Source organism: Mixophyes fleayi, chromosome 9 (genome assembly GCF_038048845.1).
Source record: "Mixophyes fleayi isolate aMixFle1 chromosome 9, aMixFle1.hap1, whole genome shotgun sequence".
NCBI classification, from domain to species: domain Eukaryota; kingdom Metazoa; phylum Chordata; class Amphibia; order Anura; family Limnodynastidae; genus Mixophyes; species Mixophyes fleayi.
The window spans coordinates 59,862,445-60,006,623 of NC_134410.1; the positions used below are offsets into that span (position 1 = coordinate 59,862,445).

The following is a 144,179-nucleotide window of genomic DNA, read 5'->3' on the forward strand; positions in this document are numbered from 1 at the left end:
CTTCTCAAAGTGCTGTCTGCCCTCAGGCTTCTCAAAGTGCTGTCCCTGCCAGGCCTGCCGCCCAGTCCTCCCGCTATGCCATCTTACGGGGCCTCCGTATTGTCAGCAGTTACACCCATCTCACCTGGCCTAGAGATTCCTTTGTGCTCCACCCAATTGGTTCAAACTGCTGTTCCAGGGAATTCTCGCAAGAAGAAAAAGCGAAAGAAGAGAGCAAGGTCTATGGAGCTTGAACTGGCAGCTGGCATAGTCTCCTTTGCCCGTCCACCCATGGACGAGGACTTTTCTGCCGGGCCCCCAATTCTGGACTATGATTCCGATGAATTCAGACATTTTTGGTAATTGGGCGTCTGGAATCCGCCCTTAAGGGAGGGGGTACTGTCACGATCTGCCTACAGCTTATGCATTACATGCTGCTTTGCATGTCAGCTCCTGCCTTTTTGTCATTATTATTAGATTTGTATTGGCAGTAACTCTATTCACCAGAGGTGCTGCTATTGTGCCTTATTGTGTGCATTAGGGGTTAACCTTCATGTTCACCAATTATCCCATGCACCTGGGTGTGGTTTTCCCTTTATATACCTGTCACTCCCAGCACACATGGCTGGTTATTGTTGTCCTATTCTGATGTCATATCCTGTGTTACCTGTGGATTCTTCCTCCTGCCTTGCTCCTCTGGTTTATGCTGCCTGGAATCTGTTCATACCCCTGCATCCCTGCATTAGCTGTGTACCTGCTTGTTTCTGGACATTTATATTGTTTCCTGCATCAGCCTGCACCTGGTAATTACCACTACTCCTGACTACCTGTTATTTCTACTGGTCTGCAAATAAACACAGAGTGTTTTCACCATATTCGTGACTCCTAGCTGTACTCCTGTTTGTAACCGTGACAATAGGTTGCACACAAAGAGAAGAGCTCCATTGCTAATTGTCATTGCTGAAATACAAATAGGGCTGGCAGTGTTGTTCTTAATCTGCAGTCACATTGTACTGTGTTATCAAAATAGATTCACAGCAGTACACAGAAGACCAGGAGCACCAAACAGCTGCTGGCACCAGTCATGATGATAGTAATCCCTCTACGTCATCTGTTAAAGCCTATGTTAAAGGGGGCACAGTGTGACCAATGGGGAGCAATGTAATGAAGAGTGTGATGGAGAGGAACAGTGCGATATCCATATATGCTTAACAGGAGATGCTGTCTGTGGCCCGTAAAATATCTGGACATTTACGGCATTCAGCAACAGCATGTAGGAGATTGCAGCAGCTACAAGAGCAATTTAATTTGCCCTGCCACCAACTGAAGCAAGAGGTGGTCACAAGGTGGAATTCCACCCTGTATATGCTTCTGCGGATGGAGGAACAGCGAAAAGCCATCCATGCTTACTCCACAAGCCATGACTTTGGGAAAGGAGGGGGGATGTGCGCAGTGGAGAATACTTTCCGTGTTGTGCAAGGTGCTGAAACCATTCAACGGAGTCACCTGTGAAGTGAGTTCAGACACTGCTAGCTTGAGTTAAGTGATTCCCTTAATTAGACTTCTGGAAAAGCAGCTTGAGAAACTGAAGGAGGAGATTAAATAAAGCAATTACGCTAAGTATTTCAGACTTGTAGATCAAGTACTTTATTCGCTTCACCAGGATCCAAGAGTTATCAAAATCTTGAAATCGGATCACTACATTTTGGCGACTGTGCTTGATCCTAGGTTTAAGAGCTATGTTTCTCTTTGTTTCCAACTGAGCCAGATCTGAAGAGATGCAAGGAGCTCCTGGTGAGCAAGATGACAGCTCACGTGTTACGTGACAGGACGGCGTCTCCTCCTTCAGTTTCTCACTCAACTGCTGCTAGGAAAAAACGTTGCTTTCCCAAGAGACCCTAGGATGATGCAGATGACTCAGCACAACATTTTGTCATCTGGTCTGGTCTAAAATAATTGACCAAAAAACGTGACACCTCTGCCGTAACTCCACCTGATCCTACTATCAACATTCAAATGGTGGAGGATTATTTTCACGACAGCATAGAAATAGACACATCAGATAGTCCCTTTACATACTGGGAGGAAAAAAAGGGAATTTGGAAACCCATGTACCAACTCGTTTTGCACTGCCTAAGCTGCCCAACCACCAGTGTGTACTCTAAATGAGTTTTCAGCACAGCCGGGAACCTTGTCAGCGATCGGCGTAGGGCGCTACTTCCTCAAAATATGGAAAAGATGATGTTCATAAAAATGAACTTCAAGTTCCAAGAGAAAGGCCTTTCCCACCAATTACATAAAAATACTGAGAATTCTGTAATGGTGGATTCCAGTGGTGATGAATTAAAAATGTGTGAGGATGATGTACAAACTGATGAGGGCGAGGATGAGGCTGATGATGATGACAACAACATCTTGCCACTGTAGAGTTCATTAACAGCACTGTTACCTTAGGTGCATAAGTCCATTGTTAGCTTGTTTTGTGGGGGCCCAAACAAACTAAGTACATCAGCCTCAAAAGTCGCTGAAGTGCTTGGTTTGTTAAAGTGTGCATGTCCTTTTTAAGGTCCAACATAAGGGTGGGAGGGCCCAAGGACAATTCCATCTTGCACCACTTTTCCTTTCAGCTACCGCTGTGTGCCAATGTTACCTCCATGTGCTATATACTGTTGTGTGCTTTGCAAAAATCTTAGACACCCAGATGACTCAGCACAACATTTTGACATCTGGGGGTAAATGTATCAAGCTGAGAGTTTTCTGGCGGGTTTGAAAAATCAATCAGATTCTAGCTATTATTTATTTAGTACATTCTACAAAATGATAGCTAGAATTTGGTTGGTTGCTATAGGTAACATCTACACTTTTCAAACCCGCCGGAAAACTCTCAGCTTGATACATTTACATCCTGGTCTTCTATAATGTAAAATAATTCATCATAATTAGTGACACCTCTGCTGTAACTCTACCCGATCCTATTATCAACTATCAACATCCAAAGAATGGTGGAGGACCCCATTCCCCCTGTCTCTCTCACCTCTCTCCCAGCACCCCATACCCCACTGGCTCTCTCACCTCTCTCCCAGTACCCCCCCCCCCTGGGTCTCTCACCCCTCTCTCTGCACCCCCTACCCCGCTGGCTCTCCCACCTCTCTCCCAGCACCCCCTACCCTGCTGGCTCTCTCACCTCTCTCCCAGCACCCCCTGCCCCCCTGGTCTCTCACCCCTCTCCCTGCATCCCCTACCTCCTGGCTCTCTCACACTCGTGAACCCCCCGCAAAAATTGCGGCACCCCACGACCCCCCCCCCCGTGGAAAACGCGGCACCCCGCGATGTCCCCGCATTCAGAAAAAAGAAATCTGGAAACTGTGTCCAGATTGAATTGAATGGAACAGTGCAGAGCTTAAGGGGGAGGGATTGGAGGAGCGCGCAACAGAGGTGGCTGGTGCCTGGGGAGGAACCAGCCACCAGGAAGCAAAGTACAGTCGGGCCGGCCCATCTAGCCATCGGCCCTTCTGGCATTTGCCAGAAGTGCCAGATGGCCAGTCTGGCCCTGGACGTGTATATGTATACCCTTTCACTTTGCTGCTGTTTCATCAGTATTGCACAAAGTGTTTGTAATCTGCTCTTTACGTCAAAGGTACCTAACTATATTATAATTTTTTTGGGAATTGGGGCTGATTCAAAGCTCAGTGATGAACTTGATTTTTTGCTGTGAATTATAATGGCTCTTTTTAGTGCATTGTCTGGCACCCTGGATTGGTCTGGGTCTCATAAAAGCACACATCCCTGGGGGAGCAGCACTCGTTGCCATGTATTAGCTTTAGAATTACCACAGTTATCCAAGGAACGGGTGGAGCGATCAAATGAACCATATGGTGGTCAAAATTGACTGCAAATTATTTGAAATTAGTGTTATTAAGGTTAATAATAATGTAGATGGAAAAAAAGCAAAAATATGTGACTTTAGCAAAAAAAAAATGGGGATTTTAGAAAATATCGGCAACCAAAACCAAAATCAAAACATGAAGTTAATCCAGATCCAAAACCAGAACACGGGGGTCAGTGAACTGCTATTTTTATAACTTTTCAATTCAAAGAACCTTACTGCATTCAAGTTCAATATTCGAATGGACAAAACATTGAAAATAGTACAGAATGTATGAATGCTGGAACAAGCTCATACATAGTCATGCCTGTTGGATTTGCTAGAATGTAACTTGTATTTTTTACTAATTTATCAAAAATTAGAACCAGTTTGGCAACAAGTTTGAAGTGATTTTGAGCATTTTTAGACACATATTAATGCAGTTTGCCTACATAGTTGACAATATTTTAAAACTGTTTCCATGTAGACTTTGCTGCTTTAGCATTACAATCACTACTACCATGACAATTTTAATACATTTAATTATTACATAGTTTTCTGAATTTTAAATAATCCTCTATAAATATTACATTTTAAAGCCCAGACAATAAGAATGCATGTTATGAATTGCATTTAACATTAAAGATAAAAAAAGGACAAATTTTATTGTACAACTAAAATAATGACACTTCCAGAGGAAATCATTTTTTGGAAAACACCTTTAAAAAGTGGGACTGTTATTCAAAATATAGGACAATTGGCTACAATGCATTTATGGTTTTGTCAACATATCATTACAGCCTTACAATTTGCCTAAAATATAGGTTTAGGCCCTTATATAGAGCTTCATTTTTGTGGCATAAATATGCATTTCTGTATTGTGCATGCATACCACAATGCATCCAATATAGATTTAAGCATACTTTAGACTTGTGACCCTTTATGATAAAAATAAAGAGCGATCCGAAATGAACTGCGCTCCCTGCAAGTGGCTGCCTAAATACACAAAAGAATGCCACTACATTCAAACCACAAATTAAAAATACAAAGTATCTAAGGTGCACAATGCAAGATACAACAAAATAAGGCTGTATAATCAAACCGGAATATAAAACAAGGTATTAACAGCGCTGGGAGAAACTCAAACCAAGACAAACATCATCAGTGAGATGTTAATCAATAATGTAATCTCCAAATAGTGATAACTGGAGAAACTATGGAGATTATGGTTATCCGATCACATACACAGTAGAGAATAAATACACATCTTAATTGTCATTGCAAAAGTTGCATCACAAAGGATACAAAACATCAATTAAAATATTCACCAATAGGTATAACATCGATCATCTGCCTCAATAACTATATAATAAACAATGGATACAGATAATTATAATCAATGATAGTCCTAAATGTATGGACTCTATATCCAAATGAATAAACCTGCTGTATAATCAAACCTAGCCCGATATCGTGTACAAAGTTCAACATAGAGAATGAATGAATAAATGCAGTGTTTTCTTTTCCACATATGCAAATTCCCATAGAGTGCTTTCTTAAATTAGTGTTCAATGGATCGTTTCATCCATCTCTTAATTTATCTCCAAGACATTAGTCATGTGCATAAAAAAATGAATAAGAATGGGAACAGAATTAGAAGGTGATCATCACAAAATACAGATGTATATTGTTTCCAGAAAAACTCCTATAATAGTGTGCTTGTCATTAGCAAATCCTAATAACACCATAAGTGGAGAGAGTAGGATAACGTGATTTTTATATCACTGATTAATCACTTACATTCCATGTAAGTTCACTCAAAACGTATATCTTCCTTCCATGTAAATTTCTTCAGAGTAATACCATTTCATGTTCTCCCAAATAATACGTGAGAGGGAAGAAAGAAAAAGAGGAGGATCTAGCGTTATACCTTCGAGATGACGATTTTATTCAAATTTAAAATCACATAAAATAGTGGAGTACAAATATACCCACTATGTAGGTTAAAACATAATATATACAATTATCTTCAAACGGACCAGCAGATATACTCCTACCGGATGCAAAGTGAAAACCAACACGAAGATGTAAAGTCCTGGGCAATAACAGCTGGTCAATCACCCTACGTCCGGATAGTGGATACTGCTGTCTGTCAATTCCACTGAGCTCACCAACGCGTTTCAACCCCGCCTCTGGGGTCTTTGTCAAGGTATGCACAGGGTTCTGGCCGATCTTAATTTATGCATATAGCAACCAATCAATGAAGATATAGTGCTTCTCGACATAAAACAAAATTGAAACATACAAATATCCGTTCTTAAATATTTAAAACCTTAACTGCTTGATACAGGCATTATCTTTATAAAGAAACATGTTGCTAATAAGTAATAAAAGCACAAGGACAGCAGCGTTATACTCCATAGTCAGATTATTTTCAAAGATACAAACTTCATTAATAGACAGTTCACCCATAACCAGGATACGTGTCCAAAGCAATAATCATTAATGGTCATCATATAAAAACCACCAATGATCATCATATAAAAACACTTTACACTCTAGTGTGGAATAATGAACTAATTATTTTCAAGAGTACATATTTCATTAATAAAAAGTACATCCATTACCAGGATACATGACACAGACTATAACCATTAATGATCATGATATGAGAACCACTCAAAGTTCTAATGTGGAATCATGAACTGTTAAAGATATCATACTAACAGACATGCGGTCACCGGACTAAAATCACCTTACTAGGTGCATATTATGCTTATAAATACTCAAAAAAAATGTATATATACAGTGGCGCATGCAGTGGGGGTTTCTGAGTCTCCAGAAACCCCCCCCTGCGCTAACTTAATGGCCACTATAGCGGCACTGTCTTATACAGCAGCCGCGGCGCTGTCAAAGAAGCATCCGCGGTGGTGCTGTAGTGTATACAGCACCGCCACGGACGCTTCTTTGACAGCGCCGCGGCTGCTGTATAGGACAGCGCTGTCTAAACGGAGCTGCTGCGCATGCGCAGTAGCTCTCTCGCGGGTTGGGTTTTTTGGGGTCGGGGGGGAAACCCCCCCCCCCTGAAAATTCTCCGTGCGCCCCTGATATATATATATATATATATATATATAGAGTAGAATTAGCAGAAGTTTGAAAAGAATTACGAATTGATATTTTTTAGTTCAGAGCCAATGCTGTGTAGAAGATCAAGTTATTCAAAAGACTCCTGGTAGAGAAAGGCATAGTTATATTGAAAAACAAGCAGCTTCACCATGCTCATGATCATGGGTATGACTGTGCTTCCAGAGGAAGAAGGTCAATGCTGCAGAGGAAGTGGAGGTCTTACTTCCACAGTCTATATTTATCATATTTATCCAGAAAGTACAGATGGAAAAATAATACATTACATGGTCAAACAGTCCACTTTTTACACAGATTTACACAGATAACCTGGCAGGAGGTAATCCAGTCTCCTGCGACTCTAACCAAACCAGGTGCATCATGCAACCTGCACCTAACTCAGCTTGGAGGGGTTTAACACCTTTTTACATTGCTACTAGCGGCACCACTATGTCTGAGGTTTTCCATTGAATGTTTACCATCAGGATATAACATTTCTCCAATCCTGCTTTGAACGCAATTTAACTTGCAAAATTCACATTCATCTGTGACCACTTGCATAGGGAGACTACTAGCAAGTATAATTATCTCCTCCTGTCTTTCAGGCTCAACAGACGTTTTTGTCACTCAGCGATGAAAAGGTCTAAATAACATGAGATTACCTGTCTCCAGCCAGTTGCAAACCCCAAACATGACATACGGTCTCAGAAGTCAAAACATTTTCACACATACCAATATACCAATATAAATACCAATATAAAAAGATAAGTACATTTGCAATGATATACAGAGGTGCTCTGCACTCCTAATTAAAATAAATATCTACAATAAGTTATTTCTATGTGATCCAGCCACAGATGTAGTATCTATTTTTCAAAATTATAGTTAGACTGGTGAATTAGGGAAGTCAATCATTGAAAAGTCCTTGCTGTATTAATCCAAGTGGAACTGGAGCAGATTGTGTCTGAAGAAAATCTGGAAGATTTGTTCAATCCAAATACACTAAAACTGAGTGTGAGGACACATCAGGTGGGTGGTTCATAATAGCAAGATGGCTGGGATGGCCCTGCTTTGATGGATGCTGGGAATCTTGAAAGAGTAAGCCTCTCAACAAAGCAGATAAATGGATTTAGGGATAGAGTCAAGTTATCTTTTCACAACATCAGACTATAAGTGTACAGACAGCAGCCACCACTATGTTCCCACATGAAACAATGCTAACATCAAGGAGAGGTACAGAGGTATTTCACCAGCATCAAAAAGTAAATTGGATGCTAAAGCAGATGTTGTAAAGCAAGATTATTTGTGAAAGTACAAGTCCATGTGAGGCTCCAATACTATTTTGTCACAATCTGGGCAATCGGGCTGCACACCCGATCCCCGGCGCTCTTACCTGGTCCGACTGACAGCTCCCTCCATCCCGGCCTTTGCCATCTTCATGTGCAGACCCAATCTAATTATTCCCACTGCGCCCTTTCTATTGGATGATGTATTTTGACTCCAAATTCAAAAGGCACCACCTCCTGATGTTTGGTACCTGTTCTTTTAGTTACCTCTCAGGTGCTAGACGTGGCTCCATTTTCTCGTGCTGTATTTTCACCCTTCTGGTGGACTGCATTCTATTTCTACCTGTTATCCGCAGAGCTGACACTCTACAGAGTACTTTGCCGCTATTCCAGTGGTAACCTGTTGTCCGCAGAGCTGACATTCTACAGAGAATTCATCGCCATTCCAGTGGTAACCTGCTGACTGCAGAGTTGACATTCCATAGTGTACTTTCCCTCATTTCAGTGGTAACCTGTTATCCGCAGAGCTGACACTCAACAGAGCATTACGCCGCCATTCCAGTGGTAACCTGCAGACCGCAGAGTTCATACTTCACAGTGTACTCACCGCCATTACAGTGGTAAACTGTTGTCCGCAGAACTGACGCTCTACAGAATATTTCACCACCATTCCTCCAGTGGTAACCTGCTACCTCTACTTCTCCTCTCCTTGTGTTGTCCGCAATTGCTGACCATCTATGCACATTCCCCTAAAGGTTTCACCTGGTACTCTTAGTAGGGGCTGCGACCTGCGGGACAGACGTAGCAAAGATCAAACTGACTTGCAGCGGTCCCTGGTAAAAACCGTCTCCCTGTTAGACTCTGCACGGTACTGGAGTAGTGCTAATCTAGGCAAATCAAAGGATCCATTACCAAACCGTGACATATTTGTCTGAATGAAATACAACAACTATTGGGCAGAGGAGTCTCTTGTAACATTTTCAAAAAGTCAGGTATTTCTCAAGCATTGATTTGACCACTGGTCACTGGCAAGTGATGATAAACTCAAGTGAGATTGTACACATTCATGTGAATGCCACTGAATCTCCAGGGGTATTCTAGAGACTGATAGATCAATGTCTGGGAGACTAGAATTACCGACTGGTGCTAAAGTGTTTTCCGAGGACTTTGACAGCGATCAGAAACACCCTGCTCATTTTAAATTGATTACATAAACATGCCTTAAAGTTGAAACCATCCAAACACCACCTCATACAAGATTAAGTTCAAAATCTAGGACACTTATTGTATACCAAATGTCTAACATCAGATCCTGATTTTTCAAAGACTATTTGAAAAATGACACTCAGCAAGTGGAGGGTAATCCAAAAACAAGCCTTCGACTGTGTGACACAGGCTTTAATGACAGCTACCACCTTGGCCTATGGCGATTATCAATAGCTATTCATAGTTTATACAGAGGGAAGTCACAGTGACCTTGTCACGTTGTAAACACTGGAATTATCACTGACTGGTATTACCGCAACTAAACAGGAAGTTATTTTGAATGAGTTTATTTATTATTGGTTTGAGTTATTGCTTGAGTGCTGTAACTTTTCAATTTATTGCTATTTGATTATAGAAGACAATCTGGCAGTCTCTTCAGACAGAAGCCTAAGTCATTTGGATCCCTTACTACAATTAAAATTAATGTAGTATCATATCCAATGCTGGAAGTGGGGCGGTATGTGCCGGTATAACATATGAGCACTTCTTCACACATATCAGCACTTCCTCACTCCACATTTTTTGAAGCTGCACACATTACAAGCAGGTGCATTGCTTGCAGAGCATGTGAGTATAAGATTCACACACTGCTGCATTAGCAGCGGGTGAAGCGGTGGGAAGGGGCAGAGAGACGTGCAGAAGAGCGCAAAGAGAGTATCCACCATCTCCGTGAGAAGGGTAGAGCTGAGGTGTTCATGAGCTGAGGGAGCAGAGCGCCAGTGGTTCAGCAGTTTCACTGAGTGAACAGTCTCACATTGCACCTTCCTGCACCAGCAGCAGGGCTGCCAAGAGGAATTCAGGGCCCCGGTACAGAAACCTTATGGGGCCCCCTAACGTATGGTAGAAAAAAGTTACATACAGTATATATTCCCAGTTCAGAATTCACTAGTGATAGGAAATAGTAGAAGTAGGCACATGAATAGAGGGAATGAGGGGAGCAGGCAGGCCCGGCGCTCCCATTAGGCAAGGTTAGGCAGTTGCCTAGAGCGCCGGGCTCTGGAGGGCGCCACAGAATGAAAATTACTTTAAAACTGTGCGGCAAATGCTGACCTTTCACGGCCGCCGCACAGCATTCATATAAATCCACGGGGAGGGGGGAAGAGGCTATTGCTCACCACCGCCGCCTCTCTGCTCTGTCTCCTCCCCTTCACTCACTGACTGTCGGCCGTGACATCATCATCACGGCCTGACAGTGTCAGTGAGTGGAGGGAAGCAGACGGAGCAGAGAAGCGGCGGTGTTGAGGCAAGCTAAGAAAAGACGGGGAGGAGGGCGCCGATTTTCAAAGTGTTCCTGCGGCGGGGGGGGCGCGGGGCGCTGATTTTTGCGCGGGGGGGGATGCCGATTTTGACAAAGTGCCTAGGGCGCCGTGGACCCTAGCACCGGCCCTGGGAGCAGGTAGTGCAGCACATGGTTGAGCAGGTGGAGAGGGAGAGATGCTGGTACCTAGGATGAAAATAGGGACATGGGAGAGTAGGCAACAAAGGAAACAGATAAGGAAAAGGAGGAGGGACACGTGGAAGTTATAAAGTAGAGGTGAAAAAACAAAGGGGAGACATTATGTAAAGTTGAAAAGATCACAAGCAATATAAGGGAAAATGTATGTACAAATACAAGACAAGAGAGATGTAGAAACAACTGAGACATTAGGGAGATATTAAGCAAAGATGATGTAACACAGAGGACACAAAGGACAGGTGAAGAGACAGAGGGGAGAGGTAATTGGACACAGTAGAGATGTGGGACATAGAGAGATAGCTTTGCATCATTTAATATATTTTATATATATAGTATTAAAAAGCATCTACAAAACACATTATCAAAATCTCTAAACCAGAACCCTCAGACATTCACTTCAAATTTCTATACCAGCACTTCTAAATTGTCACTTCCACCAATGATTATACCTATTTACAGATATTTATTGTTTGGAATAATTGCCTAGGTTCTCCTAAACTACATGCGGGTTAGGGGTTTTCAATCTGCCACACATCGCCAGTAATTTTACTTTTCATCCTCCAAACCGCATGAAAGTTAATGAGACCCATGGTGTTGTTTTGTACGTTAAGTTTGTTCACTTTGTCATGAATATCTGCCATCAAAATGTTATGATAAGGCAAGAAAAATCACTGTGAGTCTCAACTAATTGCATAAACTAATTGAGTGTTTCAGCTACTGTCATGTATTTCAAAAGTGTAGGCAATAATATGTTAAACTAAAATAACATGTGCCAGATCTGTTTTCTGGAAGAACCTTAATAAGATGATACTCTTGGATTTCTATAGAAAACAATTCCTAGTGTGCAAAACAAAATACATAATGATTGCTTATAATAGAAAAATAATTGCAGAATTTGCATAAGTTTCACACATTTGATAAAATGCTGGATTGTAATATGAATCTGTTAGTAAGTTTTCTACACTTCTGCAGATGTGTTGAAATTGTAGCCTATCATAATGAGAAATATATTTAAAAAAAAAAAATATGAATACATCCACTAGCCATAGGATTTGCAAACATATCATAGAGTGGTGCAGCAGTTCCCAAAGTGTGCACCGCAGCTCCCTGGGGTGCCGCAGCGCTGTCACAGGGGTGCCGCGATCGCCCTCCAAAAAAAGAAGGAAAGAAAAAAAAAACAAAATAAAAACTTACCCATCCAGCGCCGGATCCTCCTCACTGTTCTCACTGACTGCCGGGCGTGACGTCATCACGTCCGACAGCGTCAATGAGCAGCCACAGCAGAGAGGACAGAAGACAGCGGAACATGAAGAAAGAAGGTAAGTAAAGGAACGGAGAGTGAAGGGGGACAGAAAGACGCTGAAGGAGGGGGACAGAGAGAGACGCTGAAAGAGGAGGACAGAGACGCTGAAGTAGGGGGACAGAGACGCTGAAGGAGGGGGACAGAGAGAGAAACGCTGAAGGAGGAGGACAGAGAGACACTGAAGGAGGGGGACAGAGAGACGCTGAAAGAGGGGGACAGAGACGCTGAAGGAGGGGGACAGAGACGCTGAAGGAGGGGGACAGAGACGCTGAAGAAGGGGGACAGAGACGCTGAAGAAGGGGGACAGGGATGCTGAAGGAGGGGGGGAGAGACGCTGAAGGAGGGAGAGAGACGCTGAAGGAGGGGGACAAAGAGACGCTGAAGGAGGGGGGCAGAGAGAGATGCTGAAGGGGGGGACAGAGAGATGCTGAAGGGGGGGACAGAGAGAGATGCTGAAGGGGGGGACAGAGAGAGATGCTGAAGGGGGGGAAAGAGAGAGATGCTGAAGGGGGGGACAGAGAGAGATGCTGAAGGGGGGACAGTGAGGTGCTGAAGGGGGGGACAGAGAGAGATGCTGAAGGGGGGACAGAGAGATATGCTGAAGGTGGGGGACAGAGAGAGATGCTGAAGGGGGACAGAGAGAAAAGCTGAAGGTGGGGGACAGAGAGAGATGCTGAAGGTGGGGGACAGAGAGAGATGCTGAAGGGGGGCTGCAGAGAGAGATGCTGAAGGGGGGACAGAGAGAGATGCTGAAGGGGGGGACAGAGACAGATGCTGAAGGGGGGGACAGAGAGAGATGCTGAAGGGGGGGGTCAGAGAGAGATGCTGAAGGGGGGACAGAGAGAGATGCTGAAGGGGGGGCAGAGAGAGATGCTGAAGGGGGGGACAGTGAGATGCTGAAGAGGGAGGGACAGAGAGAGATGCTGAAGGGGGGACAGAGTGAGATGCTGAAGAGGGGGACAGAGTGTGAGATGGCGAAGAGGGGGACACAGGGTGTGAGATGGCGAAGAGGGGGACACAGGGTGTGAGATGGCGAAGAGGGAGACACAGAGTGTGAGATGGCAAAGAGGGGGACACAGAGTGTGAGATGGCGAAGAGGGGGACACAGAGTGTGAGATGGCGAAGGGGATACAGAGTGATATGATGAAGGGGCACAATGTGATGGTGAGGGGGTCTAAATACATCTTACGTCATTTTGACCCAACTACTTAAAAAACGGGACTACCCGGTAATTATTTTTGCTTAGGGTGCCTTGGAAAAATTATGGTGACCCTAAGGGTACCTCGAACTGAGAAAGTTTGGGAACCACTGGACTAGTGTGTAAATAGACCAAAGTTTGTGGTGAGAATTAAATTAGTCACAATTGATTTCAATAAATCCTAAATAAAATGTCATATAATGAACCGATAATAGATTGCACTCCAGCAGAGGTTTGCAGAAGGTGAAGAAGTTAATTTCTTTTTCATTAGGGTGTCTGCCTTATGTATAAATCTGTTGATTCTCAGGTGCAGTATCTGTGTAAAATAAAGTGAAGTTATAGTCCACAGAATGAAACGCGTAGGTTTAGAGTTCAGGGGAGTGTAATCGACAGCTATAAAAAGAACTCTATATGCTTCCAACTTGGAATTTCCACTGTTAGATAAATGGAAGTTAAGGGGAACAGTGAAGTCGAAGCAAAATCTGGAGGACCCAGAAAAGTCTCCCACTGGAGTAGACCAAAAAGCAAGTAAAGCCTTTAAACCTTTCTGAAAATCTCATCACAAAAGTTAATGTCTGTGTTACGAGCTGCGGCGATCTGCGGCTTGCCTCCTCCATCTGCGTCAAGGCTGTCATGGCAACAGCCGGGATGTCACTTACGGTTTCCGTCGTCCCGACCATCACCATGGCAACAAACTGGACACTTTCTAAGCAGAGCTACGTCCCGGCAACGCTGGGCAGCCGGGCGCGTGCGAATATGGGGAGCCAGCCTGTCGGCTAATTAATCTAGTTATTTATTAATTAGGCATCCTCTGGGGACACTTGTAGGGCGAGGCTCTGATTGGCTGCATCCTATATTTAAGGCAATGAGCGCATAGCCTCCCTGCCAGTTATAGTCTGTGTTGTTGCTGACCTGCTGCTTGTCTCCTGACTTTGGCTGACCTTCTGTTGTGACCCTTGCCTGTACCTTGGACCTTGCCTGTTTGTTTGTTGCCCTGACCTTTTGCTTGAATACTGGACTCCGCTGTTTCTCTTGTGACCCTGAGTTCTGCTAGGATACCGATTTGTCTGTCTGCTACGGACCCCTGACCTCGCCCTGCCAGTGACCATCCGCTCCTGTCTGGGCTAGCGCCTCCAGTTCCATCTGCGCTATGGCCATCATAGATGAGCTTTTACTACACTGAGCTTAAGACCTGGGGGCATCCAAGTATCTGTGAGCACATAAACCTCTACGGGAAAGGTGGCTGAAGACCTCAACGCTATCTGTTCTAAAAGCTCGTCTCGGTGGTCGTGAGCCTTAACATTATAACCGGCAAGTGAACTTACTGGAGAGGATTATTTATGGATGACAACAGGATGAATCCCTCTCCAGCCCAAGGCTTGGCAGGACAGATCCAAACCTTGCCACAGATGGTCCAAGGACTCTTGCATCGCTAATCTGCACAAGAGGAAGCCTCTAGGACTTCGCAAGCCCAGCAAGCTCCCCTGGCACCTGCTGTGTAACCCAAGTTGAATCTGCCAGACCAATTCTCTGGACAGATTGCTTTACTCCGCAATTTTAAAAAAAGTTGTAAGCTCTATTTTTGGCTAAGACCCTGTTCTTCAAGTTCAGAGAAGCAAAGTTTCGGTATTATAATATCCCTCCTCCAAGGTGACCCCCAGTCCTGGGAGTCTTGTTCCTGCGAGTTCTTCTTTACAGTCCATTGATGCATTCTTTAATGCCTTTGGCCTGCTTTATGATGATCCAGATCGGGTGGCCTCAGCCGAGGCACACCTTAGGGCCTTGAAGCAAGGTTGGCATTCCGCTGAGGAATACTGTGCCGAACTTAGGCGATGGTCTACTGACAGCAAATGGAACAATCCTGCATTGCACAGCCAATTTCGCTTAGGTTTGTCGGAGCAGATCAAAGACGGTTTGGTACAGTATCCTTCTCCAACATCTCTGGAAAATCTTATGCAGCTCGCCATCAAAATTGTTAGATGGATAAAGGAGAGGGAGGCGGAAAAGGAGGTACCTTCCTGTTCACTATCTGCGCCGTTTGTTCCTGCATCAATGGACCCTGAGGAGTCTGTGCGATTAGGAGCCTACCGTCTTTCTGCAGAGGAAAAAAACAGAAGATGGACCCAAGGTCTCTGTCTCTACTGTGGCATCAAAGGTCATTTTTCCCCGTTCCTGCCCTAATAATTTGGGAAAAGAGTTGGCCTAGGGATTAAGGAGGAAATTAACCTAGGTCTGCAGATCATCCCCTCCAAAAATGCGGTTTTAATTACTGCACATATCTCTTATGGTGCTCATTCCTTTGATATTTCAGCGTTTATAGATAGTGGTGCCAAAAGTAACTTTCTGGACATTGGATTTTCCAATTCTTCTGGGATTCTTTTCAAGACTATCAGTACTGCTATTACCAGTGTCGGACTGGGGCATGAAGGACCCACCAGGGGACAGCAACGCTTGGGGCCCACCAGAGGGGGTGTGGCCAACCATCAAAGAGGCGAGACCAAACACTAGAGGGGGAGTGGGTCAGCCCACAAAGGACAGCTAGCACAATAGTGTAGTATATAAAGAATGCAGTGTGTATAAAGAGTACAGTCTTGATCTGCACCTTATATTGGGCAGAACAGTCACCAAAAATCGGGATTATCCCACTAGACCAGGCTTGACTAACCTGTGGCACTCCAGGTGTTGTGAAACTACAAGCCTCAGCATGCTTTACCAATATATAGCAGCCTATTGCTAGAAGGGTATGCTGGGACTTGTAGTTTCACAAAACCTGGAGTGCCACAGGTTAGCCAAGCCTGCACTAGACTCAGAACATTTGACAGACTGTCCTACCTGTTCTTGTCACCACCTGTGGCTGCTGGTTTCTTTAGCTGCGGCTTGTCTGGATCCTGGAATGTTGAGGGGTCCTATTTGGAAAAAATAATGGGTACATTTAGAAAATTCCAACCAGCCCCGGCGTTAAATCAATAGGACCCACATATAATACTTAGGACTTCCTCCAGCCCCAACATAAAAGTAATAGTATTCCCATTTAATAAACCTATTTCCCTCCAGACAGCCCCTGCAATAAATTAATCACATTTACATATAATAAATATACCTATTTCCTGCAACGTCACTGCCATTAAATAATTCATATTCACATTTAATAAATATACCTCATGCTCCTCAAACTCAGCCCCACATTCAATTAATAGCGCCCAAACCACCCCATCTTAAATTAATGGTCCCCACTATAAAATTAAATTGCCTCATCTTCACCCTACAAAGAAAATAGCACCCATTATTTAGCCACCACCTACCACACACACATTACATTGCCACAAGCCCGCTGTGCCATCACACACACATTACTGCGCCTTCATCACCATGATGTGCCTCCTTATAATCACACTGCACCCTCCATGCTGCTTTTGCTCCCCCCTTCTCCTGGCTCCCCTTCACACACCGCCATACTGTCTGTGCTCCCCCTTCACTCTGCCATGCTCCCCCATCACTCTGCCATGCTCCTCCTTCACTCTGCCATGCTCCCCCTTCTCTGTTCCATTCTCCCCCTTCTCTGTTCCATGCTCCCCCTTCTCTGTTCCATGCTCCCCCTTCTCTGTTCCATACTCCTATTTCTGTTCCATGCTCCCCCTTCTCTGTTCAATGCTCCTATTTCTGTTCCATGCTCCCCCTTCTCTGTTCCATGCTCCTATTTCTGTTCCATGCTCCCCCTTCTCTGTTCCATACTTCTATTTCTGTTCCATGCTCCTATTTCTGTTCCATGCTCCCCCTTCTGTTCCATGCTCCCCCTTCTCTGTTCCATACTTCTATTTCTGTTCCATACTCCTATTTCTGTTCCATGTTCCCCCTTCTCTGTTCCATGCTCCCCCTTCTCTGTTCCATGCTCCTATTCTGTTCCATGCTCCCCCTTCTCTGTTCCATGTTCCCCCTTCTCTGTTCCATGTTCCCCCTTCTCTGTTCCATACTCCTATTTCTGTTCCATGCTCCCCCTTCTCTGTTCCAAGTTCCCCCTTCTCTGTTCCATGCTCCTATTTCTGTTCCATGCTCCCCCTTCTCTGTTCCATGCTCCCCCTTCTCTGTTCCATGTTCCCCCTTCTCTGTTCCATGTTCCCCCTTCTCTGTTCCATACTCCTATTTCTGTTCCATGCTCCCCCTGCTCTGTTCCATGTCCCCCCTTCTCTGTTCCATACTCCCCCTTCTCTGTTCCATGCTCCTATTCTGTTCCATGCTCCCCCTTCTCTGTTCCATGTTCCCCCTTCTCTGTTCCATGCTCCTATTCTGTTCCATGCGCCCCCTTCTCTGTTCCATGCTCCCCCTTCTCTGTTCCATGCTCCCCCTTCTCTGTTCCATGCTCCCCCTTCTCTGTTCCCTTCTCTGTTCCATGCTCCTATTTCTGTTCCATGCTCCTATTTCTGTTCCATGCTCCCCCTTCTCTGTTCCATGTTCCCCCTTCTCTGTTCCATACTTCTATTTCTGTTCCATACTCCTATTTCTGTTCCATGTTCCCCCTTCTCTGTTCCATACTCCTATTTCTGTTTCATGCTCCCCCTTCTCTGTTCCATACTTCTATTTCTGTTCCATACTCGTATTTCTGTTCCATGTTCCCCCTTCTCTGTTCCATGTTCCCCCTTCTCTGTTCCATACTCCTATTTCTGTTCCATGATCCCCTATCACTTACCTTTTCTATCTGCTTCTTTCTTTTCTTCTCCTCTGTCTTGCCGGCGCTCCTCACTGAACGTCGGGCGTGATGACGTCACGCCCGGCATTCAGTGCGAACGGAGCCGGCGCTGCGGTCATGTGAGTTTGTTGTTTTTTTGTTGTTTTTTTTTACTATATAAAGTTTTTAGCTCCCCCCACCAACGAAGAGGGGAGAGTTTCAGGGTCGGGGCCTACCGGTGGATATCGGCGGGCCAGTCCGACCCTGGCTATTACTGTATGTGGCTTAGATGGAGGGCCACTTCCAGGTGGCAAGGTCTTATGTGAAACATCCCCGCTGCAGTGAGAACCCTTCACTCAGAAACTCTCTCCTTCTATCTCATCAATTGCCTGTCTGTACCATTGATACTGGGTCATCCCTGGCATTGCCTTCATAACCCTGTTATAGATTGGGCTCAGGGAGAAATTACCCAATGGAGCTCCTCGTGTTCTCAGACTTGTTTGACCTTACCCCTCCAGATTCTGAAGCCTGCTTCCGAACTACTTACTCCTCAGTACCATGAATTCTGGGATGTATTCTCTAAAAAAGCGGCACACACTCTGCCTCCACACCGGGATTTCGTTTGTACCATCGAGTTAATTCCGGGTGCTAAATTACCAAAAAGAAGGTTGTATTCATTCTCTGGCCCCGGAACTAAGGCCTTGCAAGAATATGTCAAGGAATTTTACAAAAAGGTTTTATTAGGCCTTAAAAATCTCCAACGGGAGCTGGATGTTTCTTTGTTTCAAGGATTGTGGGCTACGTCCTTGTATCGATTTCAGAGACCTTAATAAAATTACTATAAAAAACACCTACCCACTTCCTCTCATCTTGGTCCTGTTCAATCAACTTAAAGGTGCTACCATCTTCACCAAAATTAATTTTCGTGGTGCATACAATCTCATCCACATCAGAGAAGGTGATGAATGGAAGACGGCTTTCAATACCCTTTCCAGCCACTACGAATATTTGGTTAAGCCGTTTGGCCTTTGTAACTCACCAGCTGGCTTTCAAGACCTCATTAATGAAGTTCTCCGGGAGTTCCTCGATCAGTTTGTGGACGTATACTTGGATGACATATTAATATACTCCCACTCTTTGTATCGACACTGACTCCATGTCCAGTAGGTTCTCCATAAATTACGGGACCATCATCTTTTTGCCAAACTTGAAAAGTGCGAGTTTGAAGTTCCTAAAGTATCATTCCTGGGATATATAATATCGTCTACCGGATTCTCTATGGATCCAAGCAAAGTTCAGGTTATTCTGGATTGGGTGTGGCCCATTAATCTGAAAGCAGTCCAAAGGTTTCTGGGCTTCGCTAAATACTACCAAAGATTTATCCATGACTTATCTGATTTGGTGGCTCCCATTGTTGCCCTTACTCGGAAGGGGGCAGATTCTGGAAATTAGTCCTCAGAGGCTATCAAATCCTTTAAAGCCCTTAAAAAAGCATTTATCTCCGCCCCCGTCTTGAGACATCCTAACCCTGATTTAACCTTTGTTCTGGAGGTTGATGCCTCTGATATTGGTGCCAGCGCTGTTCTATCTCAGAAAGATCCTGGCAATCACCGATTGTTTCCTTATGCCTTTTCCTCCCGCAAGTTATCTGCTGCAAAGACCAACTATGATGTTGGCAATAGAGAGCTTTTAGCCATAACATGGACCTTTGAAGAATGGCGTCACTTGCTGGAAGGGGCCGTTAATGTCATCTCGGTCATCACTGACCATAAGAACCTCCAGTACATTGAGTCTGCAAAACCGCTGAACCCTAGGCAAGCACACTGGTCATTCTTTACCCGCTTCCATTTACAATCAGGACTGGGAGTCCCAGCTTCCCAAAGTGGAGGCAGTTTTAGAGTTATTAAGACGTCATGGCCTTACAGCGAATCAATGGCCTTACGACAAATATCTAGGTTATGTGGTCAGCCGGGGGAAGGTAATACCTCAGGTGAACAAGGTAGAGGCCGTGAGGAATTGGCCTAAACCAGAAAGGAAGTCCCAACTACAGACTTTCCTGTGGTTAGTTGGGTACTACCGATGGTTTGTCCAAAATTTCACCACCAGAGCCACCCTATTGCCAGATTTTCTGAAAAAGAACACAGATATTATTGAACGTAGCATACCTGTAAACCGTCCCGATTTAGGTGCAACAGTCCCAATTTGAGGGCTGTCCCACCATCTCGATCGATCGGGGGAAAGTTGGGGAAGATTCTGCCTATATTGAGTGTACCCACGCCCCCCATCCCGCTGCTGGAGATACAAAAATTGTGAGGCATGAAGTAGTAAGGGCAAGTCTTCTATTGTTGGGCTTAGTTTAGTCCCATAACATTTAAAGACAAATAATTAACCATGGTTAATGGTATATATTTAGAGCTCATAGTTGCAAGAGGTTCTGACGAGTATGCGATATCAGACCTAACGGCCGTTAGGTCCGATATTGCATTTGTGTGTATGCTCCAACGACCATGTTTAATCACTCCCAGGCTCGGACTGGCCTGCAGGGCAGCAGGACTATCCACCGGTAGGCCCCGCCACATTATAGCCACGCCCCCTCCGTTGTTAGGGAGGAGCTAAGAAAACATCTGACTCCCGACTTGCATACAATTCATCTTTTGGACATACACGAGAACAGGAAGGGACAGATGCTTTCCACAGTGGAACGCAGGCACCTTCCTCTCCAACAGTAACAAGCACGGACCACGAGAAACATCCTCTGATTTCAGCACACTGGGTACCCGGCAACCATCTCTCTATACATCGAAACTGCAAGTAAACAAAGTTAAATTTGAAAGCATCGCAGCAATAACCATGTGATATATGTGGACAGTGATCTGAATATTTATATTGCACTAGCAGAGACTTAAAGAAATACCAATTCCCAGCTACTGGACTTGTATGCTATGAACATTATTTTATTGAGATATCAGTGACTGTGTTATATCTGGATCAATGCAGCATTTATACCCACTGCCATTTGCCTCCCAATAGCTAGACTAGTCCAGGTCTATATACCTAGGGTTGTCTGATTTTTTATGTATGTTCAATTGATGCCATACCATATGTATGTATATAGAAATCAATGCCTCATAATATAAATACTGTGGTTTAATTGGAGTATTTTATTTGTCTATATTAATGTATTTTTATGTATTTTAACCAGGATTCAATAAATTGTGATAAAACTAACATTGAATGTTATCCCACTAATTGAACCCAGCCTCTTGCTCACAGCCTAATACAAGATATAGAAAAATACGAATTGTATTCAAGATAAAAGAATACAAATTTTATTATTAGCATTACACTTGGAATAATACATAAGTCAATGAGAACTTTCAGCATATTATTAGTTTGTAGAGAGAGGGATAACCTGTGTTAATGCTGCTCTTGCAACAGTAGGGGTAGAGCGCAACTCCCCCCCCCCCCCCCCCCCCCCCGTTTTTGCCAAACACTCCCGTTAAACACACTACCACACAGGTGCAGAGAGTCGCGTCTGGGCTCTCTGAACCTGCGCGGTAGTGTGTTTTTCACTTTGAGCAGGGCAGATGAGAGTAGGAGTTCTGGATATCCAACCGCCCAGAGGAGCATGAGCAGGTTAGTAACTAAGTGCGCAGTCAGCCTGTCATTTTAAAAGAGAAGGATGAGCACACTACATTCTTTATATACTACACTATGGTGCTAGCTGTCCTTCGTGGGCTGACCACTCTCCCTTTAGTGTCTGGTCTCGCCTCTATGATGGCTGGCCACACCCCCTCTGGTGGGCCCCTACTGTTGCAGTCCCCCGGTGGGCCCTTCATGCCCCAGTCCGACACTGATCACTCCAATACACATTGCATTGTTTGATTTTATTTAATAAACGGACTAAAAATCTCTATAAACTATGGAACGTTGTCGTGAAAATTCTGCAGTGTGTATACACTCACAACCAGCAGTGTAGGCAGATCAACATAGAGTTCACATAGTCACAATCTTTTCAGCCAATGGTTATGACAGATGAAGATCTGAAGGTGAATCTTGTAAAACATGTATAGTGTCTATGTAATGCCCCCTGCGGGGAAAACAGGGACAGACGCAACACAAAAGAACTTACCTTGAAAATGATGGTCACCTCCAGTCCGCTTCCGATATCCCAGCTGCGATCCAATCCCAGCAGATCCGCAGCCGCAACCCCTGTCACCTCCAACCACGTCCCTCTAAGAAAGAGACAGAGATTACGGCCGTGCCTAGCAGGTAAGGGCTGTCCGAGAATACGGCAACGAACAAGGACACTCTCAGTCCAAGCCCACTTGCCGCCTCCTCGCTTTGCTCTTGCCAAGACGCGGGGGGACTACAGGCACTTAAGACCAAGACTAGTCCGAGGACTAATCCCGCCTCAAGTACCTCAAACACCTGCCGGTGAGGGCCTAACCGAAAGGGGGAATCGAGCGTGATACTCACCGGGACACTCCCACTTCCGATCCGGTTCTCCTGCACCTTCCCGACTCCTGCGGATGGCAAGAACACACAGCCTCCCTCTACGCTCTCAGTGAGATTAAGATGGCACCCACAAAACTGGACTGACTACAACAGCGACCCGACCCTAACAACGTTCTAATGGTCGGCAATGCAACTAAGTCAAACCACTATGACTAACTAGGTGTGGTGCACTAACGGAACTGCTCACTTACACACTACGGGGAACACCAGCCGGTGTTCACGGACTATACCGGAGGGCGGTTCCTAACCCCCTCACCCAGGTCTAACCAAGGAGACTGTCTCCTTACGATGGGGTCACCCACGGACCCTAAGGACCGGCTGCTTCAAGCCCGGCTGAGGCTCAGTGGAACAGCACACTAACCCGCGGGCCGACTGCCGCACGGAACAGCCGATCGAACTGAACCGCCCGACTGCCTGTACTCGGGTATCTCACACGTGTCCTTACGTCCGGAACCACAGGTCCACCTGCACGGAACCGGCCTTGGGGACCCTCGATCAGAACCACGGCTGCCCCTGGAACTGCCTCAAGGTGTGCTGCACTGCCACCAACTCACTCAGCCACCCCCTCTGGGAAACAGTGTGACCCCAGGGACCTAAGGGACAGGAAAACTACGTGTGTTCTCCCCTGACTATGTGTATGCTGGTAACTACACTTGTCCCCACAGCACGGGTTAGCACAGAACAACACAGGAACAAGAGCCTACCTTTAATGGGGGCCTGACGTCTTGCCCCTGGACACAATTACGTAGCACACCCAAAATACTATAATTCAACAATACCCGCCGCACAGACAGAATACAATATACAGTACTTTGTAAGCTACTTACCAGAGCACACCGCTGCTAGCCAACCAGCCGGTTGCTACAGCACCACAGGAGCCTCCGCTCTACTGTACCTCCTAACTACGTGTGCTCACCTCACACAGGACCGCGCCTACACTCACGAGGCTCCCACGCCTCTATCTCACCACCTCCAGGGCCTTCTGCCCTTCACACCATGGGCCTCTTGCCCAGTGTCACACAGAGCCTTGTGCTCTGCTTAATGGGCCTCAGCCCCCTCTCTACCTCAGGGCTCTGAGCCCACTAACTAGGGCCTTGTGCCCTGCTACCTAGGGGTCCTAGCCCCTGCCTACTGAGGCCTGTGGCCTCCCTGACTAACTGAGGGCCTTGTGCCCTTTATAGCCTACGGGCTACCAGCCCCAACTCAGGCCCTCTGGCCTTCCTATGGCCTCTAGGCCACTAACTACCTAAGGGCCTTGTGCCCTTTTATACCTGGGGCTCTCACGCCCCCTGCCTAACTAACAGGGGCTTGTCCCCTTTATCACAAGTATTATGGCCTACTGCCCCACTAACTCGTAGGGGCCTAGTGCCCAGGTCCCTGGGCCTTGTGCCCCTAATTTTCCGTGCCAACGGGCCTTGTGCCCGACCGTGGCCACGGGCCTAGTGCCCGAATTTAACGTTGAGTATACTTACCAGCTCTGCGCAGGAATCTCAACTTGCCACGCCGTCTTCTTCCTTCTCCGGGTCTTCCAGACCCTCCAGCCGGCGGCCCCTCTTCTCCTCTTCGGCGCGGGTCTTCTGCCTTCTCTGGTGGCGGGGGCGCTCTCAGCCCTTACAAGGGCTCCCCGCCGACGATCTCCGCTGCTTCTGTTCTTCCTCCACTCCGGACGTCCCACGACGTCCTTCTCCCTCTGCCGCCGGACTCCTTCTGCCAAAATGGCGCCACCCGGCGACTTATATAGTCGCCGGCATGACGTCATTAGCCGGCGCGAGCACTGATTGGCTCGCGTCGGCGCCAATCTTTTAAATGGCCGGGCGCGAGCCGTGATTGGCTCGCGCATCCAGCCGCTGATTGGCCAGCGGGGAAAGATGAGCCCTGATTGGCTCATCCTTCCTCCGCGGACGGGACCTGCAAAGAAGAAGGATGTATACTCACCGCTGGATCGCCGGACCGGTAAGTAAGATTTCTCTTCTTTCTTCACCCTCTTGCTGGGCACCGGAGCTGGGGACCTCTTCTGTCCCTCCAGGGACGCGGCGACGGCGGGCATCTTCGCCCGCTTCTCGGGCACAGCGCTGGCACTCTCTACATCTACACATGAATTGACATGCTGATTGGGACTTTCAGCTGTTGGTAAAACCGTTAACAATAATCGAATCTGGAGAAATTTTCTGTAGTGTGTACCCAGCCTAAGATTGTAAGGTGGTGTGTGATTGTATGTTGGGGGGAGGGTAGGGGACAGGGGGAATAGTGAGGATTGAAATGAGGGAGAGGAAACTGAATGTCCGATACCTCAGGGTAGAGTAGTCACTGAAAGGGAGAGAGTGTGATAACATGGTTAACCTGTGGGGGGTGGCTTATAATGTCCCAACCATGCAACATACTATAGTTAACTATCTAAGAAAGACAACATTGTAAAAGTGGGCAGCATCCATTCAATTAACCAAAATTGACTTTTTACTATTGAACCATTAGAAATTTTGTAGGAAGGTAAACGGTTAAACAATTATACATGAACCTTGATTAAGTACAGCAAGAATTGTTCTACTTCTTACAGGTAAGACAATTGCAGAAAACAGCAAGAATGTAATCAAACTAGCTTAAAATATATTACTGATCACTACCTGAAACCATATATTTTGTGTGGTGCTCGGTTTTGATTAGGTTGGAATCCATCCCCAATCATTTTGGGCTCTCTACTCCTTTGAAGTTATTTTTAAGTATAAATACAAAAACAGAAATGTTAACTACCATTAAAATCTACCAGCACTCTCTATAAAATAATAATGGTCCCGGCTTCTTCAGAATCACTCCAAGCAGCTTTAACTCATGCTGCTTAATGACAGACACTACAGTTGCCATGGTAACTCAGTTGTGTATAGGAAGTCTCTCAGGTCAAAGATACCTGCTCCGCCCTATCTACGTCCTCGAATGAGATCTCGCGAGCTTTGTAGTGGGTCGTGACGTCATAGGTCAGCTGACTTGGGTGAGCGCAGGCAGGAAGATGGCGGGTGGGGTGACAATAGGAGGGGCGTGGGATAGAAGGCGGTGAGTCCACTATGGTAGACAGCATGGAGCACATCTCTATCCCGAAGGTGAGGACCACATGTTGCTGTAGTTTTATACGTATTTCCTATGTGTGTGCACATGTTCTATGTGATCAGTGACAGAGTCCATAGGAAGCTTACCTGCCAAGTGTTAGGCTGACTTTTTCACAGTCAAATCCTGCTTCACTTCTGCTTTTCCCACTTGCAATTGCGATCACATGGACTGAGTGAATTAACTGGGGCTCAAGTCATTTCTTAACATCAGTTAACAGATTTAACCTGCATCAGTTGTGTGTGAAAAGTGGAAATTTTATTATCTCGCTGTGCAAAGGAGTCAGGTTGGCAACAGGGATGAGAGAGCAATAAAGTTATGGTCTACTTTTCAGTGTAACTAGTGCTTGATTTATGTTTATGTACACTGACAGCTGCAGTACTTTCATTTTATTTAACTTCTCTTGTTAGCTTAGTACAATTTTCTCTTTTTTTGATGCAGGTGTGTGGAAGAGCTATTGTCACTGACAATGATACCATTCTGTAATCTGCTACTATTGTGTTGAATGTCACTATGACCATTCATGGCAGAACAGCTTTTTTTTCCTTACAAAATCATTCCTAAATTACTTACATAATGCTGTCCTAGTCCTGTCTGTCACTTATCTCATGCCACTAACTATGATTATGGAATAGGTTATCACCTGGTAGTCCATTCAGACTATATCCACACCAGTGGAAGACTGATTTATATCATTCATGATGTCCACTGTCTTGGGATCTTTTAAGACATTTTTATTTTAAATCCTTTGTGTTTACATAGCAGAGCGTACCATTTTAGTTATCATGGTATTTTGTGTACTCTCACAATAGTTTGGCAAAGTACACCCCATGTTGAGATAGATCATCATGACAGCTCCCCACTCAGCAAAACCTAAGATTATAGAACTCTGGTAACTTGCTGTATATAATTAATTTACACTTTCACCCCTATGAATAGATCTTCTATATAATGAAAATTGAAATCTAAATGTTAATTTATAAAACATAAAAAATAAATAAATATATATTATGTAAAATTTAAACTAGAACCACCATTCTGTTTGTCCCTTACACTGTTGTACGGGACCCCCACCAGAGAGAGAGAGAGGGTGTCACCAGGTCTATGGTGCAGGACATCATCACAACTTAGGCCCAAAACATATATACATACAGTATGGGGCATATTCAGTAAGCCGCGAAGTGCCTCCGGAATGTTTGTGAAGGCACTCTGCGTCTATGTAACATTGCAGATTTCTCTTCACCCCCACCCCTTCCCCCTATAGGTGCGCAAGGAGAAATCCGTAATGTTGAGGTACCATATTACCGAACTTCGTGGCTATTTGAATATTCCCCTATGTGTTCTTTCTCAAGAAGTTACTTCATTACCTGCCTTGGTTTGCATTTGCTAAATAGTGCCATCTTGAGCCAATAATCCATAAACCGTACATGATGTTTCACACCTTCTGCTGCGTTACTATGGAGGGGTCATGTAATTCAAAAAAGCATGTCTCGGTTATTTTTGTAATTTAGTCCGCTAACTTGATGCATACAGGTTTTCTTCTACATATTCTCTAAGTTGCTATAGTTTCCTTAGGTTCCCAGCAAAGTTTTGCTTGTTGCCCAGGGGGAAACAGTATACACAGTGTACACAATTTGAATACTGGTCGTACAGCTTGCCTTGCCAATAGATCTTCATTGGTGTGCCACAGTTAGTGCAGTGCTGTTACTAAGAGAAACGTGGTCCTTGTTCACTATCATACCTCCTGCCACAGAACTGCTGTAGTATGCACACCTCTGGTGCATTTTATGGCATGGAGTTGTTTGTGTAATGTGTGTTAAACTGTAGTTCCAACAAACACTGAGATACATCAGTCAGAGAACCGATTTAGGGTATTCATTTCTAAACCAATAAGCGACTGAAGGTTCATTGATTGACAGATGAGAAGAAATTGCAGTATGCTGGAGTTATCTTTAAAGTACAGTAATACCGTTGCTCTCCAAAGGTTTTCATGAGAAGTTCTGTATGGATTACTAGTTAGACAGCCCTAACATGGAGAGAGTACAATGTTCACTGGCATAAACATTAACTATGATCACTTGCCTATTTACCCATGACTCCAATGTGTCTTACTGTTGATTCCTATAAATACCATCTCCCAACCTGCATAAAATGGTCTCTTGTGCATTGCTATAATTGATCTTTTTAATTTTTTTCTGCAATTACTGTTTCTGTTTTAAGAGTCTTTGAAGGTAAATGCACTCTATGCCGTTTCATATTTCACTTTTTAAAAAACATTATTTATGTTTCCAGTATTTCATTTAATGACTTTACTAACATAACTAGGAACACATTATCAGTCACTGTATCATGTAAATTGATGGGCTGCAAATTATTATTCATGATGTGCCATCTTTTCCTTACCAAACTAATTCACCTATTTTAATTGCTCTTCATATGACCACTTGCTTTTATCAGTTGAGACTTGTAATAAAGTTTGTCCTTGCTCAACAAAGAACGGTTCTGAAGATACGGGTTTAGGTCTGCTATGCTCTAACAGACAAGTAGGGATGTTCACTGACCCCCATTTTTTAAAAAAATGCTAAAATCACACAATTTGGCTATTTTTTTGTTCCTACATTAATGTATCTGTGTTCGCATCTGCATGCCGAATACAAGTATATAGGGATTTTTGTATGTGTATATATACAAGTGTACACTCCTACCCCTGTTTCTGTGTGTGCTTCTATTCAGTGCAAGTGAAAAAATACAGAGCCGGCTCGGTAAGGGTACTCGAATTGGCGATGTTCGGGGTGGTGGTTTCGGTTTTCGGAAAACCGAGCTTGAGCATCTCTACAGTCAAGACTCTGCAGGATGCATCTAATACATATGTGAAATATTAAGTCACAAAAGAGCACAGAAAAACTATTCATTGATTGTCACCTGCTGACAACATAGTCATTAATGGCATACCATATTGTTTTGTTTTCTCATTTATCAGGATATTAATTTACATAAAATGCATTTTTAGAGCTGCTCTTGATTGCAAACACATGTTCTATCTGGCATACACAGCCTTTCATCACTAGTAATCGATAGCAGGGTGAGCGCTCCTTAAAATTCCCTAATGAAAATGTATGCTGCTCCTTCTAGTTTTAAAAGTCAACATACTTTTTATATGATAATTGGAGCGCAAAATTTGCGGTTTGTTATTTTACATAATGTCAGTTAAACAAATTACATCAGTATTTTATATCAAGTTCTAATGAATCTTAAGAAATTCCCAAATGCACAAAATATAGTGTTAGCATCAACATGCAATTCTATGGTGTCTGTATCACACTTGATATAAATGTTATAAGCCTTTTGCAGAGTAATTGGAGAGACATTTTAAAGCATCTTCCTTTATCCATTTTTTTTATTGAAAAAAAACTTACAATTTGTTAAATATTCTTAAAGGACTGTTTTTATTCACTGTGCATATTATTGGGATAAACTGTATTTTTTTCATATTGAGTTTCGAACATATATAATACTATTTAAAATTATTTTAAAAAAATGTAAGATATACAGCGTGTGTGTGTATGTGTATATATAATATACAAGTTAACCCGTGCATGATACTCATGCATTCTAGTCAAATCAAGCTACTTAAGGTGTTAAAAAGGTTCTTGTCATGCATTTGGGCCATAGCCCAGGCCTCCTCAGGGGAAGAGCGTTACTTCCCGACGTAAGCGCCCTTTTTTAACGTGGTTTTGTCCACATGTCACCACCTCATCATTCTTCTCCATCACCTCATCCTTCATTTGCATCGCCACATCTATCCAGATGTCTATCCAGACACAGGGATCTCTCTCAGCGGTCCTGAGTATCACACTCCTCTCACTCTGTCAGCCCCAGCAACCACCAACCACTCCCCACTGTCACCCCCGGCAACCACCACCCACTCCCAACTGTCACTTCTCCTTCAAGAAATATATATATATTTTTTTTAAATCTTTATAAACACTTTTAACAATTAACAAATTAAATTAACAAATTCAAAACATCTTAGTATACCAAATTTCAGCTCTTTCTGAATTTTTTTTTCCACACACACTAAGAATTTAGTAGGTCAGTGTATAACTCCGCCCAGCAGGTGGCGCTGCAGCTTGGTTTTATTTTTTCCACACACAGACTAACACACGCCACTAAGCATTTATAATATATATATATCTATATATATATATATATATATATATATATATATATATATATATATATATATATATATATATATAAATAAAAATATATTTGATTACTTATTAAAACGTATTAAAAATTTTCATGTAAACGTAGTGCTTTTTAATCATTTAAATTATATTATTGTGTGTGTCTTATTTGCCTAATTCTTATTGATTCTAATAAAATCTAAACAGATTATGCTTTCAGAAATAGGCATAGATCAATGTCTGCATTGAAACCTTTCGGAGCTAATGTTTTCATGTTGTATATCCGCATGGCCTCCAAAATCTAGGGACTTACTCTCTTGTCATAAATTTAAATTTTGTTTTGGATATCTGCTTTGATTAATCAAAAAATGTTCTGATACACTGTGGGCTTTTTTGATATTAGAAATATGTTTGGCTATTCGTAGCTTTAAAAATCTTCTGTCATTCCTATGTATTGTAAGATGCATGGGCATTCTAATACATATTGGAAAGCATCTCCCATTTGTGTTCGTTTTAAGTGAGGTTATAGGTTTTGTTTTGGTGATACCGCTATTTTTGCAAGCCATACAGTTTAGGCAATTGTAGACTCCTTTACTATTTTTATCCTGTCTCTGTTGTAAGGATGTTGCGATAAAGCGTTTTGTTAATGTATTTCTCAGATTTTCTACTTTCCTGTAAATAATTCCTCCATGTTACAGTTAAATTTTATGATAATGGTGATCTCGGATGTATTGTCTCTTATCCTTGTTTTTCAAAATTGTTTGTCTATTCAGTTTTTTTTTCCTCTAAGGCCAAATAGAAATTTCTTCTTAAGTTTCTATCATTGTATTTTAAAGGCTTCAGCGTCTGTACAGTTTATCTTTATACATCTGAATTAGCCTTCAGGTTTGTTGTATATCCACTTGTATGGTGATTGCTTGATGATGGTAAAAAGTTGTCACAATCAACTTTTGTGTTGGATTGGGTTTTGATTTTATTATCTTAAGTATATCATGTTAAATCTAGAAAGGGTATACTAATTTGGCTTATGTTTGCACTAAACTCCATATTACAATTTCTGTTATCAATGTATGTAATGAAGACATTTAAACTTTGTAATTCACCATTTCATATAAAGAAAATGTCATCAATGTGTCGCTTCCAGCATATAAGGTTGTTGGGATATGGATTGTTCATCCAAATATGGTCATCCTCCCGATTTGCGACAGAGGTTTGCATAGGTGCGTGCAAAACTGGTGCCCATTGCAGTTCCCATAGTTTGATTATAGCATATGCCCTCATGCCAAAAATAATTATGCAATAGTATAAATTATATTCCCACTCATAATAAAATTAACTTGTGCTGTTTCCAATTCTGTGCTATGGCGTAAATAATGGTATCTGTGTTCGCATCTGCATGCCGAATACAGGTATATAGGTATTTTTGTGTGTGTGTGTGTGTGTGTGTGATTATATATATATATATATATATATATATATATATATATATATATATATATATATATATTATATATATATATATATATATATATATATATTTACACACACACACACACACACACACACACACACACACACACACGTGTATGTTTTCCAAAATGTGGAGAGTAAAGGTAGTATCTATCGAATGGCTTTTCTGTGATGCCACCAAACCCTGAAAGAAATAGTCTATGTAGCCATAAAGATTTGTGGTGATTGAATTAATTCTTGAAACTATTGGATGGTCCTATAGATTTTTGTGCATCTGGTAGATGGTACAATACCAGAATTCTCGGATGCTGTATGTATAGGTAGTCATACTCTTTCTTAGTCAAGATCCCTATTAGGAGTCCTTCTTTAAGTAATTCTTTTAATTCCTGTTGGCATTTTTTTGTATTCGTGTCCTCATTTAGTGTCTTATGTTAGTGAATCTGATAGCAATCTTGCTGATTCAGCTGGATAGGTTTTTTTCCCATAATGACTATACCTCCCTACTTTTTATGCTTTAGAGCACTCACTTTTCTATTATGTTGCTGAGGCTATGGCTAGGAGCACAAAGTATTTTGAGAAAATACTTTCCTCTGCAGATTTATATCATCTAGGTTCTTTTTTTATATTTATTTTGTTTTCTGTTGTCTAGGTGGAGAATGTTAAGTTACTAGACAGATACACAAACAAGAGACCTGCCAATGGTACACTATACCTGACTGCCACTCACCTTATTTATGTTGATGCTACTTCTGGAGCTCGCAAGGAAACCTGGGTATGTAAGACATCAAATTATCCTTATCATATGTGTTTTTTGGTTATCATTTCACATTAGTGTGGCAACCTTAGGCACTGGCAATATACTTAGGAATTTGATAATGTCCCACAATTGTGTTCACGGTCCTCTTCCCCACCCAAGACCACTTGCCCTTACCCTGCAACCTAGTTGTCCCTTGTATCATCCTACTGGTGACTTAGTGCTCAGCTTAAGTTGTCTATTGCTACTTTGTTATATAGATTACATATGAGACTTACAAAATAAAAACTGTCCACTTATAAAAACACAGCACAAATGCTGACAGACTATACTAATTGAAAACTGTGGTTCTCCTGTCATTGGCACACTTTTATCTATCAGAAGTGTGCATGAAGTGTTTTTAAGAGAAGTGGTCTCATCTTACAGGGAGCTGCAGTTACCATTGGACATGTAGCACATTGCTTTGGTTTTGCACCAGTGCGTCTAGTCTGTTTCCCAACCCCAGTCCTCGGGGACCCCTAACAGTGCAGGTTTTCCAGGTGACCAGTCATATAATTATACCACCTGTGGGTCTTTCAAAATATCATTCAGTAATGATTACACCTGTGCTCCAGCAAAGAGATGTGAAAACATGCACTGTTATCGGTACTAGAAGACTAGGGTTGGGAAACACTGGTCTAGACGTCCTCCCAGAGGAGCATTTCCGGTCTTCGGTTTGCAGGGTGATAGAACCACCTGAAAAGCTGCCCCAGGCCAAAGTGTAACTGTCCTCCCTCCCTCCACTTTAGTACCTTCCCTTTCATTAAATTAAACCCTTGCATTTATGGATTAAAATAATTATGAGCAAGTGAAGATCTGGACTTCTATGTTACATATAACACTTATTGTGTGTTTTAAGCTGACTTTTTTTTTACATTGGAAAAAGTGCATCTAAAAAATGCACTTCTATGCTGAGGTGCACAATGTACCTCATTAAAAGTATAGGTCCAGATCATGTTTTTGCAGAGTGCAAATAGCTGGGCACCCTTCCAAAAAGCAAGCAATGTTTTGCAATATGCGCCGGCCTTACCCTTTTTATTTAATTTCAGTCATCTCGCTCCTCAAAATGAAATCTCGTTTTTTGCCCTGTGTGTATGTCCGTAAATAGGGTTTTCTGCTTTGTAAATGTGGCCTATTGTTTTAGCTCTCTGGCTGCAGCAATAATGGCTTCCTTCACAGAAAGCCCAACACACTCTGTGACTATCTTCAATGTTACCTACAAGGGTTATGTAGTGACTGCTACTTCACTTTGTTTCAAAAAGAAAAAGGCTAGTTGTTGGAATACATTTGTTCTTTTACATTGTGATTTTGTTTTTTATGTTTTCACCCTTACACCCTTTTTTTCCCCTTGTTATATGTGGTGCTGCAACATACTATGATTCTTTTGGCATAAATACTTGAGGGCATTTATTTGCTAATTGATAACATTACAGCACTTGTTTTCATTTGTTTATCTTTTTTGGGACCTGTCTTTGCAAAATGTATTCATGGAGGTACCAAACAAAACATTTATAATTTATTATCTGTTCTCCATTTCAGTGTTTAAACGTTAAATCTTATTTAATACCTAGCATATGCTCTTATCAAGTGTTTGTGAATTCTCCATCTCCCTCTCCCCCTCCCCTTATGATAGTGTAAAGACACATTAAGTATACATTCACTAGCACTGCTTACTAAACTGACATTTTAATTTAAAGGCGTCCTCCACCTTAAATTTATCTTACCCCTGTCCTCCACCTTTTTAGAGAGTATATTAACAAGCAATACTTCTCTTAGAATGCAGTTTAAAATGCTGCCACTGCAGGCTCTTCGTTCTGCGGGGGAGGATTCAGTTGCTGGCGCTGTGCCGTCGGACATCACCACAATGTCCAGCTACTCGCATTGCTGACTATTACGGTAGGGAATCTCCGCTCATTTTTCCTCTCATCTCTATGAGGTGCGAGAAAATTTAAGGGTAGATTCCAGCCAGAACATCTGTGAAATATGTCTCTGTGGACGTTCCTTATACACATTGCGCTGTGTCCAACATCTGACAGACTTCCTGGGTTCCCGCTTCCCCGTGCTTCTGACACCTATAGCTTAATGTTATAGTAATTATACTTTATAATATGAGCTCTGCTTTACTGCAGCATCATGGTACAAAACATTGCAGAAATGACAGCAAGCAGTGTAGCTATACTGGGGTCCCCAGGAGTAGTGTAGGGTAGGTAAGTGTAGCTGATCACGAATAAAACAAGACAAGACAACACATTGTTAATAATTCTGCAGTAGCTTTAACAATACTTATTTGGAATGTTTTATGAAAATGTTTTCATTAAGTAGGCTCTCATTTGCTGTCCCTCAGATTGCTCACCACCATATTGCCTCTGTCGAGAAACAACCTCTCAGCACAACTGGTTGTCCACTCCTTATTCATTGCAAGAATTTCCGAGTGGCTCATTTTGTCATTCTGCGAGAACGGGACTGTCACGAAGTTTACACTTCATTGCTCAAGCTCTCACAGCCAGGTACTTTTGTGGGGAGTTGGTTTCTGGGAAAAACACGGTTATATAAAGATCTATACTGTTAGCCAAGTGACACTCCTGCAGCCAAATGGAATCTTTACATTCTGAAATACAATTGGATGAATTTGTGAACTGAAATTGAGAGGAAGCTAAACAACCCTGTTATACATATGCTGTCACCCTGAGCTGTAGCTTTAGCATTACACTATGTCCTTTATATATTAACCAAAATATTGTCTGTTTTATCATACAAAATAAAAATCCCTGTGTTGTATGATGGTTCTGTGGAAATATATGAACATCAAATTTCATTTTTTATTTTTTTTTGCCTCCTCTTTTAATGAAATTGTTTTGCACGGCCCAATCAATCACATTTTCTTGACAAGCACTGTAATGTGATGGCCTTCCTGCCTTGTTTATTGCAACCATGATAAATTTGCTTTCTCGTTTGTGCTCCAAGATCAAGTTTATAGAAACATGACCTTGTGTTCTTCACGCTCCAGAAAGCCCACACACCTGAAAGACTTTCATTACATATTTTCTATTTTGATAACTTTCTCCACAGAATCACATACTATCTAAAATAAATTGTTTAAAAAGGGAATGTAAATAAATTAGATGACTCATTACATGTATTGGTTTCCTTAGCAAAATATGAAGAATTATATGCCTTCTCCTACAATCCCAAGTCTGATCATGACGAGCGACTAATGGAATGGAGGTTAATTGACCTGAAAATGGAATACATGCGCATGGGAATCCCCAATGACTACTGGGTAGTGAGTGACATCAACAAAGATTTCAAGGTTTGCATCATTACCATGGCGTTATTGACGGGGATCATTTTACCATCTAAACATCATACAGTATTATGTAGAAGGTCTTGATAAAGACATTGATCTGCTTTGTAAAGCTATAATTGTAGGACAGCTTGATTTAGTTGTATTGTTTACAAAGAATTCAAGAATCACATCCAGTGCATCCTTAATAGATGGAATGCAGCTAATATGACCAACTGCATCTTCATTCTGCCATAGTATTTCCAATGGCTGCCCTCGGCAAGCTGAATACACTTTGATGCACAATGCGGCAGTAGACACACTGTGTAAAGACAAGGGTAGGGCTTCTCTTTTAGATGGACCACAGTGGTTAATTGTTTCATTCAAAAGTGAATTTAAGTTTCTGAATGCTAGGTGCTAAAGGCTAACTATGGAAGATCAGCGATATATTGTGTGTATGTTCATTTATTTAAATGCACCATTATGCTAGATGTGCCGTCATTGGAATGCAACCGATATTTCATCTGTAGTGTGTGATTTTGTTCTTTTGAGCAAAAAATGTTGACATGGATTACTCATGCATAAGGGAATAGTCATGCCACCTTTCTCCTATCCATCAAATGACAGCCATTCTCATACCCAGCAGCAAATGACTACCTTGCTCCCAACAAAACAAGTCATTACATTGCACAAGTCTTGCCCTCTGAAAACTTTAAGAATTTCTTGTCCTATTGCAAGCTTAGGTATATATATGTTCCAAATATAGTAATATACTTAAGCTTGGAATTTAGCTAAGTATAGTATTGATTGTAAGCAGGGCCCTCTGTCTGATTTAAAATGAACCAGTTTTGTTTTATACTGTGTTTGTAAAGCATTGTAGGTGTCTAGTGACGTGGAGGCACGAATATCTCTTGGTTATGAGGGAAATCATTTATAAGTAAAACCAATTTCTGTAACTTTTTTACAACTGAAAGCCCTGATGATCATGTAGATTCATGTGTACACACCTACACGATTTACCTTCAGATCTGTGATCTTCATCTCTCATAACAATCTGCTGAAACAATTGTGACTCTGTACACTCTACAGATATCTCCCTGCATTGCTGGTCGTGAGCACATACACACTTCCACATCGTTCCATTGTTTTAGGAAGTTTAGAAAACCAAATCGCCAGATACAATGTGTTTTGGTGTGATAAAATATGATTGTAGGAGTGTATCATTAATGCAGTGTCTGACCAAACAGTAATTTATGGTATGATCTACACGATAATTGCATCAGTGTGTACCCAGCTTTCCGGTCACTATACAAATTATGATAGAAAGGTTTATAGGAGTCAGAGCTTGAGGCTCTTCCAGACTTGGGCAATGGTAAATAGCAATATTCATAGGTTCAGGGACTATTTACCTATGTCTGCGTGCATCAGGGACTATTTACCTATGTCTGCGTGCATCAGGGACTATTTACCTATGTCTGCGTGCATCAGGGACTATTTACCTATGTCTGCGTGCATCAGGGACTATTTACCTATGTCTGCGTGCATCAGGGACTATTTACCTATGTCTGCGTGCATCAGGGACTATTTACCTATGTCTGCGTGCATCAGCGACTATTTACCTATGTCTGCGTGCATCAGCGACTATTTACCTATGTCTGCGTGCATCAGCGACTATTTACCTATGTCTGCGTGCATCAGCGACTATTTACCTATGTCTGCGTGCATCAGCGACTATTTACCTATGTCTGCGTGCATCAGCGACTATTTACCTATGTCTGCGTGCATCAGCGACTATTTACCTATGTCTGCGTGCATCAGGGACTATTTACCTATGTCTGCGTGCATCAGGGACTATTTACCTATGTCTGCGTGCATCAGGGACTATTTACCTATGTCTGCGTGCATCAGGGACTATTTACCTATGTCTGCGTGCATCAGGGACTATTTACCTATGTCTGCGTGCATCAGCGACTATTTACCTATGTCTGCGTGCATCAGCGACTATTTACCTATGTCTGCGTGCATCAGCGACTATTTACCTATGTCTGCGTGCATCAGCGACTATTTACCTATGTCTGCGTGCATCAGCGACTATTTACCTATGTCTGCGTGCATCAGCGACTATTTACCTATGTCTGCGTGCATCAGCGACTATTTACCTATGTCTGCGTGCATCAGCGACTATTTACCTATGTCTGCGTGCATCAGCGACTATTTACCTATGTCTGCGTGCATCAGCGACTATTTACCTATGTCTGCGTGCATCAGCGACTATTTACCTATGTCTGCGTGCATCAGCGACTATTTACCTATGTCTGCGTGCATCAGCGACTATTTACCTATGTCTGCGTGCATCAGGGACTATTTACCTATGTCTGCGTGCATCAGCGACTATTTACCTATGTCTGCGTGCATCAGGGACTATTTACCTATGTCTGCGTGCATCAGGGACTATTTACCTATGTCTGCGTGCATCAGGGACTATTTACCTATGTCTGCGTGCATCAGGGACTATTTACCTATGTCTGCGTGCATCAGGGACTATTTACCTATGTCTGCGTGCATCAGGGACTATTTACCTATGTCTGCGTGCATCAGGGACTATTTACCTATGTCTGCGTGCATCAGGGACTATTTACCTATGTCTGCGTGCATCAGGGACTATTTACCTATGTCTGCGTGCATCAGGGACTATTTACCTATGTCTGCGTGCATCAGGGACTATTTACCTATGTCTGCGTGCATCAGGGACTATTTACCTATGTCTGCGTGCATCAGGGACTATTTACCTATGTCTGCGTGCATCAGCGACTATTTACCTATGTCTGCGTGAATGAGGGACCTCATTTTTCAGTGCATTGCTTGTTTATTGACATTAGGAATCACTTAATATCCTCATGGATCTCCTCAGGGTAATGAGATTATGGTGTGAACTTCATACAACTGTAGTAAAAAAAAAAAAAAAAGTGATGCAGCAAGCTCAACAGAGTTGTGTGGCAGTAGGGAATATGTTGCAAAGTAATTAACATAAGCTTAAAACTGCATTACTACCTAAAATAGATTTTTGCTAAGGTTGATCCTCCCCACAGGCGGAGCCCAGGTGACGGCTACTTGCAGCCATGTTTTAAAAAGGCCCTGCCTGTTCTGTAATACAGAACTGACGAACAAATAAAAATCGCCATCTTAAATGGTGGCTGAGTGGGAGGACCAATCACAAGCCGCAATCCCTTGATTGTGGCTACTGACTTATCCTCCAGTAAAATAGAACAGTATTTCCTTGGTGGTAATGTAGCTGTAATGTGCTAAGTGCAGGTGTATAGTCAGTAGATTCAATAAATTAGTTTGAGAAACATCAATATCTGTTGTTTGCCTACATTGTAATAGAATTAGGCAGGAAATCTGATTTTCTTTAGTTTTCAGTCACTTATTAGATCTCATAAGCTCCTGAAACTGTTTTTTTGGTATGTATTTTTAAATGTTAATTAGTGGCTATTTTACACAGCGCAATGTCTTTTTGTAGGTTTAGTGGTCATGTTTTGTTCTGTTTGCTTTTGCAGGTATGCAGTACCTACCCAACTTGCCTGGTTGTACCTAAAGAAGCCTCTGAATCCACAATAATTGGAAGCTCAAAGTTCAGGAGCAGGGAGCGGTTTCCAGTGCTATCTTATTATTACAAAGACAATAATGTGAGTCACATGCACTAAAAACAATGTGACCTGTAGATATGTAGAGTGTTTGTTTAAAAAAGGAAGCATATATTTCCTGACCTAGATAAAGCAGGAAGCTGATAGGCTTTGGGCATTTCACTTTCAGTTGTCAACATGTCCAGATGAACAGTGGAAACTGTGAACATAAGATGCAGTTAAAACACAATGCAACTTTTTTTTTTTTTTTTATTATTTTAACCTGAAAGCTTTCCTCCTCTACCACTGTATGGGTGAGAATTCCTTCCCCAGTACCTCAGATCATTGTAATATAATGTGGTAGTGGCTTAAAGCTTTAAATGTCAGTGAAACTGAGACAAGATGTCAACTGAAGCTGATTGGACAGCTCATGGCAGTCAGCATTTGTTACCTAGGAGTCAATATATATGTAAGCCAATATATATCTATGTATGTCAAGGTTCTGTGGAACAGACTGATCCGAATTGTCAAACTTTGAGACCAGGAGCTACATTAAGGGGTATTTTTACTAAACTGCGGTTTTGAAAGAGTGGAGATGTTGCCCATAACAACTAATCAGATTCTAGCTATGATTTTGTAGAATGTACTAAATAAATGATAACTGGAATCTGGTTACTATAGGTAACATCTCCAAACCCACAGTTTAGTAACTATACCTCTAAGTGTTTTTGTATCTAAGGAGCAGATTCATTTCGGTGGCAGTTTTTCTTCAGAAATTTATGCTAATTTTTTCTTGTGCTCGGGAAAATGAGCAGAAATTTCTTACTGTAATAGCCGGCAATATGCGCATCTGAACATTGAGGAAATGTTTAGTGGCACCTCACATTGAATTGAATTGTCTTGGCAGTGTAATCCATAACGTATGCCCTTAAGAGTCATTGTGTAGAGTCGTCAGATGCAAGCTCAGTAAATTAAGAAACATCCCACTATAACTCCAGACTTGCAGGCTTTTCATCCGCATTAATAAACAACAATATTGTGAACGCTGCCTATTCAAAGTTCATTTATGAACAACTCACTGTGGATAACTGATTTTATAAAGTTTAACTCCTTTAACTAAGCAATTGTACGGTTGCACTGCCGTGACATCAACAACTACTTTTATAAGTGTGCTATAAGTTTTATGTTTGCATGGAATTTTTGTGATGCCTATTTATCTTTTTCTTCTATTTTATATTGATTGATGATACAAGACCTGTAAAGATTGCAGCCTTTTTAGACTTTTAATGAAGATGAGTCATGTGTTCATTTTCCAGGCGGTGATTTGCAGATGTAGTCAGCCTCTCTCTGGCTTCAGTACTCGCTGCGTGGAAGATGAGAAGATGCTCAAGATAATCAGCGAAGCCAATCCAGGCAGTCCCTTTATGTATGTTGTAGACACAAGGCCCAAGGTATCACTTGCTGAGATTGGATTGTGTTTGTGGGCACACTCTGTTTCTCTGTATGTTATTGCTTTCAGGAGACACTGCCGATACCACTTGTAAAACTGCATACCACATGCTTAGTAAATCCCTGCACAGCATAGCTGTCACATATGCAAAATAATGGTAATAAATGGCTATCACTAACTAAGTAGCAAGTGCACGGCTTGGCAGTGACCTCCATTTGTGATGGTGTTTTATATTGTTGGTGATCTTTAAAGTAGATGTTGTATAGTCCTGTAGCATTTTTTCCTAAGCCCCAGAGGAAATCTTGACAGAGTGCTTCACTCAGCAGCTGTGTAGATTATGATACAATAATGGTGACTAGAATTTGCCAAAGGAATAGTAAAAAATAAAATGTGTTCTCATTATGGCATAAACTCTCAATCCACCAAATGCTACCAGAGCATGATTATAGGCAGTTAGTGTCTGTTCCTGCACACACATCTGCTGTAGTTTCTGTTCTTCATTATTATTGTTTATAGGGGAACGCAGATTCCATTGTGCCCGATAATCGACATACATGAGTACAGTAAGCATACTTTCATACATGAAGATAGTTATGCACTTTCAGGCTCAAATAGAAATTGAGTGGTTTGCAAACAGTTACTGATAAGGGTACAAATTCAGTGGGTGTGTGCAAACAAGGCACTCGCACAGATTCAGCCAAAGCCCTGACAAGGGATGTACGAGGTAGATGGACAGTGGACTAAGAGACATAAGGTAGAGCGGACCCTGCCCGTGAGAGCTTATATTGAAACTTAGATTAGTTTTTTATTAGTACCTAAAACAGACCTGTGTTCTGCTTATACAGTGGCTCTGTCTTGTTGTACTTTTTCTTGTTCCTACTTCAAAGTGATACAGCACTATAGCATTATTTAAATTAACTGTTCTGAGTGCATTATGCCTCGACTGTGAATTATGCTGGTACCAGATATTTGGTGTGTTGGGGAATGTGCATATGTTGGCTATTGGGGGGGAAAGTGACTGGTTTTGTCTGCTGAAATGTCAAGTAATGCTTTAGGCTCAGTTGCTTCAATGTTAGACTGAACCAGCTGTCCATCAATTTGTACCCAACAGTTAAACGCTATGGCCAACAGAGCTGCAGGGAAGGGCTACGAGAATGAAGACAATTACCCTAACATCCACTTCCAGTTTGTTGGGATTGAGAACATCCATGTAATGCGAGGAAGCCTGCAAAAGCTGTTAGAGGGTATGCACTATTTATTATTATTTTATTTATTTTTTATAAAGTTTACCAAATATAATTCTTTTTATTTATAAAAACTGCAGAGAATTATTGCTCATTTTCTATTATCATGTCTGTAAATAGCATACGGGTTTATTCAGTGGGGTATTTTAAAAGACCCCATTTGGCTTTGCTCTCCTACATTGCTGCTGACTGCAATTAGAAGGAGCAAAATTATGTTTAATTTAGAGTTGGTGAAACAGATCTAGGCTTTGGCTTGTCCTTCTAGACCCAGGGCCGGCTGAACAAAATGTAGGGCTTAAGTCTGTACAGATTAAAGACTTGCCACCTTCAACACCTTCAATTGATTTTTTTTCTTTGCTCTTCGCACAGTGCAATCCTTTAGTCTTTCCTTTAGTTATCTTCACACAAATATACAAACCCACAAATATATTCCACATTTTATGCTGCTACATATGATGTATGTAGCAACGTTTATGATCAGGTTTGTTGTGCTTTTGTGACCATAAATTAAGTTTGAGTACACACTTACACTAGTGTGCTTTCCATACACCTTGTGTCCGTTCTGTCTGGGCTTTGTTCACCACACACTGACTCCAACTGGCGTTGCCCCAGAGATCATTGATTCCTATGAGCTATGCAAGCACCTCACACAGTACATTCTTAGTGAGCAATGTACAAGGCAGTAATGCTCTAACCATGGTCCATTCATTCACTTTGATTGTTGGGAACTGTGCAGACGTCCTTTGTGGGGACCGAGATCTGTAGGGCCAGTGCGTTTTTTTTTCTGCATTTAGTAGGGGTGCATTGAAACTGCCTGTGTGTACTAGCAATTATTTTAATTATTATTAAATAAGGATACACTATATTTTATAGAGAAGCATGTGTTTACATGTCTGTCTATAGGAGTGCTGTAATGACAGCAATCACTATTCTTTCTGCAGGGAGACCTTGGTGATATAGTCACAGAGGCCTCCCAACAGGTACACACCAACTTCTAGAGCTGCAGTGTCCATGATGGCAAAGATTGTCTAGCAGTTCTGTAACAGGTGCTGCCCATTGGATTGAAGCCAGGTGGTCACTGACTGCTCTTTGTTTAGGGAATCTGCTGGGAACGGAGGCAAATGGCTCCTGGCAAACAGTGAACAAAGCGCAATAGGTGATCGCTGTGCTTCAATGCAGTCATGAGAAAACTGCAATTTGCGACACTCTGTGAATTGTGTGATTAGGACTCTAATTATATTGTTGCAGTCATAGAAACTGTTGCCTATACCACCTTTTACATACACTTTATATCTGCGCAAGACATGAGTGTTCATAGTGCACATTGTTAGGGGCCTTGCTGAGCCTAAAGTGATTTCTAACATCGTCTTATTAAAGGGGTAATCCAGTTTTAGAAAACAACATTCTTCTGTTCCCTCCATGAAGCAAATAGGAGAGGTTCAAAACTATGCAATCAATTTAAGTCGGACCTTAATACCACCATCGACATGTTGCAGTCTGCACAAATATTTTTATTTAAAAATAAATAAATTTTGTTTTTAAAATCACTTTGCAGACAGGGTCAGCTCCACACTTGGGTGGTGATATTTGCTACACATTTTTGCATACTATATTTGTATTTATCACACTAATTCAATTAGAATCTGTCAGTCTATGAAAGAAAATTTGAGGGGGGAGCACTAGAAGAGGACTGAACAGACTATAACAGTGGTCGGCAACCTTTTTCTATCAGTGCGCTGGCAAAAAAATTTTGAAGCCCAGTTGTGTGTGTGTGTGTGTATGTATGTGTTTGTGTGTGTGTATATATGTATAATGTGTGTGTGTATATAATATATATGTGTGTGTGTATCGAGGAGTGCTGTTATACAGTGGTATGCCATATGCCACTTCATTTACTGTTTTGATTGACTGTCAGATTCCATTCATGTACATTATCCAGACCGCCACACTTATAGAGTTCCACTTCGACCACTGTGTATGTATGTATATATGTGTGTGTGTGTGTATGTATATATGTATATATATATATATATATATATATATATATTTGATTTTCTTATTTTACAATGCTAATATCATTATAACTTTAATAATAATGGGACCAACAAATAAACGTTCCTAATATGCCACATAGTTGTACCCCAGATAGTTATTCTTCATAATTGTGTCCCCAGTTCATTGTCCCTCATAGATGTGCCCCCAGTCATATTCTGCCACTTAGTTGTGCCCCCAGCCATATTGTGCCTCATACTTACCTTAGTTGCCAATTTTCCGTTCCACAGGAGCTGCTTCTCTCAGCTTCTTTTAGACTTCTGTCTGGCACGCCGACCTCTGCTGCTGTCAAACTAAAACAGCCACAGCAGCTCCGTTTCAGCTATCTTCGGCTGTTTTAGTTTGACAGCAGAGCTCCGCGTGCCAGACAGAAGTAGTCCGCGTGCCACTTCTGGCACGCATGCCGGGGGTTGGTGACCCCTGGACTGACTATAATATACAGTCACCTGCAACAAACTCTAACGGAATGCATTGAGATCTGGCTTGAGCATCGGGGCAGTTCCTGACAGAGGTAAACAACCCCCTATAAATGTATTCCTTTCTTTTTTTTAACATGTAATCAAGCTCTGAATTACTAGTTGCTTGGTTCCCCTGCCTGTCTCTCTGCAGGAACCAAGGGGTAGTGAGGACAGAACAAGATGTGCTCCTGAGTCACCTCACAGCATAGACACACATCAGGTATATTGTTCTGTGCTGTGTGTATTGAAGGGGCTAGTACCATTACACCATAAGATGCAGGAATATTTTAAAATACAGTTTTAGGTCCTAAAGTGCATCTTATAGTCCAAAAAATACAGAAGCATGTCTCTCATCTGCAAATCCTATATATTTTATTCAATGTACATGCATGACCAGAATCACTTAAATGATTATAGTGATTATGTTCTGCACTTCTATGTAAGGAAGACTTGATTATTACATAGGATGTGAGAAAATTGATTTCTTTCTTTCTCACTTAGCATGTGAACTGAAGAACCCATCCATGAGTAATTTCCTTACCATCCTTGAGAACTCTGGCTGGTTGCGGCACATTAAAGCTATATTGGATGCTTCCGAGTTTTTAGCTAAGGTATGTAAAATGGCCCACTTGTGTGCTTCAATTACATGTAAAACAATGTGGTAATCTTAGTAGGAAAATGAGTGGTCATAGAGAACCATGGAAGTGATGCAGTCATAGGACGCAGTCATTGATGCTTATACTCTCGTAACCCGTTTTATTGCACCTACTTTCTAAGGCACTACTCGCGATTTCTGCATTACAGAACTCCAATGTCCACTCCTGAATGCACGTGTAAGGAAAGGGAGGATGGAGGCAGAATAGACCAGATCAATAAACATTTTCAGCGCCATCAATGTAGTCTTTATAGCGATGTCTCTCCCACATTTAGAGTTCCATTAGCATAAATACTACACTGCGCTACCTTCCTTTACGTCAACAAATGAACAGACTCTTCCCAAAATTGAATGTTTAGTGCCAATCCCAGAATATTAATAACTTGGGTCCTGCATTCCAGCTGATCCGATCTTCAGTCCCTAAAGTCTGGTGCCGGCGGCACTGGTCTCCTCATAGCTGCTGGCAGCATGGTGTTGGTGGGTTACACGTTGCCTGTATGAAAAAAGCCACCTCAGCAGGAACAGTGAGTTGGTCATTTGTGGACCCTTTTAACTATTGCCAAAGCCGGCTCTTTCATGCCAAGAAGGGCAGCACAAGACCACTCCAGACATCGGAAAAGAGTGAAAACTCACTTTAAAGCCCAGGCTATCACATTTCATTTATTTTAACTTTTTTACATGAAAAGGCTCAATTCTACTAGAATAATGAAACCTTTTAATTACTCCTGTTGTAACCTTAATGTCATAATTTAGGAGAGAAATGTAAAGTGTATTCCTGTTCAAAGGAAACCTGATCTTCACCATCTCTGAAGATTTTTTATATATAAATTAAAAAAATAGGCCAAGGACCACATTCAGCAAGGAACTTTTGGACATATTTGATTAAAAATAGGCAAATGATGTCTCAAAGCTGCGTTTGCACTGTGGGTCCAACCTTTACATTTCTGTAACTTACTTTTTCTGACTTCAACCCTTTCAAGTGGAATTGATAAGTTGATTGTTCTAGTGCTTTTTACAGTATTTGCACATAAAAGTGTGGTTCTCTGTGTCGCTGGCTGACCAGGAGAGGGCATGTGAAGTTTCTCACTCTTACGTTTCAGGCTATGATATGCTCTCGCCCTTGCCAGTCTTTGGGGGCCTTGTATGTTAATGTAACCAAATTGTATGTTATACTTGTGTTATTTTTCTGATAATCGCAGCATTTTGCCTTCTATCAGGTTAAAGTGTCAGGCAAGCCCAGTGTGTAATTGTTCATTTGTCCACTTTGTTTCTGGCAGGCAGTAAGAGACGATAATGCAAGTGTTCTGGTTCACTGCTCAGATGGATGGGACCGCACAGCACAGGTGTGCTCTCTGGCTGGTATTCTCCTGGATCCGTTTTACAGAACCATTAAAGGCTTAATGGTAAGTGCGGGTTGCATAATACCAAACGTCATGTTATGTCTAATTACAGAGACCTTTTTTTTTTATTCTTAAATATTTAATTCTCTGGGGCATTAAAAGTGAGTGGATCTGTCAAGGAAGATAAATAGTAAAACATTTGATCTAAACTTTTTACTACATGCCCACGGTGATATCATGTTGTTGTACTGTGAGAGGATGATCCGGAGAGCTCTAGGAGAAAATAAATGCGCTAGTTGTGTACTTAAATGGTTTGCACTGTTAATTTGTGCAGGAGTCTCTGATTGTGTGGTGAGGGGGAGAAATTTGAAGTGACGCGCTGCAGAAAAGTGTAAACATCATACCCAAAGTCCACTATACTACCACAACTTTCTTTAAATTGAACTCTTCTATTTAACGTACTGCTCAGTGTAGCCTATTTTATGCCTCTAATCAGTCATGAGAGAGAGGTGACATTGGGACTGTCAACTGGAGTGCACACAATGTTTTCCTCTAAACGTATAGAATGATTCCTGATCTCCAGCAGTTTAGAGCTTTGTGCACACTGGAAAGGAATGTGCTGCCTTCCGCACAGCAAGAGATGCCCCTAAAAATGTGCCCTGTCCTGCCGTTTTCTCGTTTTTAGTAATCGGGGTCTGCAAATTAGAAATTTTACTTTTTCAGCTTTGGTTAAGATAAGCTGTACTTTTTATCCGCACTCACTTTTGTTTTACTAGATCATTCCCCATTTAGTAAAAAATTTGCACATGTGAAAGTTTGTGACCAAGAGTAAAGATTGTATAAGTTTACATTACTTAAAGGTAGTACTTCCTTCAGCCTGGGCATGCTACTGGGGGGTTGTTGACATCCATAGACATTCTGGGTGCTTACATGTACATGTTGTGCCCTCTTCAGCCTGAAATATGCACTGAGGGTGTCCTTGGAGGTCCTGTACATCTGTCCAGGCGATTACTATCCTCCCCGACTTGGATGATTAAAGCTTCCTCATGGGAGACTGCAGAAGCAAATGTGTCCATTACTAGCCACAGTATGATGGTGATGCCAAATTCGTTTTGGAAATAAGTGCATTTCTTAGGGCTCCTCTTGAAGATTCAAGATTTAGGGGAGATGGTAGTAATACAGTTGAAGGGGTCTTTTTCTAACAGTACTTCAGATCATGCAGCAATTTGACAAATCAAACTCCTATGTGTTGGGTGGATGTCCCATTGCACCTTTTGTACTCCCCTCCCCCCAAAGGTAAGGAGTTCACTGATGTGGTGGCTGGATGCCTCTCACTTATCCAGGGGTTCCATTACATTGATTTTTAACTGCCAGGTGGTGACCATGAATACCGGCATCTGGCACTGCGGTGAGGTTTGGTGAGACCTCAATCTGGAGAGCTCAGTGATTTGCCAGCAAACCAATTGGTATCCGGTCAAGACAACTGGTAGACCTTGAACAGACTGCTCTCTGCATCTGGAATTCTTCAAGCAGCTAGTTGCCAAACGTGGACCCTATCATCCATGATCTAAACCACAAGGCTCCACTTTATTGCTTTCAATCACTTCAGTTTCAGGTTGCCCTGAGAAGCACACATGCCCTCTTAGCTTAGTTTTTCCACTATGAAATTCAGATTTGTTTTTAATTTCTTTCATTTTCTTTTAATAAGGCCAAATTTTTATATATATTTTTTTCATAATATTTTTAAATTTATTTTCAAAGGTGCTTATCGAAAAAGAATGGATATGCCTGGGACACAAATTCTCTCAAAGGTAAATTGTTTTATGTATTCTTATATTCCTGACATATTCTGTTTTCATTGCATTCCCTCTACTTCCTCATTAACTGCATTTAATCTACTGCATAAACACAGCTCACCAGGTATAAAAACCACTAAGCAGCTATTGACCGCTTACTAACAAATTTGTGTTCAGAGTTACAAAGTTTGTCTCCTGTATTATATGAAATAGAGAGAGAGGTTTATGGACAATGGGTATCTGGATAAGTGATCTCATGTCTATATGTATTTGGCCACACATATGGTGAATTTGCCCACCAAGCATCACTGATGAATCTCTCTAGATTTCAGTAGTTTATTGCTACATGTATAGTCTACTGGTGATCTGTGTGCATTCATGTAGCTCTGCCGTTATCTGCCTATTGCTGTGACTGGACAGAATCACTTTCCACAGATCTCCTTGTGAAGATTTTAAATCCTGCAGCAAAGCCACACACATATATAGGCTCTAATAACTACATAATCCATTAAAGTGTAGTCTTGTATGGAAATGGATGTAATTTCCCTACAGAATGAACCAATTTGTGGAAATAATACATCCAGTGTTAAATGACCAAAACAAATGAGGCCAAATAGGCATTCCTGGTGGAGTGTTAGAAATAAATATAAAAAACTGCTCACACATTAAAGCAAATAACAGGGTTATCTGCAATCTCCAGTCCAGCTGGAGAGTAATGGAGACAAAGGCTGGTGGAGAAACTTTCACAATGCAATATGTACAGCTACAAATATCCAGATCTTTAGAGAAGTTTCCAAGAATGTGACATTTAGGGGGTATATTTACTAAACTGCATGTTTGAAAAAGTGGAGATGTTGCCTATAGCAACCAATCAGATTCCAGCTGTCATTTTGTAGAATGCACTAAATAAATGAATGCAAGAATCGGATTGGTTGCTATAGGCAACGTCTCCACCTTTTTCAAACACGCAGTTTAGTAAATATCTCCTTTGGACTGTTAAACTCAGCCCACTTTTTGGTGGGCAAAAAACGTGTCCTTATGGTCCCTTCTTCAGTACATTTTAGAATGGGTTATAGTGGGAAGTCCTGTGTTCCGTGCATGGCTCTTCTACAGTCTTAAAGGGAATTATTAGAATAAATATAGTGATAATAACTCTGTCTGCCATCAATGTTTTATACTTTTATTTATCCATGTAGCCAGTTGTATTTTGATGGCATTTAATATATTTATCTGCTTCAGATGTGGTCATTTAGATGCTGATCCTAAAGAAGCATCACCTGTGTTCACACAGTTTGTGGAGTGTGTATGGCATCTAATGGAGCAGTTCCCTTGTGCCTTTGAATTCAGTGAAAAATATCTACTAGAAATTCATGATCACGTCTTCTCCTGTCAGTTTGGCAACTTTATCGGTACTTCTCAGAAGGAACGCCAGGAGCTTCAGTAAGTAGCTTTTATCAGCTAAAAACAACGCACCATTGGCCTAGTGTGGATTAAAACATTTTTTTACTTTTCTCACAGAAATCCCTTTTTGCCCTAGTTCTTCTGTTGAAGTTCATTTGTCATCTGAATAAAAATGTTTAAATAGTACATTACAAACCAACGATATATTTTATTCAGGGTTTTTGTTTTACAAATCCTCCTTAAGCTGGTCGGTCATACCCAGTTCATGGCAGTACGAAAAGCATCTAGAGCGCTGTCACGATTGGTCAGACACAAGATGCAAATTTGTGACTAATTCTGAAAGGCCTTTTCCGACAGGACAGCTCTTACCACATACGCGGTCATCTGTGGTCATCCTCTGACATCTGATTAGAAGCCATCTTGGGTCCAAACTCGCTGAGATTTGTAGCCAATTAAGTCTAAAACTTGGACATTAGTAGTAAGCGCTGTTAGCTGTAGGGGTAAGAATTAATTGTAGGGCAAATTGGCCATAATTGCAGGGTATCTAGACCCCAGTTTCATGTGGGTCCATGGGCTGTTGATCAGGATATGACAATATACACAATAATCATCCCCACGCTAATGAGGCCACGTCCACTCTTTCATATTTAACCACTGACCTATATGGGCAAATCTGTCCGAGGTTGGGTTGGAAACCTGACTAGACCCATGTATGGGGAGGGAGAGATTTGGGTGGAGGGAGAGAAGGATAGAGGGGAAAATAATGATTGCGTGCAACAAATAGTGTAGTATGTTTCAGTACCAGGACTAATTTACTGGTTAAATCTGCTTACATCAGGAGTAAATAAGTGCTTATCGGGATGTAAATCCAGTCCACAGTCAGGACTTCTTGCTGTTGCTATATCCCACCTAGTGTGTGCTCCTGTGGATAATATAGTGTCTTAAAGGCACCTCAGAGTATATAATAATTAAAGAAGAATTCAGGCACTGTGTATATCCTATTCAGGTTAAACAGAAAAGAACATATATAAAAATACTTATATTCGTATGGTGAGAGGTTCCTTGATGGTTCCCCTCCACTGTTTCTCATATGTATAGGAGGATTTATTAAAAACAGAAAAAACAACACTAATAGTGTGATATTGTATGCACCTGTTATTGTTACTTTTATATTTATTTATTATAAATCATAACCCTAAGTTTTATGTATAGTTCTTGTGGACATTCAAAAATGTGACCCCCCCCCCCCCCCAAAAAAAAAATTGCTTATTAATCCTCTCACGCGTGCTGCCCCCTGGTGGAACACTTCTTACTAGAAATTTCCTTTTTGCGGTCGCAAATTAGCAAGAATCCTGTGTCTATATTTCCTCTCTCCTATTTTCCTCTGGAAACTGGTTTGGCCAGCAGTTGATTTTTGGAGAGCTGTAGAACTTATTTTTTCTTTTACAGTTGTTTACCTCAGAGTAGTATGTTCAAACAGTAATTTATTATTTTTTTTTCACATTGTTACACTGTTAAAAACAAATAAAAGCTCTAACGCAGAATAGCTAAATCCTCTCGTAGCTATACACCAGATGGTACTTTGATTCTTCTAGATTGCAGAAGAGGTCTCCTCTAGGGAATATGTATGTTTATAATGGTTTTTAAATGCTGAATCGGCTTTATCTATTTAAGGATAATGTCCTTTTATCCATATTGATTGACATTACCCATTGAATATATATTGAGTTCATACTGCATTTGTGACAAAAATAGCACAAAATGAAAATGTGAATAAATTTGCACTCAAAGAAAAGGCTGGAAAGGAGAGTCCCTCACATAACTTTAGAAGGACCCCTATTGGCACATTTCAGATATGTGCAATATGCCACTTACTTATTAATGGGCAAATAGTTTTTAGTAATAATCTACATGAGCTTGATAACATTTTAATTCAAGTGACAGACAACTTACCTAACAATTCTGGATTCCACAGTATACTGTGCTACGTTTTTACGTTTCTACCACTTTTTTAATAGCTGTTATAAAGCAAAAAGTGGTTTTTTTGATATATGTTAAAATTTGCAGAAAGATTGATGTTTCTCCTGACTGAGGCATGACTCTAGTGTATTGGCCGACCATGTGCTAAGCTTCACGTTTCTACCTGTTTTTGAACAGAAGAGGTATGAAGCACAACGTGTTTTGTTTATCCCACTGAAAATATGAAACCTCATTTTTGCTTAACTGAATATTTTTTTTTTCTTCATCAATAACATGAGTGCTTGTAATCTCCAACAGAATATATGAAAACACCCATTCATTGTGGCCATTCCTTTTGCAACGGAAGCGCGAGTTTGTGAACCCCTTGTATGTACCGAATGTATATAACACACTCCAGCCAAATACGCTCCCGTTCTGCTTCAAGTAAGTAGACCCAATGAGAACCTAATTAATGTATGCTTGCAGAATGTAAGTTCAGAAAAGGAAGCAAAGCTTTATAGCTATGTAACATTACGAAAACACATTGCACTCTTGTTGTTCAGTAGTCTTGTGTGGCTAGATTGTGCTGATCCTGTTTCTCGGACACTGTTGATTAACTGGATTACATGCAGCAATGGGATAGTCATTGTTTTGACCCTAGTTGTTTTTTGTTTTGTTTCATTTTGTTTTTGTCTTGCCCAGTTGTGATGTGATTATTATTGAGTAGAAATGATTCTGTATGGTACAATGTATTCACTAATTAAAATAATGATGCCTGGATGGGCAGCTTTGTTTGCTATGTAGTTCTTTAAACTATGAGCATATTTATAATCTGCACAGAAAAGAGCATGAGATTTTTAGAACTCTTGCCGGGTATTGGAAAATATCTTGTGTTATTTTACTACTTATTTATGGTTGTCCTGTTATATTGCATATCTGTATAGAGAGAAAAGTTTATTGAATCCTCCATTTTTCTATGCTTGCAAGGTTCTGGTGTGGAATGTACAACCGTTTTGACAAGGGAATGCACCCACGGCAGGCTGTCCTGGATTACTTGCTTGAATGCATGAACAGGAAGGCCTCTTTGGAAACAAGTGAAATTGCTATGGAGGATGTAAGTTTGTTTTGTTTTTTTGGTTATTGAAAGAATGCGTGGTCACTGCTATCTAACATTGTAATGTTCTAAAACAGAGACTTCTTGAGCAAGACAGCCCCATTCAAGATACATTGCCAAAGCACTTTGAAGCTATACAAGCAGTGAAAGAACTAGCAGATGAATTCGTTCCGGAAGGAGAAGACATTGTAGCTCATCTCTCCAATGGTTCCATGACAAATGATGACCATGTTGTCTGTCTAAAGAATGAAATCAAAGAGGAGCAGCAGGGGACCAATAGCCATTACCTCTCTGGATTAGAGGACATGAATTCATCTGCCCATAGTGTGCTACCTTCTACTGAAACAAGTAGAGCTGGCAATACCATTGACCCACAACAGTTTCCACAAGGGATGTAAAGAAGAAAACTTATAACTCGGTCACTATTTGGGAAAGGGAAGAGCGTATGACTGTCTAAAGCTCAAAGCCAGTGAGCTTTGGCAAATGTGCAGCTGCTGAACTGTAGGTCACCCACCAGGATCTTGGGGTAGCCATTATCCATCAAAGAATTTTTACAAAACTACTTCTAATTACACTGTCATAACTTGGTCTTCATTTATCCATTTTTAACTTGGCTGAAAGTGCAGACATATTTGTACCATTATTTAATTGCAGTATGTCCTGTGGAATCCTAGGTAAGTCATGTGGTGGAAAGGAACCAAGCAGGTGTTGTAATGCAATAGGAAGCACCATGACATTCCACCGCTAATCCCTGGAATTCTTATTCCATCAAGTGGGCATCCTTCACCTTATGCTTTGCCAAATGAGTCTATATTACCCAATAAATTCTTGACCTGTGGCATCATAGGTTAATGAGTAGCCTTGCCCTTAACTTTCTTTCATCACCCTTTGGTGCTGGAGGCTATTTTTTAATTTGTCTATATATTTTGCAGTATTTATATAAATGCATGAGAACTCTGATCAAATGGACAGAAATTCACATATCCGACCTGGTCAAGTAAACGGTGGACTCAACCCAAGAATGTAGATACATGTTACAAATACCTCTAACGTCATCCACTGTTCCAATAGATTGCACTTTTACCTGGCATCACTAGAACTTGATTGTCCATCATCCTCTTTTAACCAGAACCTAATTATTTTGCAAAGGTTAGTCACTGAATTATTTTTCAGTGTTTTCACAAATTACCAAAATGTTAAACCTTTCAGAGATTTACTCTGGCAATAAAGAATAGATGCTGTTGAAAAGTTTGATATGAACTGAACAACATCTTGCTGTAATGTAAGATGCTCAGATAAATATTTAAAGCCACTCCCAAATTCCAGTACATGATTGGAATAATTCTGTACACAGTGTTAGGGGTCCTTGCAGACCATTGAGATTTAAGGTTTACATTTCATTCTGGAAGACTAAATGGTGACCTTCAAAGACAATTTGAAATTCCTCTAAATTTCTTAATTTTTATTCAAAGTTCTAGAACATGCCATGTGACTTAACCTTGTTTATGTAAAGGGAAATTATATATTACTTTTGTAAATATATGTTCTGTTCAATGTTTTTCAGATCTTTATTCCAAGCAAAACTTTTTCTTAATGAAAAGTGTGATATTGTCCTGTATGTCTTTGTCCATTGATAATTGTCATGCTCATCGCTAAGAAGGAAATCAACACAACAGTTTTCATACATGTGTAATTGCATGCAGCGAAGGCATGTTCTCTGCACACGATGAGCATTGCTGGCATGTTGTACTGATGATTAAAGGGAATAACTAGTACTAATATTGTGTGGCATCCATTAAAACACAGCCATAAATTTTCATTTTGTTACATTTAATGTTTCATTACCAAGTGAAATTCATGCTATCATATAAAATGTGGTTCATATAATGTGAATGTAAGTTAATATTAGAGGGCAGTACAGTTGTACTTGCAGATTTAGTGTAAGGTATATGCACTGTGCTATGTTACCTGTTGATTGCAGCTTTTCCTACTCCTTTGGTTACACAGCATATTAGAACAGGCAATAATTAAGCAAGGTGTTAGAAAGCCTTGTGCTTTTATAAAAACCTAAAATGGAGTGAATGCATAGTTATAAACAGATGTGCCCATGAATTAAATGGATACTATTGTATGTGTTGGTTTTTTTTGTATGGCACGAGACCTCTGTTATGCCTCTGTCTTCCGTTTTAAACCAAAACTCCATTACAGCTTGTATGAATGTTTGTTTCTGGATAGAAGAGGTAGCTCAAATGAGACTCATTGACACTTGGCGAAAGTATTTTAAAATTTGTTTCTTTCTTTTGAATGTTTCTAACTGTCTGTTAGAAAATTATATACTGTCATTGTAACAGAGCTCTTTTATTAATAGATTGTAAGTCAACATTGGCGAGTTTCAAGGGACCCCTGTAGGTTACAACTCCTAGTACAAGCCAATCGTGGCAAATTGCTCCGTGTGTTTTCGCCCTAACAGAACCAACTTACAGGAAGTGATCAAAATTACTCCCTTCTAGAAAGGAGTAACCAGCAAAGTCCAATAAAGGCCCATGGAGATAATGGGGCCCACAGCTTGCTAGTTCGCCTGTGTGTGTGTATATATATATATATATATATATATATATATATATATATATATATATATATATATATATATATATATATATATATATATATATATATATATATAATTAACCCACATCAGCCTGGAAGTGTTACTTTTGTTCTCTGCTTCACACACTGGAGTGATTTCAGTTGCCACTTTCTTTGCTGTGCCAATAACTAATAGTTTGTTCATTTGATCTAGATAAATGCATTTTAACGCTATGAAGCTCTCTAAATATGGTAATTTGGTTCTATATAATATAGCAATCTGCATTTCCAAGCTGAGGAAGCTCTTACTGCTGTCTAATAAATGTACTGCATACAGGGCACTAGCTGTGTCTATCCAAAGGAGCCGGTAGTCGCACCCTGTAGTGAAAATGCTGTGTAGCTCCCTTCGGTTGTTGCACAGTAATTTGACCCAAGTGTTACTGAATGACTAAATGCAAGTGCCATTTTTATAAAATATCTGAAAGGATGCATAGGAAATCAATTTTACCTGTTAACTTATTGGCAAGATTGCAGTTATGTTATTTTGCCTGCTGCGATCATTTGGGACAATTTAAACATTGTCCAAAACGCATTTTAGTAAAACCTTACACTGCAATAGGTAACTGCCTCATTGAGTTACAGCTGCACTAACACCTACACGTTACATTTTCCTAACCTCCTCCATCACCTCGATGGAGCCCTGGAGGCCGCTCCAGACAGCAGTATTTCTCGGTGCTCCTTCATGTCTTCTCGCAGCAAAAACTGGGGGTGAGATGGGAGGACCAATCACAAGCCCTAAACAAGAGATTGCAGCTTGTGATTGGTCCTACCTATCACACCCACCCCCTGCCATCATTTTAAAGTGACAAACACAATTGATTTGATGGTTCTGTATTAAATAACCATTCTAAAACCCCTGCATGGAGCAGTCCTGGGGCCTCCGGTTGGAGAGGAGGGGAGGCAAGTAATATACAATGTGTAGCTGGCAGTGCAGCTTTACTGTATTTTAAGTGGGTTCATTGTACAATTAAATCTTCATGGAAACTGTGCCCACCACTTGTTAGTCCACATGGTTACTATCAATAGTTATTAAAATGTGAATGTTGTCTTGGTGCATATTTGGGCCAGTCTTGCCCAGCAGATAAGAGATCTCTTTTGCTTACTTAAAAATGAATTCCTACATTTAGATTAATATGTTCCGCTTCTTTTATTTATGAAATTGAGCTTGGACAATACTTAAGAAATGCATCCCCACTCTCTTTGCCAATGTTGTAAATTCTATGTACTGTAGTTCCGTACACCTTGTTGTTGCACCTGTACTTTAGTATTCTAAAATGCTTTTATGATGAAATGTTACTTTTGCCTTTTTGTTTTTCTTAAAATAAATACATTTTGGGCACTTTAGTTTGTATTTTAACCTTTTATTTCTCATGTGAAATGCAATATAATTAATAGGTGTTTTATTATCTGTTGAATATGTATTAGTTTTGGGCTTTTCAAAAAAAAAAAAAGAAAAAAAGACACACAACAATACTTTTAAGGACTCCATCAAATTGTTATGATTATTTATTTTTCTTTTGAGTAACTGATGTCCATGTTATATTGTATCTATGGTTGTTTTGTCATATACCATCCAGTCATTTCAGTGGTATGATGCACTGTCCTTTTGCAGAATATGCTCTGTCGCTATATTTAAGTTTGGTGTTGGTTGGTCTGCTATAAAGTTAGAAAGTATAAAGGGTACATCATTCTAAGGTTACTCATAACTAAGCTATGTCAAACACTCAAGTTGTCTTTAATATTTTGCACCTGCCTCAGTGGGCAAATGCATTCATATGTTTATGAACAATGCAAGGTATTCCCATAATGTGGTGTTATATATACCACAAGGTATTCCTATAATGTGTGTGTGTGTGTGTGTGTGTGTGTGTGTGTATATATATATATATATATATATATATATATATATATATATATATATATATATATTTATATTATTCTCATCATGGAGGAAGCACTGAATACCGTATCGGTTCATAAAATTAATATAGTATCACAATGGCAAAAATTCCACTGTGCAAGGCTCGTTATGATAATACAAAAATCCATATGTCCAAGAAAGAACAAAAACCAACACCAGTGCACCAAAGCACAGAAAAATAGAAAGGTTTATTAAAGCATAACATACATATTCAACGTTACAGAAACTCAACATCCGTTTCAGTCCGATGAAGTCTGAAAAAGTCATTATATCAGACTGTAGCGGACATTGGGAGATGTATGTTAAGATATTTTAATAAACCTTTATATTTTTCTGTTATTTGTTTTGTATCACTGGAGCTGGTTTCAAATCGGAGGACAACATACACAGACCTATAAACAAACATGATCGCTGCCTCCTAGTAAGCATTGTGCAAAAGCCATGGAAACAGAGTAAATGTATTGTAGATTTATTCAGTTCCTCTAATGAGATGTTATCACTTGAATCTATGTGAAATAACTTATTTGAAATAAAAGGAATATCTTACTAATATAACTTCTGAAGATATGTAGGAATTTTAAAACAAAAGATGTAATAGATCAACTAAATGTTTTATTTAACAACCAGAGCTGTTCTGTTACAGTGAGAGTTGTCACAGGACCAGCAGAATAAGATAACAGCTGTGTCCCTCTTCTGCTATCTGATCTGCTTTTAAACTGACATTTAGCAGCGACACTAACAAACCTTAATCCAAACCTGCTCTACACAATTATCAGCAGCAGAGGGTAAATTGGTGTATTGCTGCTCCTGACTACATACACTTTAGATACAAGTCACTATTTCGGTGGTACCTTATATGGCTGTTCTTAACATGCTGTGTTTTGTGTATCTTTCATTTTTTAGACATACTGTACTTGCTCTTAGGGGTAAATTTATCAAGCTCTGGGTTTCTGGTAGGTTTGAAAAAGTGGAGATGTTGCCTATGGCAACCAATCAGATTCTAGTGATCATTTAATTAGTACAGTCCAAAAAATGACAGCTGGAATCTGATTGGTTGCTATAGGCAACATCTCCACCTTTCAATCCTGCCAGAAACTCGCAGTTTGATAAATTTACCTTTTGGTCTTTGCTGCACAAATATTTGTTTCCATTACCTGTCTGCAGTATTTGGCTACACGGGTAGGATGTGTAGTTGGAACAGTGTTCTTTAAGTTGATACACCAGTAGATTTGTACAGAAGGTGACGGTCTGCAACGGGAAAATCGTTTCTTCTGGTAAGGCTATTGGCATGGAGTAAAGCTATGTGAATGTGTATTACGTTTCATATGTTGTTTGTTTTACTTTACCCAAACAAAAACGGGAAGGAATTAAATTAAAATTGCATTTGGAATTGATAAAGCCAATTGGTATAATCAACACGATTGTACCATTAAGGTTGTTATGTGTTCTTGATTAGTGCTGATGCACTGACATCACTAAGCATTTATACATTTATTTATTCATATATTAATGTCACTTGTATTATAAAGATATTGTATAGTGGCTGGTCTTGGTTACTAGATGCTGTTTATAATGATACCATTGCACAGGCCTCCATCATACTGAGTAGCTGTTAAGGCTAGAGCAGACACCTGCCAGGCATCTCTATATTTACCCAGCCTGTGAGGTCAACAATCCAAGAATGGACATGACAAGCAGAGGCTCTCAAGTCCTATATTTAGCTGGCACCCAGTCCCTTATCCATTTGCTAAAAGTTTGTTTTAATCTCCCCCAGTTACAGTCCCACAGTTGTTTCAGTCTTAAGAGTAATTGCTGGATACCATGCAAAACAGTGACCAGGAGAAAAGGATGTGAAGCTGGCACAAGTTATCAGCATTGTGTACCGGCCCTGACGACTATTGAGTCAGCACATGACTCATAAAGGTAAGAGACAAATGTATGCCAGCAAGGGACTGTGCCAGCAAGGACAGGGGCTTTTCTAACGAGGTCCTAAAAGTTGAGTATTTTTACAGTTTTTAATAGCGGCTTAATCCAAGGTAATAGGATAATCTTTATTTGTTCTAGTGTCTTAATCTAGGGGGGCAATATTAAAATACTATGAAACGCTGTCAGCTGCTACTTTTGGCTATTAAAGCGTTTTAATGATGAAGATTATTTAAAACTGCCTTTCGGAGTGTTCAGATTTATATTGTAATCATGTTGACTGACCAGGTCTGGCTAGTGCGAGGTCAGTTTCTTCCACTGTATTCTAATTACTTGGCTGTTATGATGTAAAGCTAGTATTATCTTTTGCAACATTTTTAATACATCCGTATAAAAACTGCAAATGATCCTTTTTATATGTCCGTTATATATTATATGTGACAAAACATTGAACAGGATGAATGTTATAACAACCAAAAATAGACTTTTTTATTATTATTTTTTTATTTCCAAGGCCAATATTAAGTAATTATCTTTTAGGACTAGTTAATGCCTTTTTAGTGCTTTTTTTTATTTATTTATTTTTTTCTTCACTGTTATGTTGGATTTCTTTTCAGTTCAAATTTGTTTTTCAATTTAATTTGTTGGAATAAAGTATGAAAAAATGCACCACAAAATTGCAAAGGTGTGATCTGAACTTAGAAGGGAAAGTGCAGCAAAAAATATGTCCAGGCAACTTAAATGTGCATCTTAATATGCTGCTGAATACTTACAAGTGATACAACATCTGCCCATGGTGCATTGCCTAGTGCTGATTCCTTCTTTACAATGGGTTCCTTATATAAAACTTTCCCTAGTTAAGTTCTGCTTAAACCCTTCATGACCTGACCAATTTGTGTACATGCCATGCAATGGTTACATCGAGACAATTTTTGTTTTATTTACCAAAGTTAATGTAATTGAGACAATTGAGGTTTTCTGTTATATATTGGAATACATTTTTTGGACATAACGAAAAAATTAGCAGCCCTACAATTCTGGTCTTTGCAGTTTTTCTACCTACCCCTTTAATATCCCTTTTTAACTATGTATACCAGATACCTGTACTATAATACTATTTTTACTTGTTTTCTATGAATGTTTGGGGTTTATTTTTTTCCTAATTTTTAATTCACAGGAACCAATGTATGTACACTATATGGACAAAAGTATTTGGCCACACCGGTTAATTATTGAATTGAGGTGTTTCCATCAGACTTGTTGTCAGAGGTGTATAAAATCAAGCACCTAAATCCAGCCTTTACGCCCGGTCTGTCTCGCTCTATGTATTCGGAGTGGGCGGGTAGAGGCAAACTGCTGTTACTCAACCATATAACCAAAACAGAAATATTTCCACAATTCTCGGAGTTGGTGGAACAGTGTGGCTTTGTTCCGAGGCAGTTCCATCAGTATCTTCAGATTAGGCACTACCACCAAACAGTCAAAGCTCAACTCTCTTCCAGACCATCCACCACATTTGAGAATCTGTCTTTCGGGCCCAACCTCCAAAGGACTCATTTCTATTCTATATAATACTTTACTTCCTACCACTCCGCCTATTAAGGATCGCTTTCAGACGCAGTGGGAGAATGACCTGGGGACTGTACTGGATGAGGAAGAATGGTCGGATGTATTTGATGGTACGGCCCACTGTTCTATAAATGTTCGCATTAAAGAAAATGCTAAAAAATTGTTTCACAGATGGTATTATGTCCCCTCGAGATTACAAAAAATATATCCACAGACCAGCGCTGATTGTTGGAGAAACTGTGGTCAGACGGGAACATTCATGCATATATAGTGGGACTGTCCCGGGATCCGCCCATACTGGGCAGCAGTTCTCGCTCTAGCCTCAACAATCCTAAATGCTCACATACCACCTGACTCTAAGCACATCTTACTGCCACTACCCATTCCAGACCTCACTAAATCTGCTCACAAACTCTTTAGGCACATCATCAGTGCTGCCACATGTCAAATAGCGGCCTCTTGGAAAAGTTCCACACCACCAACACTCCAGATGGTCTGCAGTCGGATCTGGCACACTTACCAGATGGAACATATTACTAGTGTGCTGAGGGGCTCCTCCGTCTCCTTCTACAAAATTTGGACCCCATGGGCCATATATCACAATAAATCTCCACTCCAGTTCCAGTGGAATCTAGACATGGAAAGATATTCCTAAGCAAGCATACTTGTTCTCTTACTGGATGTGTGAATCATTTAACACCCCCCCCCCCCCCTTTATACCCTTCAAACTTGAAAAGTTAAAATAACATCTTTGCAGTATTAGATAGATAAATGTACATTTATCTCCCAAGTGCGAGAGAACCTGTTGTATGTAAATACGTGTTATCTATTTCTGTTTAACCTCTCGAGATTTTGTAATGCATTTTCTATGGGAAAAGATGTTTATAATAAAAAGATATAAAAAAAAAAAAAAAAAATCAAGCTCCTAGCCATACAGTCTCCATTTGCAAACTTTTGTGATATAAAATGGGTCATTCTGAAGAGCTCAGTGACGTCAAGCATGGTACTGTAATAGGATGCCACCTTTGCAATAAAACAGTTTGTGAAATTTCATCCCAGCTGGTTATTCCAGTCAACTGTAAGTGATATTATTAGAAAGTGGAAATGTTTAGAAACAACAACAACTCAGCTACAAAGCAGAAGACCACGTAAAATCACAGAGCAGGTTCAACGACTGCTAGGTCGCATGGTGCGTAAAAAGTCATCAACACTCTGCTGATTCCTTGGATGAAGAGTTCCCAACTTCCACTGGCATTAATGTGCTGCGGGAGCTTAATGGAATGGGTTTGCATGGCTGAGCAGCTGCATGCAAGCCTCACATCACCAAGACCAATGCCAAGTGTCAGATGGAGTGGTGTAAAGCACATCGACAGTGGACTGTGGAGCAGTGGACAAATATTCATGTTCAGGTGATTACATCACTGGAATTTAGCTGAATTACCAACTTTAATCACATGAGGACAATGCTGTCTTACACTGATCTCGCTGCCGGGAGCACCAGCTTATTTTCCTGGACTGTTGACAACCTGGTTTCAAGTCTGGGGGGTGGTGGGCAGCATTTTTATTCTCCAACCTGTAAGTAACAGATGGTAACACTTTTTTGTTTTGTTTGTTTTAACCTTTTTTTAGTTTTTGTTCCCATATATGATAATATAAAAATTGCCACCAAATGCTACCCCTAATATGAAGGAAAATTGTCTCTCAAAATATATGCAATCCTGAAGACATATAGGTTCCAGGTATTGTAATATTCATATTAAAGTATATATATTTTGAGCATTACAAAATGTTCTTTAACAAAGGAATAATTTAGAATGTTTGTTACTATGGATAGTAATATAGTGTATATAAAAGAACCTATTCTATTTTAAGAGCACATTCTTAATAAAAAAAAATGTCTAGCTGTGATGTAGTATAGTAGAAAAATAGTTTGATAAGCCAAGTTCCATTTCTGTCTGTTCTGTATTCACAGCTCTTAAATCTTAACAGTCGTTCATGATGAAATTGGTTTTCTACAGATGTCTAAAGATGAGTGTTATGGATATCACAAAAATCTTTTCCATGCTAAAGCCCAGAGAGGATGACGAGGAAGCACTTGAAGATGGTCATGAACTCCATTTGGCGGTGACAATGGATAACCCAGAGTATCTTAACAGTCTACTTTCTGAAAACAAATATAAGAAATTAATCAATACTCACAGTGGTTGGGGTGTTCCAGTAACTCCTCTCCGTCTGGCTGCGTCGAAAGGCTCTCTGGAATGTCTAAATATTCTCTTGGCCAATGGGGCAGAAGTGGACATCCTAGATGTGAAGGCCCAAACGCCTCTCTTCACTGCAGCCTGTGCTGGCCATTTTGACTGTGTAAGAGAGTTACTCAAGGCTGGGGCTAGTCCTTCAGGCAGCATCTACAACAACTGCACTCCTGTGCTGACTGTCGCCAGGGAAGGAAATGTCCATATCTTAAGGGAACTTTTGGAATACGGTGCAGATCCTAATGTCAAATGCAAGTTACCTGACTGGGCTGCAAATAATACAACCTCTACAGGACCATTATACCTCTCGGCAGTCTACGGGCACTTGGAATGTTTTAGGACTTTGCTCCTCTATGGGGCGGACCCAGATTACAACTGTACAGATGAGCGACTTCTAAAAAGGATAAAGCAAGCTAAAACAGTATTTGATGTCTGCCTGAAACATGGCTGCAAGACACCATTTGTGAAATTACTTGTTGATTTTGGAGCGAATGTCTATTTGCCTGACATCAACATTGCAAAGTCATTCCCTAATCACGAAGCAATTGAACTTCTGGCGAGAGAAAGAGGTAATTGGAGTGCAAAAACAACATGCATCTTCTCTGTTTTATTATTATTATTATTTATAAAGTTCCAACATATTATTATACAATGCTATACAATGCTATGTACTGAGGGGATTGTGTCCACGTTATCTGGAACAATATTGAATAAACCAGAGCTGTCCATACACAGGCCTATATACAAAATCTGTGCCCAGGCCAAATGTCCTTTTTGCTACCTTTTTATTATATATTTAGAATTCCCCATGTGGCTCTGTAGGTAGTTACTGCACATTAGTTGCCCATACAAGCTGTTCTGCTCGGAAGGCTAAAATGTCCATTGTTACTACTATTCGGGGTAACAGCTGTCGGCCCTTTGACTTGCTACTTTTGCTTACTTATCCATTATAGTCCAGTAAATATCATTTGTTTTAGAGGGTTTAAAAGAGCCAGTTACTTGTGCTTGGAGCAGAAGTTTCCAGGCTTCCTTTGTTTTGGTGGGCTTGATAACTAAGGAGTTAGTAGAGTTAATAGAGTTGTTTGGGTAAGTGTCCTGCCTAAAGAACGCTGGACATGTTACTACCTATGATTATGTCTACCACTCATTCCCTGCTAATCTGCCTTCTGAGCTCTGTTCCATTTAACTCACTGAACAGAGCTGAACGATGTCATACTGGGCTTTAGTCATGGACCGCTATGCGGACTGTAATGGCCATTCACATGGATGTTTGGGGCTATGAAGGCAGAATAGAGGTGGATAACACTTGCTCTTATTTTAGGGATTGATGATCCCTTTCCAGCCGAGTCTAAACTACTTTCTGTGCTAGTTGAATAGAACACATCAAAACAACTAATCTTGGCCAAAAATGTCATGAATGAAATAAACAATAATGTCTTCTTCTAAAGTAGCTTGTAATGTTTGTTTTAAATACAAAAATAATAGTAATGGTATAAAATAGTGTCTATTGTCACTTTACAGTGTTTCCAAAGTCTCTGCTGTCCCAATGTCGTTTGAGTATTCTGAAGCTGGTGAGACAAGTGGGAAAGATGCATCTTATTGACCAGTTAGAGATCCCTCAGCCAATGACCAGATATCTCCTGCACCAAGCCCAATAGGAAGATGACCGTGGAAGAAGCACCAGTGAACTGCGCAGATCACCAGGCACCAATTTTGCAATGAATATTAAGGCGAAATACAGAATGTGAGATTAGATGAAATTGTTTAATTGTCTGTATTTATAATTGTGCTTTTAGAAACCGATTTCACATATTATGTATACCTGGAAAAATGATTGGGTGTAGATAATGTTTGCACTAACCGGTGCATAAGATGACATTTAATCAGAGATCAGATTTAATGTGCATGTGAAAAGAGTACATCACTGATCCAATTCATTTTTATTTATTTATTTTTAAACGTCCAGTGATAAAAGCATCTGGAAAAGACTATAATGAGAACAGATGAGGCATTTATATCATTATTTTAGTAGAACAATATGGGAAATGGCAAGCAGAAGATTGTTCAGAAGTAGCCCCTGCATTGGTTATAACAATGAGGGTTCAGCTAAGCGTTGTACATGTCCTTGCTTCGCTGGAAGTGGTCATACTGTAATATAGGTCATGTTGCTAGAGCCAGCCATAGTGCTCTACTGCACAGGAGTCCAATGGGCAAAAGCTGGAAATGTATGTAAAAATGTATAATACACATGCATACTAGACCTACTCTAGAGTTGAAAGTGACATAATAAGGCAAACAAAGCATAACACATGCAACACTAACCGCTACCCCTACATACATTTATAACCATCCTACGCGGATGTGTCCCTATCTTATTTACGGTGCTATTTCATTCCTGCCCTTAGCCTCATGTTCCCTGTGCTCAGATCATTTATGCTACGGTCACCCCATACCATTTTACTCTGATGTTTGGAAAACAACAATACAGAATAAACATAGACAGGAGTTAATACATAATGATTATGAAACTCTCAAACCCAAAAAACAAAATACAATAATAAATGATAAATAATATGGATTATGGGGACCATGAAGTCTGCCAAAATGCTGTATATTGGGCCAGTTGTGTAATGTCTTTATTGAATAGGTCACATTTACTAACATTTTATGTATGACTCACATTATTTAGCATTTGGTTAATTATTTTGTGATATAAGCGAACAATAAAATCACTTTTCTATATATTTCCATGCATTAATTATACTGTATGGCCCAGCAAGTCCACCAAAGAAAATATAATGGCCCAGACCAAGCCTGGAGGGTGAGAGTGAAGCTGCGTTATTATATCCCTTTAAAAACACTAAAACAACATTAAAACAATATTTAAGGGATTGCCTTGAGCTAGTCTTAACGCTTTGAGGTGTTGATTACACAATTTGTTTTTAAATTCCTCATTAGTACAACAATACAGAATAATCCATGCTTCCTGGCTGCGTTTATGTGTTTCATAACTTACAGATCTTAAGAATTCTCTTAGTATCTCCACGAGTGGTCGAAGTGGAAATTTAGAAGTGGAGCTATGGAAAATGTAAGTGAATGGAATTGGATAGTTCTACAATGGAAGTGGCGGCATGGCATACCACCTTATACACCACCACTGATCTGCATACAAAAAGCACTTATGAAACAGGATCTTGGTATGTTCCAAATTAAAAATGTCTGCCACATCTATGAAGTGCCCCTATTAGCAAGAAAATTCCTGTTTTAATATCAGAAGTTGTTTGTTCTCTTTTGTTATTAAATTGTATGTTCCTTTACTTGTGGTTTGTATGTAAATACAGGGCTTTATCACAAACCTTTTCGGTGCAAAATGAATGCAAATGCATAGGTACGAAATATATTGGAATCCATAGTGGCTCAAAGCAATTCTCAATATTAAATCCAACTCCATTATGGGCTTAATATTATTTTTTATTTATTTTAATAACTGGTGTCTATATTAAACACCAAATGGTAAAATGGGAACTCCAAGTGTTTTTGTTTTTTGTTTTGGAGTCTCTTTTAACGTCTCCCTCCATTTCCATAACTAGGATCTTGCTGTCCCATCACATCACAGTAACCCTTTGAGCTGCAGCACAATGGAGTGAGTAGATCTGCGTTCTTGCTCTTCATACCACTCTCTAAACCACAGGTTCTTACGTTCTGTGGCTAGATTTCAGGGGATTTGTGAACTTGGAGGGTAAAAAAAATAACCTCTTTATATTAACTAACCTCTAACTGAACTTTTGCATTTCCTTCAATTATGAATGTAGGTAACACATAGAAACCACAGATATTTTCATATCATATTGGTAATACGGATAAACGAGCAGACTACAAGAAGAGGTCCGTGGGCTTCACCAAACTGCCCAAGGGGAGACTATGGCACAAAAAAAAGTTAAGAACCTGTTCTCTAAACTATTCACCTTGTTTATCTAGTCAGGCCTGTCCAACGTGCGGCCCTCCAGGTGTTGTGAAACTATAAGTCCTAGCATGCCCTTCCAGCTATCAACTGGTTGTCTACTGGCAAAGCATACTGGGGCTTGTAGTTTCACAACACCTGGAGGGCCGCAGGTTAGACAAGCCTGATCTAGTGATTCCATTTACCTTAATCACTAGACTTCTAAAAGAACTAGAAAAGGAGATTCACAGAGCCAAACTAAATCTGTGCAGCTGATGGGATTATGTTTTTGAGATCTGGCTTCTAGACTAGAGGTACTTGAACTATGGGTCAGGACACAAAACATGGATTACCGTGCCTTTTAGAACGTGTCCCTAAGTTCCCAATTACCTCTGTATTTTATTTTTACCTGTGATATATTTAGTTTGTAGACTAAAGTAAAATAAAGAGGAAGTTAATTACTAATGATCAGCCAACCAAAGGAGCTATTTCACAGACATAATTTTGGTCCACACTTAGAAAACCACAGCACAAGACTATGTTGACTAGGGATATGTGGATAACCTGGTAAGTCTAGCAAGTAGTGTTTACTACTATGGCTTTTTTTTTCTTTGTCAGAATTTTTTAAACATCAGTCAAGACTGGCAGTGCAATATTCACCACACTCATTGGTTCTAGTAAGAAGAGGAAGATATCTTTATTATTATAAAGATATAGGACTACCACTTTTGGATGGATGGTGTGTGGGAATGGTCCTATCATAATGGATCAATCATGCATACAGGATATATCACCTACACACAGTAGTGGCAGCTATTCTGCAAGTGTAATCAATATTTATAAGAATTAATTCATGAATTCACTAGGAAGAAGTGACATTAACACTCCAATACCAATATTCATAGGCACTGGAGAGAATTCACAGACTTCATTTTTATAAATATAGATTCAATCAACAAAGTAACAGAAAGACTGTTCGACTCCCACCCTCAATGACAATGTGGAAACAAATGCGATGAACATAGAAAAACCTACCCACAAAATCAGATGTCAGGAGGTTTACTTGATTAAAATGTTTTTTTTTTTTTTTTATTGAAAACTCATTCAAAATTAACCTCACACTTTCCAGGTATTAGTCATAAGACCTATGACCCTTGGCATCTGAGTGTGTGAGATTGTCATGCCCTTGTGCGTTACATTTTAAGGAGTTTTCAAAGGAACAGACATTTTAATCAACTGAAACCTTCTGTGAACTGGGGGATGCAATGCAAAGAATATTCTATGTTTAGCCAACAGTGGTAGCTTCTTCTTTACACTCCAGGAACAAGGTTGTATTGGTGGGAACGAGTAACTAAAATACTTTTGTTGTAGAATTCCACATACACTGTTTTCAGCTATGTCTTCTTGGGGGTTGATTTTAACTGTCTAACATGCTCAATGTTTTAGATTTTTTTTTCAACAATGGGAATTACCTTCAAATCTTAAAATTATATCTTGCTGGGGGTTCAGTTTGTTATAAGACAGATAATTACTTAAAACATAGCACATAGTTCACCTGACCCAGCAGGTCCCCATTCTTTTAATGGTACAGTACTACTGTCCTTTATGCTCCTAAGGATGCCATCAGGGGACAGGCCAGATCAGAAGATCACTGCACAACCAACAAGTATAGCCTGTTTCTTAGTTTATTAGTGAACTCTGCTCAAAGCTTCAAATTGCATGTTGTTTTAGATAAACAAAGACAAAAACAACACACTACACTACTTACATACACAATCATATGTTTAAGTTATCAGAACTAAAGATCTATGAGATCATGTGAAAACATTATTACTAAAACATGGAGGACTTGAAGACAATAAGCTCATTGAAAGACAGTACAGGGTACATGTTGGTGCTTAAAGTACATTGGTTCATGCCACTGCTTCCCAGTGAATTAATAGGCTGTATGTCCATGAATACTGGTTCAGCCCAAAAAATGGCTGCCTCTACTGTGCATAAGCAGCGGGTACATTTTAAAATGGCTGATAATAGCAATATATGTGGTAAAAAAAAAAAGTGACATGCCATGTTCAACAGCGAAACTGTTTGTGAAACCTGTCAGCTGAAATTATGGTTGTGGAACCTTACATATGCATTTGGGAAACATGCAGAATATGCCTTTTCATTTGGGATCCGCTTATAGTTTAGAGGACATTTAGTGAACGATGGATGTTTGAAATGTTCCTGAAATAAGAACCATATAGGGTTCTCTCATGCAGGAACTGTTTGGCTGGGTGTCCATTACTTAAATAAATGATTTGATCCTAATTTACACCACAAATATGTTAAATCTAATTTAGGAACAATACATAAAATATAGAGTGCGTTGACATCCATGGGGGCTACACAATATACACACGTGAAAATGTTCCTCAAAAAATATCACCGTTGTGACTAAAAGTAAATTTCAATGAAAACACTGAACGTTCCATTAAAAGGTGTAATTGCTAATTGTTCTTCCATGTCCATGTATGATATCATCCAAAAGAAGGTTCCATGAGCATCTGGAATATAAAACAGAATACAGAAAAAAGTAAGATATAATGTAGTATTTAAGTAAACAATTGTTAAAATATTTATAATACTAAACAAGTTAACCCGTGCATGATACTCATGCATTCTAGTCAAATCAAGCTACTTAAGGTGTTAAAAAGGTTCTTGTCCTGCATTTGGGCCTAGCCCAGGCCTCCTCAGGGGGAGAGCGTTACTTCCTGATGCAAGCGCCCTTTTTTAACGTGGTTTTGTCCACATGTCACCACCTCATAATTTTTCTCCATCACCTCATCCTTCATCTTCATCGCCACATCCTTTATCAAGCTACTTAAGGTGTTAAAAACTCCCCACTGTCACCCCCGGCAACCACCAACCACTCTCAACTGTCACTTCTCCTTCAAGAAATATATAGGTCAGTGTATAACTCTGCCCAGCAGGTGGCGCTGCAGCTTGTTTTTTTTCCACACACGCCACTAGGCATTTATATAGTAGATATGTAGAGCGAAAAGTAAGAAACCAAATACATATAGTATAAACTAAAAAGTAATATAGAAAAGTGTCCAATCCCAAAAGCATCCCTATGTGTGTGTGCTTACTTCTAAGTAAAAAAGTAATATCAATCACCACATGTGACACAAATTTTCCTTGAAGGGAGTAAGTGAGTCTGCCTAGATTCACTACATGTTTATCCATGCTAGTTTGTGGGGTATATGTAAATAGATATAGATATAAACTATATGTACCCTACTTTAATTGATGTCTTTAGCGTAATACCTGCTTGACTATAGAAACACTGTTATGATATATGAAAAAAGCTAGGGGTGGGGCTTGGTGGTCTTACTTCAACAGCCTAAGCCCATCTTTATCACATTATAATATCACAATAAAATAGGTATGTTAAATAGTTTCATGTAGTTGGCCAACAGGATTTTTTAATTAATGTGTATTTAATGACAAAACATGCTGTTTACTTTTAGATTATTAGAGCCAGTTGCATTATCAGTAGGCCACTATCTGTTGTTTTTACTAATCATAATGTCTATGTCTGTAACCTACGACAATGACTAGGAATAATAATAATAATTTTATTTATATAGCACTTTGTTCTTTTTAGCACTTTACATTTGCAGAATGAGAGCACATGATACAAAATAACTTTAATACGTTATTACATTACAATAATTCCTTTGGATTAGGAAATTTCTAATATCACAGACTATTTTTGGACAGGAAAACCACCATTATATATTTAACGGAGTGAACGCTAACCACACTAATTCTATTTATTGTCTCACTGTTGTATCTGTTAGTGAACTGTAGTTTAGTGGTAAGTGCCTATAAACTTTATATGCAGATGTCAATAATTGGGACACCTACATACAGGGTTGGAACAGTCATAGCAAACAAAATTTGGGGGGAGGGCACAGCGATGCTGCTCTAGCCCACCTTCAGAAGTGCAGCGTTAGTGCCACTTCTGGGGATGGTTTGGGGGGGACACATGCTACTTTCAGGCAAATTGCCCATTATTGCTATTAAAACTTTGTATTTCAGTGAGGGTTTGGACCAGAGACAGATTCGCAATAACCATCATGGATGGTTATTGCGAATCCAGAACGGCGACTCTCTGGGCCACTCGATGCAGTGTTTTTTGTTGTTTTTTTAAATAAACTTCATATTTGTTTTTTTTTATTTTTTTTACCCTTCAGTGGCCGAGACAAACATTAGTCTGCTTCCTGGTGGCTGGCCCTTCCCCAGGAACCGGCCACCTTATTACTTTTGGGTTGGTAGGAATGGGGAAGCAATGACATGCAGTTAAAGCAGAGAGAAATGGCGGCTGGCTTCAGGTACCTTGGGCAAGTGTGTAAATATGTAAACCACTCTCAGGTGTGTATTGTGTGTGTTCCCTCCCATGGCAGAGGGGGAGGAGAAAACCTGTGTAAAGTGCAGCCTAAAAATAGGCTGCATATGTGACCTGGTCTCTGCATTATATGGCTATCACTTGGATGCTCTTTGCATTGTATTGTGGTCACTGGCATGCTCTCTGTATTGTAAGGTAACCACTAGGATACTCTCTGTCCTGTATGGCGATCAATGCTCTCTGTATTGTATATTGGTTCAATTGAATGCTCTGTCTATTACATACTTGCCAACTCTCCCGGAATGTCCGTGAGATTCCCGCATCTTGGGAACTCTCCCGGACTCCCGGGAGAGTATGGCAATCTCCCTAATTCTGCCCACTTCCTAGTGAAGTGGGCAGAATTTGGTCCAAAATGCCGCGATTTGGCCCCGCCCCCAGTGTAAAATGTCGCATTTGCGTCATTACGTCACTGGGGGCGGGTCCAAAATGATTTTTGGCGCGCCGCCCCCTCACGCCCACCTCCTCCGGCCAGGGCCGGATTAAGACACTGTAGGCCCCTGGGCTAGGGGTACTGTGAGGCCCCCATTTGTCAAGCGACGTATGCCCAATGCAATATTACTGGGGGCACCCCAGTAATATCTGTTTGGGCATACGTCACTTGACAAATGTTTATTTTAATATACCCACTCTGTATTTTCAAAAAACAAAAAGGATATCTATGGATTAATGTACCTTATGTATGTTCAACAATTTGTAGGAGTGCAATAGTTTGAAAGCAAATGATTTTATTAAGGTTAAAACAATGCTAACTGGTTTTAGCATAGGTAAATATTAAATGGTTGTTACAATTATAACCAGTTAGCATTGTTTTAACCTTAATAAACCACTATTTGTTTTCAAACTGTTGCACAGCGTGTGGGTAATAAGCACTAAGAGACCAGCCAGGACCATGCACGGCCTCTTTGGAACTAGTTTCCACCACAACCAGACACTGTTAGTCTCCTAGTAGAATTTGTCATTTGTTTTCACTCCCATTAAAAAAACACTAATACAACGCCAGTAGGAACCTGGCCTGTATCTTTGTATTTTTATAAAATACAATTTTGATTAAATTAATATTGCATAGTAAGGAATATCATTTAATATATTAATGTAATCAAAGACAACATTTAGTCTTTATAATATAAACATGATATTATTAGCACTCTCAATTTTTATTATATTTTTTTTTTATATATTATAAAACATTAATTAGTACTTTTTAAGAAATAAAAACACAATTTTCATTACATTAATTGTATATTAAGGGATTTTGGTTAGGAATAACATACATGCAGGGCACACACACACATGACTGTACTTTATGATGTTTTTTCTTCTATATTAGAGTGCTCTGGGACCCTTCTTTGTACCAATGTCTTTCTCCTTAACATATACAACTTACTTTTCAGACATTTCAACAGGAACAGGTCTGGTTACTTCCTGTGTCACATTCTGTCTGCTGTGTGCTTCAAGCAGCTGCACAGAGAGACGCTGCTTCAAGTGCCGGGAGGGGGGGGGACGGGACTACACACTGTTCCTACCAGGGGGCGGTGATTGGCAGCAGCAGAAATCAATTAGGGAGTTGCACAGTGACATCAGTGACTCTCTAATTGGTTGCTTTTCCGGGTACCAGGGAGACAGAGGAAAAAAAAGTTTCTGCAATTAGCTGTACATCTTCTGGAGTGCCCAAGCACCAACGGAGCTGGTGCCCACACTGACCCCTACACCCTCCCAAAAAAAAGAGAGGAGATGCAGTCTCTACATTGATACTGCCATGTCTGTAATGTGCACACGTACAGTACAGCAGGCTGCAGTATGCCAAAGTTTTGGTCCGTGGAGGAGGGGTGCCTTCACTGACAGCGATCGCCGGCAGTATGAAAGATATATATATATAACGCTGTTGGCAGATCTTAGGGGCCCCCCAGCTGCCTGGGGCCCCTGGGCTATAGCCCATAAAGCCCTTCGGTTAATCCGGCCCTGCCTCCGGCAGGCTCCCGGAAGACAGCTCCATCAAGTTGGTAAGTATGGTGTATTGTATATCACAATGATCCGTTCTGTATTGCATGTCACTAGGATGTTCTGTGTATTGTATATCTGTCACTAATAGTAGGCAAATTATAATCATTATTTATATAGCGCCATTATTCCACTAGTACTCAAAGCACATTGTTGCAGAGGGTACGGCAGCCATCTTGTGACCTTTCAGCTGCTATTCTATGGAATCATTTGTTCTTGGCCCATTGGAGCTTACAGCCTCCCTACCACACACTAGGGTCCATTTTTGTCGGCATTTAACCTACAAGTATAATTTTGTACCGTGTTGGAGGAAAGCCACACAAACACAGGGAGAACATACAAACTCCACACAGATCGGGTCATGGTGGGAATCGACTCAAGACCCAAGTTCTATGAGTCAGCTATGCTAAACACTGTGCCACCATTCTTTTATTATGCATACTAGTATAATACCTGCTTAGTCTTATTTGCATACATTTGCATGGCTCATTCATGGGAGTATTTTTAGTTTAATTTGAACAAAATAAACTTGTGTTGTAATCACAGCTATATTTAAAAGTATGTGTTTTGTATGTTTGAAAACCACCCCTGCCCAAAAAGAAGTACAGAGTTCATTGGCAGGATTGAACATATTCTTGGGGGTAAAAGGATGACTACCACAATGGCTAGAACAACCTAAAGTCTTAGGTACATGTAGGCAATAATATTATTTTTTTCTTTTACACAGCTAGGGAAAATTTATTTTAAACTGCCGATTTTTGTGAGCCTACAGTTTATTTTGGACCACTTACATGAAGCTACTTTAAAAGACCAATTTAAGTTCCCTATCTGCCCCTGTTCTTGAGTCTTGGTCCTGCTAAAAAAAAATGTCACTACTGCCAGACCTCCCAACTGAGTATAATAGAGGAGCTGTAGGCTGCCTTTTTTCAAATTACAATGCTGACTGCTTTCTTCATTGTTAAGGTCCTGCAGCACTTCACACATCCTAGAAGTTAAGGTGCCACTAGCAAAATCTTGTGGTCGCATTTGAGGTATAAAAATGCCTCTAAATGTATCAATGTTCTGTCTACACTTACCAATAATATTTAGGTACACCTATTAAATATGTATGCAACAGAAGGGCATCAGGCAGTGGCGCACGCAGGGGGGGTTTCTGAGTCTCCAGAAACCCCCGTCCCCTGCTCTAACTAAATGGTCACTATAGCGGCACTGTCCTATACAGCAGCCGCGTCGCTGTCAAAGAAGCGTCCGCGGCGGTGCTGTGTACACTACAGCACCGCCGCGGACGCTTCTTTGACAGCGCCGCGGCTGCTGTATAGGACAGCGCTGCCTAAACGGAGCTGCTGCGCATGCGCGGGTGCAGTAGCTCTCGCGTGGGTTAGGTTTTTTGGGGTTTTTTTGGGTCGGCGCCCCTGTCAGGGAGTATATTTACTAAACTGCGGATTTGAAAAAGTGGAGATGTTGCCTATAGCAACCAATCAGATTCTAGCTGTCATTTTGTAGAATGTACTAAATAAATAACTAGAATCTGATTGGTTGCTATAACCCAAAAAATTTTCAAACCCGCAGTTTAGTAAATAAACTCCCAGGAGTGATGCAGTTTAAATGTGGTGCAAGACTTAATGAAGGTGCATTTTTTTAAAAAATATGTCTGATAGATATCTGATTTCGTAACCTTGTTCTTGTTCCCAGTTTTTACTGGTCAAACATAGCAGGTGACTCTAATCAACCATCAAAAAAAGAAAGGAAAAAGGAAAAATTGTTTTAACAAATTCATATTATCCTTCTGATCAGTGCTGTAGTACACACTCTGTCTCTGCATTTGATAAAGCCCTGCATATTGGTATGACAAATTGTGAAATTCAAATTGAAAAGCATGAACATGGGACAAATCTTCAGGACCAGGGATTGTCCTTGCCATCTATGCCAGTTAGTTTAACTATAAACCAACTTGGTTTTGGATAGTCTTGTTCAGATTTACCGGTATTCAGGTTTACCAAATGTTGTTAGAGTACTACGCCATCTAGCGGCTGTGTCTGATAAAGTATGATTATTAACAACATTAAAAAAAATAATTTATGTTTTAATGTACTCATTGGGTATAAAAATAAACTATATCAACAGTGTAACGTTGTAATCTTATTTAATAGAAATGCTTTAAGTACTGTAGCTAATAATAAAGCATATGTACTCAGTCTGGCATCCTGATTAGTCTGTAGAGCTGTCATTCAGACTAAGCATCCCTCTGGTTGGTTTATAGAACTTACCCAGTGACTCTCCTTCTAAATGCTGATTGGTTGTTTTTGTTGCCGATCACAGCTGGGACCAGGAAGTGTTAAACCTTAACAGGATGGATGCAGGATAGTCTCTGTATGTATGTTTGCATAGGAGAACAGTCAGTATAGCAGACATTTCAGTGTGAATTATAGTGTTACGTTTCTTTAAAGAATAGCACCAAGTTTATTTAGATTGGTGTAGGAATGTCAGTCTTACTATCAGAGGCAATTTGACTTGTGCTGTAGTGCTTTAAATGACAGGTATAATAAGTATTTTAATTAGAGAGAATACCCAGAGGTATCTCAGTAGCTCATAGTTATTTTCCCTGCATTAACTTTTCTATACAAGTTTTGTGCTTGTATGTAAATCAGACAGAAATCTGATAATAGAAGTGCACTGTTCCTTTCCATAAGCAGCATATTTTGGGGACTTGTTTTTGGAAGAACCTCAAGACTTACTTATGCTAAAACATCGAGGACATGAAAATGAGCATGCAGAGAGCTGCGAGCTCCACCTTGCTGTTTCCATGGACAATCCACAACGCCTATGTGAGTTGCTATGTAAGGAGGGATACAAGGACTTTATTGACAGCAGAAGTGGATGGGGTGTTCCAGTGACCCCCCTGCGTCTCGCTGCTTCACGGGGGTCTTTGGAGTGTTTGAAAATCCTTTTGGCCAATGGGGCAGAAGTGGACAGCCTGGATGTAAAGGCGCAGACTCCACTCTTTGCTGCTGTGAGTGGTGGTCATTTTGATTGTGTTAGGGAATTACTAAAAGCTGGAGCCAATCCTTGTGGAAGTATCTACAATAACTGCTCCCCTGTGCTAACAGCATCCCGGGATGGTAATGCCAAAATTCTCAAGGAACTTCTGCAATATGGGGCAGATTCCAACGTGAGGTCAAAGATGACTAACAGAGCTGCTTCTAGCACAAGCTGTACCGGACCCTTATATCTTGCAGCTGTATATGGCCACCTAGAGTGTTTCAAAACTATTCTTCTTTATGGGGCTGAACCAAATTACAACTGTACAGACCAGGGACTTTTGAAGACAATTAAGCATCCTGTAACAGTGCTTGAGATGTGTCTGAAACATTGCTGTGATCCACAATTTGTGAAACTACTCATTGAGTTTGGTGCTAACGTGTACTTACCCAACATACAAGCAAACAAATCATTAACGGACCATCACTCTTTGGAGCTTCTGGCAAGAGCATCAGGTAAAGACATTTAGCGTCTTAGCATCCCAATGAGTAGTGAGCGACAGCCTCTTCTCCCCTCTGCCCCTCATTTTAGTGTCTATAAAACTCCCTACTCTCAGGGCTGGCGCTAGCATTAGGAGAACCTAGGCTGTTGACTAGGGAGCATATGGTCAGGGGTCACCTATTACAAAGAATGAGAGAGATAATGTCACTCATCCAGTGTTCGTAATGCCCACATGGAGTGCGGCAGCTGGCATGAAGGAGCACCAGCTGCTTACATGTGAAGCTACTGCTCCTCCATGGCAGTGTTATGCTAGGAGTGGGGAGCTCAGTAATGATGTCACAGCCAAGAGCCCCCATCTGCCAAGGCATAAAGTACCGCGCGTGGGGGCTCATTTCCCAATAGGGGTTGGGGCCGTTTGCTCGTGGGTGCCTGCAGGGCTTGCGCCAGTTCTGCCGTCTCTCCTAAAACTGAACTGATAATTGTAATACATTACAAAATAGATACGCGGAGTGTAAGTTCTTTTAGGTACAGAACTATATATTGTTTCCAAACTAACCTGTAGATATAATTTCTGAAAAACAATGTGAAGAATGTTTATGTATTATTTGGCCCAGGAATTGTGTTGGTCAACTTCAGTAGTTCTTTAAAAAATGTAACTTATTGCAGTGTAAAATTTTTAAAACAGCATAATCATTTAGCAATAATCAACATTTACTTATATAGCACCACCAATTCAGCTCTATACAGAGAATTTTTTTTTCATCATTTGCTTCAATCCCTGCACCACTGGTGGTTACAGTCTAAATTCCCTAGCACACACACAGACATGGGTGTAATCACTTGAAAAACATAAATCACTGTGGCAGGCTAAAAGAAGAATGTTGGTATTTACCATTTTCTCTTGGGTTTTTTTCTTCGCGCTACTCTTAATGCTTTATGATTCTGAACTACCATGGCAACCACAGTCTCATGACACATAATGTAGTGAGCAGAGAGGCTTTGGAAAGCCCCTCTGAACTCTGTCTGCACTATGAAATTCTCCTTTGTCCTACTCAGCCATCACATTTTGAAAAGGAAATAATGGTTTAAGGAGAATAGCATGCCTAAAGTGGATTGCTGCTTTGTACACACCCGTGTTGAGGTTAAAAACTCTGCCCATCCCTCTGATGTCACAAATGCCAAGGGCATTACTAAATTACCTGTTGGTGTGGACAGAAGTTTCTGTGACACTAGTCTTATATTATCATTCAGAGCCAATGTACTAAAAGCTGGCAGCTTGATGATGTCACAGGAAGTTTCTCAGGAGCACACATGAGTATTTTAGGTGCCTAGAAGGCAGCTAACATCATACTGGAATGTTAAAAGCTGAATATAGAAGAAACTTACAGTAAACATGTTGTAGTTATGTACTGCTCGCTCAGACATCTGCTTGATGTTGTTTGTAGGGGGCTGGTACACATTGCTTAATAGACCAGTTTTGCTGGCTCGTATTATAGATATGTACAGACGTAGACATATTGTTGGAACCCTTTCACGATAAAAGATGAACAGATGAGTAATGGACATCCATAATTGTTTATTCCATATTTAATATAAATCAAACTTTGCATTTGAATTTTGATTCAACAGAATATTTAAAATAATAAAACAAATGAAAATGACTGACAAGGATGATGGTACCCATAACCTAATATTTTGTTGCACAAACTTAAGCTCCAATCAAGCGACTTCTGTAGCTCTCAATGAGAATTCTGCACCTATAGTTTGGCCCACTCTACCTGAGCAAACTGCTCCAGCTGTCTCAGGTTGATGGGTGTCTTCTCCAGACTGCAGACTTCAGCTCTTTCCATAGATGTTCGATAGGATTCAGCTCAGGGTTCATAAAAGGCCACTTCAGAATAGTCCAATGTTTTGTTCTTATACATTCTTGGGTGCTTTTAGCTGTGTGTTTTGGGACATTATCCTGTTGGAGGACCCACGACTTGAAACTGAGAAAAAACCTTCTGACACTGGGCAGTATGTTTTACTCCAGAATGCATTGATAGTGTTGAAATTTCATCGTGCTCTGCACAGATTCCTTCTATGCGAATTGTTGGTGAGTCTGCTGTGACAGCTCACACTGTTCGGGTCCCGGTCTGTTGCATAGCACCCAGGACACTTTGCTGTCTTTTAAACTTCCTTCCGTCTCTGCTTGTCCAGCAATTTTGTTTAGCCTGCTGTGTTGCCTGTATCCCATATCTGCTGATTGTCTACCTATTGCTGACCCTGCTTGTTCCTGGATTATCCTAGTCTGCTGCCCGTCTCCCCTTGGCTCTGTTATCGGACCTTCCTTGCTCACTGCCTCTCCTGACCTTCTGGCTTGACCTTAATATTCCAGTTCGCAGTCTGACCCCAATCATTTGCATTGGTAATGGTTATCTTGTGTATACCATTGGGTGTACTACTATTTCCTGCCTCCATAATCCATCGCTACATGGTTAGTAAAATGAGCTCCTACTACACTGAATATAAGACCTGGGGGCATCCGAGTACCTGTGAGAATATAACTCTCTATAGAAAAGGCAGCTTGCTATAGGTGAAGACCTCTAATTGCCTTGTTCTAAGTGTTTATCTAGTTTCCAGTAGCAGCCAGATCACACAGTAGGTATTGTGATCTTTCTTTTGAAAGCTTAGTTTTTCTCATCTTTGGACGTAGAGCTGATGTGAATTGCTAGTTTTGACTCATTTGTTCAAAAGACATTCTCCTTGAAGACAATGTTTGTTAATATGTATTTTAACAATTTCCAGTCTGGCTTTTTTATGTTGTTCTTTCAGAAGTGGAGTCCTCCTGGGTCTTCTTCCATGGAGCCCACTTTCGCTCTAAAAGCATTGGACGGTGCGATCAGACACTAACGTACCTTGATTTTGTCATGTAGCTTATATCTCTTTGGAGGTTTTCCTTGGCTCTTTTTTTTTGCATTCTCACTATCGTTCTGTTTAATCTGGGGTCGTTTTTACTCTTGTCCAGGGAGGTTGGTTAAACTTCTAAATAATATTTCAGCTGTAGTCACATGAACATCAAGCTGCTTGAATATGGTCTTATAGCCTTTACATGTAACATGCTTGTTTATAATGTTCTTTCTGATCTCTTCAGATAACTGTCTCCTTTGCTTTTAGCGGTCAGTGTTCAGTGTGGTGCTTACAATGATACCAAACAGCAGATTGACTAATTTTATTAATTTAAATAGGCAGCATGACTGATTAGAAGATTGAAGACGTGTGATTCTAATTCAAGAAAGCGATGTGTTTGGAATTGTTATGGCCACCAGTGCGTCATAAATTTGTCGAACTAGCGAAAGAGGTCTTCACCTATAGCAGTCGCCTTTCCCGTAGAGACTGGTTATGCTCACAGGTACTCAGATGCCCCCAGGTCTTATACTCGATGTAGTACAAGTTTATGGTCACACAGCGGCACACAGGAACGGGAGGTAATACACGGAGTAGGGACAGGCCAGAGGTCCGCGGACTGGACAGAGATCATAATGTCTGACTGGTCTGACAGAGCACAGGCGGAAACGTCAGGTACAAGCAGGGTCGGGGCCACAGGCAATGGTTTGGAGTCCGGGTACAGGCAGAAGTTCAGGGCCACAGGCAAAGGTTCAGAGTCCAGGAAACAGGCAGAGGTCATACACAGAAGTCAATCCAAAAGGTTTTCACCAAACACAACACAGGAGCAGGTTAGCTAATAGGAAACTATACGCTATAACCGGCAGAGAGGCTAAGCCCTCCCTGCCTTATATACTTTGATGGACAAATCAGAAAGGAGGACAGGCTGACAATCAGCCTCAGGAGGCTGCTAATTAATTACTAGCTTAGAACTAGCATAGGTAATATCATAAATCAGGAACATGTTTAAAAATATAAATGAACAAATGTAAAAACATACCAGAGCTCCCTCTGGAGTTGGAGGATGTCCCTACACCCTCCTACTCTAAGCCACAAAGAACCCCAAAGAATAATAATAGTGCATTGTAACTAATGCACGTGCCCGGCTGCTACATTACGCCAGGATGCAGTATTTAGGAGCACAGTGTCTAAAAATATAGTATTTTTATTTAAATGAGTATATTCTGAGTAAGATCATACTTGCCAACTTCTAGTTGGCATCCAGGAGCTGCCGGGGGGAGGTGTGCGTGCGGGGGATGGGGACCCGAAAATCGCATCATTTTGGACCCGCCCCCCCGTGACCTAATGACGCAAACGTCATTTACAGCGGTGGGCGGGGCCAAATGCTGCAATTCCCGGAGAATTGCGGCATTTTAGACCTAATTCTGTCCACTTCACTAGGAAGTGGGCAGATGCGGGAGACAGCTATACCACTAGAGTGGCAAAGAGTGGCTATACACTCCCGGGAGTCCGGGAGACCCATCCAAAATCCGGGAGTCTCCTGGACATTTCGGGAGAGTCGGCAAGTATGAATAAGTTACCATACACAATGTGACACCACAGAAGCTATTAATGCACAGTTGTGTTGATACAGATTTATGTATTGTAAATCAAAGTCAGTTAACATAATTCATAAACCAACATAGACAGAGTCCCTGTGATGTTCTACAAGCACCAGAGTGGACAACCAGCCAGTGCTGCCAGGGTTTCCACAATAGCTGGAACCACTGCAATGGTATCGTTGCCACTCTAGTGGTCCCTACTTATTACTGTTACCTGGACACCTATTGCCAAGAAGAGCCCCAGTGCTATTCAGCAGGGGCTGGATGACTCCAGCAGAGGAGGTCTGCTCCTTCGTTTTTTACATATCTCTCATTCCTAGAGGCTCCAGCCCTGTGCTGAATAGGCTGGGACTGCTTCCCACTATGACAGGAGGACCTCACATTGTGAGTTCCCCATTATACTACAACTAGTCCAGCCTGCCCTAACCTGTTGTTGGTTACCACTTTAGAAGGGGGGGGGGGCACACTGGTTGTTTCCCTATTATAGTGGGAACCAGCAGAGGCTGACTAGTGCTGGGTCTGGTTGAGGAATTTGGATGGGGGTCCTTTTTAATTATTTATTTACTCAACTTTCCTCCCATTTATTTTAATACCTTTTCTGTAATGCACACACTGGAAACCCATTGAAATTAATAACCATTGAAATGAAAGGGAAATTCATCTTAGTGCTTTCAATGGGGACTCCCTAAATTGCCCCCTATTAGATACCCCTGTTCTATACTTTATATTGCAGAACTCAATGATTTATGTGCTCTTAGAAGTCTTACAGTTTTGGAGGTTTTATAAAGTAGTGCTTTTATGGCGATTTCCCTTATACATAGTTGGTAAACTGCCATGTAAACCAGAAAAAAAAGTCATCCTTTATTAGATCCCTATAGTCACTGTGGTATCTAACTGGAAATTGGCCTGCCCCACATTATACATATTGAAAAATGTGACTTAAATATTTTTTCTTTGCAGAATGTCCCAGGTCACTGATTTCTCAGTGTCGTTTAACCATAAGAAGAATTCTGAGACAAGTGGGAAGGTTACATCTCATTGAAGAGCTGGTGATCCCACTGAGGATAGTGAGATATTTACAACATCAACAATGATTAGTGTCCAAGGAGAGACACTGTACAGCCAGATGCAAGAGGACCTTGAATGATGCTCAACTGTTGAAAAACTTAATTGGACAAAATAAATCACTGAGATTATTTTATTTATTTTAATGAAGTATGTTGTATATTAAAGTATTCAAAAACAAGTCAATCACAATGAACATTACTGGGTATAAATTCAGATGTTTCTTTTAGTAATCCATATAAAAAGTACCTGTAGGAATACAACATATAAAATTAGGTAAATCCCTAGTAAATGTTTTTTGCAAGATGTATCTTTAAGAAGATACGTTCTGGTTCTGTGAATGAAGTGACAAGGGCTGAGGTAAGTAGGCTATTTCTCACGCGCTGATGTGGAATTAAAGTCCTAGCTCTGACAGGCAAAGCATGTTGGGAGTGATAATTCTATAACAACTAACAGGCGCAGATTTGGTGTAAGACTGGTATGTAAATGATAAATAAAACTTATGCTATTCAAGGAGAAAATTGGAAAGCTCAATCCATCAGCTACAAAAATGTCTATTTGGCATACCTGCCTACTCCCAGATTTCGGGGAGTCCTCCCGGAAGAGTAGGCAAAACTCCCAAAATTTGGCGAAATTAACGGCAGTGAATGGAAGGGGTGGGGCTTAAATGTGTCATTAAGCTCCGTCCCCTCCATTCAATGCCGTGAATTTCGGATTTTTAGAGTGGGGGCGGGGCTTTGGTGACGTGAAATGTTACCACGCCCTCCTCCTGCCCCATGTCACATGACTTCTCTCTCGGGGGCCGGGGGAGAAATCTTATAAGTAGGCATGTATGGTATTTGGTGTTTCAAAGGCAAACTTCCTACTCCCCACAGTCACTGCAGGGGGAGAAACTGTGATCATATCTTTGTGTACAATATTTAAACCGAATAGCAGCAATTGGGTTTTTTTCTGGAGTTTTCTAGGTAACAGTTTTCCCTACCTCTATTATATTGTTGACTGTTAAGAAAACTATCCATTGGTATCTTGGAGGACACTACAATGTCACAGCTTGCCTAAGGCTCTGCGATCTTTTTGTCTATTTAACAAAGGAGATTGCTGCCTTGGAACACCCATTCAACTTTCATTGATTATGGACACTGAGAACTAAATTTTCCTGAATACTCAGTTGGCTTTTGTTCTACCCTTCATTTGTGGGTAGCCATGTTTTGAATATATTTTATTTTATTACTTTTTCTTATGTTATTTGCCTATAAGTTGTCCCCTGATTGTCTGTTTTATATTTTTCAAGAACTTGCATTATCTAGGCAAAGTTTGCTTTGTTACCCTTAGGTACAACGCAGAACAATTTTATTGGCATAGCGGTTCTGTATTGTACCCAAGTGCAATAAATTAGTAAGCAGCTCTGCCTAGAGAATATAAAGTCCCTGGTGAAGAGGAAAGAAGGAAATGCAAAAGATAAAACATATTTTTATTAAGAGCTGCAGTGGCACATGCACAAACCAATTAATTAAGTTGTCTGCTGTTGAAAGAAAACCCAAAACACTGAAGGGGAGATCGGTCAAAGGTCAGTTTTGATCACATTTCGTACATGACACATTGGCAATTCACCTAATCTACTAATGGCAAATCAACATGTCAATCTCCCCTTTTTAAAGCCACTAAAATGAAACCTCCAGGCATCCCCCAATCACAGAAATCATTGAAGTATAGAGCAAAGGGAATACAGTACAGGGCAATTTGCAAAATCACCAAAAATAATTTAACTGGTTTGAGATAGTCAAGATTACCTGAAAATCAGTGAGATGAATGAGATTATCCACTCATTTAAATGGATAATTATTATTATTAATTTTTATTATTGCATTTAAATGAGTGCAGAAAGCCCATGGAAATGCCTTGAAGATTGAAGGGACTGGGAAAATGCTCCCTAGCAGCCAGGGCATGCTGGGACAGTTCTACAATAGTATTGCATTACTTTGCTGCTAATGCCATTGTTTTCAATGGTGCTGGAGGTCAGTACCTGCCAGCCAATCACAAGCGGCCTGCATATAACCATTGCCTATGATCAGGGCTACTAAGAGGAATTTTGAGCCCTGGTACAGCAACCTCTTGTGGCCCCATCCATAGATGATTAGGAAAGAGTTTGTGCGCTTCTGCGGAGTGGTGTGGCACTACACTGGCAGGCCTGGGCCCAGTACTTTGTACTACTCTCAGTGACCATAGTGGGCAGTAGGCAATTATTAGGAGGTAGCATAATTGTATAGGTTCAGGAGATGGGGATAGATTAGTATTAGGGGGTTTATAGTTGTACAGGGGCAGGAGAGGTGTGGTAGATTAGTATTGGGGAGTGGGGAAATGAGCACATACTATGATAGAAGGTATATTATAATGGATAAACAAGCTTATGCATACGTTAGTCTAGTATGTTAATGTTAAGACCAGTTGATGCAAGAAGGCTTCACATATAATTTTGGCCTGTTTACCAATGACATTACCACTTTCTTACCAACAGTGTGTCCATAGTCTGCTTCACAATTTGTTTTCTTTTGTTTATAGCAGATCTGAATAGCTAAATTCATTGTCAACAGTTACTCTGACAACCAATTATTGCTAAAATGGAACCTGTGCCTGATTTTTGCCTTATTCAACAGTAGCATTATTCATCTACATATCACACAGATTCTGATGAAATATAATAATTGGGATACTTCCCACTTGTTTCCTGAACTCGGTATGCTACCTTTATGGTAGAGATACACCATGGATGTTATCTATAAAGAATAGAAGTTATTGAAATCAACATTAAAATTCAAACCTGTGAAAAGTGCATTAAAAACATGTATATTTTAGTGACAAATCTGTGTGTAGTTCCATAGTGGACCAGCCTGTTCTCTGTAATGTGAGCAGGGTTATAAACAAACAGGACATATACTACCAGAACCACTTCAACGTTTTCAAGAAAGTGAACAAAATGGAGCTATTGAAGAACAATCATGATCTATAAAAGGTGTTTGAGGTTAGAAGCCTGAGCAGAGATAAGAGATGGTGTCCAGATTATTTCTATAGGAGTGATAAATTGCAGTATTTGTGAGGAAATCATTACAGTAGAGGTACGAGATTTACTCCAATGATGTTCTGCTTTGCGAGAAAGTTTTTGAAGATGTTGAAGAGGCCCATGTATATGACATAAATAATATTCTTATAAATGGGTTGTCCACTATTGAAAAACCATTTCTTAAAAATAAAAACATGACTCCTCCATACAGCTTATCTAAAGACTAATTTCTTGTATAACTTACAAAAGACTTCTATAAAAGTGCTTCAAAGGAGCTCTATTGTAGAGCTATGAACAATATGTAGTGCACTAGATTTCCCTACCAGAAAGCCCGTTACCGGAAGCCAGGTGCCAAACTGCAAATAATACTAATTCTTTCAAATAACCCCATTACACACCATCCATAGCTCTACAACTAAGCACCATGAAAGGGCTTCCATAGAGTGAGCTATGGATGTTCATGGTTTCTTATAAGGGGTCATCCCACAATGAACAACCCCTTAAGACAAGTTACCTTTTAGTTTTATATATCTTTCTTTAACACCACATCTGAAAAGAAAAAGTAGAGTTGTTGCCCACTGCAACCAATCAGATTCTTGCTATCATCTTCTAGAACAATGGTGGGTAACAAGCGACACACCAAGCCTCCTCCAAGCCCCCCACCTGGCTGTCCCTGATTTTAATCTCTTTGTTAAAGCATAGAATAAAGTAGAGTGAGGGCAACTGAATTCCACATCACATACCTCCCAACTGTCCCGATTTAGGCGGGACAGTCCTGATTTGAGGGGCCTGTCCCACCATCCAAATCAGGACAGCGATGTCCCGCTTGTGGGCAATTTGGGAGGTATGTGAGCTGCTGTCAGAGTGCTACTACGTGCGCACCCCCCTCCTGGAGGAGAAAGTATTTTCCATTGTTCCAGATTCCAGCTCACCTTAATACATACCTCTCCAACATGCCGCTGATCATTGGGTTTCTACTCAGCATCAGATGGTTCCATACAATGTTGTGATGTCACCACACAGTGAAGCCAAGGAAAAGAAGAGCAAACGTGTCCACCCCTCCTTGTTCTTTGTCTGGAGTCCCCTACTCTATGTTTATGTATAAACTAGTGCTAGGCAATTTCCCGGGGAGGATGGCCACACCCTTCATGATGAGACAGACACGTCCCCTAGATGACGCAGACATGTCCCCTTTAGTCAACTGTCCTGCTTTGAGATCCTTCAGTGTTGGGAGGTATGGCATCATATGCAGGGCTGCCAAGAGGAATTCAGGGCCCCGGTACAACAACTTCATGGGGCCCCCTTATAGGTGCGCATGTTGAAAAATTTTGCGCTTCCACAGGGCGGCGGCCCAAAATTAGGTGTGGGTGTTGTCATACAATTGGGGGCGTAGCTATGCATCATTGGGGCATGCCTGGTGGGGAAAAAAGCGCTAGGCCCTGAATTCACTGACGCGTGACACATGTCCAAGCACTCCTGACTTTCAAGACATCTAGCACCACAGTGTAGTACAGAAAGAATGCAGTGTGTACACAGAGAGTTCACAGTCTTGGCCTGTACCTTACATTGGGCAGAACACTCACCAAAAATTGACATTGTCCCACTAGAATCACATTTCACACACTCTCATGCTCTCTCCTACCTGTTCTTACTTTCACCCCATGTGGGCGCAGGTTTCTTTAGTTGCGGCTTGTCTGGGTCCTGGAATGTTGGGGGACCCTATTTGTAAAAAAAATGGCTATATTTAGAAAATTACAACCAGCCCCGCCGTTAAATCAATAGCACCCATGATTAATAATTAGTCATTCCTCCAGCCCCAACAATAAAATAATAGTATTCCCATTGCCCCGCAAACAAAATAGCAACTATTAATTAGCCACCATCTACCTCACACACACTACATTGCCAAAAGCTCCCTGTGCCATCACACACGCATTACTGTGCCCCTTCATCATCATCACGCTATGCCCCCTTATGATCGCACTGCGCCCTCCATGCTGCCTTTGCCCCTTTCTTCATCCCCCTATGCCATGCTGCCTTTACCCCTTTCATCATCTCCCGATGCCATGCTGCCTTTGCCCCTTTCTTCATCCCCCTGTGCCATGCTGTTTTTGCCCCCCCTTTCTTCATCCCCCTGTGCCATGCTGTCTTTGTCCCTCCTTTCATCATCCCCCTGTGCCATGGTGTTTTTGTCCCTCCTTTCATCATCCCCCTGTGCCATGCTGTCTTTGCCCCCCCTTTCTTCATTCCCCTGTGCCATGCTGTCTTTGTCCCTCCTTTCATCATCCCCCTGTGCCATGGTCCCTCCTTTCATCATCCACCTGTGCCATGGTGTCTTTGTCCCTCCTTTCATCATCCCCCTGTGCCATGGTGTCTGTGTCCCTCCTTTCATCATCCCCCTGTGCCATGGTGTCTTTGTCCCTCCTTTCATTATCCACCTGTGCCATGGTGTCTGTGTCCCTCCTTTCATCATGCCCCTGTGCGATGCTGCTTTTGTCCCTCCTTTATTCAAATTCCTGTGCCTCTATGCGTCTCTCCTCTCTCACTTACCTCTGTATTGCTTTCTTTCAACTCTCTTTTTTGTCTTCTGTGCGCGGCTCTTCCCTGAATGTCTGGCGAGACATTCATTGTAAACAGAGAGGGGAAGAGGGATGCCGGCATTGCGATCATGTGAGTATTTGTATACACACAAGATTGTGTCGCCAAACGCCCCCCCCCCCCCCCCCCTCCCTCCACCGGCTGCGGAAAAAAAACATTGGAAAAAAAGTAAAAAAAAAATCCAGAGTGAGGGCCCGAGCTGGGCCCCTTGGTGGGCCTGGGCCCGGGTAATTAGTACCCGATACCCTCTCGGCGGCCCTGATCATATGACCTCCCTTGCGCAACGCAGGGAGGTCAAGCTGCATAACGAGGGAGAGACTGCAGTTTGTTCACCTTCCTTCCTTTGTGCAGCTCTTATGAAGATTAAAGTGCTGCCCTCCCAAGAATGAGGTCGCCCATCAACATTCTAGAATGTACAAACGTAAGGGGGTATTAAATTGTTCCTCCGGGCGCCGCCGGAACGAGCGCGTTAAAACTATTACCGTATATTACTCACTAAATTTCATCTCGCAGCTCGAAATTCAGCGAGTAAACTACCGTATTAACGGTTTTTACGCACAAGTTTACCGTATAAACGGTAATAGTTTTAACGCGCTCGTTCCGGCGGCGCCCGGAGGAACAATTGAATACCCCCCTTAATGTTAGAATCTGATTGGTTGCTATGAGCAACACCTCCACTTTTACTTTAATAAGTTTTAATAAATTGAACCCTGCCGCTTTTTTTTTATACCAGTTGTTGTGCTATTTTACATTATACAAACATAAAATGACGCTTAATGCAGTTCACGTTTGTGCATTTTTTTTTACTTTATGTGTCAGTAGCAACATGCTCCTATTCATTTCACTCTGAGGTTAAAAATAATAGCAGCATCACAGCACAGAAAAAAGCGACATTGCAGAATATAAAATAACATAAATAACACTCCTCTCCCTGCGAGCTGAGTGTGACCGCACAGTAACAAGGCAGAGAGGTGACAATCCGGCAACAATCACACTGCTCGGCGTTCCTTCTTTCTGATTGGCTGTGTATGCAGTCAGTTTCTTCTGATTGGCTGTGTAAACAGTCAGTTTAAAGACGCATCAATGAACGTTCTGTTTATTATTTCATCACTCGTACGTAATTGGTTAGTCTTATACGAGAACGCTTATGTTGGCAAATGCGCCGATTGGTAGAGCAGGGTGTCAGTCATCACTAGCTGGGGGAGGTGGTCAGGTAGAGGCCGCACTGATACAGGAGCATCTATCTGCAGAACAGGACACTGGAGTCTGGGCATTGTGAACAGGACACAGCGGAGGCACTGGGCCTAGTCCGAAACAGAGCTGGTAAGTGTAACACGATGCATGGTCCGTACCTGGGGTGCACCTGTGTGTATGAGGGAGGGATACCGATCATAGCTGTACATAGATGGGAGACATGAGTGCATCAAATCACAACATGGCACCGTTGTGCTCGCCCCTATATAGTCTTCTCTGGTCCTAATTCTTGTGCTTACCGGGATCTGTATCTGTATCTGCGACCGAGAGATACCAGGGAACTATGGTAAGTAAAGCACTGACCTACATGATCAATTAAGGAATTGACTCAATCCAGGAAAACTATATTCTGCAGTAAAATAAATGAGAAACGGTGTCTCCTATATTGTAATATTCTGCGCTGTAATGTGGATAAGCTCGTTCTGTTATGGGAGCTTAGTTATGTTGCAGATCACAACGTGCACAAGCTACATCTTTAGTGGGGATTCTGAGAGTTAGTTCTGTGTGAAATGCTATTGACACATTTACAAACCCTTTTACCCCCTTCTCTGTAACTCTTAGAACAGTGAACAGTTAGTGGGACAGCTGAGTTGTGCATTGTAGTTACATTTGTCCTGTAAAAGCCAATAATTGCATTGTAACAAAAATAGATTTATTATTAATAATAATAATAGTTTTTTTTTATGGCTCCATAGTCTAATGTACCCAAAATAGTCAAAATAGTGCATGTTTACCCAGATCCTCTAGCAGGAGCACAGGCGCATTTCTTTATGATTACCTAAAAAAGAAAAAAAATCACTTTTCGTTACATAATCTATACAGTGATAAGCAACCTATTTGAAGCAAGGATAAAATTAGGCAGTAGCAAGGCAAATTAACTTTATTGGCTATTGTTTTTATTAGTGGTTAATATGCTAACAACCACTAAATGTTCACTTCTGTGGGGGAAAACAGCTGGAGGCATTTATTTAAATACATTTTGCTAAAAAGTTGCTCATAAATTATTATTCAAAACAAGAGTAGCTGAAAATTAATAGCCCAAATCATTTATATTTCTAAATAAAAAATTGCACTGACTGTTTTACAAATGTTCACCAAATAGAACAATTCTCTTGTCTGATCTGGAGTAGGAAAATGAATTATTAGTGCAGGTTTTTTTGCTTTAGAAGTGTCCAGTTTTTTGTTTTGTTTTTAAGCTTATTTGCAAGGGTTGCCAGTTTTGCCAAAAATTTTGCTTGCAAACTTGTTTTCATAAATTGCAATAATAATGTTTTTCATTTACCCATTGTGGGTGAGCAGAGTGATGCTGAAACATTTTATAACACAAATTCCTTAATGTATGTCTTGTGGATTATTTTGTTTGCCAGATGCTCTATTCCCTAGAGCAGTGGATCGCAATCTTTCTCAGTTCGAGGTACCCTTAGGGTCTACATAATGTTTTCAAGGCACCCCCAAAATAATTACCAAGTTGCCCCCGCCTTGCTTAACACCGGCTCTTGCCGTGGCATCCCAGTGAGACTGCTACTGCACCTCAGGGAGCCGCGCCACCCAGTGTGGTAAACATGGCCCTAGAGCATTTGGTTTGTGAAACCACATGCTGTATTATACTATAACTTTTTATTGGTTTAACATGCATGAATCAACCTGAGATAAAACATCCTAAGTGGGTGTAAAATGATGTCATTTTCACATGTCATGTGTCTCTGTTTTGTCTTTACATGTTGCTTCTTCAGATTAGTTTTGTTATGGCTACAGAAATCCCCAGGACTTGCAGCAGCTGCTGGATGTGTTTTATTTTGGAAGTTTAACTTCTAAAATAAACGTAGCTTCACTTGTCCCTCTTTAGTTTCAAAGACCATTTCTTATAATATTTACCATTCCTCTTCAGTCTCAACAGCACAGTTTTTAGAGCATGTACATAAGTTATCCACTCTGATTGGCATTCTTTATTTGCTTATATGCTAGTGACTCTTACTAGTCAGTTACACACGGGTTATTTACTAACAAAGTATAAATGGGCAGTATACTCAAAGAAACCAATCGGCAATTAGCTGTGATCAAGTTAGTCCAGGGTTAGCCAATGAAAGATGACATCTGATGTGTTACTGTGGTTTACTGTACAGTGGCTCTTTGTTAGTAAATTACCCGCAGACACATATTTACTTACATATTTATTTATGGTATTAGAATCAGATTATACATGTGTCTACGAGAAAGACGGCATTTGTGGTTAACAGAGATTGGGGAAAAATAATTGACTCTGTATTAAATATATTATTTTTTTATTTTTTGTATGAAAATAGGGGAATTATGGTGTTATGGTGACATCTTATAGGTAAGGTGTTAAGTTATGTAATGTGGTGTAACTTTGGATGAATCTCTGAGCTGTAACAAGAAAAAAATGGTATGAGTGGGAGTGGATAGCAGATGGTCATTGTTAATGTGCAGGCAATTTATATAGAGGTCATTTTAAAAATAAGGTAGTGTTATAATTGGTAAAATAAGTGACAACAGTTTAAATTAATTTTCCACAGAGATCATTCTTCCTCTTGCAAGCCGGCATTTTTATATACAATTATATATAACTTCCATCCCCTCCCTTCTTTATATTACTCTGGTGAGGGTTCTCTGAAGAAGAATTACAGAAGCCAGTTTTTGTACTCCTTTGTAATTCTGCACACAATGAAATATATCTTGAAGGGCACATTAACTTTTAACAAACTGTTTATAAAACGTAACCTACAATCTACCTTACCTGAATGCTGAGAGGTCCTTCCCTGTAACACCCTTCTTATCTGCTAATTGGGATCTTTGTTGAAATGGGATCTTGCTTTGCAGAACAGTCGGCCATGGTGTGTGTGTGTGTGTGTGTGTGTGTCCCCAAAGTAATTAAATCCCTGCTGACACTTTGAACTGTACTTATGTTAGGGACCTAAACAGCACAATAAAGCAGAGGTTGGAGGGCCCATCCAAATGCTCTTCAAAGAGGAGGGTAATTATCAGGGTTACCTACTGTTGCAGAGGAATGGGACCCTCATAAGTGTGTTTAAACGTATAATTATCCTTTGTTCGTTCATGATCTTTGATTTTAGTTGCCATTTACGTAGAAACACTCAAATTAGTGTTTTTAAAGTTTAAATAATGTGTATGCGTCTTCAGCTTTCTGTCTATTAAATAATCACTGAAGAAAAACCTTTTCCCCCCAGATGATATCTCTATTTTATTGCATCTGGGTAATAATTGGATGTAAACTGACCTCAGCCAGTGACGTTTTGTATTATCTGTTGCATTGTATGCATATTCTTAATCATTTATCATGTTTCAATGTCTCTAACAGATCTGACAAATGTCCAAAGAAACTGCCTATGATTTGGTGGCGGTGGCTTTGTTTGCTGAATGTGGAGAAGTATGAGCAGCCTCTGGATTACTGTGTCCCCCAGTCTTGCGCCACAAACTTTGTTTGACTTAACTTGGACACGGTAAGATGCTTGTAATTTCTTTTTGCGTTGCGGTTTCTAAAACTAATGTTCTCTATAATTATTTCTGAGAAAAAGTAATGTTAATGATTATCAATCAACAGCAAGTGGTACCATGCTGCAACATTGGCTTGGATGTCAATGACAAAATGCTCTAATATAAGCTTATGATCATCCATGCTGTAACACTAGTGGGTATACTTACTAAACTGCAGGTTTGAAAAAGTGAAGTTGTTGCCTATAGCAACATTCTAACTCTCCTTAATTTAGTACATTCTACAAAACGGCTAGAATCTGATTGGTTGCTATAGACAAAATCTCCACTTTTTCAAATCTGCAGTTTAGTAAATATACCCCTATGGTTCCTGTAGGGGAAATGCTTTGGGCTTTACAAGCCCCACAGTCCTCCCTTGCCTCAGTAATAATCACTGTTGTCATCAGTCTCGGACAATCTTAGCCTGGCTTCTGCTGTGCAGTACTGAGCATTCTAATAAAGATTGCACGTTCTGAATGTTTAGGAAGTAATTTGGTGTTCACCACATCCCAACTTCTGTGTGTGCTGGTTTCCTCCTGGCTCACTGAAGATCTTGCTAATGGTCACTGACTGCAAGTCAGTACCAGCATAGATCTTACTTTCATGTCAATCCAGGGGTAAAAAGCAGAAAATATCAACAGAGTAGTTTCAGTGTCTTTTTTTTTTTTTTTTTTAAAGATTTTATTTTTGCAAGGGTCAACCAAAAGTAACATTCTATACAGCACTGTGTTAAAAAAAAACATCTGAAAAATACATATGCAATAAAACATACAGCGTCTTGTTAGAAAAGAGTATTAATGAGAATGTTGACCCAATTTTTTCAAGAAAGCAACTATTTTAGAAAGAGAAATAAGACTGTGAAGAGTAAAGGGGTGGGGGGGAGTGGCGGCGTGGCGGGCCACCTAAGAGTAAGATGGAGGAAAGAGTGTGGTGGAATATGGGAGAAGAGATGGGAGAGAAGGAACAGGGAAGGGAAGAAAGGATCCAGATGGAGTGATGCTGTAGAATCACATGACAAAAGGGGTTTGGATTTGGAAGTATGAGGTCCACGGCGCCCAAACCTTAGTGAATGACTTGGAGGTATTACGGATTATGCATGTCATGTATTCCATCTGATAAACGTACCAGATCCTACTGATAATCGTCTGTAAAGTTGGAGCATTGGGCTGCTTCCAGTCCGTAGCAATCTGGCATAGGGCAGCGGAGATTATGTGGCGAAACATTTTAATTTGATGTTTAGTGGCCGATGGAATCCCGAGAGGGAGAAGGAAAAACCTGGGAGAAAACGGGATGTCAATCTGCAGTAGCTGTGAGGCGAAGTCCCGAAGTTCCGTCCAAAATGGGGCAAGTCTGGGACACTGCCACCAGATATGGAGGAAGGACCCCTCTGCGCCAACAACCTCTCCAACATGTGCTAGATGAATCTGGGAAGATTTTTTGTAATTTGGTTGGAACCAAATACCAGCGATAAAGAAGTTTATAAGCATTTTCTTTTAATTTAACACAAATTGAACTGGAGGCTGTGTTAGTTCTAATTTCCTCCCAGTCTTCATTGTCTAGCGTTTCCCCCAGGTCTCTCTCCCAACCCCTCTCATGAGAATCTCGGTTGTTCGAATCAGGGACTTTAAGTTCCCAGTATAGTAAGGAAATGAGACCTTTGGTAGAAGATCGCCGGAGCGAAAGCGCTTTGAAAAAGGTCAACGGTCTACGACCTAGAGTTAATTTGTTGGTAGAATGAAAATTTCTTACTTGTAGGTATTGGAAGAAATATGTGTTTGGAGTATTAAGTTTTGTTTTTAAATCATCAAATGAAGGAAATGAAGCGTCTTTGGTGATATCGTTGAGATAGCATATGTCTTTTCGTTTCCAGTGTTCAAAGGATGAAGTTATACACCCTGGTGGAAATTTGGGGTTATCAAAAAGTGGGATGACCAGGCTGGGAGTAGGAGCAAGGTTAAATTTCACATTTGCTCGATCCCAGATAGATAACGAGTGGGCTACAATCGGGTGATGAGAAACGGATCGTGGACGACTGGTGCGAGGGAGCCACAGGAGAGAGGATGAGGAAGAGATACCCAAGCTTTCTGCTTCGATCGAGACCCAGACCCTGGAGGAACTTGAATTGAAGAGAGAGGGAAGATCTAGTTTTGCCTGTTAGAAAAAAATCAAGAATTTCTGTTTTTTGAGGATTTATTTTGTATCCTGAAATGATGCTGTACATGTTGATATCTGCAAGGAGGGGGGGCAGAGAGACTGCAGGGTCCGAGAGAGTCAGGAGAACATCGTCTGCATACAATGATATTTTGTGTTCAGATTTCCCTGTTTTAATTCCTTGAATAGCCTTATTAGATCGTATCTTTGCAGCTAAGGGTTCAATTAGAAGGGCAAAAATTAAAGGTGAGAGGGGGCAACCTTGCCTTGTTCCGTTGGAGATTGAAAAGGGGGAGGATGAGACCCCATTGGCCACCACCGTTGCCCTGGGTGATTGGTATAAAGCTAGTAGCCCATCTAAAAATTTACCAGAGAAGCCCATTGACCTCAAGACCCTAGACATAAAAGGCCAAGAAATTCGGTCAAATGCTTTTTCAGCATCTAGCGCCATAATCAGAGATGGACATTTAGTGGTATTAATAGAGTGTACGAGGTCAATAGCACGTCTAGTGTTGTCTATAGCTTGGCGGCCTGGTATAAACCCAACCTGATCTGGATGGATCAGGGAAGGAAGAAGGACATTCAACCGATTAGCTAAAATTTTGGCATATATCTTGAGATCTACATTCAGTAGTGATATTGGTCTATAGCTGGAACACAAGGTGGGGTCTTTCTCTGGTTTTGGTATAACAACGATGGTGGCCAAGGTCGTCGCCTCGTTAAACGGGGAGCCTGTTAATACTTTATTAAAAAAATCTGTCATGTGAGGGGCAAGATCTTTAGCAAATTTTTTGTAATATTGTGGGGTGAGTCCGTCGGGGCCCGGGGCAGAGGATGATTTCATCATCTTGATCGCCGAAACTGTTTCTGCCTGAGTGATATCAGCGTTCAAGAAGGCGAGGTCACCATCTGTAAGATGCGGTAATGAAAGAGATGATATAAAGGATGTAATCTTCTCGTCAAGAGAGTCAGCAGAGGATGGGGCCCTAGGAAGATTATATAGTGCTTTATAATAATCGTGAAATTCTTGGGCGATTTGCACAGGGTCATACAACGGCTGAGAGTTAGAAGTTTTTTTAAGTTTTGTGATCATTCCTTTAGCTTTCCTCTGTCGAAGTTTGTTAGCGAGTATAGAATCTGCTTTATCAGTCTTATCATAGTATTGCTGATTTCATTTTTTAAGTGTGTTTGCAGCTCTGCGAGAGAGGATTGTATTCAGTTGGCCTCTGATTGCAGAGATTTGTGTTAGAAGAGACGTAGATGGGTGTAGTTTATGCTGGGTGAGCAATAAGGCTAATTTTTTTTCAAGGGATATTATTTCTTGAGAGGCCAATTTTTTAGCTGCGGAAGTCTTACTTATCATTTTGCCTCGGATGGTAGCCTTATGAGCTTCCCAAATAATTCCTGGGGCGATCTCTTCTGAGAGATTCAGTTCAAAGTATTCTTTAATTGCTTCCTTAATCTCTTGATGGACAGAGTGGGACAACAACAATGCGTCATCCAGACGCCATCGACGAGGTTGTGGGGCTAATTTTATTAAGTCAAGAGTGATATCTACTCCTGCGTGATCTGTCCAACTGAGAGGGGTAATTCCTGCATTTAATATCGTATGAGTGAGAGAATGGGAAACAAAAATCATGTCTATGCGAGAATAGCTGCCATGAGGGGCTGAATAATGTGTGAAGTCTTTTGCATTCGCATTTTTAAGTCGCCAAGTGTCATGTAAAGCTAAATTGTGTAGACCTGACAGCAAGGATTGAGAGTCTCTTAATGAGGTGGGAGAAGGTTTCTGGTTGGAGGGGCCAGAGGATCTGTCTAGTGTTGGATGTAAAATGGTATTGAAGTCCCCAGCAAGAATTATATGGCCCTGTGCAAGGCGCCCAACACGACTAAATACTTCAGAAAAAAAAGAACTCTGACCCTGATTGGGTGCGTACAGAGAAATTAGTGTAATCTGCTCAGAGCGGAGTGTACCAATCAAAATCAAATACCGACCGTCTGGGTCTGAATATGATTTAGTTAGGAGAAAGGGAACCCTATTGTGTATTAAAATTGCCACCCCACGCTTCTTGCAGTCCGCAGAGGCAAAAAACGTTTGAGTATAAAGCTTACTTTGTAGACGAGTGTGTTGTCCCGTGAGGTGGGTCTCTTGAAGGAAGATCACATCAGCTCCCTCTCTCCTGCAGGCCCCCAAGACCACCGCCCGTTTAGTAGGTGAGTTCAGACCGTTGACATTGATCGAGAGTATCTTAAGCGCCATGGGTGCAAGAGGAAGCATAATTCCTACATAGTTTTAGTAAAAACATTACTTGAGTGAGTAAAAAAGAAAAAAGATTTTCAGTCCATCTGGAGCCTTGGGGGGAGGGGTGGGGTGCCACAGGTAAGAGGAAGGTAAAAAGAAGAAAGAGAAAGGGGCCTAATTAGGCCAATACCCTCAGAGAGAAGAGCCCCGTATAGGGCTATCAATAAAATCAAACAATGAAGAAAAAACATTGTAATACAAGTAAGGGTGCTTGTGGGGGGTGGTTAGTTTAGTGGGATACAGATGGGCCAGGAATAGCTATTTAGTATAATAGATTGAGATATTCTGAGCAAAGTTGGAGTGGATAAGTGACCAGAGGAAGGGGTGTTGGGAGAAAGGGGGGGAGAGGGGGCGAAAATAGTAGAAAGGAAGGAGGGGTAGTAAAGGTTGGGGGTGGGACGGGGACAAAGGGGAAAAGTGTGGAGTGGGAGGAGGGAAGTAAGGGAAAAAGGAGGATATGAAGAAGAGGGATGGGGAGAAGGGAGAATCATGGACGTAGAGCTAAAAGGGAGGGGGAGGAGTGAGTGGAGAAATTAGACTAAACAATATGAACACTTATGTAATCTAGAAATTGTAACAACAGCATCAAGTATAATAGGTAACATCTGACCAAGTCACACATACCAAAACTTGTTTACATTTTAACTCCCATAAGGGGATATTATTTAAAGCGCAAAAATACTAGGAGTACATGACAAAAGGCAGTTTGGTTATTAGGTGCCTGTAGTGATCACAAGGCAAACAAGAGCTAGGTATTAGACGTTAGTCCAAGAAAAGGTGTGAATAATGTAATGAACATTTGTGGGTTACCAATCAATCTGGATCGATGGAGGGTCTTGTCGATCGACGGCTCACCGTTGTCCAGGTAGGAGGCGGTGCTAAATCTTTTGTAGGTCTTGAGGAATTATTGCGTGCTGTGGATGAGGTTGAATCCGGAAGAATTTCTAGCTTGGAGAGGATGTCTTGTCCTTGGTCAAGCGATTTGGCATATAGGACGGAGTTCCCAGCGAATACTTGCAATTGGAATGGAAATCCCCATCGGTAACGGAAATTGTGTTGACGTAGTATTCTTGTAACTGGTTGCAGATCTCTACGTTTCTGGATAGTAGACGGGGCCAGATCTTAGAATATCTGGAGGTGCATTTCTTGAAAGGCAATCGAATCTGTGAGTCTAGTTGCATTAAGTAATTTTTCTTTTGTTTGATAATAATGAAGGCGGACTATAATGTCTCGCGGTCTTTGATCAGCTGCTGGTTTGGCTCTGAGAGCCCGGTGTGCTCGATCCATCAGAATTTCACTATCTGTTAGGCCTGGAAGTAGGTGTTTGAAAAGGCTGGAGAGGAAGTCAGGCAGAGAAGAGTTTGTAACAGATTCTGGTACATGGCGAATCCTCAGATTATTTCGCCGTGATCTGTTCTCTTGGTCTTCTTGTTTCTCTTTCACCGAGTCCACCTCAGTACGAAGCAAGGCTAATTCACGTTCAAATGTCGTCTGAGCACGGCACATGTCATCAGTTTTCGATTCAAGAGTATCAGTTCTAGTGCCGAGGGCTGCTATTTCTGATTTGAATTCAACAATAGCTTTCTTAAGTTCCTGTTGGAAAGTAAGTTTTATATCATTCGCTAGGTTAGTAATAGCTGCTTGAACTGTGGGATCTATATCCGAGTCACAAGGAGAGTTGGGACTTGAGGTGCTAGATTGATCTGTTGGAGGTGAAGAAGCTGTCCCTTTCTTAGAGGCAGCAGTAAAGATGGGAGCTGTCCCGATCTGTTTTTTGTTTTTCGTAGACATCTTGAATGCGTCTTTTTTAGTTATGTTTTATTTTTATGTATATTTTTTTTTTTTTTTTTTTTTTTTTTTTAGATCATTTCTCCAGAAATGGAATAGATAAGAGGGGAGAGGGTGTGAGGGGGAGGTATAGAGTGAGAACTGGTCACATAGACATAGATAGCAAATACTCTTTTCAGCTCACCCCGGCCTCCGAGGCGGCTGAATCCCTTTGGGGTTTACATTTGTTTATTTGCTTTTTGGAAGCTTGGTTCAACACATCAGTGTGCCACTAGGAACAACTATTTAATCAGCAGGGTATATTAGAATATTAGAAAGAGGTAAATTCAATAAATGACCACAAGATGGCTGCAAAGTTACATATAGAAAATAAAGCAATCTGATCTGTGCAATCTGTTAGGTCTGAAACCGGCAACAGCTGCAAAGAGCTCAATAATGAGGGATACTCACTATCAGTTGATTTCACAGCAAAATCTATTGGTCAGAGGAAGTCCCAGGCAGAACTCAGGTGTATGCTGCTCTAAGAAGAGGCGATGGGCTCCAGAGGATCCCGCCAGCAGAGAGAAGCTGCGGGTGGACGGAGATGCACTCCGATGCAGGGGCTGGACTCAGCAGCATGCAGCGCAATCAAGGCAGAGATCCAGGACAGAGAGAAAGTTCCGAGATCGCCGACAGGCGGGTTTCCTCACCACGGACGCAGTCAGGTAAGTTAAATCTGGAGTGGTGCCTCCGGGAGCGCTAAAGAGGTGGTCTGGGATACTGCAGGCACTCGGATCTATCGGGATCCCACCAGGTTCCGCGGCCAGTTGGCACAAATAGAGTTCCCAGGGGGATCTGTGCCACCAAGTTGTCGCAGCGGGTCAGATGTTCCCTTCAGTTGTGCCTCCGCTATCAGGGTTCTTTTATTTAATGTCGGGACTGCCGACGGCGGGGGAAGTTCTTCAGCTCCCGTAGGAGATAGAGGGGTCGCCTCCAGAGAGGTTTTATCCCAGGTGGATGTGGGCTCTGGACTTTTTCTCTCCCTTAGAAATCCGGTGCCTGGGTCCCGCAGCGACGGGATTTCTCCCCGAGATTTGGCGGGAAAACAGGCCCGAAATCAGAAACAGAGTCAGCTCGTTATAGATGGGGCAAACAGAGCTGACCGTGGGTACACGTGATCCCGGTCACTACCTCAAGCTGTTGTGGTCACAATCAGGCTGTGAGGGGTCCAAATCAGCAATTTAGGGATAGTTGAGTACGGAGCTCGAGTGAAACACCTCTAGCTACAATGGCGTCCAGGCCACGCCCCCTCAGTGTCTCTTTTTAAGTGTAAAATATGTAAGTGTAATAGTTGTTTTATAGTTGCATGTTTTAATAGTTGCATTTTCTAAACCAAGGGTAACATCTACCTTGACTAAGTCCCCAACACTGCCATTGTGTATCATTGGATGCAATCTTCTAGTTCAGCCTATGTCTGTCTGAGAAAACTGTGTGGACAAGCATTGTCTACTTTGTAATTAACAACGCTGTCAACGCGCTACCAATGTAAAACATGGGATTGCTTAAAATGTTTTAATTGCAAGGCTATAATGTCTTCCTATATACTTAGTTGCTTTATTGCTGAAGTGTGAGAGTCTATATACATATGTCTTATTGTGCTTTAAATTAAGGGCATATTCAATCTATATAACCTACTAGGTTGTACTAGATTTCAGGGAATAGTTTAGATTGTTTCATGTGCTATTTCAATTAAATTTGTATTCGTTAAATTCTAGATGAAGCAGCTGTGTATTATTTGAGTCAACAGATCAAATGGAATTCAGCTAACGAGGATTTTTATTTTTATTTTATCTGTCTGTTTTTGTTTTTCTCCGCAGGTCAATACAGCATTTTTCACTGCCCATGGTAGCCAACTTCCAGTGCCTCTGGAGTCATGCACCAATAGGTGTGCTGATTTGAAAAGTATAACAGTTGCCATGGAAGGTGGCCACGGTTGCCTAGAAGAACGTTTTGGGATAAAGTCCTCTTCTTCCATCTGTGAAATACTGGATGATCATCATGGTGGTGACTCTTCCAACATGGAAATGCACCCACTACAGACAGGACCATGTGTGGACCAACAGACTCCTGGAAAGCAGAAAAAGACTTCTTTTAAATTCTTTGGAGGCAGGAAGAATATCTGCACCCTGCCTAGCTTCTTTGGAGGAAAGCATAAAGGTTTGGGAAAGAAAAAGTCACTGAGCAAAAGTAAGACCCATGATGGCATCAGCAATGCATCAGGTGAGGATGGAAAGAATGATTACCCTGTTAATGCTATCAGCAGACATCATGTACAAGATGCCAAGACAGGGAATACTCTTTCCAGCTCCCATAGTGCAGACTCGGGAATCACTTCACCAGTTAAGCTTGATTTCAACTTTCATGATATATCCCCCATGGGCAGCACAGAATGCTTTGATAAAAAGATAAATGCAGAGAAATCTTTCTCATTTCCCAGACCAAAGAAAGGACTGAAGGGATTATTTAGTAGCATTCGCCGCCACAAAAAAAGCAAAACTCCTGATCCAGAGAAGTTTGAGCCGTGTGATCACAATACGCAGAGTGTGATTTTGGAACAATTGAATAATAAGTATCGAGCGGAGGATGGTGATCAGCAAGGCCACCGTGAGCAACCAAAGATGAGCAACCTGGCGCCTAAAATGTCACCAAAGTATTCATTGAATGTAATAGTTGTGGGTGAGAAGGAAGTGGTGCCTTCATGTTTGGCCGGCATGGCTGCACAAAAAACTGACGAATTACCTGTAGAAACTAATGAGGTTCTCTCTCTCCAACAAAATGATGTCATTGATTCAATACCTGAGTGTTCTATTGATTGTTCAAATCCCGAAGTAGTATTCCCTGAAACTGTAACTGCTGACTACATAGACAGAGACACCCCTCCTCACTCTGCTGGTGACCAGCTAAGTCTCATGTTTGAGGATGTTTCATCCCTCAAGAGTTTTGATTCCCTTACAGGATGTGGGGATATTATTGCTGAACAGGACATTGATAACATCAGTGATAATTCAATTTCCTTAGAAAGGAGTAGGGAGGCAACCAAGAGAAGCTCTTGCCTTGTTACTTATCAAGGAGGAGGTGAGGAAATGGCAACACCAGATGACATGGAGGAGGAATACCTTCAACAGCTATTGGAAGATGGCAATGAACCAGATCCTAGTTATGAACTGGAAGATGTAAAGGAGTTTGAAGTGGGGTCCAAAGGTTTTGCTGAACTGGAGGCTAATGCTGATTCAATGGGTGCTGAAGATGCTTTTGTTGATAGGACGGTTTTAAATAATGCAGAGTTGTTGACTCCTCAAAGTGATCAACAGGAATCTGCTCCGAATAGTGACGAGGGGTACTATGACTCTACCACTCCTGGTCCTGATGAAGATGCTGGAGAAAGCTTTTCCCATAAAGAACGTCTTCCAAGAGACAGCTACAGCGGAGATGCACTTTATGAGTTTTATGAACCTGATGACAGTCTCATGAGCCCGGCACCTGGAGGGGAGTCTCTGTATGATGGTAAAACACTATGCTCTGAAATATTCGATCAGTTTTTTGACTTCAGTCTTCCCATGGACAATGGTCCAATTCGCAATGCCGACCGCAAAAAGGGAGCAACTGAAACAGAAGAGGAACGGCTAGCAGTGATTCAAAAACAGCTCCTGTTGTGGGAAAGGCAGAGAGAGGCAGCACTGAAAGCAGTGGATCAGCTAAATAAAGATATTTGTTCCAAAGAAAAGCAAAGTATTGAATGTGAAATTAGAACTGCCAACTTAACGGGCAGGGTCAAGGAATCCCTTATTCGTGAGCAAGTGTTATCAAATATAAATAAAGATGAAGGTGACAACGAAATACAACATGCTCCATCTGAAAAACAAAGCTGGAAAGAATTTAAGGAATCCTCTTTAACAGACTCTGTTTACCAAGCAAGTTACATGCAGCACATCAAGCAAAATGGCCTTGTAGAAAAGCCAGGTTTTGAGTTGAATGTCATTAGCCTTGAAGCTCAAGACCAGAGTGACACTAGAATGACAAAGATTTCCAACCCTAATATTACTCTTATGCACCACGTCCAGAATGTATTTGGCTCTGACTTTTGCGCCACTTCGGGCTATAGTCCTGAAAATGACTGTGAGCAGGCCGTAAACTTTTCTCAAACACTGGTAGAGTTTGCCAATAATGGTATGTTGTTTTCAAGTATCTCTGAAAGAATGGGCAGTGCTCATTCTAACTCATCGTTCCATCGAAATCTAAATGCTCTTCCTACTATGGTGACATTTGATATTGTTGATGTTGAAAATGAAGGTGAATGTGAGCAGCAAATAGAGCATAGTTCAAATGAAAAGGTTGTTTCATCATTTGAGGAGTTTGACCACAGCTATGTCCAAGAGTCGTTGGCTGAATGTGATGAACAGTTGTTGCAGATGGATTCGCAGCATTCTTTCCACAGCTATAACTGGGGAGTGACCAGTCTTCCTCGTCACCTTGACCAGTATAAACTAAGTCCTTCCAAGCCAGTTCCACTTTCCCTTAACAGAAGAAGCAAGTCTCTTGACACGGAGAGCTTGGAGTTTGAACTTGGTGGATTCCATATGTCTAAGAGTGGTCTGAAATCATATGATCTTCTCACTCCTTGGGAACATGGAAAGAATACTTGGCAATATGAGGATACTTGTGTTCCAGGAGATGAGGCAACTTTTAATAGTTGCAGTAATTTGGAGCACATTAAGACAAATGGACGATTTGAAACATATGTACCGATTCTATCTTCAAGACCAGAATATAGCAGAGAGCCTCGAGGTTCTAGCTCAAATAGCCAGCTGTCAGCGGACCCTAGACAGATGGCAAAAACGACTACAGAGCTTTTGCAGTGTAACACTAGGCAGCCTCAAGAGGGATCCAGCTCCTGCCGATACTCTAGAGAAAACACTACAAAGAAATTGGCTCGTGTCCTACCAATGGAGGAACAGAGGGGGGTGGAAACAGACTATGATTATCATGCACCTAACAAACAAATGAAGACCAAACCAGTGGGAGTTACACAAGCAATGCCACAACAACACAAAAAAGAGGACTGTAACCCATTAACCCTGGAAATGTCTGGAACTGTAAAGAAGGGGACTTTGGAGCACAGGTGTACATCACCCAATGAGTGGAGTAATAATTATAATGAATGTTCGAATGACTAAGTGATTTTGTTGGGGCTGTGTGTTTATGATGATTCCCACTAGTGAACTGAGAGTCTAAAACACACTTTGGCTTAAATAGTAGCCACACCAAAAACAAAATCAGATGGTATTTGTATAATTTTCCAACTGCAATGTTTTATTTATTTTACTGCATTTCATCGCACAGTGAACATAAAGTGTTAACCTGTCTTGCGATTCGTTATTGTATCAGAATTGTCAAATTCTTCGTAAACTGTCTTGGTTCTGCATTTCAATTGCCTCTCGACTTCTAATGCAATTAATAACCACACCACAGTGCTTTAAATATTGAATGTCCTTTTTTAAAATAAGAAAAAACATTAACTGTAGATGAGGTTAAAGTGGGTGGTAATCATGACCGTTCCACATAGACAGCCCCTCTGTGCAGTGATGCATTCCATATATATGCAGAACACAAAACAAATGCTGCTTTTTATAGGACACATAAATTCTGAGGGCACAGAATTTGTTCGCTTTTCAATTTAGTTCAAACACCACAACTCTGATTTAGTGTACTTTTTCAACACTTACATATATGCAGTATAAATTCTTAAGAAAAAAAAAAAGATGATCTGCTCCTTCATGCATCACATGAGTTAAATTTGTAGGTGTAGATGCCATTTTTAGTTTTATATAAAGCTACACACATGTGGCATGATCGATCTTTATGTGTAATATTCACAAACCTAAAATAATAAAAACATCTGTTTAGAGTAAAAAAACAAGATATCCATCCACTTGTGAGCATTAAGTTTGGCATCTGGAACATTGACGTTGGCTATTGCCAATAGCACTGACCATAAAGGGCTGTGCCACTAATTGATATATTGTATATAAAGTGGTTGTGTATTTATCTCTTGATTCCTCTCTTCAAAGGTGGCCTTGTAGTGGCCTTCTTTCTTTAAAACAAGGTCAAAGGGGATATATTTTAAGATGGTGAATGTTGATAATATTTAGTGGATTGGGAACCTTTTTGATTTTGCGTTTTGGTATGTACATTGTAATGTGTGCAATGTGCCCTAGGGACTAGTACAGGGCTGGGTATGGTGATTAAGAATTCCACCTAAACATTAGGATAAAATGCTCCGCTTGTGTTTTGGTGTTGACACCTTGGTCCCCTGAAGACTCCTAACAGTCCAGCATTGCGCTCATTTCTCCAACTACCTGCCTGATGCAAACATGGAAAAGTGTTGTCATCTCCCTCTCCTCCCCTGTAATCCTCCCAGTCATCAAAAGATTTCATGGTCTATAGCATAAACATCAACAAGCCGCCTTGTCTGGAGAGAGGACATTGCTGGACTGTTTGTGCCTTTAGGGAAACCATGGGGATCGCCACACCAAAGGAAAGTATTTTAACATATCTTAAACTGCACTCATAATGTAACGACTGTATGTTTTGAGGGAATTTCCCCATAAATAGATTGATACTAATTAATGTGTATAATGATCGACCTACAGAATTACTCTGGTGGCTTATAATGTCTAGGGTGATCTTTACAGAAGTTACAGATAGCCCATAGCCACCATTAAACTAAACATTTAGCAACACATGAAACAATTGATAAGTTTAATCCACCTGTGCTGTTCATTAATGCGTATGAGCAAATTTGATGAGGACCTTGAAGCACAATTAGGGTCCAAGTATTTTTTATGTTTTACTTATTCTGGAAACCACAATCCATAAAAGTTAAATATCTCCTTCTCCAAGTACTAGGAGAAATGTTCAATGGAGAGACACTTATACTAGATTGTCGCCAAGCTGATTGAAAATAGACATATACCCCAATGTTACTCAAAGTATACTGGTATTCTTGTTTCTGAAGCTCTATAAATTGGGCTCTGAAAACCACACAACACTGTCTAGCAGATAAAGGGTCCTTTCCCAGCTATGAGTTTTGCTACTTTATCTATAATGGAAGAGGCAGTTTTGAAATGCAAGTACAAAGTACTTTGAACAGGCTTCATGTGGTAAATGTACTGACCCATTGATTATTACTGGAACTAATTGGTTTGGCTTTTGTTTTCAGACTTTACGCATTTACCATTCAAAAAAATGACATGTAAATGATTACTTGATGACTGTTCCAGGCCCAGCTATGCATATGACTTGTGGGTTTATGCATCAAAACTCCTTGACTGGTATGAGCCCATAGTCCAGGGTTTCCCAAACCCAGTCCTCAGGGCTCCCCAACAGTGCATGTTTTCAATATCTCCTTGCTGGAGCACAGGTGTATTCATTACTGACTGACACATTGTAACAGATCCACAGGTGGTCCTAATTATGTCACATGTGATCCAGAAAACCTGCACTGTTGGGGAGCCCTGAGGACTGGGTTTGGGAAACCCTGCCATAGTCACTCCATATGACTTCTTGAGGTTATACATACAGCTACTAATCAATCTTATTGCTTTGAACAGCCATAACATACATGTACAGCAGTGATTAGCAACATTGTTTCTTGCTTATTTCTCTGTTAAATCTCACTTGGTGACTGCCTAAGCAACATGGAATGTATAATTCAGCCACAGCCAGCAGTTCATGATTCCCACAATATATTTTCCAACTGGACCAACAATGTGGTTAAAATTGCCTACAGAAGGAAAAGAACATCTAACAACTCCAATATTACCTTTGTTACACAGAACAGTGACCACATGATACACTTGTGTCTACTCTCTGCCATACTAGCTTGTTTCACATTTACAAATAACACTTGGTTATTTGTGTTCCTTTTTACAAACCAGTATATAAAAAGTTACTTGTACAGATGGAAGTGTAATTTATTACTGCTGTTATTTTTAATGATGGTAAATCCTGAAAAAAATAAAGAAACTTGCTTACAAACACTTGTCGCTATCAGTAATTGAGTATTATAATGCAGATAAGGATCCTCTTTTTGCACCTCTCTGCACATATAGCAGGACAATAGACTGACCCCTTTTGAATGGGAGGCTGATGGATTTCTTAGTGAAAGTGGAACCATTTGTTTTCCTCTAGACAGCTGTCTGTTACCATTCATTCCTAATGCTGTTCTAATCCTAGTGTAGATTAACCCCCACCTGCTTGTTTTGCTTTGTATGTCCATATGTATGGAGGATTATTTTACAGCATTAACTACAGTGTGTGGAGAGTGGAGCGGTCTCTTCCTTTTTCCATTTGGCTGAGCATGGACTCTAATGGGCACATGATGATGAATATTAAAACCATTTTCACTCTATCCTTCTCCCTTACAGATTGTATCCACACACTTAACATTTGTTCCCTAATTGTTTTATGACCGCACGTCACATAATGCTGCTTCAGATATATTTTTCACACTAACATGTATGTTAAAATTACCAAGTCTTGTAACTCATTAACTTGTAAGTTAACGAGTTTCTTGCTCATTTGAGCTTACAATTCATTTTGAAGCTTCACTTGGAAACATTTCTAACAAGTTTCTCACATTTAATTGTGAAGAATTCCAAATAGTGCCTTTTAAAAGCACAAGTATGTATAGGGTTTCCTTGGATGCCTAAGCTTCAAGTCTTGTAACACTACAATAATTATGTTATGCAGTCATATTAGTGCTGTTTTAGTAATAGACAAATGTTGAACACAATGTAAGATGCCCATTCATGTGGGTCAACAAGATTTTCAGTTCTGCACGGTTAAATCTGGTTACTGACTAATTCTGATCATAAAAATTAGCTGACTGTGTGTGGTCAGCATAAGGGATCGATGTATTTGAATTATTTTCTTAATTCAAAAAAATAGCAACATCTCCAAATAGATGCCTATCTAACTTATGCACACTCAGGGACAGGCTGGGCTGGGGAGCATGTGCCCACCAGGACGGTCCCATAATGAGCTACTGGAAATTGCGCACTCAATTTATAGGTTCATAACAGATGCTTGAAAAGGAGGGGTTATCCAGAAAGGGACAAATCCCCCAGCACACTGCTGTGAATCCGTAAAAGAGCTGCTATTCTACTTGTACGCAAAATGCAAAAGCCTCGGTTACAGACATTTGCACGATATACCGTATTTTTCGCTCCATAAGACGCACTTTTTCCCCCCAAAAAAGTGAGGGGAAAAGTGTGTGCGTCTTATGGAGCGAATACTGCAAGCTAGCAAGAAAGGAGAGCGGGGAAGTTTACAGTGGCAGCGTGGAGAAGCGGGCTGAAGAGAAGACACCAGTGGCGGTGAACTGCGCGCTCCTGCAGATCCTCCTGAACCGTCCGTCCCCGCCGCCTATCTGTAAGTACCTAGGTTTCACATGGGACGGCACCTGTCATGTGGTGCACGTCCCATGTGATACCTAGGTCCTCAGATAGGCGGCGGGGACGGACGGTTCAGGAGGATTCTCACAGATAGGCGGAGAAATGCCGAAGATATCTTGCGTGGAGGGAATAAGGTAAGTTATGGGAGGCTGGAGGCTATAGTGTGTGTGTGTGCTGGAATGTGTTTATGTATAAAGGCTATACACTGGTACAAAAAAGACCATATTACCGGTACATCTAGGCATAAAAAGTATCAGAAGAAACATAGATATCACAAAATGGTCACTTATGCCACCCTAGGCATATATAAAGTGGTGCATTGAGAAAAAAATTTAAAATTGAGTATACAAACAAAAAAATACACTACCACATACTGTGTTTATTTCATTAGCCCAGCACTTCCCGGGACTGACTCACCTGAGTTTGGTCTAATGGTAATACTTTTTTTCCTGTTTTCCTCCTCTAAAAACTAGGTGTGCCTTATAGTCAGGTGCGTCTTATGGAGCGAAAAATACGGTATGTATGATGAGCCACTCGCGCCAGCTTACTGGGATAGTCTTGATTTTTTGAGGTTTTGCTGTCATTTTAAATCTAAAGCTTGGGGGGAAAATAATTTCCAAGCAAGTTATATTCTCCTGATTGTTCATTGGGATGAAGATTTTTAAAATGTTACATTTTACTGCATCAGAGTGAAGGTGTAGGTAATTGGGTATATTTTTCTTAGGTGACAAAACAGTGCACATTAAATGTTTAAAATGAGATCTCTTACCTGAAAAATACTACACAACCCCAGTCATACATCATGTGTGTGTGCACACATTTTATTTCCACCTCCTCTCTAGCGTGAATACAGTATACATGTTCGAACACTTGCAAGGCCAGATTTTGAAAACTGGCTTCAGGGTACAGGTCAGGCAGGGCCATCTTAACAACATTATGGGCCCCCGGGCAAAGCAGTGCACCAGGGCCCTTAAATATAGATATAGATATATAGATGTATACAGATACAGATATAGATATATAGAGATAGACAGATGTACTTGCTCAGTGACCCTTGTAGGTTTTTTTTTTGCAGGTTTTTTTTCTTTTGCAGGATTATTTATTCTCATTAAGAACTGTGCCTATGGGGCCCCCTTGCCCGTGGGGCCCCCGGGCAGCTGCCCATCATGCCCCCGGGCAGCTGCCCATCGTGCCCAATGGAAAAGATGGCCCTGAGGTCAGGGAACAGACATTGTGCGACAGTTTTGTATTATGTTGCAAAAGTAGGCGTTGAAAAACAAACCTTTATGGCAAAGTCACGTTTACAGGTTGCTGAGCATACCTATTTAACTTGGTAATTCTGACTTTACGTAGTTTCCCTTTAAGCTTCCTCTGACTTGATTGGAGCTCAAGCTATCCCAGGAGGGGCAAAAAACAGATGGGAAAGAGAGTAGGAGGATTTTCACTTAGAGAAGTGGAATTGGAAGAAGACTTAATTAGCTGTGACATATGACAAGCTGCCAAATTAGTATTTGAACTATCACTGCTGAGACAGATTAGTGTGCCCATGGGATCAAACTCCCAAATAAGTAAATTAGAAATTAAAGGGTATTGATTAAGTAACGGTAATACTGATTTCTTAAAGATGAATACTAGTTTAAAGGGTCTTTTATAAGCACTATCTCTTGAAATATGTCAGAGCTAGGATTATTAATAACATTAATTAAATAAAATACAGAAACATATTACTTATGTATATGGAAAGTGTCGTTGAGAGCAGACATGTGAAATATAGGATAATTTCTATTACGTCTTAGCCCCTTACACTTTAAAAGCCACACACATTGTTGTATATACTACTTTACTGCCTAGTAGAAAAGTTATAAAGAAGGGGCTATAAATGTTAAATACACATTATTTACCTTTGCATTGATTTGTTCTCTGACACATTCGTAGCACTACAGACCTACAACATTCTCCCGTTTACTAACTTCTGCTAATACCACTGGTTGTTCCATTCCTCCTGTATCCCATTCACTAATACCAGCCAACTCCCCCCCCCATCCCCCCTCTTCACTTCAACAGTTCCCATAAAGAAAAAGTCTGCGACACCCATCTTGAAGTAAATTGAATCTGAACCTGAGAAAGTTGATGAAAGGTTTTTATTTTAAAACAGTTTTGGATGTGCTATCAGTAAATACCATAAACAGTAGAGAACAGCAGAATTTTAAAGATGGATCTTATATACCGCACTGGGGTCATGAGTTCAATTCCTGACCATGGCCTTATCTGTGAGGAGTTTGTATGTTCTCCCCGTGTTTGCGTGGGTTTCCTTCCACACGCCAAAAAACATACTGGTAGGTTAATTGGCTGCTAACAAATTGACGTGTGTGTTAGGGAATGTAGACTGTAAACCCCAATGGGGGCAGGGACTGATGTGAGTGAGTTCTCTGTACAGCGCTGTGGAATTAGTGGCGCTATATAAATAAATGGTAATGATGATCCTTAACCCTATGCTTACTGACAAACCCAGTTTTACGTACGAGTAAAAAATGAAAAGAAAAGGAAGTTGGTACCTGCTTTACTTGCAATACCACTCAAATACCACTGGTGAGAGGTCCATTTGCTATAAGTGCAGCATGTGCAAATTCAATACACAGGATATGGAATCTTTTTCATCATTAAGTAATATTAACACCTTTTTTTTGCCCCTGTGCACTGCAATATGTGGGATCATCAGATTATTACAAGAAAGAATTTATGAGCACCGAGTACAAATTACATTGAAAGCAAACCCTCTTTCTATATAAAGACACTTTACATAATGCCATGATGGTGATCTTTTGCAGTTCAAATTCCTTGTCAATGACACTATGGTCCTGACAGCAAAGGGGCTAGCTCTCCTACAAAATAGAGAATCTTATTAGATTTTCACATTGAATACACTGGTCCCACAAGGATCAATGATGCCATTGATTTTAATATACACTATATGGACAAAAGTATTTGGCCACACCTGTTAAATATTGAATTGAGGTGTTTCAATCAGACCCGTTGACAGAGGTGTATAAAATCAAGCACCTAGCCATGCAGTCTCCATTTACAAACATTTGTGATACAAAATGGGTCGCTCTGAAGAGCTTGGTGACTTCCAGCGTGGTACTGTGATAGAATGGTACCTTTGCAATAAGACTGTTTGTAAAATTTCATCCCTGCTGGATATTCCACAGTCAACTCTAAGTGATATTAGAAAGTGTAAGCGTTTAGGAACAACAACAACTCAGCTACAAAGTGGAAGACCACGTTAAATCACAGAACGGGGTCAATGACTGCTAAAGCACGTGGTGCGTAAAAGTTGCCAACGCTCTGCTGATTTCGTAGTTGAAGAGTTCTGAACTTCCACTGGCATTAATTTAAGCACACAAACTGCAGCGGGAGCATAATGGAATGGGTTTCCATGGCTGAGCAGATGCATGTAAGCCTCACATCACCAAGACCAATGCCAAGCGTCAGATGGAGTGGTGTAAAGCACACTGACACTGGATTGTGGAGCAGTGGAAACATGTTCTGTGGAGTGATAGGCGAGTCTGGATTTGGCGGATGCCAGGAGAGCTTTACCTGCCTGACTGCATTATGCCAGCTGTGAAGTTTGGTGAAGGAAGGATAATGGTATGGGGCTGTCTTTCAGGGTTTGGGCTAGGCTCTTATCTGCAGTGAAGGACAATCTTAATGCTTCAGCATACCAAGTCATTTTGGACAATGCTATGCTTCCAACTTTGTGGCAACAGTTTGGGGAAGGCCCTTTTCTATTCCAACATGATTGTGCCCCAGTGCATAAAGCAAGGTCTACAGAGACATGGTTTGATGAGTTTGTTGTAGAAGAACTTGACTGGCGCGCACAGAGCCCTGATCTCAACTCCATCGATCACCTTTGGGATGAACTGGAACGGAGATGGAGAGCCAGGACTTCTTGTCCAACATCAGGGCCTGACCTCATAAATGCTCTACAGAATGAATGGGCACAAATTCCCACAGAAACACTCCAACATCTTGTGGAAAGCCTTCCAAGAAGAGTGGAAGCTGTTATCTCTGCAAAAGGTGGGCCAAATTCATATTAAAGTATATGTATTTGATTACAATGTAATTACAGTCCCTACTGGTGTAATGGTCACGCGTCCGAATACTTTTGTCCATGTAGTTTATTTCTAGAATGTAGGGTCTCTGTTTCATTTTTGCTTTTTAGTCATGCCTCCATGTAAGGAGTGCTGATTTTTAGCAGAATCCATCACCGTTTTAACTATGATTGGTGCTATATTCTAGTAGACCTTCACTCCCCCAGAGGTTAGTCAGGGGAGGGCTGGCAAATGTTAGCCTGCGGGGTGAGATTCAGCAGCCTATTAGGAACATTTTAAATGGAAAAAAAAAATGCAGATAGCCCATTATGGGACCATCCCCGGGGGCAGATACCTCCCCCCCAGCCCCTGGGGTTAATGATCCTATCATTTGTTTGTAACCATAGAGGTTCATAGTCGCTTCGTTTGGTTTTCAGCAAAGCTTACTAACATTTTATCTTTGTGTGTGTGTGTGTGTCTATATATTTCAGTCTTTATATACTAATCACCATAGCTAGAGGTGTTCCAGATCACCTGGCGAGGTTGGAGAACCTACCAAAATTCCAAAATGTATAGTAAAGGATTACCTGGTAAATGTGACACTTTGCTTTAATTAATAAGGTGTTATTCTCTCTTGTATATTTTACTGCACTATCCTAGTTGTATACAACATAATAATATAATAGTAATGTATTAAAATGTGTTTTTATTGCACTATTAGTTTGTGTATAAATAGGGTAATGCAATTGAATTCTGTATTAAGTACTTTCTAGAGTGTATATCCATACAATGGTATGCCTGATATAATTACTACTGTTTTAAGTTGTTCATATCACAAGATGTGTCTGACATAACGTACGGAAATAATTACACTTCTTCTTGCGTGTGTCGTTTACTAAGTATACTAAAGGCACACATGCGTCTACCTCTAAATGAGCCATATTTTGGTTCGGTCTGTAGTACAGACAAATCCCCAGGTGAATAAGGTAAGGACATTCATACAGTTCACAATAACTACCTGTGTGAGAAGAGAAGTAGCGTTCGGCTGCATCGGCGTAGAAATTTGGGATAATCTGGAGCTGCACCGCAACACTGGTGGTAAAAGTTCAGTAGGTAATAATGGAGTGAGCTAGATAAGGAAGAGAGAAAGCTTCCAACAGAACAAGTTAACCTTTTAATGATTGAGAAAATACTAATTGTACTTACATACAGTGGAATCTGCAGCAAGCCTTGGACATTTATACGGCTGTCCCATCATTATACAAGCGGATCTGGGTTAGCCCGACCATATTAAAAGAGAATGAAAGGTAACACCTCCATATCCGTGGTTTATCCCTTTAAAAAATTAAATGGAAAAGGTCTTTCCTGCAACAATTCTGTATGGAATATACAATTAAATAATGTGAATAAATGGCCACAAATTAATTGCTAGAATATAGACTCAATGCTAATGAATGAAGCTGGAGGTGGAGGTCAATTCGCAAGCAGCCAATCAGAAGCGGCTAGATAGTGCTGCTGTCAGTCATCATCATAATTTGTTTTTATAAACTTTTTTTGGGAGTAACACAAATTAACTGAAAATCACAAACTATATCTCGTAATACAAAAATGAATTAAAGCATTAACAAATAAGCAATAATAAACAGTGTGGAAAATGAATCTTTGAGCAATAGGTTGTCAACAATATCCAAAATCTGTAAATGTTAATTGTACAGAGGTTGTGGCAGATAGTTGATTAACATTTTTGTAAATTGAGCACAGTTTCTGACATGCGTAACCCTTACATGATGTGTTTGCATTGAATTATAATTTTGGGAATATATTTTGTATAAGGGTTATATGTCTTTTATTAAAGTGAATATTATTTTATTGTCTTTTGTAGTAACCTCTTGCCTATTCCTATTTTTCTATCAAGATTGGAGGATCTTCCAGTAAAAGTCTCTTGTCTCATACCGGTAGTATTTTTAGAACAGTGGTAAATGTGTTTTTGGATTGTACGAGGCAGACTGTTACTATAACTTTCCCATATTTCAAAAAGTTTTTAGTATGTGATGCATGTCATCATCATAATTGCATATATTTGCACCAGCCATACAGTTACCACAAGAGATACACCTCCTGATAGTAGTATCTTTGTGTCCCAGTCTAATGGCGTCACAATTATGTGAACAAGCTCTTACTATGATCAATCTATCCCCAGCACCTTCCCTCCCCCATACTGCCTCTCCAGGCATATGGAGTTTTGATTCCACTCCTTCCACTCTGCTACCCATGTGCAATCCTGTGTTCCTGAAACTAGTGTACAATCCTGATATATCTCTCTGGCCTAAGGACTCCCGAACCATTGTTAATTCTTGTGTGGTTTAATAAAGAAAGTAATAAATATTTAGCAAGATCGCTGACTACACTTGTAACATAATTCCTGACATCCCGGACAGCTGTATTTTTTTACATTTAAATTCCATTGCTCACTTTGAACACTATGTACTGTGGATGCATTCTTTATAGGGATCAAGGATTCCTATACTAAATACTGTCTATGGTGCATTCACCAGGCGGATGAATGCTTAAAAGTAGCTAAGTGTACTTAACCTTAGATTAAATATGAAAAATGACTTCATAAAAAATTAGGTATCTACTATACTGACCAACTAAGTTTATTGCACATTCTTATAGATTGTAAATGTGCGAGCAGGGCCCTCTTACCAGTATTGTATGATCACTGTGTTTGTTCCCAATTGTAAAGCGCCACGGAATTTGCTGGCGATATATAGCTAAATGATGATGTTGATGATTGCACAAATATAAATTAGTAGTTCTTTTTGTGTATAGAAAAGGGCGGTGTACACTGTTGTTTTTCCCTATTGCCAACAGCTGAACTGCTTAAGATATATGGCTATTTCATGGTTCTTTACTTTCTTCTTTTACTGACATGGACTTTTACCAAAAATGCTACTAATTAGATAAAAAACATATTCACCTTCACATGTTATAATGGGAGAAAACCTATATATATATATATATATATATATGTGTGTATGTGTATATATATATATATATATATATATATATGTGTGTATGTGTATATATATATATATATATATATATATGTGTATATATATATTTATATATATATATATATATATATATCATACACGGAACACTTGTACTTGACATTTTAGGTAAATGTTTACTTTGTGTCAATATTCTCATCATATGTCAGGGCAGTTGGTAGCATGGAAGAGCCAGTATGTTGGACTGACATTCAAAGCCTTGATTGCTCAGTGGGGGATCAGAATATAAATGACTACTAACAAAGGATAGAGAGGTCTTTCTTATACACATATCCTTGTGCTTTTTGCTTTCAGATGTATCTGGGCGGCTAATTAAGTAGAAGTTAGCACCTGCCACTGGCACTGAAATTAATAACCCGTCACTAATAAAAGAACTCAGACCCTCTTGGGACAGGAAAGACACAACACCAGCCAATTGTTTCAGACTGGTCCAGTCTGATTAAATGTAATTCAATTTGGCAAAAGCAGGAGGGACACAGAGATAAAGGGAGGAGGCTAAAGTTCATTCTGTGCTGTCAAAGATTAATATGGGGCCCTTAATCACACAGATGATGGGTGCGGATTTCAACCAAACTTACCAAGAAGAGCAATGGTTCTCGTGCATTTCATTAATTAGTGTGATTTGGGTCAATAAGTAGGCCAAGCATCTTTAGATTTAGTATTAGGTGATGAAATTGAATCACTACCATTATGCTGAATGTATTGATTATACCACCCACGAGCAGGCTAATGGTTCCTGAATATGTTACATTTAGAAGCATTTTGTAATTGTTATACTATTTCAAAACTGAACACATTTGCTGATCATGAAAAATAAATTGTTAGAACACTATATACTGCCAACATAAACTGCCAAGACAATGGTGATATGATACTGTTGAAATTTGTATTTTTCATTCAAATTGAGTCCAAAATGCATTAAAACAAATGTAAATAACAAGTGAATTAGCCCAAAATGAAAAAATGGATACAATGATGTGTAGTCTCAAATGTAGCAAAAATTTAAAGTCACACTCACACCCACACGCCTCTAGGGGTGTGTGTAAGTGAACTGAGTTTTTAAAAGTTGGGCCACGGGTGCCCAGGAAAAAACCCTAAAGACACAAACCCAGGACCCCCAAGCCCACCTGCACCTGCTGCAGAGGGAAAAGTGCAAGGAAGGAGGCAAAATCTCTAAACCCAGTTACACACTCTCAAAGGAGAGTGTGCAGAGTCCTGTGCTAAGTGTTGTTTAAATAAGTTTGAGCCTTGTAGCCCTTTGCCTCTAATCTGTTTGAGTGATGCTGAATATTTCCGACTGCTGTATGACTGTACAATTGTGATGCTGGTGCTTGAGAGAGCCCAGAAAGAGCCCAGAGAGGGTGGCTTTGGAGCACAGAGAGAGGCTAGTGATGTGGTGAACAGTAGAAAAGTAAAAGTGATTATACCACCAGGGTGAAAGGCTGCTACCCTGCACTGTCAGTAAGTTGACTGATGCAAGCATGGATGTTCACTGTGAGAGATACTTGTGAGGCCTGAGTCTGCCCTTGTTAGTGACCAAAGTGTAGTTGAGGATGAGGGGTGGTTAACCAGTATAAAGCACAGGGTGAGCTCAGCCACGCAGAGGCAGATAAGTGGGATCAAGAGTGACAGTCCCACTGTGCGAGAAAGTCAGCTCTTGCTCCAAAATCTTTACTGTTATGGTATCTATAACTAAATGAACTGTGCTGGAAGCTGAATTTGGAACAAGTAAATAAAATCATACCTCATTATTTTCATCAAGAGAGATGGTCTGACACTCATTCATTTCAGCACTTGCTGCATCTGCACTGCATGTACTTTATTATTATTATTATTATTATTATTATTATTAAGAAATCTACTTGTGCATGGATACCTGATGACTGGTCAACCCACCGAAGCCTGAGAGAGACATGGAGAAATGCACAACACCCATAGGGGTTACTTTACTGCATGTGTTGTTGTACATGAACTTGGAGATTCTCTCACATTGAATTTGGGATAGATGATCTGGAACTTATAAAACCTACGGTCTCTCATTCCTACAGGGGGGCACCAACAACATTATAATTAAGGATACTGAAGTAAATCATGCCACAATTATAGAACATTTTCTGTGGAGGAACTGATGAGTCTAATGGCTATTGGCCAATCCAGATAGCTCAGGTTTTTTTACTTTGACAGCAGAGGGGTAGGGTGTTGAGAAACAGAGAGCCACATTCTGCAACCCAGAATTTAGCTCTATATTTAAGCTGGATAGAGACATTGCTCAGCGACCATGGTATGGTAAGATTATGCTGTGTTCAGCCACTTGATCAACGCAGCTCACACTCAATATTTCAATCATTCTTAAACATCTTTGATGGGGTGAAGGACCCAGAGCCGTAACGACGGCGGTGCGGGCGGTGCGACCGCCCCGGGCGCAAGCCCAAGGAGGCGCAGCCGCCCGATACGTGCCTTCATGCCCAGAGGAATCGCCGCTCTAATTCAGCTTTCCTACAAGCATCAATCCATTCCCGGCAATGCAGTGGAACGCATGTGAAAGCAGGAAGTTCGGCATTTGGAACGCATTTGCGTTCCAAATGCCGAACTTCCTGTTGTTGGAACGCACATGCGTTCCACTGCATTGCCGGGAATGGATTGTTGCTTGTAGGAAAGCTGAATTAGAGCGGCGATTCCTCTGGGCATGAAGGCACGTATCGGGCGGCTGCGCCTCCTTGGGCTAATCCTTGAAGTGAGATAGTGTCCCCCTCTAGCCCTACAGGGCTGAAAACAAGAGTTAGGTATATTACATTTTAGTGTACATTTTGCTTTGTTAAGTATGTAGTATTTGGAGGGACCCTGGTCATAGTGTTTGTCCTGTGTAGTTACAATCTATAAAAATTACCTATTTCACCCTGAACATAAAGATCTGTCCCCTTCTTCCTACTCACTTTCTAATTGCAGAATACTGTAATCAGGACATAAGTTTTAAACATGTAAGAGAACCCTGGTGTGACTGATAATTGGGACATTATGGAAGATATAATATAGAGCAGACTCCAGACAAACAGCCAGAGGCAAACACATGTCAATACCGTCAGAGATATTAGTCAATTGGTCTAATACAAGCGCTATGCCCCCTTGGGCTAATCCTTGAAGTGAGATAGTGTCCCCCTCTAGCCCTACAGGGCTGTTACTGGCTGTCCCCAGGTGTTGCTGAGCTGTCACAGGAGCTGGCTGGCCGGTATGAGAAGAATCCTAGCTGCCCCTCACAGCTGTCCAGAGTTATTGTATGAGGGGGTCTCATAGCTGCACCCCCAACCCCCGTCCCATTACAAGAGCCAGTGACAGACAGCTCCCAATGGCAGCCACCTGGCCTCCATCACCCCCGCCCAGTTGGAAAGTGGGACTCTAGTAAACCACGTTATTTATAGAAAAACATCTACCAATTATTACCATATATATATATATATATATATATATATATATATATATATATTATAATATACAAATTCTTTCAGTAAAGTGCTAGCCACACCCACATTAGGTTGGCCACACCCACTTGTCAAATGCCACTCCCACTTAGATGGGGGGCGCCGATGCCCAGTCTCGCCCAGGGCACCAAAATGTCTAGTTACGGCACTGGAAGGACCACAAAGGTAATATTAAGCTACTGTTGTCTTGGAGATCAATATCATCAAGAAATATAACCTCACTGACTTGATAATGTGTGTTCCTCTGTACAGAGAACCACTTATATATAATAGTTAATATGTCCTATAATTCCAGTTAAAAATATCAAGCCACAATTGTCAGGCTCCTTCGATTTGCCCAGTCTATATTTATTTCTACCCAGCCATGTGTCACACACCAGACTCTCAGGTCCTGTCACTTACTCTTCCACTGTCTTTTCAAGCTGTCCCTGTGGTCCTCAGGCTCCACTGGCTTCAGATCTCTTTGCAAGATGCTGCCCAGTCTGTCTCCACTCCAGAGATCCCTCCAGAATCAGGGTATGGGCACTGCCATCTTGGGTTTGGTCACATGATTCCTCGCAGCCAATCAGGGGATAGCAGCCTCCACTTTATGTTTCCCTCCAAAACCACTTTCTGGGAGCTGCCATCTTGGATATGGTCACCTGATCCATCTCAGAAACTCAGAGTGCTGCTTCTGCCCAACTGACCGCAGGCTCCAATAAGGAATCAGCAACTACTATAAAAGGACTTCCTAAAGCCCTTACCTGTTGCAAGTGCAACATTGTATTTCCAAACGCCAACCTGGTTCCCATCGGTCTGCAGGCTTTCTATCCTTCCAGCTCAGACAGTGCAGTCAGCATTCCGGTTTCAGCATTTCGATTCCATTCCGGTTCTGTCATCCTGAAATCCGGGTTCCAGCAATCCGGGTTCCAGCGTTTCGGTTCCATTCCGGGTTTAGCAATTCAGTTCCTGTCTGGTCTCCTCTGCTAGTTCATCACCACCTGTACCTGTCCTTTCATTAACTTGCAAAGGAACATAATCAGGCCACCCAGCTTTGTGTATCTAGTCACCAGCCTAACTCCTGAGACACCACCCTGTCTGCGTACAGAAAGATCCTCAGGCGTGACATCACACCCACAGTTAACATATGGTAATTTCCACAAAGAGCAAAAGGGTAGTCCCACCCCTAGATTTAAACAAATAAATAAATGAAAAGATAAGTCCCCTAAGGCGCAGGAAGTACAAATAAATATATAAGGTATATGTGGTGCCAGTACAAAATGAATGATATTCCAAGTGCATAAAGCTCAACATGTAAAAACCTTGCTGGGTATAGATGCTGGTGGTCTAGATACATAGAAGTATAGGTGTAAATACAGCTTCAGTGAAAACAGTGTTTATTGCTCATAGATACAGCAAACAATATTTAAAAGCAGCTACCTTGCTATTAGACTAAACATATACAAGAGTAATGTTAGTAAACATAAATTCCAGACCTTGGTGCAAGGAATAAATGCAATATCACAAGTAGCAGTAGAATACAATATATCAGATATCTAACCGCCAGGTATTCGGATATTGAACAACAAAGATAGCTTAGTATCCTTAAGAATTAAAGTAAGCAATCAGAGAGGTATAACCCATGAGTAACCACTGGGAGGGGTGGAAAGTTGGGGGAAAACAGGGCAAAAAAACACAACTAGCCTGAGGAATGGTCTAGATTATTTGTCACAGAGGAGAGGTAATGGCAACATGTGGGGGGTGGTGATTAGATTGGGCACCGCGCACATGACCTCCGTCCAGTGAGGGGAGGTCAGAAAGGAGCCCCCCAAGCATTTGAAAGCAGATCAGGCTGCGACCCCAACTCTACCGCTTCAAAGGGAGATCAGCATAAATGAAGCTAGAGCTAAAAACCATGCTACACATGAGTATATAGGGTAAGAATATAGTCAATCTGTCATACACCATAAGCATCATGGAACCAAAGGCAGGCATACTCATTTAGAAGAAGGCAGATGCAGAGACACTCCCATAAATATATATATAAAGATGATTAGTCCTTTTGTGCTTGAGACCATTCCATCTGGTCCAGATGAGGACGACATTTGCCATTCCACCAAGAGTTTAGTTCCAGCTTCTAATGACAATATGACATAGGTGGAACCCTCACGGTGGACCAACAGTTTAACTGGGAAGCCCCAGCGATAAGGCACATCATATGCCCTTAAGGCTGCCGTAATCGGTTGAAAGTTACGCCGTTTGTTGATAGTGGTCAGAGAAAGGTCCTGAAAGATTTGAAGATTGCCAAGAAGATCCAGATTGTCAGCATTTCGTACAGCAAGAAGGAGAGCCTCCTTGAAAGAAGTGAACTCGGAGAAGAGTGTGTCTTGGTTGGTTGGTTTTCTGTGTCAAAGTTGAATAATTGGATTAATGAAAGTATATTGATTAATATTGTTTTACCGTGCTGTTGCGATCAGTAAGCCACGTGTTGTGACGCAATCGCATGTTGAATAACGCACGCATACACTTACACTTACACATTCACTTGTACATAGTTAATTTTATAATAGTTCCAACCCACAGTCATTTACAAACAGATGTTATTGAGTTTATAGTTAGATATTATAATGTTATATGCACTTTAGTGAGATCTAAGCTTCAGGTTACAGGAAACATATCATGTTTGTTGTCATTCTAATCCCTTATTTGTCCTTAGGGATCCGGTTCCATCAACTATAAGATCGCACCTCGTGTAGTTATGGAATATAGGGAATTAATGATTAGGATGGTATTGTGTGTATAATGTAAATAGACCAGTTTGAAATAGTTTTTGGCGGGAAGATTGGTATGGATCGGACTCCCAACCTTGGAGGGTGTCCTTTGAACTGACCTATGAACTACACTATACTGGACTGTCCTGGAACTATGGAAACATACCAAGTCATCTGTATTGTATTTACTGTAACACCAAATGTATATATATTGCTCTCTGGAACAAGCATACAGTCTCTTTGACCACAGACTTCAGGATTGAATGACTGTAAGCAGGATCCAGCGGAGCGCGGCGTATGTATCGACTGTACTTATTTATTTAATTGTTATTTGTTTATTTATTCAATTGTTATTATAAATGTTATTATTATTATTTTTTTTAGTTTGTTTTTGCTAATAAATCGCTTTGTGAGTTGGAACCACACAAATCGCATAGACAATGATTATTGGTAAACGATAAAATAACTTTAATACCTGACACTGAGCATGGGCGTGGCAGTCGGTCGATACGTTCAATAAGGAGATCTTTTTCGTCAGTAGAAGGTAGCAATTTCCTAAACAATGACATAGCATAATTATGAAGTTCCAATCCAGAAACTGATTCCAGAATGCCCCATATCTTTATATTGTTCCTACGCGAGTGGTCCTCAAGGTCTGCCATCTTGTCCTTTAGGAATGAGCCTTATTTTGGAGATGGTCATGGGAGGTAAGTAGGTTATAATTAGATGCAACCAATTCTTCCATCTTAGTCTCCAGGTGATCAGTCCAGTCACCCTATTACGCAATGTCAGTTTTCAGACCACCGAGCAAAGCCCGAAGTTTGTTAGACAAGTCTGATCTCAGAGCACTTTACATGTGCGGGGAGTAAGAGGAGAATCCAATTCTGAATCAGAACCCAGGTCAGGGAGAGTGAGGGCGTTGGAAGGACTGCAGCCTCTGAGGCCAACACAGGTTGGGATCGATCCTTATTAGAAGGAGAGGGGTCTGCTTTAGAGGAGATCTTCAGCAGAAAGCAAATTGAGGTAGGTAAGAATGGTAGATTTTGAATTCTTGGGTGGCATGATGACCTACAGGACAGTGTTAGCAAGCATGGAAATCCAAGTTACGTTTGGGCACAATGACTTTAGTTACAAGGATAGCCACATGGGTGGTAAGACCAATATTACAAATCAGGCAGACGCCATGAACTTGGAGATGTGGACAGGTAGTATTCAAGAATGGTCAGCAGACAGGCCAGATACAGCAAAAGCGGTGACTCTCTCCAGTCTGACGTCGATATCTGCAGTGGCACTATTCTGTTGAGTTGAAACCGGGTTGTAAGTAGCCAGTGAAGAAAAAAGTGTTCTAACCCCAAGGACAGAAGATGGTAAGGAGCAGATAGGTATCCTGTTTGGTATTAGTGAGGGGTAATGTTGCAAGTATTTAAGGCGAGGTGCTAAGCAGGCATGTTGTGAAACAATTCCAAATAGTGAATATACAGCACATTAGGAAAGCTCATTGGAAATGCTCTTCTCTTTTGTTTGTGAATACCATGCTTGTTTTTAGACCATTAGGCTTGAAGTGTCGTTCAGCTTTGTCTGCTTTTTGGTCTTGGTTGTATTTCTGTTTGTATTTGGTTTTGTGTATTAGAGTTACATTTTTCTGGGTTGCCGGCAGAAGGGTTTATTAGACTGTTTCCCCTACGTCTGCTCTCTCTTTTGCAGGGAATGGGCTGTATGGGCGCAGAAATTTACACAGGTGTGGTAATAGGGAACGGCCACTAGGTGGCTGTAGAGCCACAGCTGGAAAATATAGACGGTGAACCGTTCAGCACAGGTGAAATATGCAATACCCACCCAGCCTATGCACAGTACGTCAGTTTATGACAGGAAAAGTAATAAAATAGGACCTTGTAGTAGCGTTAAGAGGTAGCAATAAAGGGGTTACTTATTGCCCCAGAGTCCCATATGAGTGTCCCTTAGTGGTGAAAGCACAACATTGTGTAGGATGTAAATCCATCAGTTTTGAGCAGTGGGGCCCCGTTGACAGCTTTGGTATAATGGCTGACAGATGTTTATGGCAGGCAGATATATGGCCTTCAAATACTCACATAGAACATCAAATGTCACTAGGGAGCCAGGGGGTATGTATAGAATGGCCATGGGATAGTGCCCAGGTAGAGTCAAACCTGCCCAATATTAGGGTCTGAAGATGGGAGTCAGTGTGTGCCTCAGCAAGGAGTCCCCTGTTATAACTACCAGAGCACTGGGCAGGCTTGCTTCTGCAGTGGGACAGTTTTGGACCCCAGGGCCGAAGGCCTGATGCCTGTGGTGTAAGGTAAACGGGCCCCCTGGATGATAAAACAGCCAGTGTAGAGACATACAGAGTGATTCAACAGAGTAATAACGATTTGCAAGGAAAATCAGTCTTGCCGCAGTATGCAAAATAGATTGTAGAGGTTTGAGTCTGTTTTTGGGAAGACCAGTAAGGAGGGAATTGCAATAGTCAATGCGGGAGATGATAAGTGCATGAATTAAGGTTTTTGCAGCGTCTTGCGTGAGATATGTGCGAATTCTGGAAATGACCTTTAGATGTATGTAGCAGGATTTAGATATAGAGTCAATGTGGGGAACAGAGGATAGGTGTGAATCAAGGATTACACCTAGGTAGCGAGCTTGTGGGGTGGGATTTATGGTCATGTTATCAACAGAGATAGGAATGTCAGGTATGCTCTTGTTGGTGGGTGGGAATATTATTAACTCTGTTTTAGAACGATTAAGTTTGAGTTGGCGAGAGGACATCCAAGATGATATGGTAGAAAGACAGTCAGTTACACGGGACAACACAGATGTCGAGAGATCAGGAGAGGATAGATAGATTTGGGTATCATCTGCATAGAGATGATACTGAAAGCCAAAGGAACTTATTAGATTTCCAAGAGAAGCGGTATAGATAGAGAACAGCAGAGGACCTAGCACTGAGCCTTGTGGTACTCCAACTGATAAGGGAAGCGGAGCAGAGGTGGCTCCAGAGAAATTAACAGTGAATGAGCGATTAGAGAGGTAGGATGAGAACCAGGATAGAACAGTGTCTTGAAGACCTAGGGATTGTAGCATTTGTAGGAGAAGAGAGTGGTCAACTGTGTCAAATGCAGCCGAGAGATCCAGGAGAATTAGGAGAGAGTAATGGCGTTCAGTTTTAGCAGTGATCAGTTCATTGACAACCTTGGTCAACGCAGTCTCTGTGGAGTGTTGAGAACGAAAGCCAGACTGAAGAGGATTCAACAGGTTTTTAGCGGAAAGAAAGCGTGTGAGGGGCAAGGGAGCTGAGAGATGGGACGGTAATTTGAGAGAGAGTTTGGGTGAAAATGAGCACAGAAGACAGGGATCTACCAATTTGCGAGGGAATAGGATCAAGAGGACAGGAGGTAGAGTAGGAAGATAAGAAGAGCGTAGAAATTTCCTCTTCATTTGTGGGGACAAATGAAGAGAGGGTGTCAGAGGGTAGTGGGAAGGAATTGGGCTGATTGCTTGTCGAGGAAGAGGATACCATTTCTAGTCTGATCTTGTCAATCTTGTCCTTGAAGTAGGAAGCAAGATCCTGAGCACTGATAGTGTTACGAGCCGCGGCGGTGCCCAGCCGCCGCGACTCACTCACCTGCATCCCGGCCGTCGCTATGGCGACCGGGACGTCACTTCCGGCCCTGACCCGGCCGTTGCCGGGGCAACGAGAAGACGCTTCGGCGCTGCGTCTCGGCAATGAGAGGAAGCCGGGCGCAGCGCTCACCATATGTTCTAGCCTGTGGGCTAATTAATGCAGCCTATTAATTATGCTGGGGGCTGTGTCTAATTCAGAGCTAGGCTCTGATTGGTGGCCACTGGTATTTAAGGCAATGAGGTCTGCTGCCTCATTGCCGGTTATAGCTTCTGTGTTCCAGTCTGCTGACCTGCTAGTTCCTGTCCTATATCCTGATATCTCTATTTGACTCCCCGTGTATGACCCTTGGCTTTGATTTGGACCTTGCTCGTGTTTCCTGTGACCCTGATCTTTGGCCTGTTTACCCGTTCTGCTATTTGCCTGTGACCCCTGACCTCAGCTTGTTCATCGATACTGTTGTCTGCTGCCAGCCCTTGACCTCTGCGTGGACCTGACTCCTCTTGCCTGGGTTCTCCCCAGCTGGTACGCACTTCACGACCCTCTGTCAGTCTGCGGCCCAGTCTGTCCCCACCATCAGGGGCTCCAGTGAACACCTGACTGGCAGAGTAGATTCCGGGTTGTGTTGTGCCGGCTGGAGGGGTTCCTAACATTATAACCGGCCCACTCACGGAGACGAGGTTGGAATGGATGCAAGTGGAGCCTCACCGTCTCCGGCACAAGCCCTAGCAGCTCATGTTGAGTCCTTATATCAGATGATCCAGGGATTGGCTGAGCGTCTGTCTGTTCAAGAAGAAGCCGCAAAAGTGTCACAACCCACTCCAAGTTCCGTCTGTGAACCTAAGATGAACTTGCCGGATCGCTTCTCTGGAAATAGGTCCCTGTTTCGGAATTTCAGGGAGAGCTGCAAGCTCTATTTCCGATTGAGACCCCGCTTATCCGGGTCAGAGCATCAAAGAGTCGGGATTATCATTTCCCTTCTACAGGGTGACCCCCAGTCCTGGGCGTTTTCCTTGCCGCAGACCAGTCCTGCCATGCAGTCAGTAGACGCTTTCTTCGAGGCGTTAGGTCTACTATATGACGACCCGGACCGTACTGCCTCCGCTGAAACTCATCTACGGGCCTTGAAACAAGGCCGGCGCTCGGCAGAGGAATACTGCGCTGAATTCCGTAGATGGTCACCTGATAGTGGATGGAATGATCCTGCCTTGCGGAGTCAGTTCCGTCTTGGCCTGTCGGAACAGGTCAAAGACTCTTTGGTGCAGTACCCATCTCCTACCTCTCTGGAGGATCTGATGCACCTCTCCATTAAAATCGACAGGAGATTTAAAGAGCGGAAAATCGAAAAGGAGACATCATCACCTCTATCCGGCTTCATTCCTGTTCCCACGGATGGTGAGGAACCCATGCAATTGGGGGCGTATCATCTCTCCCCTGAGGAAAGAGACAAGAGAAGATCACAGGGCCTATGTCTCTATTGCGGCACAAAAGGCCACTTCTCCCGTTCCTGCCCGAATAAGCCGGGAAAAGAGCATGCCTAGGGAACGAGGGGAAAGTTCACCTAGGTCTGCAGATTGTCTCCCCGAAAAACGCCGTATTGATCCTTGCACAGCTCATGTTTAGTGCTCGTTCAATGGACCTGTCTGCCTTCGTTGATAGTGGAGCTGCAGGCAACTTCCTGGACATCGGGTTCGCCCGCGCTGCTAAAATTCCGATGGTAAAACTCAAGTCCGCTATTACTGTCTGTGGCTTAGATGGAGGTCCGTTGCCTGGTGGCAAGATTTCCTGGGAGACCTCGCCACTACAATTAAAAATCGGAGCTCTCCATTCAGAGTCAATAACCTTCCTTCTTATCGATTGTTCATCAGTTCCCTTGATCTTGGGTCACCCATGGCTTTCCCGTCATAACCCTGTCATGGACTGGGTAAAAGGAGAAATTGTCCAGTGGAGCTCTTACTGTACACAGTCCTGCTTGTCACTGCCCCTGCGGGTGATTCAGTCTATTCCGGAGCAGCTTCCCTCACAATATCATGAGTTCTGGGATGTGTTCTCCAAGAAAGCTGCTGACACCTTACCACCACACCGTGACTTTGACTGTGCCATCGAGCTTATTCCGGGTTCCAAGTTGCCTAAGGGTCGCCTGTACTCTCTCTCTGGTCCGGAGACCAAGTCCATGCAGGAATACATTGAAGAAAATCTGGAGAAGGGCTTCATCAGGCCATCTAAATCTCCCGTAGGAGCAGGATGCTTCTTTGTATCCAAAAAGGATGGAGGACTAAGACCCTGTATTGATTACCGGGGATTGAATCTTATTACAATCAAGAATACCTATCCCCTTCCGCTCATCTCCGTATTATTTGATCAGCTGAGAGGTGCTACTGTCTTCTCAAAATTCGATCTTCGTGGAGCGTATAACCTCATCCGTATCAAGGAGGGAGACGAGTGGAAGACGGCATTCAATACGCACTCTGGCCATTATGAATACTTGGTTATGCCGTTCGGTCTTAGCAATGCACCTGCAGTATTCCAGGACTTAATCAATGAGGTTCTCCGGGACTTTCTTGGTAGTTTCATGGTCGTCTATTTAGATGATATCCTCATCTATTCCAGATCGCTGTCTGTACATCAGAATCACGTTAAACAAGTTCTACGAAGACTGCGAGAGAACCACCTTTACGCCAAACTAGAAAAGTGTGAGTTCGAGGTGCAGAAAGTATCCTTTTTAGGTTACATAATCTCTTCTGAGGGATTCTCCATGGATCCAACTAAGGTTCAGGCTATTCTAGATTGGGTGCAACCAAACAACCTTAAGGCGGTGCAGAGGTTTCTGGGCTTCTCCAATTATTATAGAAGGTTCATTCCAGGTTTTGCGGACATCGTGGCTCCCATTGTCGCCCTAACCCGTAAAGGGATGGATCCAACTAATTGGTCGCCTCAAGCAGTAGCCTCATTCGAAAGCCTGAAAAAAGCCTTTGTCTCCGCACAGGTCCTTAGACACCCGGATCCAGCTAAACCATTTGTTCTTGAGGTCGACGCCTCTGACGTCGGTGCTGGGGCTATACTATCACAGAAGGACCCTCATACTAATTGTCTACACCCGTGTGCCTATTTCTCCCGTCAGTTCTCTTCAGCAGAAGCCAACTATGATGTCGGGAATAGGGAACTGTTGGCAATCAAATGGGCCTTCGAGGAGTGGCGACATTGGCTGGAGGGTGCTCCACATCAGATCTCTGTCATTACCGACCACAAGAACTTGCAATATATACAATCGGCCAAACGTCTAAATCCCAGACAGGCCCGTTGGTCGTTGTTCTTTACCCGGTTCAATTTCCTGATCACCTATCGACCGGGTTCCAAAAATGTCCGGGCAGATGCTCTGTCCAGAAGTTTCTTGGCACACCACGTTCCAGTTTCGAACCCAGAGCCTATTATTCCTCCTTCCATAATCCATGTTGGATTAACCCAAGATCTGAGTATCACACTTCAGAGATTCCAGAAATTAGCCCCTGATACTACTCCGGAACAACGTCTTTTTGTTCCAGTCCATCTAAGGAAGGCGGTTCTTGCAGAGGCGCATAATAGTAGGTCTGCTGGACACCCTGGAGTTTATAAGACGCTGGAGATCCTTTCCCGTACGGTCTGGTGGCCATCCTTGTCCGCTGACGTCAAAAGTCATGTCCTCTCGTGTGAAATTTGTGCCAGGAACAAAGTCCCCAGGACTCGCCCGGTGGGTCAATTGCTTCCATTGCCCATTCCTGCAAAACCTTGGACACATTTGTCCATGGATTTTATTGTTGATTTGCCACCTTCTGCAGGACATAATACTATTTGGGTTGTGGTGGACCGTTTCAGTAAAATGGCACATTTCATCCCATTAACCAGGCTTCCTACAGCTCGAGATCTGGCCATTCTCTTCATACAACATGTTTTCCGGCTCCATGGCCTTCCTTCCGATATTGTTTCTGATCGTGGTTCACAATTCATAGCACAATTCTGGAAATCCTTCTGCACCCTCCTCGGAATCCGGATCAGTCTGTCATCTGCATACCACCCTCAGTCTAACGGGCAAACTGAAAGGGTTAACCAAGCACTTGAACAGGTCCTCCGATGTTATTCCTCAGAATTCCATGACAACTGGTCATCTTTGCTGCCTTGGGCAGAGTTTGCCTACAATAACTCATCTCACTCATCTACTCAAACTTCCCCGTTCTACTGTAACTTCGGTTTCCATCCCAGGTCTAATTCTCTGTACTCTCTCAAATCTGCTGGTATTCCGGAGATTCATTCCACAGCTGCTGATCTGAAAGTAATTTGGGGGAAAGTTCAGTCCTCCTTGAAAAAATCCTCATTGTCGGCCAAAAATTTTTCGGATCGCCACCGTACCACCTGCCCATTCAAAGTGGGCCAGAAAGTATGGCTATCAACTAGAAATCTCAGGCTCAGACAGCCTTGTAAAAAACTAGGGCCTAAATTTATTGGGCCGTTCATGATTACCAAACAGATCAATCCGGTAGCTTTTAGATTGAAGATTTCTAGCTCACTAAAAATTCCGAACACATTTCATTGTTCATTGTTGAAGCCGGTATTGTATCCTAGCCAATCCTCAACTGTGCCTGGGGGAAGTTCGAGGAAGCCACTAAGATATGTGGTTCAAAGGATTTTAGATTCCAAAAAAGTGCAAGGACAGGTGCACTTCCTGGTGCAGTGGAGGAATCGCGGGTTAGAAGAGCGATCTTGGGTTCCGCGAAGACAACTCCATGCCCCTAAACAATTGAAGGAATTCTTCAGGAGGTTCCCAAGAAAACCTGGATGTCGGGGTCCCTCGACTGGTACTGTTACGAGCGCGGCGGTGCCCAGCCGCCGCGACTCACTCACCTGCGTCCCGGCCGTCGCTATGGCGACTGGGACGTCACTTCCGGCCCTGACCCGTGGGGTGGGATTTATGGTCATGTTATCAACAGAGATAGGAATGTCAGGTATGCTCTTGTTGGTGGGTGGGAATATTATTAACTCTGTTTTAGAACGATTAAGTTTGAGTTGGCGAGAGGACATCCAAGATGATATGGTAGAAAGACAGTCAGTTACACGGGACAACACAGATGTCGAGAGATCAGGAGAGGATAGATAGATTTGGGTATCATCTGCATAGAGATGATACTGAAAGCCAAAGGATATTATTAGATTTCCAAGAGAAGCGGTATAGATAGAGAACAGCAGAGGACCTAGCACTGAGCCTTGTGGTACTCCAACTGATAGGGGAAGCGGAGCAGAGGTGGCTCCAGAGAAATTAACAGTGAATGAGCGATTAGAGAGGTAGGATGAGAACCAGGATAGAACAGTGTCTTGAAGACCTAGGGATTGTAGCATTTGTAGGAGAAGAGAGTGGTCAACTGTGTCAAATGCAGCCGAGAGATCCAGGAGAATTAGGAGAGAGTAATGGCGTTCAGTTTTAGCAGTGATCAGTTCATTGACAACCTTGGTCAACGCAGTCTCTGTGGAGTGTTGAGAACGAAAAGCCAGACTGAAGAGGATTCAACAGGTTGTTAGCGGAAAGAAAGCGTGTGAGGGGCAAGGGAGCTGAGAGATGGGACGATAATTTGAGAGAGAGTTTGGGTCGGAGTTTTGTTTTTTTAGAATAGGAGTAATCATTGCGTGCTTGTATAGTGATGGAAAGATGCCAGTAAAGAGTGAGAGATTACAGATTTGAGTTAGAGATGAAATGAGCACAGAAGACAGGGATCTACCAATTTGCGAGGGAATAGGATCAAGAGGACAGGAGGTAGAGTAGGAAGATAAGAAGAGCGTAAAAATTTCCTCTTCATTTGTGGGGACAAATGAAGAGAGGGTGTCAGAGGGTAGTGGGAAGGAATTGGGCTGATTGCTTGTCGAGGAAGAGGATACCATTTCTAGTCTGATCTTGTCAATCTTGTCCTTGAAGTAGGAAGCAAGATCCTGAGCACTGATAGTGTTACGAGCCGCGGCGGTGCCCAGCCGCCGCGACTCACTCACCTGCATCCCGGCCGTCGCTATGGCGACCGGGACGTCACTTCCGGCCCTGACCCGGCCGTTGCCGGGGCAACGAGAAGACGCTTCGGCGCTGCGTCCCGGCAATGAGAGGAAGCCGGGCGCAGCGCTCACCATATGTTCTAGCCTGTGGGCTAATTAATGCAGCCTATTAATTATGCTGGGGGCTGTGTCTAATTCAGAGCTAGGCTCTGATTGGTGGCCACTGGTATTTAAGGCAATGAGGTCTGCTGCCTCATTGCCGGTTATAGCTCCTGTGTTCCAGTCTGCTAACCTGCTAGTTCCTGTCCTGTATCCTGATATCTCTATTTGACTCCCCGTGTATGACCCTTGGCTTTGATTTGGACCTTGCTCGTGTTTCCTGTGACCCTGATCTTTGGCCTGTTTACCCGTTCTGCTATTTGCCTGTGACCCCTGACCTCAGCTTGTTCATCGATACTGTTGTCTGCTGCCGGCCCTTGACCTCTGCGTGGACCTGACTCCTCTTGCCTGGGTTCTCCCCAGCTGGTACGCACTTCACGACCCTCTGTCAGTCTGCGGCCCAGTCTGTCCCCACCATCAGGGGCTCCATTGAACACCTGACTGGCAGAGTAAATTCTGGGTTGTGTTGTGCCGGCTGGAGGGGTTCCTAACAGATAGTAGATGGAGGGTTAGGGGTGGGCGGATTAAGAAGATATTTAAATGTATTGAAAAGGCGTTTGGGGTTAGAAGCCTGAGCATAGATAAGATATTGGAAGTATGTTTGTTTTGCAGTGTCCAGAGCATTTCGATAGGAGTGGTAGACAGAAGTATATGGGAAGAAGTCATTAGAGGTGCAAGATTTACGCCAGGGACGTTCTGCTTTACAGGACAGTTTTTGAAGATTTTGTGTTGCTTTAGTGTGCCACGGTTGACATCGAAGTCGACGTGTAGTATGTAGTGTCGCTGGAGCCACTTGATCAAGGGCCGTTGCTAAGGTTGGGTGAAAATGAGGTACTGCCATCTCAGGGGATGAGAATGTAGAGATAGGGGTGAGAAGGTGTTGGAGAGAGGTGGAAAATTGGTGAAGATTAATAGAATTCAGATTTCTGCGGGTATGAGGAGGCTTGGTGGAGTTAGACAGTAGAGAGGTTAGAGCAGTGGGGGTGAGTGAGTAGCTGATAAGGTGATGATCAGAGAGGGGGAAGGGTGTGTTAAGAAAATTAGAATCTGAGCATAGTCTAAAGAAAACAAGATCAAGGCAGTGAGAGAGTAGTTTGGAAGCAGCTTTGGAAGATGGGTTATCAATGGGGATGTTGAAATCACCCATGATGATGGTGGGGACTTCTGAAGATAAGAAGTGAGGGAGCCATGCAGAGAAATGTGCAGATGTCTGTATCCGGGGTTTTTAGTTGAAAACTGTCCATGAGTACAAGAGTTAATTGGATCTGCGTCTTCTTAGGATGGCCACCAAGCCACCTTATCAATTGTTTTTATGGCAAGTGTTAAAGTCTCTATAAATTTGTGGATGGAAAACTCACTGAACTGTGTGTTCCAAAAAAGATATTTTATAAAGGATAGTATACACTGGACTGTAGGCACAAGATATTGGTAGTCACTTAGGGGTTTTGTAACCGTATAAAAAACTAAGAAGCTAACGCTTATTTGTATGGCGCCACAGAATCCGTAATGCCTGACAATGTAGTGCAAACAGCGGTGGAAGTGAACATTTTAGAAATTTAGATGTGGTGGTATGGAAAGTGTAAGTGAATGGAATTTGATAGTTTAAAAATGAAGGCAGTTGGACAAGTGGCGGTATGCCATACCACCATATACACACCAACTTCAACCACTGAGTACAAATATGACATACATGAAAACAGTAAACATAATGCCATGTACATAAATAGAAAGGCAAAGTAGAATAATAAATGCATGGATGCAATTAACAGCAAATTGCATGACATACAGGAACAATTCAGCATAAGCCATGACAGGGATAAGCAAGGCAGAGACTATACAGACATGAGACATATGGTAGAGTACCCTGCCCATGGGAGCTCACATTCTAGAGGGAGTGATGGTGAGAGACAATATGAGCTATAGGGACATTAATAGTAGCGGTCCAGGCGGGTAACAGTGTAGGTGGTGGCTAAACTGTCGAGGTGGCAGGAGGGTGGGGTGAAAAAGTGGTGATTGGGTGGGGTAAAGTGGGCAAGGGTTTTAGACAGGGAGGATGGGGATGAAGGGAAACCCAGGAGGAGAGAAAGATGGGGTAATGTGGAGAGACATGGAAAGCAGTCTGTGTAGTGCAAATAAATTTACTTGATAGTACAGATGAAGACCATGGTAATACAGATGAATAGCAGACATATTGAGATACTATACGAGGGACAAGGTTTGCAAGTGGTTTATTAAATCAACAGTGCTTTTATCCATGCTATTAGGTCAGTAAGGAGTGTCCAGGTAGTGTACAAAGCAGAAACTACATCTTGAATGTCTGTATATAGGTCACAGAACTAAAATGGACTTTTAATATTCTCATTATCTAACATATATATTCTTATTCTTCCTGATCTATCATACAGCATGTAACTTGCTTTTTATGTTGTCTCTGTTGGCTTTAACTCCTGTAATTAAAAATATGTGTGCAGCCGCATGAGTAGAAGTCATAGAAAACAGTCACACGTAGTCATATTATGTAGCTGTGAAATGAGACAGTTATACAAGAAGAGGAGAAACATTCAAAATAACATTATTATCAGCTAGTTCTAATATTATATTAAGATTATTAGAGTATTACAAATAAATCAGTTGGCTACAATTCCTTTATAATCCACATTCACTTTCTGTCTTGAAATAAGCAATGTAACATTTGATGAGAGCACACAAAGCAGATAAAAAAAAGTCTCAGTTAATCAACACACAAAAAAACTGTCAAATGTGATTTGATCAAGAACAGATAAAATCCTTCCATTCATGAAGGGCGTAAAAGCATTGTCCGCATTTGATGCCAGCCTTGAACATTTAATTATGTAGGAAGAGATGGCATACCTATTAAATGTCCATTCAAATATACATGTACCAACACAAGAAAAAATCAAATTTACCTGGGTACACAAAAGTATATAAAATGACCTGCAGTTCTAGAAATAGGGAAAAAAGTAATACTAGAAATTGCTTTTATTAGAAAGTAATAAATGTTTTGTATGATTTCTGGTTGAACAAAAACAAGTATTCCCACATCCAAGTAGTGTTTAGATAAAAATGTATTGTTTGTTGATGCCAAACAAACATTTAACCATGTATCATGAGCATTAGTGGCTATTTTGCAAGATTTTCTTGTTGTCTTCTATTTAAATACTCTTTTTAGTTACTATTAATTTTAGCTTTGGAAACAATACATTGTATAAATGCACACATAAAAAGACTGAAAATATCTTTATATGGATTGTGTCAGCCTTAGAACTATGTACTCTATTGGATGATATTCCTATAAGTGCTAAAGAACAGTACTTACTTAGTAGGTCAGGTCAACTGGTGGAGAAGAAATGATTAAATTACCACTGCACAAAAGATCCACTTGTTTATTCATAATGATTTATTAACTTCCCTGGAGAGCATGAAGCTGTCAATTATGTTGGTGGAAGAGTAATACAGGTTTTTTATTATAATATTCGGTGACATGAGAAAGAATTTTTTTTTGACGTATTCTTTATTTATTGCTTGTCATGTATGGAATAAACAGATACACTATCATTTAGGTTGTTGGAAACTTAACTGTATTTGAACAAGGACATGAACATTATGACAAAGGAAACCAGAGAAAGGAATAATTATCAAATGAAACCAGGAGGACTAATAGGATACAAAGGAGATGGTGGGAGTATTTCACTGGAATAGAAACACATCGCTGAATAGAGACTATGTTCTAGTATAGATCGCTGAGCGAGAGGAACATAAATTATAGTGGGGTAGCAAGTGTATGGGAGAGCAGCCTAATGCATTAGTGTAAGGGGAGTTAAGGATTGCGGTGTGTGAAGGAGTCTATATGAGAACGGTAAGCATTGGTGTCTTTAAATATCAGCCAGCATAGCTAAGTAGCTGTAAAGTTGATGGACTTGTTCTGAGTTGAGGAAATCAGGTCCTCCATATCCATATAAAATAAAAGCCAATTCTATGAAACCATTCAGATATGGAAGGAGATCTTCCAGATTTCCAGTGAACGGGGATCATAGCCTTGGCCACTGTCAGGGTTCCCAAGGTAAGACCACGGAGAGAAAGTAGGTGAACTAAGTAGTTTTATTAGAGACACAGGTAATACAGGTTCAGGATGCAATAACTGATATGGCAGTAATATAACCACAGATCTTAACAGCAGAATAAGCAATGCTGTAAAGCGATGGTGAAAAGCAGTAGTCAGCGGGTTGCAGGGTGAATACTTCTGGAAGAAGAGTAGAGATAAGTGTCAGGCGCCGTCCTGCTTCTGCCGCTAAACAGGCGCCTGCCTCCCTGCAGAATCGACGTCCCGCTGCTTAGGTACGCTTTGCCGTTCCATTCGCATGCATAACCTGAGCTTGACAACCGTCGCATAGCAACATGACTAGCCGTCGAATGGTTGCGGTTTTCCCGCCGATTGACACACCTCTCAGGGATCTCTCTCCTCTATTTAAGGAACTCACTGAGGCCATTTGCTTGCCAGAATATTTGGTCTTCAGTCTTGCTCCAGCGTTTATTCCTGTGATATTGCTTATTGGATTCTGACCCCGGCTTGTTCTTGACGTCTCCTTTGGTTCCTGAGTTTGGCTTAGAGTGATTATTGGTACTGACCCGGCTTCCTGACCATTCTCCTGCTTCTGATTTGGCTATATCCGTATCTCTGGTTCTGACCCGGCTTGCAGACTTTTCTTTCATCCTGCATACTGGTGGGCCATCACTGCTGCCTCAATTGTTACCTCACCAGCTAACTGATACCGATGGCCTCGACCTGCACGTCCCTTGCAGCGAAGTCCATACCTCCTTGCGGGGGTCCCTGGTGAAAACCAGGGGCGTGTTAGTCTCCGCGCCTCAGTACTCAGTAGCGCCACCTGCTGGCAGGTATCACCAACTCCACCTTATGATTCTGACAATAAGTAGCCTGTGGATTACAGGGTTAGATACCTCTGGAAAGGTGGAAAGATGGGTAGCCTGCAGATTTCAGGGTCAGATACCTCTGGAAAGGTGGTGAGATGAGTAGCCTGCGGGTTGCAGATTTAGATACCTCTGGAAAGTTAGAGAGTTGTGTAGCTTGCGGATTGCAGAGTCAGATACCTCTGCAAAGGTGGAGAGATGAGTGGTCTGCGGATTGCAGGGTTGGATACCTATGCAAAGGTGGTGAGATGAGTAGCCTGCGGGTTGCAGATTTAGATACCTCTGGAAAGGTAGAGAGTTGTGTAGCTTCTGGATTGCAGAGTCAGATACCTCTGCAAAGGTGGAGAGATGAGTGGTCTGCGGGTTGCAGGGTTGGATATCTATGCAAAGGTGGTGAGATGAGTAGCCAGGTAATGCTTAAATACTTGAGAGCAGACAGCAGGTAAAGGTGGAAGTAAGCTGAACAGGTTACATGGAGAAGCAATGAGCTGCAGAGAACAAAAGCACAGAGGTCCATATAGGTTTATAACTCAGAAACAGGGTAGATGAAGCTGTGTCTGTGGTACTGGAATGCACAGCAAAAACACAAAGAATGGTAAATATAACTAGAGATGAGCGCACTCGGATTTATGAAATCCGAGCCCACCCGAACATTGCCGATCCGAGTCGGATCCGAGACAGATCCGGGTATTGGCGAAAAATTCAAATCTGAAACCGAGGCTCTGACTCATAATCCCGTTGTCGGATCTCGCGATACTCGGATCCTATAAATTCCCCGCTAGTCGCCACCATCTTCACTCGGGCATTGATCAGGGTAGAGGGAGGGTGTGTAAGGTGGTCCTCTGTCCTGCTATATCTCGTGCTGTTCAGTTCAGTGCTGTGCTGTGCTGTGCTGTGCTCAGTCCAGTGGTGCTGTGTCCTGTGCTCTGTCCTTCTGAGTTCCGTAGTGCTGCTGGGTCCTGTGCTGTGTCCTGTTCAGTCCAGTGGTGCTGTGTCCTGTGCTCTGTGCTTCTAAGGGCACAGTTATTTCCCTATTATTCCCAAGTTTTTAAAAAATAAAAAAAAAGTTATAAAAAAAATAAAAATAAATTTAAAAAAAAAAATATATAATTATAACCAAATTTACAAAACCAATCCAGCAGTATAAGCCCATTGGTACTGCAATATTACCAAGTTCACACATTCAGCAGTAAAAGTCCAGTGGTACTGCAATATTACAAAGTTCACACATTCTGCAGTATCAGTCCAGTGGTGCTGTGTCCTGTGCTCTGTCCTGCTGAGTTCCGTAGTGCTGCTGGGTCCTGTGCTGTGTCCTGTTCAGTCCAGTGGTGCTGTGTCCTGTGCTCTGTGCTTCTAAGGGCATAGTTATTTCCCCAATATTCCCAAGTTTTTTTAAAAAAAAAAAAAATGTTATAAAAAATATTAAAATAAAAAATTTAAAAAAAAAAGTAATTATAACCAAATTTGCAAAACCAATCCAGCAGTATAAGTCCATTGGTACTGCAATATTACCAAGTTCACACATTCTGCAGTATCTTGTGCTACATATAATGGAGACCAAAAATTTGGAGGATAAAGTAGGGAAAGATCAAGACCCACTTCCTCCTAATGCTGAAGCTGCTGCCACTAGTCATGACATAGACGATGAAATGCCATCAACGTCGTCTTCCAAGCCCGATGCCCAATCTTGTAGTACCGGGCATGTAAAATCCAAAAAGCCCAAGTTAAGAAAAAGTAGCAAAAAGAGAAACTTAAAATCATCTGAGGAGAAACGTAAAGTTGCCAATATGCCATTTATGACACGGAGTGGCAAGGAACGGCTTAGGCCCTGGCCCGTTTTCATGACTAGTGGTTCAGCTTCACCCACGGATCTTAGCCCTCCTCCTCCTCCCCCCCCTACAAAAAATTGAAGAGAGTTATGCTGTCAGCAACAAAACAGCAAACAACTATGCCTTCTAAAGAGAAATTATCACAAATCCTCAAGACGAGTCCAAGGGTGTTGGTGGTTGTCAAGCCTGACCTTCCCATCACTGTACGGGAAGAGGTGGCTCGGGAGGAGCCTATTGATGATGTAGCTGGCGCTGTGGAGGAACTTGATGATGAGGATGGTGATGTGGTTATTGTAAATGAGGCACCAGGGGGGGAAACAGCTGATGTCCATGGGATGAAAAAGCCCATCGTCATGCCTGGTCAGAAGACCAAAAAATGCACCTCTTCGGTCTGGAGTTATTTTTATCCAAATCCAGACAACCAATGTATGGCCATATGTAGCTTATGTAAAGCTCAAATAAGCAGGGGTAAGGATCTTGCCCACCTAGGAACATCCTCCCTTATACGTCACCTGAATAACCTTCACAGTTCAGTGGTTAGTTCAGGAACTGGGGCTAGGACCCTCATCGGTACAGGGACACCTAAATCCCGTGGTCCAGTTGGATACACACCAGCAACACCCTCCTCGTCAACTTCCTCCACAATCTCCATCAGATTCAGTCCTGCAGCCCAAGTCAGCAGCCAGACTGAGTCCTCCTCAATACGGTATTCATCCGAGGAATCCTGCAGCGGTACGCCTACTACTGTCACTGCTGCTGTTGCTGCTGTTAGTCGGTCATCTTCCCAGAGGGGAAGTCGTAAGACCGCTAAGTCTTTCACAAAACAATTGACCGTCCAACAGTCGTTTGCCATGACCACAAAATACGATAGTAGTCACCCTATTGCAAAGCTTATAACTGCGGCTGTAACTGCAATGTTGGTGTTAGACGTGCGCCCGGTGTCCGCCATCAGTGGAGTGGGATTTAGAGGGTTGATGGAGGTATTGTGTCCCCGGTACCAAATCCCATCGAGATTCCACTTCACTAGGCAGGCGATACCAAAAATGTACAGAGAAGTACGATCAAGTGTCCTCAGTGCTCTAAAAAATGCGGTTGTACCCACTGTCCACTTAACCACGGACATGTGGACAAGTGGTTCTGGGCAAACGAAGGACTATATGACTGTGACAGCCCACTGGGTAGATGCATCCCCTTCCGCAGCAACAGCAACAGCTGCATCAGTAGCAGCATCTACAAAATGGCTGCTCGTGCAAAGGCAGGCAATATTGTGTATTACAGGCTTTAATAAGAGGCACAACGCTGACAACATATTAGAGAAACTGAGGGAAATTATCTCCCAGTGGCTTACCCCACTTAGACTCTCATGGGGATTTGTGGTGTCAGACAATGCCAGTAACATTGTGCGGGCATTAAATATGGGCAATTTCCAGCACGTCCCATGTTTTGCCCACACCATTAATTTGGTGGTGCAGCATTACCTCAAGAGTGACAGGGGTGTGCAGGAGATGCTTGCGGTGGCGCGCAAACTTGCTGGACACTTTCGGCATTCAGCCAGTGCCTACCGCAGACTAGAGGCACATCAAAAAAGCATGAACCTGCCCTGCCATCACCTCAAACAAGAGGTTGTGACGCGCTGGAACTCCACCCTCTATATGCTGCAGAGGATGGAGGAGCAGCAAAAGGCCATTCAGGCCTACACAGCCACCTACGACATAGGCAAAGGAGTGGGGATGCGCCTCAGTCAAGCGCAGTGGAGACTGATTTCCGTGTTGTGCAAGGTTCTGCAGCCATTTGAACTTGCCACACGAGAAGTCAGTTCCGACACTGCCAGCTTGAGTCAGGTCATTCCCCTGATCAGGCTGTTGCAGAAGCAGCTGGAGAAAGTGAGGGAGGAGCTGGTAAGCCATTGCGATTACACCAAGCATGTAGCTCTTGTGGATGTAGCCCTTCGTACGCTTTGCCAGGTTCCGAGGGTGGTCACTCTTTTAAAGTCAGAGGAATACATTCTGGCCACCGTGCTCGATCCTCGGTTTAAAGCGTATGTTGTGTCTCTGTTTCCGGCGGACACAAGTCTACAGCAGTGCAAAGACCTGCTGGTCAGGAGATTGTCCTCTGAAGAGGACCGTGACATGCCAACAGCTCCACCCTCATTTTCTTCCACATCTATGGCTGCGAGGAAAAAGCTCAGTTTTCCCAAAAGAGGCGCTGGCGGGGATGCTGATAACATCTGGTCCGGACTGAAGGACCTGCCAACCATTGCAGACATGTCTACTCTCGCTGCATTGGATGCTGTCACAATAGAAAAAATTGTGGATGATTACTTTGCTGACACCATCCAAGTAGACATGTCAGACAGTCCATATTGTTACTGGCAGGAAAAAAAGGCAGTTTGGAAGCCCCTGTACAAACTGGCTCTAATTTACCTGAGTTGTCCCCCCTCCAGTGTGTACTCGGAAAGAGTTTTTAGTGCAGCTGGGAACCTGGTCAGTGAGCGGCGAAGGAGGTTGCTTCCTCATAACGTTGAAAAAATGATGTTTATAAAAATGAATAATCAATTCCTCAATGAAGTACAGCACTGCCCTCCAGATAGTACAGAGGGACCTGTGGTTGTGGAGTCCAGCGGGGACGAATTGATAATGTGTGATGAGGAGGAAGTACACACTGTAGGGGGAGAGGAATCAGAGGTTGAGGATGAGGACGACATCTTGCCTCAGTAGAGCCTGTTTAGTCTGTACAGGGAGAGATGAATAGCTTTTTTGGTGTGGGGGCCCAAACAAACCAATCATTTCAGCCAAAGTTGTTTGGTAGGCCCTGTCGCTGAAATGATTGGTTTGTTAAAGTGTGCATGTCCTATTTCAACAACATAAGGGTGGGTGTGAGGGCCCAAGGACAATTCCATCTTGGAACTTTTTTTTTGCATTATATGACCAATCAACAGTCATTTGCCATGTTCAAAAAGTAAAACCAAATTTAAACAAATTCAAGAAATTGAACCAAAAGTAAAATGCCCTGTCATAATTTAAAACAAGAGGTATTGACGTGCTCTAAAACTACTGTATTGTTGTTTATATTTTATAAACGCTACACTTGAAAGCTTGAGTCTTTCAATGAAAAAGTAACTGTCCATTGCACGAATATTTGCAACAGGGACAATTTTAGGGTTAAGAAAGTCAACTAATAACACTTCGACGCTGTCTGTCTTTATAAACACTACACTTGGAAGTTGGAGGAGGTATTGTGGCCCCGGCACCAAATTTACTACCGGGGCCACTCCACTGTGCAGTCCATATTTAGGTGTATCAGAAAATAAACAACGGTGACAGTTGATGCCCAATTTTTTAATTATATTGTTGGCGCTGTAAAAAATTGTGTTCCGGGCACACCACACTACGCAGTCCATACCCTTTTTTGGTGGAATTCTGACCCGTGGAGGGTTTTTTAATTATATTGTGGCCTCGGTACCAAATTGTGTACCGGGGCCACCACACTACGCAGTCAAGATAGATAGATGCGTATCATAGATAAAGTACATTCAGTGGTGTGGGGCAAATTGAAAAATATTCAAGAGAGATGAATAGCTTTTTTGGTGTGGGGGCCCAAACAAACCAATCATTTCAGTCAAAGTTGTTTGGTAGGCCCTGTCGCTGAAATGATTGGTTTGTTAAAGTGTGCATGTCCTATTTCAACAACATACCTCTCAACTGCAGCTCATCCCTCCTCTGCGGGGATAATGTCTCCTGTGCTCTGACACGTCACTCTGTGTACTCTCAGCCTCAGGATCTGACACTACAGCTACCATGCCTCTTGTAGCAGCCCTCACTCCAGGGCCTCTTCCATGTGCAGTGTCCCCCTCTCTCTTGGGTTCACTATAGTGGCATGGAGTTCTCCCCCTCATCCAGGGCACACATTCCTTGCCCTGGCTCAGTCACCACGCTCAGACTTCCAGGCAATGCTGGGGGAGCCTGGGAGCTTCCACCCCAGGTCCCCAGCTACAACTCTCCTCTCCTGTGTCTTCTCTCTCTTTCTGACACTTTAAAGATCGTGCCTTTAAATGAAAAAGTCAGTCTTCATTGCACGACTATGTGCAAGTGCAACAGGGACATTTTTTTGGGTTTACAAAGTCAAACAATAACACTTCGACCCTGTCTGTCTGGGGTCTCTCAATGACGAATTGTCTGTAGCATGTTTGGAGGAGGTATTGTGGCCCCGGTATCAAATTGGGTACCGGGGCCACCCCACTATGCAGTCCAGATACTTGTTTGGTGGAATTCCGACACGTGGAGGGTTTTTTAATTATATTGTGGCCTCGGTACCAAATTGTGTACCGGGGCCACCACACTACGCAGTCAAGATAGATAGATGCGTATCATAGATAAAGTACATTCAGTGGTGTGGGGCAAATTGAAAAATATTCAAAATGCACTGACATTATCAAAAACAAGAGGTTTTCACACGCTGAAACTCCAACATGTATATGATGGTGAGGATGGAGGAGCAGCCGTATGTGCAGTGTAATGCAGACCTGTTGAAGGTTTTTTATATATTTTATTGTGGTGGCCAGTGGCCAGTCCTCTACGCAGTCCAGATACTATTTTTGGGTGTAATTCAGACCTGTTGAAGGTTTTCTATATATTATATTGTGGTGGCCAGTGGCCAGTCCTCTACGCAGTCCAGATACTATTTTTGGGTGTAATTCAGACCTGTTGAAGGTTTTCTATATATTATATTGTGGTGGCCAGTGGCCAGTCCTCTACGCAGTCCAGATACTATTTTTGGGTGTAATTCAGACCAGTTGATGGGTTTTTAATTGTATTGTGGGGAACACTCCTCTACGCAGTCCAGAAAGATACCTCGTTGCAACGTTTTGTACTAAAAAAAAAAAATTATTGTGAGGTGTTAGGTGTTCAGAATAGCCTTTAAATTAGTGGAAATTATTGTTATTGAATGTTATTGAGGTTAATAATAGCGTAGGAGTGAAAATAAGCCCAAAAACTTGATTTTTACACTTTTTAGGTTTTTTTCAAAAAAAATCCGAATCCAAAACCTTAAATCCGAACCCAAAACATCGAGAAAATCCAGATCCAAAACACAAAACACGAGACCTCAAAAGTCGCCGGTGCACATCCCTAAATATAACCAGGAACAGGAGTCAAAAGTGAATGCTTCCTATCAGGATGAGTGACCTGATGATCTGGCCCAGACTGCTGGGCAAGGCTCTCTTTTCAGGAGTAGCGGCAGGTGTAAATCATCCTTAAAAAACAAGCTTAGTTCAGCAGGAAGGGAAACTGTTCAAGTGCCACAGTGGCCCCTTTGGTGGCATGGTGGTACTGCAGGCTACATATATCCAGAAAGTCCAACTTAGCTCCTGGCAAACAGGAGCTGCAGCAGGCAGATTGTGACAACCCGGTTATTTAAATACTTCCACAATGATTAATTATAAGTGGAGATGGGGATCATGGTGTGTAAAGGGAGCCTGAAGTCAGGGTCGAGTGGAAGGAATTTGCGGAGATATTTTGTTAGGTAGACTAGAGCTTTAATAATATGTTGGGTGTCAGGATTCGAACCCAGGGCTTCTGCCTCTGTGGACTGCTGCTCTGCTGACTGAGCTATTCTGGCTGCTGGACAGTTCTTTGTCTTTATTCAGTGTTCTAGATCAGTTCCAGTGATCTCCTGATCTTCCAGCATGCCTTAGCTCCACCCCTTGACTTCCTATAAAAGCCTGGCCAGTTCCTGTCTCCAGTGC

General features: G+C 41.6%; 4 protein-coding genes across 8 annotated transcripts; all 4 read left to right on the forward strand.

Annotated features, from left to right (window-relative positions):
• The first annotated feature begins 25,636 nt into the window (after nt 1-25,636).
• Nucleotides 25,637-56,571, forward strand: LOC142100683 (phosphatidylinositol-3,5-bisphosphate 3-phosphatase MTMR8-like). Of its 2 annotated transcripts, none has more exons than XM_075184397.1 (14): nt 25,637-25,749; nt 32,063-32,219; nt 34,551-34,713; nt 35,359-35,516; nt 39,047-39,175; nt 40,429-40,563; nt 41,674-41,806; nt 44,818-44,927; nt 46,249-46,374; nt 48,073-48,122; nt 49,347-49,547; nt 51,786-51,911; nt 52,455-52,581; nt 52,659-56,571. In XM_075184397.1, exons 2-14 carry the CDS (start codon nt 32,148-32,150, stop codon nt 52,977-52,979), a joined length of 1,851 nt encoding a protein of 616 aa, XP_075040498.1. In that variant the 5' UTR covers nt 25,637-25,749; nt 32,063-32,147; the 3' UTR covers nt 52,980-56,571. The 2 variants fall into 2 exon arrangements, with proteins under 2 accessions (XP_075040498.1, XP_075040497.1); XM_075184396.1 differs by having other exon boundaries at nt 32,063-32,185.
• Nucleotides 56,572-58,822: 2,251 nt separating this feature from the next.
• Nucleotides 58,823-66,932, forward strand: LOC142100684 (ankyrin repeat and SOCS box protein 12-like). 3 transcript variants are annotated; one of them, XM_075184400.1, is made up of 4 exons: nt 58,823-59,071; nt 60,249-62,215; nt 62,659-63,461; nt 64,414-66,932. In XM_075184400.1, the coding sequence occupies exons 3-4, from the start codon at nt 62,669-62,671 to the stop codon at nt 64,548-64,550; spliced, it is 930 nt and encodes a 309-aa protein (XP_075040501.1). In that variant the 5' UTR covers nt 58,823-59,071; nt 60,249-62,215; nt 62,659-62,668; the 3' UTR covers nt 64,551-66,932. The 3 variants fall into 3 exon arrangements, with proteins under 3 accessions (XP_075040501.1, XP_075040500.1, XP_075040499.1); XM_075184399.1 differs by lacking the exon at nt 60,249-62,215; XM_075184398.1 differs by lacking the exon at nt 60,249-62,215 and having other exon boundaries at nt 58,824-59,071; nt 62,613-63,461.
• An 8,529-nt stretch (nt 66,933-75,461) lies between these two features.
• On the forward strand, nt 75,462-82,496 carry LOC142100685 (ankyrin repeat and SOCS box protein 12-like). The gene is made up of 2 exons (XM_075184402.1): nt 75,462-76,777; nt 82,211-82,496. Exons 1-2 carry the CDS (start codon nt 76,021-76,023, stop codon nt 82,342-82,344), a joined length of 891 nt encoding a protein of 296 aa, XP_075040503.1. The 5' UTR covers nt 75,462-76,020; the 3' UTR covers nt 82,345-82,496.
• A 6,655-nt stretch (nt 82,497-89,151) lies between these two features.
• AMER1 (APC membrane recruitment protein 1) lies at nt 89,152-105,465 on the forward strand. Of its 2 annotated transcripts, XM_075184403.1 has the most exons (4): nt 89,152-89,294; nt 92,563-92,704; nt 99,445-99,680; nt 100,833-105,465. In XM_075184403.1, exons 3-4 carry the CDS (start codon nt 99,510-99,512, stop codon nt 104,187-104,189), a joined length of 3,528 nt encoding a protein of 1,175 aa, XP_075040504.1. In that variant the 5' UTR covers nt 89,152-89,294; nt 92,563-92,704; nt 99,445-99,509; the 3' UTR covers nt 104,190-105,465. The 2 variants fall into 2 exon arrangements, with proteins under 2 accessions (XP_075040504.1, XP_075040505.1); XM_075184404.1 differs by lacking the exon at nt 99,445-99,680.
• Nucleotides 105,466-144,179: the final 38,714 nt, after the last annotated feature.

Bases quoted from the DNA above. Each gene is read 5' to 3' on its own strand.
- LOC142100683 (XM_075184396.1), top strand. From the start codon at position 25,714: ATGGTAGACAGCATGGAGCACATCTCTATCCCGAAG. The intron at 44,928-46,248 runs GTATGTAAAATG...TGTTTCTGGCAG, and splicing joins CTTCCGAGTTTTTAGCTAAG to GCAGTAAGAGACGATAATGC. The intron at 46,375-48,072 runs GTAAGTGCGGGT...TTATTTTCAAAG, and splicing joins GAACCATTAAAGGCTTAATG to GTGCTTATCGAAAAAGAATG.
- LOC142100684 (XM_075184398.1), top strand. From the start codon at position 62,636: ATGATGAAATTGGTTTTCTACAGATGTCTAAAGATGAGTGTTATGGAT. The intron at 63,462-64,413 runs GTAATTGGAGTG...GTCACTTTACAG, and splicing joins ACTTCTGGCGAGAGAAAGAG to TGTTTCCAAAGTCTCTGCTG.
- LOC142100685 (XM_075184402.1), top strand. From the start codon at position 76,021: ATGCTAAAACATCGAGGACATGAAAATGAGCATGCAGAGAGCTGCGAG. The intron at 76,778-82,210 runs GTAAAGACATTT...TTTTCTTTGCAG, and splicing joins GCTTCTGGCAAGAGCATCAG to AATGTCCCAGGTCACTGATT.
- AMER1 (XM_075184403.1), top strand. From the start codon at position 99,510: ATGGGCTCCAGAGGATCCCGCCAGCAGAGAGAAGCTGCGGGTGGACGG. The intron at 99,681-100,832 runs GTAAGTTAAATC...TTTTCTCCGCAG, and splicing joins CTCACCACGGACGCAGTCAG to GTCAATACAGCATTTTTCAC.